The following is a 144,179-nucleotide window of genomic DNA, read 5'->3' on the forward strand; positions in this document are numbered from 1 at the left end:
ATGCACATGCCCCATGACCTCCCAATTCTATCATTAGTTTTTAATAAATTAGATAAACTCTTATTCATGCATAGAAAAGATCTGTATAAGAAAATTTATAACAGTGTAGATCTTCATAGAGTAGACTAAATATATAAAGAGAGATGTCATCATTCAATGGCATAATAAAGCAATGAAAAGGAACGAACGAGAGCTACAAATACTACCAGAATTGAATTTCACAATGAGCAAAAGACATATCATTCAAAGTATTCACATGATATAATTCCATTTACACAAGGCTCAAAAGCAAGTAAAACTAATTAATATATTGTTAGGGGGCATATATACAAGAGGCTAAAATCATAAAGAAAAGTAAGAAAATCATTCTTACATTTGTGGAGATAGTTATTCCTTGGGATAAGAAGAGAGGGATATGCCATCAAAGACAACCAGATCGGGGACATGGGCGTTACTGATAATGCATATTCCTTATTGACTACTTTATTTTGGCTTTGTTATTATTCTTCAAAATATCCATGTAGGTTTTATGCACTCTTCTGATTTCATGATTTTAAAAAATATTTCAAGACACTCTGAACCTATGTCTACTGTACTTAAAGGCAACATCTTTCAAGGAGATCTACATATTGTTGATAAGCTTTCAGTGAAAATGACAAATTAATCCCTAACTCTTGTACACATAATGTGTCAGGAGAAAAAGGAATATATTCATTTATGCATTAAAGAATTTTTAAAGAACATTATATGCTGAATCCTGTGCTATTTGTTTTTGCAATAAACATGAATATAATACACCTCTGACTGTAAGAAGCATAAGGTCTTAATGGAAAGAAAAGGCTGCAAACAAATTGGTCAGAAGGCTGAATTTTATAAAAAGAACAATGATCTACACCTTCAAATCTTCAATAGTATTTAAGGTTATGGGTTCCCCTCCAAAAAAACATTTACTTCCTAAGAAGAGGTAATGTGAAAGTTCTTAAATACAGATTACAGCTGGTTTTGTAGGAATGAAGACTTTGAAGGAAACAGCTGCCATGCCATGGGGATGTACTTGAGTTTGGCCTCTACTTCTCACTTTCCTACTGCTTTTGTGGTAAGGGCTAGGACTTCTTGCATAATTTGGATAAGAATAGGTAGTGAGGGGCACCTGGGTGGCCCAGTCGGTTAAGTGTCTGCCCTAGGCTCAGTTTATGATCCTAGGGTCCTGGGATTGAGCCCCATATCAGGCTCCCTGCTGAGCAGGCTTCTCTCTCTCCCTGCTCCTCCCCCTGCTTGTGTGCTCTCTCTCCCTCTTTCTGATAAATAAATAAAGAAAGAAAGAAATCTTTTAAAAGATGTGAAGTTGATGAGGATGACAGAAATTGAGCCAAAAAAGTATGTGAGTACTAAATAATGATAGGGCTTTTATGTCAATCTTTGTTATTTGGACTCTAATTAAGGGGTGGAGAAACATCAAAGTTTTTCAGCCAGCACCATCAAGTTAAGTAGTCACATGTCTGTGAGCTTAGAGTTAAAGGCAGGGAAAGGCAAATATGGATGTCTTCAAGAGACGGATCATGAGAACAGAAAATGATGGGGAGCAGTAAAAGCAAAGTTGATCAGCTGGAGATGAGAAACTCAACTTCCATAAAAATGTTTAACCTTGTAAATTTCAGTATATGATTTTTGGATATAGACAAGTGGAAGTTTTTCTCTTTCTTCTTTCTTCTTGATGTAAGGATCTTTTGAAGATTGCTTTGGATGGACTGGAGTACAACAGAAGTTTTTGCTTGAAGTACCATATTCTGAACCTAAAGCAAAGATTCTCTCTGCATAGCTTGCCTGCCTTTGACTTCATGGGTCCTTAAGGAGTAATCGATAATACGTACATCCAATTTCATAGTGCTGTGGCTCTATGTGCTTTAGAGTATTTATTCCACAAGAACATTATTTCAAATGGGAGATGACATTACTGGTATTAAGCTATTGAACAGGCAGTATCTAAAATCATTACTGCTTTTCAGCTGAGAGATGCAAAGGCTGAGCCTTGCCTTGCTTATATCTTCAATTCGAGTCACTGAAGACTTGGTTACAGAAAACAAGAATTTGAAGCATGCAGCTATGCTATAGTCCCAGCAAAAGCACCAGCGATTGGCTGACCCTAAAACTTGTCTGTCAATTTCTGTGTCTTCCCCTGCATCTCTCTAGCTACATTAAGAAGAGGCCCATGATTCAAGCCTAATCTTTAAATGTTTCCTTGGAGAAGAACTTTAGCCTCCAAAAGATTGAAATTATACCTGTCCATTTCTATCTGTTTTTGCAGAGGTGGTGTTACAAAATATTTTTAGTCTTACAGAAGTAATACTTCACCAGCCAGCATCAGAAGAATGTTTCTGGAGTCAGACACCAACATCATTATTAATGCTATGAAAACCGGTATTCTATATTTAAATATGGGGCCAGAAGAAAAAATGTCTAAAGAACTTATTTTTTTAATTATAAAATAAACATTTCCTTTTCTAAAGACATTTCTTTGTTACATTCCTATACTGAAGAGACTATGTCAGCAGAATTAAACCTATGATGGATGTTCTTCTTAAAATGCCAAAAGGGAGATATCAGTGACTTGATCTTCAAATGCAAATGTAATAGAGATATGACCCCATGGTGTTTCTTACTATGTCATTTAAGTTGATTTGTTCTCAGTTTCCAGACTGATACAGTTATATGTATCTTTGCTCTATTAACTTATTTTGTGACCAACTGAATAAAGAAAAATTAAAAACTTTGGTACATTTTCCAAACACCAAGTAGAAAGTATTATGAAAATAATTAAAGTAATTTAAAATTTCTAAAGATTGACAAAATAGACTTTTTATCCCCTTGCTCCTCAATGTGTGATCTGGGGATTAGTAGCATCAGCATTATTTGGGAGCTTGTTAGAAGATCTAGTGAATCTAGATCTAGTGAATCTGAATCTGCATTTTAGCAAGGTCACTAAGTCATTAGAATTCACATCAGAGTGTGAAAAGTCCCTCTGTAGCTGACCTTTACAAATATACAAATATACCAGTGTAAAAATCTGGTCATAGGAGTTGAATCCTAGAAACAGAATTTTTTTATAGGAAATGCCATGATTGTAGTTTAGCAATGATTGAATTTGGGATCACTTAGTAAAAATAACCTAGCTGAGTTAAACTGTACATAAGTGGAAAAGTAATTTCTATGGTAACCCAAGTTTCCTAGGTGTTTAAAATTAGGAAATTGAAAGGTCATCAGGATAGTTGCTAGGGTACAATCATAATGGATGAAATTCTTTGCCAAATGACAAATGAGTGAATGGCTACAATTTGGCACCAAACTGAGATTCCTGCTGTTTTTTCAATGGTAACACATGAAGTACTTGCTACCAATTTTGAGATTGCTGTGACATGATGAAATATAAAAAGTCATCCCAATATTTGAGAGAAAAATGGTCTCCCAAATGTCCACATTCATAGTGCAAGGATGAGTCTCCTGACACACAGCCAATTTATTGTGACCAAGAACTCATAATTACGGTATCTACCTTGAACATGAAAAAATAATGTTTTAAAAAGAAAATACCCCTGGAAGAGATAATTATGTTCATTAAAGTACCATTTAGATTCCTTTATACTGGAAACAGAATTCACCCATAGAAATTCTGAATCAAAACATTTTGTTTTTGCAGTGTCAACAGATAGACTTATGACTGAAAATCATGGGCAAGTATAAAAAAATCTCTACTATTAGTGTTACCTCTTTCATAGGTACTCCCATAGCACTTTCCTCTTATGTTCCTCTAGTAAATTATTCCCTCCTTTGGGATAGAGTTTGTGTCTTACTAATCTTTGCATTTGTATTACAGCATCCAAGTGGCTAAAATATTATAATTACTTGACAAATACTTATGGGATTTAATTTTACACGCTCTTCCAGTGTTCAATAACCTGTACCCCAATTGTTGGGTTACTGAACTATTTTCTTGCTCCCAGCACCTGATTGCTAATTCTGGGTTCTTTGACTCCTGACCCAAACTACTATAGTATCCTAATTTCAATCTAGCTGAGATTGTACTTGGGAAAAACAATTGCTTCTCAACTTCCTATGACATTTTGATCTCTCTTTGACCTTCACATATCTTATTACTTATTTTGCATTGAACATTGGCCTTAAATATACTTTCTGAATTCACTACTTCACACACCTACTCCTTGGCTACCTGTTCCTGGCTGTGCTCTTTCTCTGCCAATACCAAAGACCTTCACTAACCTGGGATTGACTGGCCTTTGTCCTGGACCTAGTCATGATAGTAAGGCCTAAGTTACAGGGAAGGCACACTCTATCTTATCCTATGCTAGCTACCTTGACTGATTATTCTGAAGAGGCAGTTGAAGTAGATTATAAGAGGAAAAAAAAAATAGTACTGCTTCACACATGTATGTCTCATACATAGTAGGCCACCTAACACTCCATTTTGTTGGAATGAAACTCCAAGTGAATTTTCATAAAACCCCTATTCTAGAGCAGATGCTTTGCTAGGGGTCTGGGATGGGTACAATAGAAAGTGGAAGAGACTGAAAGATCATTAAGACACAGCACCTCCTTTCAGTCAGTTTGTTAGCATACACCAGGCATCCTAGCTCCACCACTTACTAGCTATGTGATTTCATTCATGTCACTTAAGCTGTTTACCAGATTTTTCAGTTGTCAAAAGTAATTATTCCTCACAGGTATGTTTTAGAGAGTGTCTAGCATAGTGCCTATGCATATATTGCATAAGCTTAATAAATAGTGGGAAAAGTTTGCCAAAATCTTTTCTTCATTTGGTCATTTTCATTATACTTAACACATTTTATATCTCATTTTATACATTTCTCAAAATTTGGTTTTCCATGCTGGTGGATCATTAGAATCACTTGGGAAGCTTTTCAGGCCTCCACCCCCAAATTCTGATTTAATTGGCCTAGGCTAGAAATGAAGGAAGAAGTCAGAGATTTTGAAAACTCTTGGGTGATTCAAATGTGCAGCCAAAGTGTAAAACCACCTGGATAAGATGATTAAATTCATCTTTATTCTCTTCACCGTGCCTACAAATATTGAACTCACCTGTGTACTTCGACTGTCATAGACCCTATTTCATAATCTTTTCTCTAAGTCAGGGAAATGATACTAAACATATCTCTCTCACAGCAAACATGTCATGGTGTAGGTTAGAAAATCTGGATAATTATCCTCAAGTACAATTGGATGCTGCTTTCCTCCCCCAGAAACATTTTGAATTTCCTTTAGAAATAAAAACTCAGAGCTCCCTTAGGTGGATGGTGGGTGGATGTAGGAACTTCTGATACAATACATTTATGAACCAGGAAACAAGGACTTAGTTTTAACTCTGAAATCATATCGAATAAGTTCCTGTCCCAGATACATTGTCTGATAATATGAGAATACTTATAGTGATAGTGGAATAGGATATTTGAAACTGGTCTAACACTTAACACCTGGAATGTATGACTATCTTACATTTAGGTTTTTTGAAACTGCAGGTCTTACAGAAGGGCTGATCAACCTAACTTTAATCTGAGAGGCAAAATCATTTCCCACTTCTCTGAGGAATTTCTAATAACCAGAGACTTCCCAGCTGATTCTTTATAATTCAGTGTATGTCTAAAAATTGTGAGCCTAAGTTCTTGAAGTAGTCCCTGCATGAGAATCACTGATTTCACTTAAACTGCTAATCCCCAAACATGAATAGATGCTATCAATGTCCCAAGAACTTTCAATCATGAACTTGGTACTAGATTACAGCACAATGATCTCCAAACCAACAATGAAAGGAGTTTATGATAAAATCAAGTGTAATAAAAGTCCCTGTCCCCTGAGATTTCATGAATATCTCCAGCTTTCAAGAAATTCTCTGGAAATTTTTTGGAAGCCAAGATGCAGGGGATATCATTCAGTGGAGGTACCATTCATATCTACTTGGCTCTGGGAGACATTAAAGAAATTTAATGGTAGAGGAAATACAAATCAATGGGATATTACCTCACACCTGTCAGAATGGCTAAAATTTGCAGCACAGGAAATAGCAGATATTGGTGAAAATATGGAGAAAGGGGAAGACCATTGGTGGGAATGTAAACTGGTACAGTCACTCTGGAAAACAGTATGGAAGTTCCTCAAAAAGTTAAAAATAGAACTACCCTGTGATCCAACAATTGCACGACTAGGTATTTACCAAAAGGATACAAAAACACTGATTTGAAGGGATACATGCACCCTGATACTTATAGCAGCATTATCAATAATAGCCAGATTATGGAAAAAGCCCTAATGTCTATTGACTGATGAGTGGATAAAGAAGATGTGCTGAGTGTGTGTGTGTGTGTGTGTGTGTGTGTGTGTGTGTGTGTGTGTAATGGAATATTACTCAGCCATAAAAAGAGGGAAATCTTGCCATTTGCAATGACATGGATGGAGTTAGAGTGTATCATGTTAAGTGAAACAGGTCAATTAGAGAAAGACAAATATGATTTATTTGTGAGATTTAAGAATCCCATATGTGGGATTTAAGAAACAAAACGGATGAACATAGCAGGGAAAAAGAAAGGCAAGCCATAGAACAGACTCTTAACTATAGAGAACAAACTGATGGCTGCTAGAGGGGAGGTGGGGGGGGGGATAGGTTAAGGGGTGATGGGTATTAAGGAGGGCACTGGTGGGATGCCTGGGTGGCTCAGTGGGTTAAATCCTCTGCCTTCAGCTCAGGTCATGATCCCAGGGTCCTCAGATCGAGCCCCACATCGGGCTCTCTGCTCAGCAGGGAGCCTGCTTTTCTTCCTCTCTCTCTGCCTGCCTCTATGCCTACTTGAGATCTCTGTCTGCCAAATAAATTTTAAAAAAATTTTTTTTAATTTTTTTTTTAAAAAAGGAGGGCACTGGTTATGATGAGCACTGGATGTTGTATGTGAGTGATGAATCACTAAATTCTACTACTGCAACTAGTATTACACTGTAAGTTAATTAACTAGAATTTAAGCAAAAACTTGAAACTTCAAAAAAAGAAGCCTTAAAACAAGAAATTTAATGGAGGAAAAAGAGATAGAATGAGCAGGGGATAAAGAATATTTTTGAATAGAAGGTACCAAAAATCTTACTTAGTTGAGTGAACGTAAGTTTTTATCTAACAAGAATCTCTTTGATTCAGCACTTCTTTCTCATCTTTAGTCTCTATAGTTTGTGTGGGAAAGGACACCACCTCTGGTTCCAGGCACAAACTACATGACAAGTCAAAGTTCTTCTCTGGACTCCTTTTGGAAACTTTGTGAAAGTGATATCCTCTCTGGGATACAAGATGATAAAAGCCTAGAGTTACCCATAGCCTTATTTTCTATTGTGTGGGGGGAATTACTGTCCAAAAAAAAGTCTACCTAGAAAGAAACAAAGCTCAGAGATTGTAAGAAATAAAAGTGTTCTGACACTAGCATCCTCTTACTCAACTCTCCTTATAAAATATCTATATTAATCACATGAAATAGCTTTGATTTTTTTAATTATATGTGAGATAGATGAACTTAACTATTCCTGTTTCAACTGGGAAAATCTAGGTTTTCTTTGTAACATATATAGCTATCTAACTAATTAGTTGTCATAAAAAGTAGCTATCACTACTCTGTTCCAAAGAGGATTTGACATCGTACCAGTACTAAGTCTCCAAGATCAAACATGGAAATGTCTTGTATAATTCTCAGTGATTCATCAAGGATTGAAATTAGTCTTAATCTTCAACCTAATTTCAGGTGCAGATGGCAGGTAGATAAAGGAATACAGAGAAATCCCTCACATCCCTGGACACTAGTTCTCAAAAAACTATCTCAAAAACTTCCCCTAAATAAAAGACTATATCTGCAGCAATAATTGGCAGAGAAAGAAGTGTCAAGGGAAGATATGATGAATAATGAAATAACAGCCATCTGTTTATAGAGGGCTTGGCAGTCTCATCCTATAAAGGGAACAGTTATTTCCTCTGCCAAAAATTGGTCCCAGTGATGCACAGTGGACCCAGAAATACTGTGGCTTTATTTCACACATTAAGTGCAAAAGATGTAACACTCTTAAGGCTTCTGCATACCTAGATACTTCTGTAACAGAAGCAACTTTAACCCAAGTCTTCATGTTTGCTGTTTATGGCCTTATTGCCAGTGTGACTGGCTTATCCAATTAAACGGTCTTCATAGGAGTAGAAAGTAATTCCATTCTTTCACAATAAAGCTCCTTTAAATCTACTTTCTCAGTTTAGATCTCCAACTCCTCAACCTCTTAGATGAAGTCTCTGCCATCTTCCATAGCCTTTATTGTCAGATGTAGGTAATAAATGATTTAATCTAGTCCAATAATCACATGACTCAAAACCATCTTCCTGTTAAATCTTCTCTATCTCAGCTATACTTGGTCTCATGGAGCAGGATAAAGTTTCTTTATTTTTCCTACCTAACTCTTCTACCACTCCTGATCCACTCACCAGGCTGCATCTAGTTGCTTCAGAGTTTGAACTGAGAAAAGAACATGACACAGGGAAGAAGAATTTACTTGATGAGTGCTACTGTAATCTGGACTTGGTGTCTTCTGATTATGGAATATTCCAAATGGTGGCTCTCCCTCTTGGTGGTGATTTGTCAGGGATTCTTTATAGGTCCTGTCAGGGATTCTTCACCTGTATATAAACTAATACAGGTGATGATTTTGTATCTGGACACTTATGGCACCATCCTCAGTTTCTCTGATTTTCCATAATTTACCTACTATGGGAATCACCTTGCCTGGTATTCCATTTGAGTAAAATTCCTTCCATAAGGACTAGTCTGGTTTCCTTCCATTAGGTCTTCAGTAGATACTCAGAAAATTCACATTGCCTTGCTCCACCAAATTCTGTCATCAGAACAGCTCTTATTTTTAGACTCTCCAAGTGTAAGTCAGGTTCAGGTGCTGGTGTCAGCATAAATCCCAAGTGATACAAAATCAAACTCACTAAGAGGTTTTCTTGAACCTTACCATCTGTATTCCACTTCCACCAATGTGGTTTGAGTTACTGGTAGAAGAAACTCTGCTCTATTATAACTGGGCCCCCTGGGAGTTTTTAACTCTCAAGCTAGTCTTGTGAGGATTCTCATACTTTTAACAGTTTTATCCTCCAGGAACTCTACCAGATTCTCACTATGAACATATGAGAAAAATCCCTTTCTACTTCCAGCAAGCGGTAGTGGGAGAGGAATGACTCTGAAATAGGCTCAGAGTGTTCTGTTCTCCTATACAAGATCTCCCCCTAAGGGAAACTGTTTTACCTAAACATAACTAACCTAGAGAAATGGAAGCACCAAATCCAGTGCCTCTAGCCTTTGACTTGAAAGATGGGAAGTACCCAATTCAACCTCACTAAAAGACTGAGACCTAATCATGGGAACAGAGAGCCTGTCCCTGCTCCCACACCTTACTTACATATCATCTGGGCTCCTCTCTAATAACAGGGGTTTATAGCTTAAGACAACAACAACAACAAAACAACTCTGAAATCTTTAAACCCTATTTAAGGAGTATCTAGAAAAACTCAAACACAACAGTAGAGACAAAAACGGCACACTAGTAGAAATTTTAGCAGTACCACAATTACAGAAAACAGGAAACACAGTCTAGCTACTAGCTAGAAAAACATGAAATTTCATACTAAAGGCCTATCCACTTCAATTCTTTTTACCTAATATATCATGTCAAGCTTTTAGCAACTAACTACAAGGAATGCAAAATAGCACAAAACAGCCTTAAGAGACAAACACAGCATCAGAATCCAATTCAGATATGGTAAAGATTTTGGAATTACTAAATTAAGAAATTAAAATAACTATGATTAGTATACTAAGAGCTTATTATGACTTTTTAAAATTAGCAGTTATTAAATAGAGAACAAAGTGCCAATGGTGAGCCACAGTTCAAACAAAAGACCACACAGAAGTTGAAATAGAGTTTATTACTCATGAGTCTTAGAAGGAGTACTTGGCATACTTTGAGGGACTACATGGGAAGGTCATGGCAGGGTACAGACAGAAAAGGGGGCAGGACCTGAGATGCATGTCTTTACTAGAGTCTGTGGGGAGGGTGCTTTGGCATTCCTGAGTTAAGGAAAAGAGCAGTGTTTTGGTAAGCTCCATGGGGGTCTCAACCAAGGGACACACAAGGGGTAGCCCTAAGGAGGCAATGGTAACTGCTGATCACAGAATCTGTTAGGGAAGTCATATCAAGAACCTACATTTGTTTGTGACTTTGTGGGCTATTATCTGGGGCATGTGCTTGCATAAAGGGGCTGGTATCAGTTTAAAGCCTATGTAGGACATGTGGGAAAATAAAATGACTGTCAAAGCAGCAATACCATGGAGTAGCTTAGCTAAATTCTCCTAAGCTCTAATGGGGGAAAAAAAATAGACAACACGTAATAAGAGGGCAATACAAGAAGAGAGATAGAAACTGAGAGTCAAAATGATATGATATAAATCAAAAACACTTTATTTTTTTAAAAAAATTTATTTATTTGACAGACAAAGATCACAAGTAGGCAGAGAGGCAGACAGAGAAAGAGAAGAGGAAGCAGGCTCCCCGCTGAGCAGAGAGCCTGATGCAGGGCTCGATTCCAGGACCCTAGGATCATGACCTGAGCCGAAAGCAGAGAATTTAACCCACTGAGCCACCCAGGCGTCCCTCAAAAACACTGTAATAGAAATTTTTTTAAAAATGTCTTTGAGGGACTAATCAGTAGACTGGTCTTAACTGGGTAAAGAATCAGGGAACTTGAAGATATGTCAACAGGAACTTCCAAAACTGAAATGCAAAAAAGAAAAAAATATTAAGAAGATTGAGCAGAATATCCAAGAACTGTGGAACAATTAAGAAAGGTGTAACATACACACAATGAAATACTATTAGGAGAAGAAAGAAATGGGAGATATTTAAAGAAGTGATGGCTGAAGATTTCCCAAAATTAATGACAGAGTCAGGAAACAGATCTGGGAGGCTTACAAAACACTAAAGAGGACAAATACCAAAAAAATCTATACCCGTCATATCATAAGACAAAGACAAAATCAAAGACAAAGAAAAAAATGTTGAAAGAAGCCAGAAGGGGGAAAAAAACCCCAAACACCTTACCAATAGAGGAAGACAGATAAGAATTACAGTGACTTTCTCTTCAGAAATTATGCAAGCAAGAAGAGTGGAATGAAACATTTGAAGTGTAGATTAACCAAAAATCCACCAACTTAGATTTCTGTATCCAGCAAAACTGACATTCAATATTGACTGGCAATATTGAACAGAGAAAGATAAATGAAACTTCCTGAGATAAATGGAATCTACAAAATTGTGGAATCTGCAGAAGAAGCTTTTTCTTAGCTAGGGAAATCAGCTTAACACTATCTTTGCCAGAATACATTCTTGGATGAATCCATCCTAATATTGATGACTTATCTTTTTTATTTATTTATTTATTTATTTATTTATTTATTTATTTTATTGAGAAATAAAGACTTTCTTAGACAAACAAAAAATTGAATTTGTCACCAATAAGACCTACCTTGCAAAAATGTTAAATTATTCAGAACAAAGAAAAATGATAAGCTTGGATCTACATAAAGGAAAGTAGTACATTAGAGGAAGAATAAATAAAAGTAAAATAAATTTTTTAATTTTTATTATTCTTAACTGATCTAACAGATGGAAGTTTTTTTCAAAAGAATATTTAGAAACAATGTATTTTGTGATTATTGCTTAAGAATAAGTAAAATAAAAAATATTACTGTCAAAAGGGAATTAGAATTCTTTGGTATAAGGCAACTGTCATACCCATGAAGTGAAAAAGAACCTGGATTTTTTTTTTTTAAGAAGCTGGGAAAAAAAAAAGAAGCGGGATAAATTATAAATATATATTGCAAATTCAAGGAAAACCACTAAGAAAGTATGGAGAGAAAAAAATGGAATCATATAAAATGCTCAATTAAAATCAGAGAAAATGTGAAAAGAGTAAAAAATAAAAGAAACAAAGAACAGGGCAATGAATAGAAAAAAGTAACAAATATGCATATTAGTCCAAATGTATCAACAATCACTTTAAACCTCAATGGTCTAAATACACTAATTAAAAGACAAACTGTCAGAACTAATAAAAAAACTCAGGCTTAAAAATACGTTACCTACTAGAAACCCATTTTCAGTATAAAGTCCTAGCAAGACTAAAAATAAAGAAATGGAGAAAGATATACCATGATAACACTCATCAAAAGAAAGCTGGAATAGCTATATTAATTACAAATAAAGAAGACTTCAGAGCAAGAGAATTTATCAGAGATAAAGTAGGGTATTTTATAAAAGGATAAATTCTTCAACAAGACATAAAAATCCGTAATGTATATTTGCAAAACAACAAAGCATCAAAATTATTTGAGGTAAAAACTCATATTCAAGGAGAAATATATGAATCTGCCATTATATTTGGAGACTTTAACATCCCTCTAATAGTAATCAACAGATCAGCAGGCAGAAAAGGACATAGTAAACTAAATGGCATCATCAATCAACTAAACACAATTGATACCCAATAACAGTAGAATACATATTCTTCCCAATCCTCTAGGGAAAATTCACCAAGATGGACTGTATTTTAGGCCATAAATTACAACCAATCAAAATTTGTCAGATGCATATAAAATGGTGCTCATAGGAAATATATAGTATTTAATGCATTATGAGGGAAAACAAGACAAAGATTTATGGTCAATAACCTAAACTTCTACCTCAAAAAAACCACCACCACCTAAGGAAAAAAGGGAAGTGAAACCCAAAGTAAGCAGAAGAAAAGAAATAAAGTGTTGGCATATATTATATTTGTCAGAATTATATCTACAAAGGAAATTCAATTCAAATGAAACTTTTATTATATTTTAGACAAAGAATCTCAAATTCTGTATCTATCATTTAATATCTGGGAGGCACCAAAACATTATCAAATCTGAGATTCATTGATAGAGTCAAGATGGCGGAGAAGTAGCAAGCTGAGACTGCTTCAGCTAGCCGGAGATCAGCTAGATAGCTTATCTAAAGATTGCAAACACCTGAAAATCCATCGGCAGATCGAAGAGAAGAAGAACAGCAATTCTGGAAACAGAAAAACAACCACTTTCTGAAAGGTAGGACCGGCGGAGAAGTGAATCCAAAGCGGCAGGAAGATAGACCCCGGGGAGAGGGGCCGGCTCCCGGCAAGCGGCGGAGCAACCGCGCACAAAATCAGGACTTTTAAAAGTCTGTTCCGCTGAGGGACATCGCTCCAGAGGCTAAACCGGGGCGAAGCCCACGCGGGGTCAGCGTGGCCTCAGGTCCCGCAGGGTCACAGAAGGATCGGGGGTGTCTGAGTGTCGCAGAGCTTGCGGTTATTGGAACGGGAAAGCCGGCTACAGAGACAGAGCCGACAGTAAGCTTGCAGCTCCGTGTTACCTTGAACCGGTCGCAGGCTCGGTGAGCTCGGAGCACGGCCGGAGGTCAGGCAGACGGGAGTAACTGGGCGCTGTTCTCTGAGGGCGCACTGAGGAGTGGGGCCCTGGGCTCTCGGCTCCTCCGGGCCGGAGACCAGGAGGCCGCCATTTGTATTCCCGTCCTCCGGAACTCTACGGAAAGCGCTCAGGGAACAAAAGCTCCTGAAAGCAAACCCGAGGGGATTACTCACCCCGGCCCCGGGTAAGGGCGGTGTAATTCCGCCTGGGGCAAAGACACTTGAGAATCACTACAACAGGCCCCTCCCCCAGAAGATCAAGAAATCCAGCCGAAGCCAAGTTCACCTACGAAGGAGTGCGGTTTCAATACCAAGGAGAGCAGCAGAATTCCAGAGGAGGAGAAAGCCAAGCACGGAACTCATGGCTTTTACCTGTGATTTTTTTTTTTAGTCTTGCAGTTAATTTAATTTTTTCTTTTTCTTTTTTTTTTTTTTTTTCTCGCCTTCGGGTAAAATTTTTTTTTTTTAAACTGTTACCTTTTTCTTTTTTAACGATTTTTTACTAGTTTATCTAATATATATATATTTTCTTTTTTACATTTTTCTTAGGTGTTTTCTTTTTTAAAAAATTCTTTTCTTTTCTTTTTGCTTTTTTTTTCTTTTTGCTTTTTTTTCTTTCTTCATTTTCTTTTTATCCCCTTTCTCCCCCCTCACGATTTTGGATCTCTTCTAATTTGGTTAAAGCATATTTTCCTGGGGTTGTTGCCACCCTTTTAGTATTTTACTTGCCCCTTCATTTACTCTTATCTGGACAAAATGACAAGACGTAAAAATTCAACACAAAAAAAAGAACAAGAGGCAGTACCGAAGGCTAGGGACCTAATCAATACAGACATCGGTAACATGTCAGATCTAGAGTTCAGAATGACAATTCTCAAGGTTCTAGCCGGGCTCGAAAAAGGCATGGAAGATATTAGAGAAACCCTCTCGAGAGATATAAAAGCCCTTTCTGGAGAAATAAAAGAACTAAAATCTAACCAAGTTGAAATAAAAAAAGCTATTAATGAGGTGCAATCAAAAATGGAGGCTCTAACTGCTAGGATAAATGAGGCAGAAGAAAGAATTAGTGATATAGAAGACCAAATGACAGAGAATAAAGAAGCTGAGCAAAAGAGGGACAAACAGCTACTGGACCACGAGGGGAGAATTCGAGAGATAAGCGACACCATAAGACGAAACAACATTAGAATAATTGGGATTCCAGAAGAAGAAGAAAGAGAGAGGGGAGCAGAAGGTATACTGGAGAGAATTATTGGGGAGAATTTCCCCAATATGGCAAAGGGAATGAGCATCAAAATTCAAGAGGTTCAGAGAACACCCCTCAAAATCAATAAGAATAGGCCCACACCCCGTCACCTAATAGTAAAATTTACAAGTCTCAGTGACAAAGAGAAAATCCTGAAAGCAGCCCGGGAAAAGAAGTCTGTAACATACAATGGTAAAAATATTAGATTGGCAGCTGACTTATCCACAGAGACCTGGCAGGCCAGAAAGAGCTGGCATGATATTTTCAGAGCACTAAACGAGAAAAACATGCAGCCAAGAATACTATATCCAGCTAGGCTATCATTGAAAATAGAAGGAGAGATTAAAAGCTTCCAGGACAAACAAAAACTGAAAGAATTTGCAAATACCAAACCAGCTCTACAGGAAATATTGAAAGGGGTCCTCTAAGCAAAGAGAGAGCCTACAAGTGGTAGATCAGAAAGGAACAGAGACCATATACAGTAACAGTCACCTTACAGGCAATACAATGGCACTAAATTCATATCTCTCAATAGTTACCCTGAATGTGAATGGGCTAAATGCCCCTGTCAAAAGACAAAGGGTATCAGAATGGATAAAAAAACAAAACCCATCTATATGTTGCCTCCAAGAAACTCATTTTAAGCACGAAGACACCTCCAGATTTAAAGTGAGGGGGTGGAAAAGAATTTACCATCCTAATGGACATCAGAAGAAAGCAGGAGTGGCAATCCTTATATCAGATCAATTAGATTTTAAGCCAAAAACTATAATAAGAGATGAGGAAGGACACTATATCATACTCAAAGGGTCTGTCCAACAAGAAGATTTAACAATTTTAAATATCTATGCCCCCAACGTGGGAGCAGCCAACTATATAAACCAATTAATAACAAAATCAAAGAAACACATCAACAATAATACAATAATAGTAGGGGACTTTAATACTCCCCTCACTGAAATGGACAGATCATCCAAGCAAAAGATCAGCAAGGAAATAAAGGCCTTAAACGACACACTGGACCAGATGGACATCACAGATATATTCAGAATATTTCATCCCAAAGCAACAGAATACACATTCTTCTCTAGTGCACATGGAACATTCTCCAGAATAGATCACATCCTCGGTCCTAAATCAGGACTCAACCAGTATCAAAAGATTGGGATCATTCCCTGCATATTTTCAGACCACAATGCTCTAAAGCTAGAACTCAACCATAAAAGGAAGTTTGGAAAGAACCCAAACACATGGAGACTAAACAGTATCCTTCTAAAGAATGAATGGGTCAACCGGGAAATTAAAGAAGAATTGAAAAAAATCATGGAAACAAATGATAATGAAAATACAACGGTTCAAAATCTGTGGGACACAACAAAGGCAGTCCTGAGAGGAAAATATATAGCGGTACAAGCCTTTCTCAAGAAACAAGAAAGGTCTCAGGTACACAACCTAACCCTACACCTAAAGGAGTTGGAGAAAGAACAAGAAAGAAACCCTAAGCCCAGCAGGAGAAGAGAAATCATAAAGATCAGAGCAGAAATCAATGAAATAGAAACCAAAAAAACAATAGAACAAATCAACGAAACTAGGAGCTGGTTCTTTGATACAACACATCAATAAAAGAAAGAACAAGAACCATATGATACTCTCAATAGATTCTGAAAAAGCATTTGACAAAGTACAGCATCCCTTCCTGATCAAAACTCTTCAAAGTGTAGGGATAGAGGGCACATACCTCAATATCATCAAAGCCATCTATGAAAAACCCACCGCAAATATCATTCTCAATGGAGAAAAACTGAAAGCTTTTCCGCTAAGGTCAGGAACACGGCAGGGATGTCCATTATCACCACTGCTATTCAACATAGTACTAGAGGTCCTAGCCTCAGCAATCAGACAACAAAAGGAAATTAAAGGCATCCAAATCGGCAAAGAAGAAGTCAAATTATCACTCTTCGCAGATGATATGATACTATATGTGGAAAACCCAAAAGACTCCACTCCAAAACTGCTAGAACTTATACAGGAATTCAGTAAAGTGTCAGGATATAAAATCAATGCACAGAAATCAGTTGCATTTCTCTACACCAACAGCAAGACAGAAGAAAGAGATATTAAGAAGTCAATCCCATTTACAATTGCATCCAAAACCATAAGATACCTAGGAATAAACCTAACCAAAGAGACACAGAATCTATACTCAGAAAACTATAAAGTACTCATGAAAGAAATTGAGGAAGACACAAAGAAATGGAAAAATGTTCCATGCTCCTGGATTGGAAGAATAAATATTGTGAAAATGTCTATGCTACCTAAAGCAATCTACACATTTAATGCAATTCCTATCAAAGTACCATCCATCTTTTTCAAAGAAATGGAACAAATAATGCTAAAATTTATATGGAACCAGAAAAGACCTCGAATAGCCAAAGGGATATTGAAAAAGAAAGCCAACGTTGGTGGCATCACAATTCCGGACTTCAAGCTCTATTACAAAGCTGTCATCATCAAGACAGCATGGTACTGGCACAAAAACAGACACATAGATCAATGGAACAGAATAGAGAGCCCAGAAATAGACCCTCAACTCTATGGTCAACTAATCTTCGACAAAGCAGGAAAGAATGTCCAATGGAAAAAAGACAACCTCTTCAATAAATGGTGCTGGGAAAATTGGACAGCCACATGCAGAAAAATGAAATTGGACCATTTCCTTATACCACACACAAAAATAGACTCAAAATGGATGAAGGACCTCAATGTGCAAAAGGAATCCATCAAAATCCTTGAGGAGAACACGGGCAGCAACCTCTTCGACCTCTGCCGCAGTAACATCTTTTTAGGAACAATGCAAAAGGCAAGGGAAGCAAGGGCAAAAATGAACTATTGGGATTTCATCAAGATCAAAAGCTTTTGCACAGCAAAGGAAACAGTTAACAAAATCAAAAGACAACTGACAGAATGGGAGAAGATATTTGCAAACGACATATCAGATAAAGGACTAGTGTCCAGAATCTATAAAGAACTTAGCAAACTCAACACCCAAAGAACAAATAATCCAATCAAGAAATGGGCAGAGGACATGAACAGACATTTCTGCAAAGAAGACATCCAGATGGCCAACAGACACATGAAAAAGTGCTCCATATCACTCGGCATCAGGGAAATACAAATCAAAACCACAATGAGATATCACCTCACACCAGTCAGAATGGCTAAAATCAACAAGTCAGGAAATGACAGATGCTGGCGAGGATGCGGAGAAAGGGGAACCCTCCTACACTGTTGGTGGGAATGCAAGCTGGTGCAGCCACTCTGGAAAACAGCATGGAGGTTCCTCAAAATGTTGAAAATAGAACTGCCCTATGACCCAGCAATTGCACTATTGGGTATTTACCCTAAAGATACAAATGTAGTGATCCAAAGGGGCACATGCACCCGAATGTTTATAGCAGCAATGTCCACAATAGCCAAACTATGGAAAGAACCTAGATGTCCATCAACGGATGAATGGATCAAGAAGATGTGGTATATATACACAATGGAATACTATGCAGCCATCAAAAGAAATGAAATGTTGCCATTTGCAACAACATGGATGGAACTAGAGCGTATCATGCTTAGCGAAATAAGTCAAGCAGAGAAAGACAACTATCACATGATCTCCCTGATATGAGGAAGTGGTGATGCAACATGGAGGCTTAAGTGGGTAGGAGAAGAATAAATGAAACAAGATGGGATTGGGAGGGAGACAAACCATAAGTGACTCTTAATCTCACAAAACAAACTGAGGGTTTTTTGGGGGAGGGGGTTTGGGATAATGGGGTGGGATTATGGACATTGGGGAGGGTATATGCTTTGGTAAGTGCTGTGAAGTGTGTAAACCTGGTGAATCACAGACCTGTACCCCTGGGGATAAAAATATATGTTTATAAAAAATAAAAAATTAAAAAAAAATCTGAGATTCAATTTCCCCATTTAAAATAGAGATAAAAATCTCTATTTCATATGTTTAGTGTGAGGATTAAAATAATTCATGAAAAACACTTGTCACAGTAAGCAAAAATGGTAAGAATTGTCTTCATCACCACAACCACCATCACCACCATCATCATCACAATCAAATGCACATGATGGGCAATATTGAACAGAGAAAGATAAATGAAACTTCCTGAGATAAATGGAATCTACAAAATTGTGAAATCTGCAGCAAAAGCTTTTTCTTAGCTAGGGAAATCTGCTTAACACCATCTTTGCCAGAATACATTCTTGGATGAATCCATCCTAATATTGATGACTTATCTTTTTCTGGTCCCCATAGTAACCCAGTGATCAAACACTCCATCTCTTCAAGTTCTCCTAAGATATTCCACTCACATACACTTATTTATAGGAGACTTTGTAGCAGAAGGGAAAGGCTAATATCATATGCCTTATTGAAAACAATATGGAAATTCTTACTAGACATTTCTGTTCTGTCAAGGTGCTTCTTAGCAACCCTGCTAACAATGGTTTTGCTTTCTGACATTGTACCCCCATAATGTACTGATTTCTTCTGTCTTCTTTCCCTCTCTCAAATTTCTCTTCAAAAACTTCAAATTCCTCTCTCCCTGTTATTCAGAGTAACTCAGCACTTCTTGGCTATTCCTCTCAAAACTTGTATAACAGATTATATAACATGGACTCAAAGAATTCCCCTTTCCAGGACAGCTCCTTTCACCCTGATTTGTAGACCCTTTCTTTCCTAGCCATGGATGAAATCCTAGGCCAGTTCCATAACTTTTCCTGGTACTTTCAGTTTTTGTTAGCTCATTTACAATCAGTCTAACGTGATGTCAAAATTATTTTCATTCAGATTGAGGCTTCTTCCCTCTCCCAATCTAAACCTAGTTCAGACTGGGAAAACTACACTGAGAAAGTGTTTTGTGGTGTCCTCCTTCCTGAGCTCCCTCCAAGCTCTTCTAACTATACAGCCTCTTGGTGGAGAGAGGAGAAGTAAGGTTCAGAAAAAGTTTGTAATTTATAGTTGTAATCTGTTATCCATGCTTTTGGGAGTGTTGAATGTTGAGCTGGTCCTTTGTTTGGGTGCAGGGCAATCTGAGGGCAGATCAGTGATCCCTAGTGGATATCTTCCAACTGTTGGTTCAATGATAGGTTGATGTTTCCCATGCTGGCTGCCTACAACTCCCCACTGTCCTGGATTCTTTTAGTTCATTCTAATAAGTGCTATATCATTACTTCAAGTGGTCCTCATGGGTAAGCCCCTCTGAAATGACCCAATTCCCCACCCTTATGCACTAGGCTCAGATCTGGCTCACAGGAAGTAAAAGCTTCCTTGCTCAGCTACACTCTGGGAAATGTAGGCTATCCCAAGAGCAGCCCTGCCTCTTAGCACACAGCCACAGGCTCCTCCAGACAGCTACTTGAAGATAGGCATCATTATCTCCCAGTTCAGATCAGAGACACAATATAGTACTCTGACAGTACCGTCTCTGAAGAGACCCTCTCTCCCCGTTTACTGTCATCAGTCACATCCCTTCTATATATCCTGGAGGTAGTGACAGTATATGGTATACTGAACCAGATTTGGCATCAACACTCAGCAAATTGTGCATAGATGTTTTGGCACCACTATTAGGAATGCGTGAGCACCGAACACTGCCTTAACTTTAGGGTACCAATCAAAAGGAAGACAACAGGATAATTCCCATTTTAACAACCTGCTTCATTTCTATTTAGAAATCTGTTAGTATGCTCCGGAAAACTTAGGACTATAGATAGCAATTTGGTTTTTGCATATGTAGTAATTTAATGCACTGAGTTTCTATTTTTAAAAACTTAATTTTTGTGTTATTTTCTATTTCTTGTACTTTGTGTTAAATTATAAGTTTTCCAAGGGTATGCTCAAGAGATATAACCAATGAAAGAGCTGGGGAAGGCAGTTCATGTGTAAAAAACATTTCCCTGTGGTAAAACCTCAAGGCAAAGTCCTTCTTTAATGCTGGTATGGTGAGTAGGGCAGGGTCTCTCTCATATTTTAAAAATTCGTTAGCTCTATTTTCTACTATCTGGAAGTAATGAATACTTCCACGCACATATAACATCTTCTAAAAATGGAGATTCTTTAAAAGATTAATAGTAAAAAATGTAGACTGAAGAGTTCACAGCCTTCATTTAAAAAAAAAAAAACCTTCAAAGTTGAATTAACTTTGTAAAAAATAGCTTCCATCTCTTTTCATTTGCATTATAAAATTTGAACTTAATAAGCCACAGTGGTATAAATACATTAGAAGCTAGGTTGCCAATTAACATCTTTTTGGCTGTGCAGAGATAACCAAGCATAGAAAAAGTTAAACAAGTTTGACTTTAATGTAATTATGTTGGAGACAAATTTAATCAGATATTTATCAGATTTCCCTGAGGATCCTCTGAAGCAGCAGCATTAATATTGTTTTTCTAAATATTCACCAGAGCCAAACCTTCAATGGAAATAAACCAAGGAGCTCTCTTGAAAAGCTTTGAACCCAGTTTCTCCTGCGTAGCCTCATCCTCTGCAACCATAAAACCCCGTTATTGACAACAGTGGTATTTGAGTTAAGTACATTGGCTGTTGATCCCACGTTGACCAGCTAGTGTTGAGACTGCATTACAGTAATTGCTTGTCTGATTGCTCAGAGAATCCCCTAATGATCCTAGTGAGATTAGGGAAACAGGAATGTAATAGCAGGTGTGCACAAGGGTGTTAGAGAAATATGTCATCAAGTTAAGAGCAGCCTTCAGCATTACAGATGGAAAGCTTTGCTCCAATCCATTTCCCTACTTATATTGCCTTTCCAGTCCATCAAAATGACTTTCTTCTCTTAGAAATGTGAATGGGAGTGTTTGAATCATAAAAGTTTGTGACCATTTTATTTCTCAGGATCTTCTATGTGTTAGCATTCACATAGAGTAAACAGGTTTGCAATAAAAGGGAGAGAAATTGAAGAAAAGCTTGACACTTTGATTAAACAATTTATGTCCTAGTTCTGGTTTTCACTTACTATCAAGATCATTCAAGTCTCTGAAATTTAGTGCTAAATCACCATTTGAATGTTTCCAAGTCCAGCTCCAACCACAATGGATCTAAAGTTTTCTATAATAGATTCTTCCCTGAAGCAAGATTTTATTCACTTTTTGAAATGTTTCTTAAACGTATTACAGACCAGTTCATCCCCCTTTCATTCTGCATTAGGGTTTCAAAGAAAAACATGATAAATGCTGTTTTGGTTTCAGTGTTACAGTTCACAGATATCTTTTTTCTTTTTTTAAAAAGATTTTTTATTTATTTATCTGACAGAGAGAGATCACAAGTAGGCAGTGAGGCAGGCAGAAACAGAGGAAGAAGCAGGTTCCCTGCTGAGCAGAGAGCCCAATGCGGGGCTCGATCCCAGGACCCTGGGATCATGACCTGAGCCGAAGGCAGAAGCTTAACCTGCTGAGCCACCCAGGCGCCCCAGTTCACAGATATCTTAAGCTAATTTCTTAAGGAGCATGGAGATGACTGGCACTGGCTTATCACTCATTTGTTATGCTTTAATATATGAAACAAAACAAGATTCCCCCTTGCCCCTACCTTTCTAAAAATAAATGGAGGAAAGAGATATGGGGAGGAAGATGGTGCATCTGGTAATTTCTAGCATTCATGTTTTGGAAGGAAGTAAAAAATGAATTTTTTTGTTTTTTCTCATTTTTGTAGATTACCTTAAGACTCTTGTTTGGTAATGGAAATCACTTTTAAAAATGTGCTTGAGATTTTTGTTTTGTTTTGTTTATTTTTTCCCACAGAATAACTGAAGATTTATTGAACTTATAACTCTGTGTGTGTGTGTGATTTATTTGCTTACAAACATAGAATTTTCCACATATTAAATTTCTTTTATTGTGTTAGTCAGTACACAGTACATCATTAGTTTTTGGTATAGTGTTCCATGATTCATTATTTATGCATATAACCCAGTGTTCCATACAATATGGCCCTTCTTAATACCCATCACTGGGCTAACCCATGGCCTATCCCCCTCTCCTCTAAAACCCTCAGATTGAATCCCAGAGTCCATTGTCTCTCATGGTTCGTCTCCCCCTCTGATTTCCCCTCCTTCATTTTGCCCTTCCTTCTCCTAATGTCCTCCATGCCATTCCTTATAAGTGAGACCACATGATAATTGACTTTCTCTGCTTGACTTATTTCACTTAGCATAACCTCCTCCAGTTCCATCCATGTTGATGCAAAAGTTGGGTATTCATCCGTTCTGATGGCTGAGTAATATTCCATTGTGTATATGGACCACATCTTCTTTATCCATTCTTCTGTTGAAGGGCATCTCAGCTCCTTCCACAGTTTGGCTATTGTGGACATTGCTGCCATTAACATTGGGATGCGTGTGGCCTTTCTTTTCACTACATCTGTATCTTTCATATAAATACCCAGTAGTGCAATTGCTGGGTCATAGGGTAGCTCTATTTTTAATTTTTGAGTTTCTAATACAGATCGATGAATGCTGACTAGAAGAAATGGGATAGGAAAGAATAATAAATATTCACTCAGTAGCTACAACTTCTCACTTCTTCAGGTGGTATCACTGGCCATCTCCTTGCCTGTAGCTATTACCATTCCATTTTTATGTGTGTGTTCCTGTTTTTGAGGAACTAACATGATATATGATCAATTTTCATACTTTTAGGAGGAAAGAAAGCTGTAAATTATTACACAAAGATATGAACATTTATTTGAGAAGTAGAAACAGAATTTGTACACTTTTCTTGGGTTTACAAGGTGCCTGAAATGTATTTTTTCCAAATGGTATTTTGAGTTTATATGTATTACATCTGTCTGTCTGCTATACTACAGCCTTAGGAACTCCAAGAAAATCTGGGTTACCCAAGTTAAACAAAAGTAAAATATCATATACTCTTTCCCATTTCCAGAAACCACCCTCCCCTTGAAAAAAATTCCTTTCTCACTTCCTCCACCTCTTATTCCCACTTTCCAATGGAATAGCAGCTGTGTTTAGCTTGATGAATTTCAACAAGCTTTAACAGATGTTGGAGAGTCCTATGTTTGTAAAAAAAAAAAAAAAGAAAGAAAAGAAAAAAGAAATAGAGAAATATCCAGAATTTCTGATCTCCAGATACAGTTCTGATTTTTTAACCATTCATAAGTCAAAGATCCCAAGTAAATAAGAAGGGTAATTCCAATGAAGGTGGGCTGCTGATGTTCTGACAAAATTAATAGAAACACTAGATTTCACTGGGAGGTAGGGGAGGAGCGAAGGGGAAACAGTGCTCCAGATATGAAAGATTAATGTAAATTTATCTCACATCCTGTCAAAAAGCAAGTAATTGAGTCAGCAAATATGTAGATTCATAGACAAACAGGAGATGTTTACATTTAAATCTTTAAGACTGCTTGAACAGTATGCTAAAGATTGTGTTTTTAAGGTTTGGGGAAGGAAGTTGGCCTGCCAGCAAATCCCCTTATTGTTACTGAGCTGTAATTTTGTGTTGGCTAATTCCCTGAACACTGTCCTAAAAACAGAGCCAAATGTTCATTTAGTACCAACTCAACCATCTCTATTTGTTGTTGTATTATAGAAGACAGAGAGAGAGAGAGAGAGAGAGAGAGAGAGAGAGAAACCCTAACATCTAATAAATCCCTACTATGTACCAAGCATCAAATTAGCACGATACCTATTTTATTTAATTCTTGCTTAAATTTGTGCCAGAATAAACTGATCCTAGGAGGGCTTCAGAAACTTGCCAAATTACCTGGCAAACTACCTGGTTGTCTGATTCCCTACCCTCCTTTCCTTATTTTTGAGGGATAGTTGTACTACTACCTTTTAAAGAATCACCAGATAGGAGAGTTTCAATCCATGTTATTTTGAAGTTATGTTAAGTGAGGCCTACATGTTTCTGTATTATTTCAATGATGACTCACTCAGATTTTGAGGGGTTCAGACATTTATGGAAATACCCCAGTATTTTATGCTAGCATGTTTCTTCCTTTCTTAAACAAATAATAACAATATTCATGCATTTTGCTATTTTATCCCTCTATTCATATAAATTTTGACTTTATTGAAAATTTTAAGTATACAAATTCTTTCAAAAGAACTATTTTAAAGGATTTGGAAATTGTAAGACTTGGTCATATACGTGATTTTATTTAGGCTTGACAAAATTATATTCTGAGGACTCTAAAATGAATTCAAATAATCTCCCAGATCTGAATTTTTCATAAGCTTTTATGTTTTTCAAATAAATAAAACATGCTGCTACATAACTAGAAGAACTTATAGTACCAACATATAGTAATGAATGCATGAGCTTACATTAGGAAAATTCTTATCTTCACATAAATCAGAAACTTAAGAGTTAGACTGGCTCAACACACTCACAGCTGGAATGTACACATGTTGTGGCTTATTTGCCTCCCATCAAACATTTCTCAGTCCAGATGTTCATTCTTTTTCACTCCCATCCATCCTAGACTATAGCCTGCTTGATGCAAAAAAGGCCAAGACTGTCTCAGAGTTGAGGTTAGACCAGGGACACCACTGAGGTTCTTATTAGTACAAAATGTCTTACCCATCTAGGGCTGCTTTATTTTAAAAGTTTATTTTCTAGGCTTGAAAAGAAGAAAAGTACCTTCAATACTTTACAAAACACTTTTCAGTCTAAATTTTTACATAACTCATGGGACACATCAACACATACTTCACACACATACTGGAAGAATAGTTTTGTATTTCCAGGCTAACAAGTTCAATTCCTTCTATAATGCAGATTGAAATGATCTAGGGAATTCGATTATCCTCTCTTCTTCACTTACAGAAAGGTAACACTAGAACCTCTATGTTTTGTTTTGGTTTGGTTTGGTTTTCACATAGGTCCCCTTTGCTTAGAAACTGACTCTGAATTTTCACTCTCAATGCCACTTTCCACTTAAAATTTTACCATTTTTTTTAGAATCCACTTTAAACACCAACTTCTCAGTAAAACCTACCTGATCTCAACCTTCTCAAAACACACAAATACCATCCTTCCCTCCTAAGGCATTTTTATATCATTCTTAGGGCATTTATCATTTATTCGTTATTTCTGTTCATATCTAGCTTCTTTAGTAGAATTAAGTTTCTTGTACTTGTGATTTTAACTGGTAAATGTAAATTCCCACAGAAAGTCCATTTTCAAGAAGAATGTTTTACACATAGCACTTCTTAAAAAATATTTATTTATTTATTTCAGAGAGAGAGAGAGAGAGAGCGCGCGAGAGCACATGAGTGAGGGCAGAGGAAGAGAGAATCTTAAGCAGACTCCTCACGGAGCACAGAGACAGACACAGGGATTGAGTTCAGGACCCTGAGATCATGACCTGAGCTGAAAATGAGAGTTGGATGCTCCACCAAGTGTACCACACAGGCACCCCCACACAGCATTTTAAGAGTTGTGGGCTTTGTTTTGTTTTTAGTGAAATGAAACCCAAACAGAAAATAGACCATCATGCAAGAGGTCTCCACAACCATTATTTGGGCTGAGTACAGAAAGACAGGAAATCCGAGCCTCCATTTCCCCAGCTACAACCATAGTTTTCCATTTCTTTTTCTAACCCTCCACCTACACAAAGAACAGGTGGCACCATGGGTATTTACATCATCAGTGCTCGCTGAATTTCATGGTACAAATGGTTAGGATACTAGTCCTGTATAATATTACTTTAGATAAAACGAGGCAGAGAGAGATCACAGCAAATTGATCAGTGGAAACAGGCTCTCCTGGGTTGGTTCAGAAAGGCTTGAATGAAGGAGGTGTCAAGAAAAAAAAAAAAAAAAAACCACCTCTGATAATATAGTGACTTTGACTTATATGTTCCCTCTTGTATTTGAACAAACTCTCTAGGATTCAGTTGTGAATACTCTTTCTATTATTCTCTGATTTAATATACTTTATTCTAGTGTCAGAATGTGGGAAATACAGACAGAAGATCCAATTCAGCAACATCTTCCTTGAGCAACAGGTAAAAAATGTATGTCAAGTACATTATGTGCTTGTGGCACTTATTTAAAGGTTGATGAAGTCTGGGTAAACTGTAGATGTATTTTAACACTCACCTAACAGAGAATTGCAAATATTTAACAAATGGCTAAAGTAACCATACTTTCAGAATAAAAACTTCAGGGGGCAGACAAACCATGAGAGACTGTGGACTCTGAGAACCAAACTGAGGGTTTCAGAGGGGAGGGGCACGGGGGATTGGGTGAGCCTGGTGGTGGGTATTGTGGAGGACACGTATTGCATGAGGCACTGGGTGTGGTGCATAAATGATGAATTTTGGAACGCTGAAAAAAATAAAATTTTAAAAAAGTAAAAAGACTATTTTTTTCAGTTCTATAAATTACTCATACTCATTTAAATCTTCTTACTGAATAAATATTCTGAGTTTCAAAAGTTATATATATTCCCATACACTAAACAAAAATAAATGTGGGATTTCTCTACTTCTAAATCAAAACAATTGCAAGCAAAGAATTCATTTCAAATAGTTCACTGCTTCATTTAAGTTTCTTCACTAAAATCAACCCTGATAAAAAGGACAATTTTTGTCAGATTTAAATTAAAGTCATGTGGAGCATGGATCATTTCCAGTCTACAAATTCTCTTGTGGTCTCTTTGGAATAAATATCAGGGTGAGACAGAGTCATCTTTAACATAATGGCTATGAATAAATTCTTCCTTTACAAATAAGTAATTAGACTAAGCTAATACCTTCTTTGCTTCTATGTTAGTGATACCTATTTGTTTTAATAGGATGATAGCTTAGGACACCATTTTGGGATATGCCTCAAAGGCAAGAAACCCAAACATATTTGTATCTTCTAGCTCCACACAGCTGTGGAAACAGCATGGAATAGGGATTAGAGAGGGTAGGCAATTAGATTTAAACAGGTATAGTGTTTTCTACTCAAATTTGTTTCCGAAATTCTAGTATTTTCAGCTCAATTTACATTTATTGAGCATTATATGCTAGGAACTGATTTAAATGCCATGGGGGAAACATAGTAGTTATCATCAAAGGAAGTAATAATCTAGTGATAGAGACAAGCATAAGTAAGTTATCTGTTAGTCGCAGTGTGATCAATGATGGGCAGAGGTACACACAAAATTTGAGGTGGATGGGAGAAGCAGTTCTTGTAACAACTTTAGTTACATTTGAAAGATCAAGACAGCCTTCCTGAAGGCTTGCGTTTTGAATAACAGAAAAATTTTAAGAGGCAGAGACGGGAAAAATACACTTCTTAAAAGATGGAAAAGTAGGGACAAAAGTTTTGAAACAGAAGGGTATAGTAGATTTGGAAAACTGAATTTGTGGAGGTATGGTGAGCATTTTATAATTGTTTTTATAATTTCTCAGTGAACAATTGGAAGCCACTGAACACTGTGGAAATTAATGATGTTCTTTTGATTTTCCACGTAAGTCTTTTAACTAATGAGATTAGGAACAAGATAAGAAATTTTAGGGTGATCTTTCTTATAGCAACTCATCTTATATCAGCGGTGGAAACTTGGAAGTAGAGCAATGAGGTAGGATGCCATTTCAGTCATCTAAGTGAGAACCTTAAAGTTCTCACTTCAGCGATGATGTATGATGAAGTGATGGCAATGAGAATTCAAAGGAGGAAACCAATGTTAAATACACTATGACCACCAAATTGAGAACCCTTGAACACCAAATGGGTATAAAGAGTGGAGGGGGGGTGGCGCTAGGTGGCTCAGTGGGTTAAGCCTCTGCATTCAGCTCAGGTCATGATCTCAGGGTCCTGGGATCAAATCCCACATCAGTCTCTCTGCTCAGCAAGGAGACTGCTTCCCCCTCTCTCTCTGCCCACCTCTCTGCCTACTTGTGATCTCTGTCTGTCAAATAAAGAAATAAAGTCTTAAAAAAAAAAAAAAAGAGTGAGAGAGGGAGAAGACCCAGATGTTTCTGAAAAGCAAGTTTCTAAGGAGAATTCCAAGGTGGAAACTTAAGAGAATTGCACACACAGAGGCTATGATCTTCAGAATTTGTCACCTCTAGGCTGGTGCTTGGGAGGGAAATAATAATAATGGGAAGGACGATCATTGCTTGAGGCAGTGGTGTAGTTAGTACAAAACTGAGAAAGCAAGCATAACTGCCATTTATGCAGGAAAACAGAGTACACAACTGAGTATAGGGGTCAAAGTGACAGATGAAGGGGCTCAATCCAGAGTATAAAAGTAGAAATCTAGATCCAAGGAGAGAGAACAAGTAAATATGAACCAAGAGCAAAATGGGAGCAGGTCTAGGGAAATTGCTGTAATTGAGTCTCAGTTGGCCAGAGTGAGTATGTAGGCCCAGCTTAGAGGACCAAAACAGAAAAGCAACTTTGCATCTTCTGAGAATTTGAGGTGACTGTATAGATAAACTGCTGGAAATTGGATTTGGATTCAGAGAAAAGATGGAGGCTAAAAATGGAGACAGTTTGGATTCATCTTCATAGAAGGGCATCAGTGTCATGGGACAGAGTACACCACCAAAGAGGAAATACGGAAATAAAAAACAATGCATCTTTGGTGGAATGGAGTTCCAAGGCCAGTGGGCATGAATTTTCTCCTCAAAAAATACACAAGTTTGCAAAAAATGTAACTTGATTTACCTTTCCAAAACTAAACTTAAGTACCTCAAACTCCCATTTTTCCCTTAAGGCAGAAAAACTGGTGAATAAATTTCAAGTTATCTCAGTCCTTTCAGATTTACTCATGATTTCTCCCTACTTGTGTGTCACCCCTGGGAGGCATCTTAGTCCTTGAAGGCACACATGGGACCAAAGCATTAGTGGAAATGGGGCATCTAATCCTGAGTTGTCAGAATGGGTTGAACTCTTTCTATTTGATTTTCATGCACCTGAAATAGGGTTCATTCATCTGTTCATGCAAGATACAATGAGACTTCCATTTCCTCTGGGATGTCTTTCCTCCTTTACCTGACCATATGTCACTACCAGGTCTGCCAGCTCTCCCTCAAGTAGCTTCTGTCTTTTAGAAAACACAGATGCCTCCATTGCTAAGGGCGAATGTTTGAGACTGCCTGAGGCACTGTCCAAGAAGTTACACCCAAAACAGCCATTCGCATTCCCATGATATTGGAACAGTGAACTTGCTTAGTTTGTGGCTATGCAGGTGTCAGATGAGAAGTAGACATGAATCTTTTCTATTCAAGGATTATTCTACACTTTTCTGAGTTTCCTTTTCAGTCTTCAAATACTATAATAATCACTAATGTAAACTATTAACTGTAATCAAAGAGGATAAAGAATGTAAATAAATTTTGAAAGATTTTCATTGACCATAACCTTTAATGGATATGTTATTTAAAATCAAGATATATTTATAGAAGCTTTCATCCTGAGCATTGGATTATGCTGAATTCCACTAACCAATCAAATTCATGCATAAAAGTTGGTCAGTTGATGGACACTCTAAGTTTCATGATATCCTATTTTTAGACCCCACCTGTATGTACCTGAAGTCCCCCAGGAGAGAGTTTCTTAAGTCTTATGTGGCAGCAGGAGAGTTGGGCATTGCCAACATGGGGACAAGGAAAGTGGGATTTTAAAGGTTCCTTAGATAAACTTTCAAATGATCATCCTGTTTTCAACCTGACCCCTTATCATTTTCAGAGGTAACTGGTGCTTCCAATTTCTCCTTTCTAAAATTCTGTGATAATAATTGGCTCCCACTCTAGGAAGTGATGCTTCAATGTTGCTGTTCTGCTAATAACTAATAATCAAACTTCAATTTTCTGCTTTCCAACTTTTAAAATTGTATTACTATCTCTAATCTGCTTTTATCGCCTCTCCTGTTACCATTGTCCTCATTTAAAAATTTTGTATACTTTTTAGTATTTTCTTCCTTATTCCTTTCAAAATCATAATATCAGGGTTTCAGGATAAGGCACAGAAAAATGAGTATATCTTATTCAACTGAATTTCCTTCCATAGCATTCTAATGTCTCTAAGAACCTGTGATGTTGAGTTAAGAATGACTCAAAATAATTGAGGCAGTTTAATGCTGTATCCTATGAGCAAAGGCAAATAATAATTATAACTATCATTTATGGAGTGCTTACTCTATGCCAGACTCTCTTTTAATCTGTTTTTAGACATTAAAAAATTTAATCCTCATATCTATATGAGGTATGTTCTATTTTAAAGATGAGGAAATTGTTCAGTAAATTAGAGGTCTCACAGCCTCTAAATAGTAGAGTTAGACTGCAAACCAAGCTGCTTAACACCTTAAGTAAAATGTGTTAATATCTATTTTTGCCAAAGTAGATACTGGGGGTTAGAAGTTGGCCTGAGCAGAAGCCTGATTGCTGTTTCTTCCATTTAAATTTAAATTCTACCTCTATTTTTAAGCCATTGGTATTCAGGGCCACTAACACAATTCCTGTAGAACTCTGGAAAGGCCATTCTGAACAGTCTAGGCTTATCTTTCTTAATCATGATTTAGTAGAAATAGCTTCCCTAGAAGTTACGCTCTTGTATGACATGGAACAAAACACTACACCATTCAGGGACCTGGCATTCTTATCTGTCACTGAAGAGATTATATGAAGAGATAATAATCACAGCCAAGGTTTATTTAGCTCTGTTGTGTGTTAAGAGCTTCATATATACACATAGGTAGTTTATTCATTTAGTAATTTTCTAAATTTTGAGGTGATACAGCTAAATAGGTATGAATTTGTTTCATTACTCTCCCCTTCAGGACACTGAAATAGATCTCATTTAACTAAATGTCGAGTGTAGGCTGCTCTTTGTACTTTCAAGGTTCTGTGTATTGTCCATACTTGTATTCTAACAGCCATTTGAAGTTCAGTTCTTGGTTGCGTGAAGTTTTCTCCTTTTATTATCCAGTGACACTGACCTCTTTTCTGAATTAGAGCATACGCTCAAGAATCAATGTTATCAGTGATTAAATACAAGGCTATCTATTTTATGTGTGTTTTGTTTCACCAAAGAAATTATAAACTTTGTAGAGGGTAAATACAATATCTTGCTCTTATTTTCAACAAGTATCCTATGAAAATTTATATAATGTTTTGCACAAGTTGAAATATGCCATTTTAGTGTTGGTTCAGCATTTAGAAAACACCAAAGTGTGAATTTCACATTCAGACTTGGGGATATAAAACCTGCTCTGCTCTTTGTTGAAAGACAGAAAATCCCAAATATTTTGGATAAAGATTTATTTGTAATACAAAGTTGATTATCTATTTTCTCATTTTATACTTAATACATATAGATCCTATTTTGTAACATCTGAGAATTCATTGGAATTGCCAGATTTTCATCCTCTTTGCTTCTCAATTCAGTGGTTCGCAGGTGTTGTGACATATGAAATGGTAATAAAGTTAGAAAATAAAACAAACTCACATCTACAAGATAAGGAACAAATGCCTACAATTACAAGAGAGCCTTGTCTTCCTTTAAACACTGCCTATTTGACAGAATGATAGTGACTAAAAATAATTCATGGGAAGAAGCTGACAAAATGAAGACATTTCTTATAGTTTTTAGTCTTAGCTTTTCTGTAAATCTGTGTGTCCTGTCAGTAGATAGTTATTGATCACCTATGATGCTTTTAGTTCAATTCAAAATGAACTGGATTTCCAACACAAGTACCAACTTCCTTGTCATAATTTATAACTTTATTTTATTTTATCACCATAATCTCTTGTAATATCTTGTATTAATGCAATATCTTGTATTAATGCCCTAATGATACTAAAAATCCTTTAAGTATCACATGACTTAAAAAAAAAAAACTGGTATAGCAAGAAAGAGACTCTTAACTATAGAGAAGACAATGATGGGTACCAGAAAGGAGGTGGGAGAGGGAATGGATTAAATGGGTGATGGGGATTAAGAAGAGCACTTGTGATGAGCACAGGGTGTTGTAAGGAAGTGTTAAATCACTATATTGTACACCTGAAACTAATATTACACAATACGTTAACTACTTGGATTTAATTAAAAACTTAAACACACACACACAAAAACTGGTATAGCACTAGGCTCATAGGACTCAGTTGGAGCCTTACATTTGTTAAGCAATTAAAAGAAACAAAGTGGTTGTATGGGAAAACATTAGAAGTTTTTACATTCTTTCAAGGTTTTTAGGACATAAAAAAGAAATCTCATTGAACACTGCATTCCCATAATCATATCAAGAAAGAAAAAGTCTCTGAGGGCTGGGATTTGGAGATATTCTTAGAGGACTCTTCAACTGCCCTTCTCCTAACAGTCCTCTCAACCCGGGATGAAATTATAAGACACTTCAATGGCTTACAAGCTGATTAATACACTCTGAAAGTAAGTCCTAGACAGAAAAAACAAACAAACAAAAAAACCCTTTCTTTTGTAGCAGCATTTCAAAGATGAGTATTTGTTCTATTTATTTAGAGCAAGGGTTAGTCAACAAGGACAGGTGAGCCAAATTTGAGTACTGCTTACTTTTTGTAAATAAAATTTTATTTAGACACGGATACATCCATTTGTTTACATATTCTCTATGGCTACTTTGCAATAAAACAGAAGAGCTGAGTAGATCACTATTTGATTTCTTTGACAAACTGGAAAAGTTTTTTAGCCCTGATTTGTCGACTCCTCTCTCATATACTGATAAGAGTACAACACACAGAGGTTGATTAATAAATACTACTGATTAATTTGTTCATTAATTAATTGTTTATTAATTGATTTGTTCTGGGTTGAAATTATCTGATTTGGACCTCCTAGCAGTTTCATGAATAATAGGAAACACAAGATTTAGTCTGGTTACAAAATTAACTTTTACATTTTCCAAATTCTAAATGATCAGAAATTATGGAGGGGATATGATAGAAAACAGAGCATGAATAGAAAAATCATTATTCTTTTTTTTTTAAGATTTTATTTATTTATTTGACAGACAAAGATCACAAGTAGGCAGAGAGGCAGGCAGAGAGAGAGGGGGTAGCAGGCTGCCTGCTGAACAGAGAGCCAGACGTGGGGCTTGATCCCAGGAACCTGGGATCATGACCTGACCCGAAGGCAGATACTTTAACTCACTGAGCCACTAAGGCGCTCCTGAAAAATCATAATTCTAAGACTGTCTATGAGGAATGTTATTCTGAAGGTAAACCTTATTCTCTTGTGTTAACAAATATTATTTTATTGACAACATCCTGCCAAATCCTACTGTGCATATTTACCTGGATTTAAGGACTAGCTTAATAAGTAAAGTGTGTATAATTGTAATTTATCAAATCTTATAGCAATTATAAGTCCAATGGATATATTCATCAGTCTTTGTTTTTAGTTCTTTTTAGATTCTTATCCAAACTTGACTTTTTTTGACTTTTTATTTTGAAATAAATTTAGAGTTACAGAAATGTGAAAATAGCAGAGTTCCTATATACCCTTCACCCAGCTTATTGTATTATTTATTTTATTTTTTATTAATTAAATTCAATTAACCAACATATAGTACATCATCAGTTTCAGATGTAGTGTTCAATAATTTATCAGTTGTGTATAACACCCAGTGTTCATTACATCATGTGCCCTCCTTAAAGCCTATTACCTAACTACTCCATTCTCCCACCCACCTCCCCTTCTGCAACCCTCTGTTTGTTTCATAAGTTCTAATATAAACAAACAAACAAACAAACAAAACAAAACAAAAAAAAAACCAGTTCGGGAAATGGACTTCCATGGGCCAGATAATGTTGAGAAAACTGTTTTTTCCTGATGAATCATTCTGCTTTTATTTGTTCTTTTTGCTTTGGATATGAGTTTGGTGATGAAACAGAGCATTTATTTTGGCTTTGATTTTCAAATATGTTCTTTCCTCATTACTTGGCTATTGTTTTTTTATCCTTATCCTAAGGATTCTTCTACACATTTGTCTTTTTATCGAGTACTATTTCATCATTTGGGAAATTGTTTTTTGAGGTGTGAGACACTAAAAATATATAATCAGGTTGTCATAGCCAGCGTATATTTATGAGTCTATATAAAAGTAATTAAATCAATTGATTGGATTGGGTCCATTGTTAAAAACCAAAAGGAGGTTTCCCTGATTTGCTGTGGAATAGGGAGGAATCCTGTGCTTATTCCAGTCATGACAGAGAAGATATTTAGCTTTGTCCTGTAATTAGCATTTTTAGAAGGACCATAATTATATATTACATTACTTCTTCAATCCACTGAACACAGAGGGGTCTTTTTGTGAATTTAGAAATAACTGTAATAACATGAATTTTAATGATTGACAGTCATGGGCTAAAACGTAATCATGAGCTGATGGCTTTTTTTTTTTTTTTTTGCCTGAAAAATTTTACTGACTTTCAATATATTACTGTGAATGAAAATATAAACATGTCTTCTGAGAAAAGAAACAGAAACAAAACCAAAACCAAAAAAGAAAAACACTGGAACATTTTTTCCTGGATGAGTAGTCCTACTCTTGCCAATTACTTAACTTTTGTAGGTCTTTTTATAACCTTATGAATTCATGTCCATAAGCATGAATTAAAGAAATAATTATTTCCTTTTATCTCCAGGTAGTATACAGAAGTAATTTGAAGCTATGCTGTAAAGAAAAGAAACTAAGCTGTGACACAAACATGCAAGGTACTACAACCAGGCCTTCCAAATGCAATTTGCTTTGTATTTTAAAATTTACTTATTACATGCAGAACAACAAAAGCTGAATACACATCATCTGTAGTCCACAAACAGTTCCAGTTATCCATCTAGAAGTACTAGTCAGTAGTAAAATGTATACATACCCAAAATACGGCTGTAAAATCTACTTGCTATATTTAACTCAAATTATCAGTGGTGTTTCTGTAAAGGTTAAGCTACATGGCTTTAATGTAAGGCCAATTCTGAAGTCTGATTCATTAAGCAATTCATAATGTTTATTGAATGTTTAATAGAGGCCATAAAAGTCCCTTATGGGTCTTGGTGAAACCTTCATCTCTTTGACTGTTTTATTTTCTCTTCCCAGTTTGGAGAGACATCCTTAATTGTTTTCAGAACTTATTTTTGAAGACCCCAGGGAAGTATTTTTCTGATAAGCATATTTCCTTTCTGATAGACTTAAAATTTGAAATTGATGCATGAGAGGGCTTTAAAAGTTTTACCCCCATACAACACCAAAAATCAAATGTGATAGAAACTCTATAGAAAATATTTACCAAAAAATTCTCCAGCAATTAAGTTACATAAATTAAGTTTATGGAGAAGACAGTTTAAAACTACATCAAAAAGGACTTGGACTCTGAGAAACAGAGTCCCTGGAGGCAGGGGTAGAGGGTAGGATGAATCTGGTGGTGGGTATTAAGGTTTGCACGTATTGCATGGAGCACTGGGTGTGGTGCATAAACAATGAATTTTGGAACACTGAAAAAAATTTTGAATTAAATTAAAAAAAAAAAAGACTTGGACAACTCTGGCTACCGCTCTAAGTTGGTATTTATTTTATAAACATGAAAGGCTTGCTATTAACACACACCAAAACAAAATAACACCCCGATTGGAAAAATGTACTCTCTGTACTGAATATCTTCCAGTTTGATCATCTCACTGGTGGGACCATGCAGGTAGATGGGGTATTACTCCCTCTAATTTGAATTGATATTTTTCATGGGGAAGAATTATAAAATCAGGTAGCTACAGGAATGCCTCAGTAAACCTTTTAATAAGGTCATTGTATTTTCACATAACTTTTACAATTTGGTCATTTTTATATAAGCAGTTTGAGAAATACCAACAAGAAAAAGGAGAAATCAATCATAGTATGAAAAATATATTTCATATTTTCTAAATATATTTATTTGAAAATGGAAAGACTACAAGAACCTAATATGACTATGAAAGATTCACTATCAAAATGGTGATTCCCTTAAAAGCCATTAATAACAACCTCTAACATGTATGGCAACTTTACATAGGGATATTTATTGAGTGTTGGGGGAAAGGAAGCATTAGATTTGCTTCCTGTTCTTTAAGAAGCTACAAATATTATTGTTTGCAATGGAAAATTTAACAAAAATTAACCTAAAAATTTACAACTGCAGAAGATACTAGGGATTTCTATACCATTATAACTAAAATCAAGGAACAAGGGGAAGTTGCAGAAGAAAATCATCTCAAAATTTTCCTCATCTTTAGGAATGATGGCTAGGTTTTCTGGGGCAAGATCTGCATTTTACATCTTAATTGTGGGGTATACTTTTCTTACCATTCTCCTTTATGCCTATTAATACTACTTCTACTACTAATAATAATCATAACATAGAACATAGGTATGCATGTGTACTTAAATCAATGCAGAACCTACATAAAACAAAGTTTTATGGGTGGCTCAGTTGGTTAAGTGTCCAACTCTTGATTTCAGCTCAGATCATATGCTGCACAGCTTTAATGCAGGGTGGGATGGAGCCCCAAGTCAGGCTCCATGATCAGCGTGGAGTCCGCTTGAGATGCTCGCTCTGCCTCTCCTTCTGTCCCACCCTACCGCTTGCTTGCTTTTTCTTTCTCCCTGTCCCTCTCTCTAGAATAAATAAATAAATCTTTTAAAAAGTCAAGTTGGGAGCACTTGGGTGGCTCAGTCAGTTAAGCATCTGCCTTCGGCTCAGGTTATGATCCCAGAGTCCTGGGACGAAGCCCTCCACTGGGCTCCCTGCTCAGTGAGGAGTCTGCTTCTCACTCTCCCCCCTCTCTCTTTTTCTCTCTCCCTGTCAAATAAATAAAATCTTAAAAATAAATAAATAAGTAAATAAATAAGGTTAGTATAAGAACTGGTCTTATCTTCAAATGTCTTAAGGCACAGACTTTTGTTATCTGAGCTGTGGTCCTCATATTTCAACAAATCATATGGCTTACCTTCACATGACTAAAAATAATGAGCAGCAATAGATATTGAACTTTGTATAACATTTATTAATATAAACTAAGATCATGAATGAAAGCAATAACTATAGCAGTGTCACTAATGAGGAAATATTTTTAAATGTTATGGATTTAATAGCACACAGACCTTGGCTGACACAATTTAAAATGACAGATAAAATTTAAAGACTAATATTTTACTTTTATGATCAATAAATTATCAGTAGTCATGTCATATGGAGTCTAGCCATTAATATAATTTTAAAAATTTGGTATTAATGCAACGTAGTTAACTCTTTATACCTAAACCTATTCTTTGATTTGAAATATTCACCATACATTAATAGAATATGTGAATGTATGATTGCATTTTTGTTTCAAAAATGCTTATCAGTATGAAAACTTCAATCTGTTTCATTACAACTCATTATGTGCAAATATAAATGAGCATAGATGTATATCCCTGCATATTCTCTCTACAGAGAAATGATAATAATAAACTTTTGTCAAATGATTATTACACTGATTTAATTTATACTATTACATATATTCTTACCCCAAATACTTTGAGATAGATTCTATTATTATTATTGTTACTGTTATTACAGTTACCATTTTTATGACTAATATTATTATTTTATGGGAGATAAAACTGGAACTTGGAGATTAAAGTAACTTGACAAAGATTACATTGCTAGTAGTCAATTAAATTCCAGGCAGGGGTGCCTGGGTGGTCCATTGGGTTAAGGCCTCTGCCTTCAGCTCGGGTCATGATCCTGGGGTCCTGGGATTGAGCCCCACATTGGGCTCTCTGCTCAGTGGGAAGCCTGTTTCCCCCCCTCTCTCTGCCTACTTGTGATCTCTGTCTGTCAAATAAATATATAAAATCTTTCAAAAAAAAAAAATTCCAGGCAGACATTCCTTACCATTAAGTACTCTGTCTTCTCTTTGTCTTTAACTATCTGTAATACTTCTTCTCTGAAATTATATTTATAAGCTCCATGATTGGACTCTGGAATACAAGAATGCTAAATATAAAGTCAAAATCCCCCAAAACCTTTTTTTAAATTTCCCAATATTATTCAGTCTCTGGAGGTAGAGAGTAAAAGTGCTTCACTTAGGGAAAATCCCAAAATAAGCCCTATAATTATTAATGTAAAGCATGTTTAGGGGTAAAAATTATAAAATCACCATTAATCTGAATGCAAATGTCAATACTGTGATTTGAAAAAGTAAATGGCCCCAAGTAACTACTGAGCTACAACTCTGTCTCTAAAGTTGAGATGCCCTCTACTTAAGGCATTGCGGTTAAGAGGTTTAAAGAAAAAAAAAATTCCCATTTGCAAAGTGTTGCTCATTCTTACATGGCTTGTGTATGTCAAAGAACAAGTTTTCATATCAAGGCAAATAGAAAAAAGGAGAACATTGTGGGAAGGAGAAGCATACTATACAATGAAGGCCAATACTTCATGTTTTATAGGTGAAAAAACACCAATTTCATAAAGAGTTTGTATACATGAAATAATCCTTGCTCAGACCTATAGTCATTCAGGAGGAGCATACTTAGGAATATTATATTCCTGAGGACACAGGAATGCTGGGTATATAATGAAAGATTGTGATTTTTATAATGCTCCTATGGTTTTTGTAAGTTCTTCAAAACATACCATTGAACCCAACTTCTTGGACTGATATTACAAACAGAGCAACTGGTGTCTCATTGTATGTCCGTATTTTCAGTGCACTGACAGTGATGCACAAAATCATCTCTAAGTTTCTTTCAGTCCTAATATTCTACAATTCTAACTACTTTGTTCTCTGACAACTAAGCTGTGACTAACCACCTGCCATGACCCCTCATTCTGCCCTCATTCCCCATTCAAACTCTGTCCACTGATGTCTACCACTGCTTCTAAATTAACCTCAGTTTTCTCTGGTTTTTAATAAATGGTTGCTTATACTAGGATTTCACCATGGCTGTTATATTGCTTACATTGTTTTACATATTTCCTGGCACATGGTATTTATTATATTCAAGTAACTTAATTCTCTCTAGTTGAGATGCCTGGGGGATGGAGACTTATGTGCATCTCATCTAGCAAACAGAGAAGAATTCTTGGGAGCACTGCACAGTAGACAGATACTAATAATGAGACAGACAAACAAGAAAAGATGCATTTTCCAGAATCAAATACGATGTCAGTATGCAAAATAGGAAAATAGAATCAACAGAATGAGATTAACAACAACAGAACATATCAACAGTGATAATGAAAGCAGACTCTTACTAAAATGCCAAAATTGTCTATCTTCAGAACTTAAAAAAAAAAAAAAGATTTATTTATTCAGGAAAGAGAAAAAGAGAGAGAACACATGAGAGAGAGCAGGCGGGGAAGGGCAGTGGGAGAGAGGAGAGAGAATCCAAGGAGACTCCATGTTGAGTCTGGAATCTGGCTTGGGGCTCTATCCTATGACCCTAAGATCACGTCCTGAGCTGAAACCTAGAGCTGGGTGCTTAATCCACCTGAGCTAAAACAAAGACTTGGGCCACTTAACCAACTATGCCACCCACATGTCCCCTGTCTTTAGAACCTTTGGCAGCTCTGCCTGTTAGAAAACAAAAGCTTGTAATAATGCATGATACATACTAACATAATATAATATAGATTATATAAATACAAATACATTTATGTACACATATGGAATCTCTTCTGGCTAATAAAAATAGATACACACTGATTTTTAAAAACACTATAAAAATTATACAGAGAAGGCCTTTGGAATATGTTTCTAGACCTATTGGTTAATAGGTTTTTTAAAAATTTCTGAGTAATGACGTAAGAGGCAAGCATAGCCACAATAAAAGGGAAAAAAAGAACTCAAGTATCTGATATAATAGCATTATGGCCTATAAGCCCTCAATTATCTCAATCAATTCAGAAAACCAAGCCAAGTAAAACTGATGTACTGACAGAAACAGCAAACACGTTTTCAGGTAATGAATAATCTTGTATCACAATAGAATGTCAGCTGAGGTTAGAAACAGGAGTTTTGTTGTTATTGTTGTTGTTGTTTTCCTGGATATCAACATCTTACTTTACCTCTTCAATAAATCACTACTAGTTTTTAGACATTTGCTGGTCCTGGATATTATTGGAACTTGGATTAACTTCTAGAGTCTCTTATCCAGCTGAGTGGGACAACTTCTACTTCCATGAACTTCTAAATAATACTCAAAGAAAAGTCTAGAAATGGAGGACATCTTTAATCCAGTCAAGTCATATAAGGAACCCCTGGAGACTGACACCTCCTTTGGATGCTACATTAAGAACACTATCCAAAAAGTATGTTCTGAACTCTCTTTGGAAAACTTCCAAGAATCTCATTGTATTTATGAATAATCCCTTCACCAAGGTACTGGATTGTTTCCAAAAAACTTTCCCACACGCACTGGATCTTGTCCTGGTTCCACCTCTCCTTCCCTAATGGCTATTGCTTCCTACCCTTCCTCTTTCCCTTCTCTGCCTTTTCAAGTGCATAGCACACTACAAATCTTTTCATATTAAATATTAAAAAAACAAACCCTAAAGTGTGAGTTTCCACAGGCTATTGTTGTGTTTCCCTTCTGTTCTTCTCTAACAACCTTTATAAAAGATTTTTACCAGATACACTCTATTTGCTTTCTACCTCCTAGTACTTCATAGTTTCTTTATGTTTTATTTTTTATTTATTTATTTTAGTGCCATGGTACATATAGAAAATGATATGTAGCTAAAGCTGCTAATGGCTATGGGGACTGTCTCACAGGTTCCAGCTCCCCCTCCCTCCGGCTGTCCCAAAGTGCTGAGAGAGTCGATAACATTATACCATACCCTGCCGGGGCTCCCCACTGTGTTGAGGTACAATCAAGGGCCACTGCTCAGTTCAACTCATATCAACCTGTGTTCCACCTACAAGGCAAACCTGAAATATTTCTTCAGCTGTGCTCACATAAGATTTCTTTTGCTATTCAACATACGTTTTGCTGGTCTTATTTTGCAGAAAAGAAGCATTTACTGTTTGCCCCTTTTTCCGAAAGATCTTATGTCCCTTTATTTCTGTAATCCCATTCTGCCCTTCCCTTCATACTTGCAGTGGACACATTTTATGTGTCACTTTATATCCTCTCAGCTCTCTTTCACTGTGGCAGTGGCTGTAGTGATCAGTGGCAGCCTCATGCCATGTGATCCAGGGGTCTTAGGATACTAAGGACCTTACAATGAAAAAAAAATTCACATGCCTCTTTGGTTAGCCCTATTAAGAAGACTAGCTCTAGTACAGATGACTGGGTTCTGAGCAGGGCTTGGTCTCTGTTGCAGAGAACTACTCATGGGTTAAAATAAGCAGTTCTTGGCACGACACTGGGATCCATAGAGACTGAGTGCCTCACTGTGGGAAACTAAGTGACTATGAGATCAGAGACACTATTGCTTGTTGAGGATTAGCAGATCCACCAATTCATAAGTTTGGGCTACTTCAGTAGCAATCCTTTATATGATGGGTGAGATACATGGAAATGGGCCTAAGCAGGTGTGGAGGAAACATGCAAGTTATGGGAGCCTGGAACCCAGATTCCTGCGGCAGCAATAGCAGTTGCGATGTTGCTGTCATTGATGCTTCTCTTTCAAAGTGTTCCTCTGGCTTCATGGTGGGGGTCCCAATGACCAATTCACAGATGGGTCATTCCTGTCTCAAGCCTGTCACCACATTGTAACCCAACTCAGAGGTGACCCTCAAGGACAGTGGTAAAGGGCAAGCCTTCCAGTGGATAAAACTGCAAGTTGTGAAGTTGGTCATTTATTCGTCTTGTTTAGAGGCTGATGTGGACTGAGGTACAGATATACAAAATCTCCTGTGTGCAGGTGAAGGGCTGAGCTGGTTGATCCAGAGATGGGAGGGAACAATATGGGAAGGATGAAAACAAAGAAGTTTGGGGGGAAAGACATGTGGATGGACAACTGGGAAGGGCCCCAAAGTGTGGCAATTTTTGTATTTGGTGTTAATGTCTATCAGAGACTATCCTCCACAGGGGACCATTAAAAAACCATGTACATGGGTAGATCTGACTTGTGAATGTTAGCCCTTCTCTCTGCGACCCAGTCCTTGTGCAGTGCACCCATAAGCAGTGTGGCCATGTGTGCTGGTTATGGAACTATGGCCTCTCAGCTCCAAATTTACCCTTTTTTCCCACTTCATGAAAACACATCTGGGCCTTTTAAATACCTGTCCTTTGCCAGATGGTAAACTGTTGAGTCTTGTTACTTTAGAGAGTGGGAGAGACCTGGCATGTGTTCTTGGCGGCAGTGTACTTATATGCCAGACTCCTTCAGTTTGCTGGCTTCTCCAGCTTTTGCCCCTGTATTTTAAAGCTGGCAGCAGTACCCAGCGGCCTATAGCTTCCATTGATTTTGTAGCCCAGTGCCTGTGGGGTACACTTCTCCATGAACAACTTTCCTCCAACACATTACAGAACAGGTTTCCAGCAAGTTCTGCCGGCTTGACATCACAGAGACTTTACTGCCAACCAGCAAACCAGGTGTGTTCTCATCAGTAAGGTCTTGATTTTCACCCTGGGGTTTGGGGTCTTTTTCTTTGGGTGCTCTACCTAGTCCTAGGGGTCTTAGCAATCCTTATATCTGCTATCCCTGTATTTTTAATTTCTCTTTATTCATTGTTAGCCTCTCCCACATTACTCAAATACCCCTTTACAGCTAATAATTCTCTTTTTTTTCAGCTATATTTGGGTAAAATTAACAAATAAAAATTATATATATAATTAAAGTGTTTCCAGTCAGAATTGCTAAAATCAACCAGTCAGGAAACAGCAGGTGTTGGCGAGGATGCAGAGGAAGGGGAACCCTCTTACGTTGTTGGTGGGAATGCAAGTTGGTGCAGCCACTCTGGAAAACAGCATGGAGGTTCCTCAAAAAGTTGAAAATAGAGCTACCCTACAACCCAGCAATTGCACTACTGGGTATTTACCCTAAAGATACAAATGTAGTGATCCAAAGGGGCATGTGAACTCAAATAGCCAAATGTCCACAATAGCCAAACTATGGAAAGAGCCTAGATGTCCATCAACAGATGAATGGATAAAGATGATGTGGTGCGTGTGCGCGCGTGCGCGCGCGCGCACACACACACACACACACACACACACACAGAGAAATACTATGCAGCCATCAAAAAGAGAAATCTTGCCATTTGCGACAATGGGGATAGAACTAGAGAGTACTATGCTAAGTGAAATAAGTCAATCAGAGTGAGACAATTATCATATGATCTCACTGATATGAGGAATTTAGGCAACAAGACAGAGAATCACAAGGGAAAGGAGGGAAAAATGAAACAACATGAACTAGAGTGGGAGATAAACCATAACAAACTCTTAATCTCAGGAAACAAACTGAGGGCTGCTTGAGGGGAGAGTGGTGGGAGGGATGGGGTGGCTGGATGATGGACATTGGGGAGAGTATGGTGAGAAAAAAAAGTGTGCAACTTGATGTACATATATATATATATATATATATATATTCTAAAATGAATACCACAATCAAGCTATAGCTAACTTCATATTAAATTTCCCTGTTCAAATTATGGTATAATTTATCTTTCTCAGTTGGACCCAGACTAATAAACCATGGCTGCAGGAAAGACAGCTAAGCTTTCTGGTCTCCCTCTCACTAAGCTTGACCTTGTTACTGGCATTGCTGAGTGCCTTTCTTTCAGCAGCAACAGAAACCAATACAAAGACTTTGTTCAGGCTCCTTCCTTGAGAACTCCAGCCAGCCACATGGTGGCAAGCTGATTGCTGTCGGACCCCAAGGAGTACACCTAGATTTCTGCCCAGTGATAACTGTAAACGAGCAACTGCAACACTCACAATGCAACAAGAACAGGAAACTGTGAGCTCCATCCCCTCATGGATGAAGTCATCACACTGGGCAAGTGAACAAGGTACACCCACTGAAGTGCTGACTAAGGATGAGAAAAATTGTGAATGGGTGGTAGAAGAAAAAGATGACAGAAACTAAGAGGGGCATTAATAGCTGGGACTGTAGGTTGTTCCACTTACCCTTGTATTTTTTTGTTTTAAAGATTGCAAATAGCTACTAAATCAAAGTATGTGTTGTGTTTAATGTGACACATGAGTAGATATGATTGGAATTAAGGAACAGACCTATGGAACTGGAGGAAATAATGCTGAGTGAAATAAGTCAAGCAGAGAAAGTTAATTATCACATGGTTTCACTTATTTGTGGAACATAAGGAACAGCATGGAGGACATTAGGAGGAGGAAGGGATAAATGGGGGGGGGGGGTCAGAGAGGGAGACGAACCATGAGAGACTATGGACTCCGGGAATCAAACTGAGGGTTTCAGAGGGGGTGGAGGGATGGGTGAGCCCGGTGATGGGTATTAAGGAGGGCATATATTACATGGAACATTGGGTGTTATACACAAACAATGAATCATGGAACATTAACTACATCAAATACTAATGATGTATGGTGACCAACAGAACATAATAAAAAATGTAAATAAATAAATAAATAAGAAATAATAATAATAAAAAAAAAAAGGAATAGACCTATCATGCCCCACTTCTTCTCCTCTTGGTCTTCCTGTTTACTCTAGGTATGGCGCCCAGCTGCACACACTGGTAACATGAAGACATCTCACCTCATATATGTCTCTATTTCTATCCCAGGACTTCCCTCCTACCACCTCTGAGATGCCCATGTGAACCCTTTCAGTCATTCTGAAACAGGCATAAACCTGGAAGTATAAAAGATCTAAAAACCCAAGGGGTACATCTTGACCATGGGGAGCAAAACCAAAGAATAAATGCTTCTTCTTTCTGTCCCTTGGGGTGGGCAATTTTGGGGTGCATTATACTGGCTCCTCAGAGGTACCCAGCAGCACTAAACTCCTGTTGCCCATAGCGGTGATGAACTCAATTAGATACCTCAGATTGACTCCCTCCTTCTTTCACTCTTTCAGTTCCCACTCCCATTCTCTGGGAAACCTACCAAGATAAACTACCTGCACCAAAGCACTGTCTGAGTTTCTAGTTTTGGGTAAATCAGGGCTAAAAAAGATTGCTCTTGTGTTTTACTTTCAGCTTCCTAAATGTGTTCTTCTGTTGGCTATTCCTCAAGTGTCGACATTCCACAGTTGGAACCTTGGCCTACTTCTTTGCCATTCCCCTTCCTACTTCATCTCATAATTTAATTGCTGAAAACTCTCGATCTGGTATTCCCATCCCTTTCACTCCCAAACCCTCAGATTGTTTTTCAGAGTCCATAGTCTCTCATGGTTTGTCTCCTCCTCTAATTTCTCCCAACTCACTTCCCCTCTCCATCTCCCAATGTCCCCCATGTTAATTCCTTATGCTCCACAAGTAAGTTAAACCATATGATACTTAACTCTCTCTGTTTGACTTATTTCACTCAGCACAATCTCTGTCAATGAATCTTGATACCCCTTTTTCTCCCCCTTTTCCCAAGGCAGACAGTGACCAATACATGCTGATTTCTACCTTCTTTGTGCCCTCAATTTTCTAGCTCCACTTGCCATTGCTGTAGTCTCTCATTTACTACCAACTCTCCTTGTCTCTCAATTTCTGTACTAATCATTACGAAGGGAGGTCTCAAGAAGAAACTGAGTGAGTGGATGAGGCAGAAAATATGAGATAGCCAGTTGCCTGTGAGCTGTTTACCTATGTCAGTGAACAATGCTGAACTAGCTTAGTATGTAATTCATACTAAATACTCAACAGACAATTGTGGAGGAACTAAATATATGCTTGACTCTTGGAGCAGATGTTGTAGACAGTAAGAGACTACAATTTAAATGAGAAAAAAAGGATCTTAATAGAATACTATAGGTTAGTGTTTTATTGCCTTGAAAACATGTCTGAGAATTAATCTGAAAATATTTTTAAAACTTCTTTTTTTAAAAAGACTTTACCAGTAACACAGTGTTAAGAATATCTTTATTCTAAATGTTGGTGAATTGGATCTGGGGAAACTTTCATTCCCAGGAGACTATTAGAAGGCAATTGGCTAATGTTTATACTGGCAAGTCATGTATCTCTCATAGACCCCAAACCTCCAGGGATTTCTGTAGTTGGTAGGAACGAACATAATGTTTGGCACACTTCCCCCCACACCCCCACCAAGGATGTAGGTAGCTATAGAATAGAGAGAAAATACAGAATGAGGGAAGGAGTGAAGTGTGAATAATTAGTTCTAAAGCACAACCTGGAAATGTCTCTTGTCATCCTTCCCAATTTCTTCATCTGTTTATTTATTTTTTATTTCCAACATATTTTTGCATGCCTCCTTTAGAATTTTTGGGAACAAGGTAGTAAAGGGGCTACTTTTCTCTCTCTTTTTTTTAAAGAAATGAAATTAATTAGAAAATTACATATCATGTAAGAAATGATAGGCAATTTATAGTCATGAGTCTAGCAGAAATAATTTTCTGCTAAGAAAAACTTGAGCTCACATGTCTTTAATGAAGTTAGTAAACCAAGGATTGTAGCTACAGAGATATTGAATTATTCTCAAGTAAACCTGGCTCTAACTGAAATGACCTATTTTCCAAGTGTGAACATACCTATGTTTATTATTTTACAGGTCAGTCTCTTTTGTTAGAAGCGGTAGTTGGCATCTTTATTGACATAAATAAAGACACATTCTAAAATATTACCAAAGCACACTGATTTGAAGGTTTTGTTTTTTTTTAAAAGAATGATCTGATTCAAAATAATCCAGCATAATTGTTATGAAAAGTATTGATGGTATTTTTTTCTACCATCATAATTCAAAATTAAACTCCTTCATGAAAATATATTATTTTCCTAAAACTTCCTGGATCAACTGGAATATATTTATTGGGCTTAACATATTAAACTCTTTATTTTTGCTCTGGACTAAAGCCAAACAACAATAATTGCTTCTATGCATTGCCTAGAAGCAGGTGACTCTGCCATCTGGATATGTGTCCTCCACTTCACTGAGCAGGGCTCTGATAAAATGCTATATTCCTGGCCTCCAGGCAAAGCATAGTATGGGGAGTAAGCAGCCCTATAGATCCTGGTAATAACTTTTCTTTCCCTTTGGGATTTACAGTCTGCTTCTATTTTGTGAAGATTTTAAAGAAAAGACCCAGGATATGGGAATTGAAATGTGGCTATTGTCCCAGATATTCAAGTTTTGTTTGCCACTGAATATGCCAGAATACTAGAGATTCTTTATTTTTTGGTTGTGATCCAGAGAATGTTCATAGTTATAGTTTCATAAAAGATTGCTGGGAAGCCTGCTGAATCTACCAGTGTGGATCATGAATGGGAAAGCTGCATTGCCCATCTGGGGGTTCCTTTTTTGATCAAGTCTAACTATGTAGTTCCAGCAAATAAAATAGAGTAGGAGGTTGCCCTGAAACAAGCTATCCATCTTTCTCTTTCCATCTTTGGCTTAATGGTCCATTTCCTAAAAATTCCTTCACTTTCTCTCTTCAGATCAAAAAATATTATAATCTTGGTCTTGTCTCTCTCTGTGACATATATGCTTTTCCCCTTATGTGTTATTTCTTAATCCAATTGGTCGGAATCACCCAAAATTCACTAGGAGGGCAGTCAGTGGTTGCATTGTAGCCATTACTTGACAAGGCTGTAATTAGTTGGGCCATTTTACACCTGCTTTCCCAGCTGGGCACTGCATTTTGCTTTACAGTCATCTGTATCAGAACTGAAAGGACACTGCTTCAAGACTGAACTCACAATATCCAGCAACAGTATAAAATTGCACAGATTCTGTATTATAGAGAACTTACAGCAAGGAGAACTCATTCATTCAGCCATTCATTCATTCAGTTCCCCATTCTTTTTTCTTTCTAGCAGGTGTATCTTTCTTCTACCACTTAACTCTTCTGGTAGTTTTCAGTAGACAGCTCCTAACAGAGAAACTGTAATTGCACCTGCCCCCCACCCCACCCCCGCAATGTTGGTAGCTCTTTATTTAATACATCAGTTGACATTTGGAGAGATGCATCCGTTAGGCCTAGTTTCATAGTAATCATAGTTACAAGCTAACCTTTAATCCATGGAAAGATGCCTTGCAAATAACTCAGGGAATATATCTGATAAAGCCTCGTGCATAAATTAATTTTCATGCTAAATTAAACCCTTTTTAAATGGAGAATATATCCATGTTTTGCATCTTATACCTGACGTTTCTACGATTCCTCACAAACTACTGGCCGTGAAGGGATGTGGTCCAAGGAAATAAACAAATCCTTTCTTAAATACTCCTTGTTTTCAGTGCAGACAGCTGCACATTCTTCCCATTCAGAAATCCACTTCGTTGCATGCATTCCATTTCTTTCCGTATTTGTGATGTTTACTGTAGGCTTATTTACTGAGATCATTTTATGGTAAATCAATATTTGCCTATGTGAGTGATTCAGAAGAATCACAGAAATGCAACTAAGCTCCAGCGAGTATTCTATAAAGTCAATGGTGCTGCAGTTGTCAACACAGTGGGTCATCACCTGAACCCATAATGGGTGGATACTTTTGAGGACCATTATGAAGCAATTAGTTACTCATCATCAATCATTCTTTTACCAAAAGCACTGTTAGCAGAACTCTGTGGAGTGTTAATCCACAAGTCTTAATGGCCGACTTAACAATGTCAAAAAGCTCCTCTCAATTTGTTTCTATTTAGAAAATAAAAACATGCATTTGCCTTAGCTTGCTGTTTTAGAAAGTTAAGACACAAAAATCTTGCCCACAATTTTTAATGTTCTTCCTCTTTGGAACCTACCTGAAAAGTAGTCAAACCACTCCTTCCCCCCCATATCCCCATCTTTCTCTTTCTATTTCATTAGGAATGAAAAAATACTTTCATCATTTTTGCAATGCTACCAATTACTTCCTAATAACCACTAAGCTCTCCTTTCTTCCTTAAAAGCTGCTTTTCACCTCCATGTTCCCCTTTCTCTCCTCACAGCTGTCAGTATAGTTTAGACCCTGAGCACATCAAGCCTGACTTTCTGTAAAATTCTTATCCAACTTGCCTCCCTCCATACAAATTATTGCATTCCTGTTGCCAGACCCATTTCATCTTTTTATTTCCCTGCCAAGTACCCGGCAGTGGTGCTCCCTTATACACTGGATCCTTATCCAGGTATTCAAAGACTTTGACAATCTGTCCCAAAAGGGCATTTCCTTTCTTATTTCTATTGGGTCCCTCTGAATATTCTCTACTTTAGCAATATGAGCTTTACGAGTCTCTCAAATACATTTTGATCATTCTCTTTCCCACTATTGAAATGCCCTTTGCTACCTCTCTACTAATTCTGTTCAGTGCCTGTCAACATCCCACTCCCTACAATATTTTTCCCCCTCTTTTTGGTCTATGTTCTGCCTTAGCAATCTCAGGTCTTTGAATAATAATATTTAACCTTTAAAATCTATCTATCTATCTATCTATCTATCTATCTATCTATCTATAATTATATGTCACCTTATATTTTTGTCTTAACTTCACTTGCCATGTGTAACTTACTCCACCAAATAGATTGAAAATCTCTAAAAGCAGAAACTTTATCTTAAATTTTGTATTCCTACAGCACCTGGTAAGTGTCAAGCTTATAACAGAGACTTGATAAATGTATACTGAATGCACTGTTTCCCTTGAGTTCTAGGAATCAGATGTTTATTGCAATTCTGGATAAAAACAAAACAAAACTTCAGTTAGACTATTAAATAATCATAGAGTTTCCTTGCCGTGAAGCACATGACTACATAAAAAGAAATAAATTCCTTCATCCTAAGAGGATTTGTTAAGAAATGTCTCACATATTCTCAACAGAAAATCTTTCATGGCAATGTCTTAATAAAATGAATATTCTTCTAACACTTTTACAGTAATAGGAAGTTCCACATAAATTGGATCTTTCTTGCCGGATTCAGGTTGCTACAGTAATGCATCTTGGAAGGTAACTATGATCACATTTCCTATGGTCACCTTTAATGCTGTACCATGTAGGCAGCCTACCCTGGATTTACTTTTGGAAGCAACTTGTTTTGATATATTCTGGGGTTTTAATTTTATCCCAATTCCTTCTTTATCACACAACTGCTGAATAAGAACAGCTGAATGAAAGCCTGATTACTTCTGTTATTTGCTGATAGAAAAATAGCATCTAAACAAACACTAAAAAGCCTGATTCATTTTATCTATAATCACATTTCCTCTGAGTCCTAGAAGATGTTATGACCTGTGATGGTTTTTGTTTTTAGATATTAGCTTGGCTGGAAAGATTCACAGGAGTCCAACAGTGTTTACTACGCTGCCTTGTAGATCAACATTACATTGGCACTTTCTGTTTATCAAGGCTGCTGCTGTCTGTGAGAAGTCCACTTTCCAGTCTTCATAAGGCCTTTACTCAAAACAAAACAAACAAAAATGCTCTTTCTGCTCTTTTTTCATGCTCTTTCTGCTATTTTTGCTATTCACAAACAATACTTTCTCACACCTTGTATTGCCAGCTCTTCCAAATTAGACTTCAAGTACCTTGAAAGTTGGCTTGGGCCTTATTTTGTCTTGGGCCCTAGGGCAAGAGTAAGTATTAGATAAAATTTTGACTTATTAATTAATTATTATAGCTAGTGTTTATTGTATACATATTAAATGCTCCAGGTGCAATTCTAATCCAATTAGCCTTGAAAAAACTCAATAAGTGATACTCTTTTATTTAATTATTTTATTGATGAGGAAATTGAAGCACAGAGAGGTTAGGAGATTTACCAAAGTCATATAGCTAGTATGGTCCGGACGCCAGCTTGGTCTGCCAGCTGCTACAACATCTACTGCACTAATGCTGGGCACTATCTTCTGAAACTATTCTTTCTGGATGCCTTTTATCCTATTGCTCTGTTTATACTTCTGTTTCAGTTAGAGTATTCTACTGTCTTCTATGCTTTGCAAATGTTGAGCAAAATGTCTAATGTGAGAGCAGCATCACCTTAAACATGGCTTCCTAAGTATATTGTGGCATTCTATTCTAGAAATTTGATTTTACCATTTCCTACGTGACTGGCGGGTGGAAAGAAAGCCAGATATCACATGTCCAATAACCTTGCATTGGTCTAATGCTTGACCTTCTAATTTATTAGGAAGGAATTGGAAAACTGAATTCCATGGAGCCACCATGTTTTGGGGGAGAAGAAAGTCCTGAACCATTCATACTGGATTGTGTGCCTTCAATATAATATTGGGGCTTAGATGCTAAAATTATATTGCACAGAATCTCTTGCACTAGGATTCTTGATGCACTTGAGATTCCACGAAGCAGATATATTTCCATGAGTCTTGACTGAGTTAGAGCTGGAGACAGGCAAGGTCAGAGATCTCAGTTTTGTTTGTGTAGATTACAGCAACAGTAATCACCAATTTCCCAGTCTCACTGGCAACTTTCTGATTCTGTAGTATCCTATTCAAGGCAAAATTTCTATGGTGGTCCAGTCTCTCTGTGTTCTTCCTAGCTCAGGCTATATTCTGTGTCTTTAGCCCTTCTGAAAACCCTTTGGCTGTTTAATACACTATTACAAATCCCTTCTGCTCAAGCTTGTGGAGTGAATTCTGTATTCTGCAAGTAAATCTGACTGATTCAACTGTATCTGAATGATACACTCTCACTGTTTCAGTTATTAAATAATAAGTCAGATTTTATAGTTGTATTTTAGGATAGAGGAGTAACAAATCTTCACTTAGAATAAAATGCTTTGGGCATTGGTTATTTATTCTTGTTGGTAGTGCTTTCATTATTCTCATAAAAAAGAAACAATCTAAAACAACGTGGATAATTTAGCATTTGGGTTTAATATTTTACTCAATATATTTTTATTGGGTGCCTCCTCTCTGTCAGCGACAGTTCCTTGGTGAGAGAGATATTTTGGTGAGCAAAACAAAATCTCTACTCACATGTAACTTACAATCTTCCCCATCAATTTAGAGATTGAATGTATTTCCCACATGTGATTAAATAAGTGAAAAACAAGCCGAAAGTTAAGAGTATCTCAAAGATAATGTAAGATAAAGATAAAGAGAATATAAGAGATAGTAATAATACTCCAGAACAGAGAGGGTTCAGTTTGGCATCGACATCACTAATTTAAAGGTTGGCCTGCTTACTAATCTATAAAATGGGAATTTCTATTTATTTCTATTTATTTCTCATGATGAGGATGGCAAAATTATCACATTGGGGAGATAGTTACAAATCACTTATTTAAAGAATATGTAATTCAGACGCATGAAAAAATGTTCATCATCATTAGCCCTCAGGGAGATTCAAATTAAAACCACATTGAGATATCACCTTACACCAGTTAGAATGGCCAAAATTAACAAAACAAGAAACAACATGTGTTGGAGAGGATGTGGAGAAAGGGGAACCCTCTTATACTGTTGGTGGGAATGCAAGTTGGTGCAGCCTCTTTGGAGAACAGTGTGGAGATTCCTCAAGAAATTAAAAATAGAGCTTTCCTATGACCCTGCCATTGCACTCCTGGGTGTTTACCCCAAAGATACAGGTGTAGTGAAAAGAAGGGCCATCTGTACCCCAATGTTTATAGCAGCAATGGCCACGGTCGCCAAACTGTGGAAAGAAGCAAGATGCCCTTCAGCGGACAAATGGATAAAGAAGATGTGGCTCATATACACTATGGAGTATTATGCCTCCATCAGAAAGGATGAATACCCAACTTTTGTAGCAACATGGACGGAACTGGAAGAGATTATGCTGAGTGAAATAAGTCAAGCAGAGAGAGTCAATTATCATATGGTTTCACTTATTTGTGGAGCATAACAAATATCATGGAGGACAAGGGGTGTTAGGAGAAGGGAGTTGGGGTAAATTGGAAGGGGCGGTGAATCATAAGAGACTATGGACTCTGAAAAACAATCTGAGGGGTTTGAAGTGGCGGGGGGGTGGGAGGTTGGGGGAACCAGGTGGTGGGTATTATAGAGGGCATGGATTGCATGGAGCACTGGGTGTGGTGAAAAAATAATGAATACTGTTTTTCTGAAAATAAATTGAAAAAATTAAAAAAAAAGAATAAAAAAAATAAAAAATAAAGAATACGTAATTTAAAAAATCAATTTGGCAATACTAATGGGAATCATAGTCATTTTAAATACTTAGTACTAGCAATTATACAGAAAACATGATGAAAAGCAATAAAAGCCTTCGTTAATGGTTTGTATTAAAATGAAGCTCAGGTTGTTATACAACATATATACCACTTAAATCATCACAAGCTCAGGAAAGCCCTATAAAAATGGTCTATCAATACTATCCACAATATAAAGAGTATAAGAGAACTTTTCAAAATTGTGTCAATTAGTTCCAGTTTCAAAAGCAGTGATTCTGAAATGGACTATGTATGCATTTCATGTTAAATCCGAAAAAAAAAATGTGGGCAGGTATTTTTAACCAAGAAATGATAAGATTATTTATTATGCATTGAGATATTTTCCTATAGAAATTGTCAAGCTTGATATGATTTGTTTCAATAGGTCAGCATACAGATATCTGACCAAAATTAGAATATAGATTTTATGTTCATTTTTGTAAAGTAGAAGTAGGAAAGTATTACTGTAGCTCTTTCATTGCAGATGAATATTAATGAGATTAATCTCAAAGCCAAGATCTTCATAGTAAAGGGGAAGACATTGGTAGTTGTCAGTGAAGTTGCATATATGTACATGTAGTTTTCCTAGGATTGAGTGAATGTCGTAAGAAACTAAAAGGATATTCAAAATTCTCAGCTTAGCAGTAGGAAAGCACAAGATGCTGACAGTGTAAAGGACATGTGATGATGGCAATGCAGATCAACAGAGGGCTGACATTTTAAAATAACAACGCTTTTTCTTAGAACCTTTATAACAAATAAAATAAAATACAATGGTCAAGAAATTAATGATAAAGGCATCAAACATATAGAACAGTTTTGAGCCTTGAATTGCATGGCATAGATCTCCTGTGCTCAGTTCATGCATCAGTCCCCCATTTTCTCTCACTTGATGGTGAGTTTTATGAAGATTTGCACATACCCAATGGGGATGTAATGAGATGCTTAGCCTTGACATACAACCCGTATTTGTAATGAGTTCAGAATGGCCAAGAATTTTGTCAGAACACTGAATCTAATTTCTTTGGAGACCAGGTGAGTATAGAATATCAGAAGCTCAAAATGAAGACAAGGGTAGAGCTGTGTGTTTTTAATCTTTAATTAAATTTTTGTGTCTTAATTCAGGAAGACTCCTGAAGAGACTAAGTAATCTATATTCAAAAATAAAGTACAGTACGTGGGAACTAGAAGATAATTTATTAAAAATTAGCAATTATAAATATTAATTATAAGAAGAAAAAATATAATTTCCTCTGCCATCTGAGTGACTATCTAAGGACATATGGGGAAAGGTGAGCCATCCTAAATGTAGCCTTCAACCTTGCATGCCAGATTCCATCACGTAGTTCTTGACTTAATGTATCTCATTTCTTTCTAAGCTAGTTTCTTCAAATTGAGAGCTATACTCATCATTCCTTTCCTTTTGATCTCTTTCACACTAAAACTGGAGTTCAGCCTCAAGTCAGGGTCCTACTACCAGTGGTTGATGTATCCTTCCTGAATTTTCACAGCATTTCTACTTCCAAACTCCCCTGCTCCTGCCTGAGCATCTGTACACTTGCTCACTCTCTCGTCTTCGCAGATGACATCTCTTCATTATCTGAAACTAGTACACCATTTGTAATCTCATCTCAATGGATGTGTGCAGTCTCCAAGCCAGCGTTCTCCCAAATCCAAAGCTCCCATTCTGACATAAGATGATTTGAATCACAATGTCATGGAAAGAATTTTAAACAAACAAACAAAGGGGAAAAAAATAGAAACAGCAAAGATGCTTGATGTTTTCCTCTGTAGTGCAGAGAATGCTGAATAAGAACCTGCTTGAAATGTCAACATAAGCCATAGAGAAGAAATCTTTCTAATCCTATTAAGAATTCTACCCCACAAATGAAACTAAAATTAGCCATTCTCTTTTACCCTTGTTTTCCTTTGGCCTATTGTTTTCCTTTTTTCCCTGAGAGTAATATAATAACAAAGTATTATTTCCTCTCATTTGGAATTTTTAGGTTCTTTGCAGAGAACTTCATTTGGTTTGTTTCTTGGAGGCATATTTCTTACATTCACCTCATTTGGACTGCACTTTAATTTCTGTTCTGTCGAAAGGAGTCTTATGTAGGTTTTTTCACTGTTCAACTGTAATCCAAAGGAAACCTTTACAAACCAAGACAACCTAAAGAAACTTTCTATCTCTCTGGTGACCCTAATCATCTTTATAAAACCAAGGTTGCTTTACAGCGACTTTCTCACAACACCCATGTGCAAATAAAGAGATGTGATATCTTTTTTTTTTTTTAAGATTTTATTTATTTATTTATTTGACAGAGAGAGATCACAAGTAGGCAGAGAGGCAGGCAGAGAGAGAGAGGAGGAAGCAGGCTCCCTGCTGAGCAGAGAGCCCCATGCGGGACTCGATCCCAGTACCCTGAGATCATGACCCAAATGGAAGGCAGCGGCCAACCCACTGAGCCACCCAGGCGCCCCGAGATGTGATATCTTAATGTAGCTGTTTTACTTATTTTAGAGAATGAGTTTGAATAAATAACTTATGTGAGAGCCCATTTTCCCATTTAAATGTATCATATCACATAACTCACTAGCAAATATATGTATGTAGATATAAAGTTCAGCCTTTTGCCTTGTCTTTCTGAAAGCAAGAGGGGTCACTGGCAGCTCTACTGGAGCCACCGACAAAAACTTGGCTAGGGCCCTTACTCTTGTCACATGTGCTCAAATTGGCAAGGTCTGATCTGGAAGTATGCCCTCAATATGTGCTGTCAGTGTTTCCATCAGTAAGTGAAGGTAGAGCCTTCATCAAGTTGAACAAGTGATCTTCCACTAAAGATATCTATCATACAAAAGAAACAATGCTAGTTCTTTGTACACCTACACACACAGACATAGACACAGACACACACACACACACACACACACACACACTCTTTAATTATGGGTGTTTCAATATGAATGGAATGACTAATTAATTGGTGTGGAAATCTCCTTTTTAAAATTCACCTTCACCTTATTTCCCCTCATTTATATGAAAGTATTCATGCTAAAAAAATTAAGTTCAAATCACTTTGATTCCATGTATGCTATATTATATAAATTCAGTGTACTACTAACAAAGACTTATGGCCACCAAAGACTATCACATTATTCTTATTCTTCTGTCTTCCACATACTAGTTTTCCAATTATTTTCAATAAATTTTTTATTATTCTGATCATAAAATTAATGCATACTCCTTGCAGGAAAAGTTCAAAGAGAATAAAGAAGAAAAATGTCCGTAAGCCTAGTACCAAGCAGCAACCAATGTTAACAAAGACTAACTGATTTTTTTAAGCTGCAAAATTCTATTTGAAGGATGTAAAATGATAGCTTGTGCTTTGACTTTCATTTATCCTAAGGCTTATTGACTTTTCTCTTAACCTTACCTTTTTTTTTTTAAAGATTTTATTTATTTAGTTATTTATTTATTTGACAGAGAGAAATCACAAGTAGATGGAGAGGCAGACAGAGAGAGACAGAGGGAAGCAGGCTCCCCGCTGAGCAGAGAGCCCGATGCGGGACTCGATCCCAGCACCCTGAGATCATGACCCGAGCCGAAGGCAGTGGCTTAAACCACTGAACCACCCAGGCACCCCTTAACCTTACCTTTGAAGGTTAATTGTTTCTAATGACAATACCAAATATTTGTAAAATAAATGAGTTAGTTGTGTTAATTTCCTTTCAACCTGCTATGCCAGTATCGGATAATGACAGACTTTAGTCACGACATGTCTTCAGTATAATAAATGTAAATAAAAGGTTTCTCAAGAGTTACAAAACTAAGAAATAACTTACATTCAACTTTTTTTTTTCCACTGCAATCTTAACTGCTGTTCAATTTATTGTCTTCTTACTTTTGCCACTTGCACTGTTAATTTAGAGTCTTAGCCTCACTCCCTCTGTTTATAGAGGAGGAGATTAAGGTTTAGTGAAATTAAGTAACATATAAATGATTGGCAGGACAATAAAACAAACAGAACCCAATTTCTATTCACTCACTGTTTATCACATCACAATCTTTTGGTTACATCATGCAGAAGAAAATGAAATACATTTTAATTCATGTAATGCTTTTTTTTCCTTCAGCAAATTTGTAAGAAAGCTTCCTAATTGTATTTCGGGTAGGCTAAAACTCAAATAAGTTCATATTCTTAAGGTGTATGTGATTTAGGTGGATGGATGTGAATGGGGTTGAAAAATGAGAAAATTCTTTTCTGGAAACCTGCAGAACTTTTGGGAAAAGGCTTTCAAACAAGATTTAAGATTCACCATGGGTGAGTCATAGGCAAATATATATTTAAGCATCAGACATTTTTGTCTGGCTTTTTTTTTTTTCTATTTTTGTGGTAATTTTTTTTTCTTTTTTAAATTTATTTTTTATTTTCAGCATAACGATATTCATTAGTTTTGCACCACACCCAGTGCTCCATGCAATCCGTGCCCTCTATAATACCCACCACCTGGTTACCCCAACCTCCCACCCCCCACCCCTTCAAAACCCTCAGATTGTTTTTCAGAGTCCATAGTCTCTCATGGTTCACCTCCCCTTCCAATTTACCCCAACTCCCTTCTCCTCTCTAACTCCCCATCTCCTCCATGCTATTTGTTATGCTCCACAAATAAGTGAAACCATATGATAATTGACTCTCTCTACTTGACTTAATTCACTCAGCATAATCTCTTCCAGTTCCGTCCATGTTGCTACAAAAGTTGGGTATTCAGCCTTTCTGATGGAGGCATAATACACCATAGTGTATATGGACCACATCTTCCTTATCCATTAATCCGCTGAAGGGTATCTTGCTTCTTTCCACAGTTTGGCGACCGTGGCCATTGCTGCTATAAACATTGGGGTACAGATGGCCCTTCTTTTCACTACACCTGTATCTTTGGGGTAAACACCCAGGAGTGCAATGGCAGGGTCATAGGGAAGCTCTATTTTTAATTTCTTGAGGAATCTCCACACTCTTCTCCAAAGAGGCTGCACCAACTTGCATTCCCACCAACAGTGTAAGAGGGTTCCCCTTTCTCCACATCCTCTCCAACACATGTTGTTTCCTGTCTTGCTAATTTTGGCCATTCTAACTGGTGTAAGGTAGTGTCTCAATGTAGTTTTAATTTGAATCTCCCTGATGGCTAGTGATGATGAACATTTTTTCAAGTGTCTGATAGCCATTTGTATGTCTTTATTGGAGAAGTGTCTGTCCATATCTTCTGCCCATTTTTTGATATGATTGTCTGTTTTGTATGTGTTGAGTTCGAAAAGTTCATTATAGATCCTGGATATCAACCTTTTGTCTGTACTGTCATTTGCAAATATTTTCTCCCATTCCGTGGGTTGCCTCTTTGTTTTCTTGACTGTTTCCTTTGCTGTGCAGAAGCTTTTGATTTTGATGAAGTCCCAAAAGTTTATCTTCGCTTTTGTTTCCTTTGCCTTTGGAGACATATCTTGAAAGAAGTTGCTGTGGCTGATACTGCTGAGTTCATCATTCCTTTCCCCCACATCTGTACCCCTTATTTACCTACCCTTTCTCTCAGACATGTAATGACAAGATATTCCATGTATACATCAGGATGGCCATACAGATTTTTACTCATTTATACTGGGTGATTTACAGCTTCTTCCCTGAACCCCCAAGTGCCATTCCCTCCTGCCTAGGCTCTCTACAATAATGTACCATGACCCAGCAGCCAAAGGGTTAATGCCAGATGGAATGGGGACTCCGACACTATGTCCACCTCCATTCTGATTATCTGATACCATTCCACACTGCTGTTAGATACTTTTAATATCATCTTGCTTATTCCAATTTCTGTTTGTCTTTAATCATTTCCACTTTCACTTCTGTGGGGGCAGGATGGGGATGGAGAGAAAGGTTAAATGGAAGGAAAAATCAGAAAGTAGAGAAAAAGGGAGAGGTGGAATGGTATTGGCCAGGCAGGGAAAGAGGTGGGACAGAAGCTAATAATGTTCTTCTAAAGAGAGTCTGTGTGCTTATGGGCAAAAGCAGAGCTGTTTTAAGGATCTGATTGTAGGAGATGGCATAGAGTAGGGGATGAGGGCCTTCTCCCAGTTCATGCAACGAACTCCTCACCACCTGAGCCACTGGTAGGTTAGAAGCTAAGGGGATCATTCATGCACTTAAAGAATTATAGCAGATCCTCCCCTTCCTCTTTCTTCACTTTCTGGTTCTTTCTCTCTCTCTCTCAGTATATAAGTGACATCCATTGCAAAATGATTACTGCCATAGCATTAGCTAATAACCTCCATCAGGTAATACATTTCTTTTCCGTGGTAGGGACATTTAAGATCTACTCTTTCCACAACTTTCATATATATAATATAGCATTAACTATAATTACCATGCTGCTATGCCTTAGATCCCCAGAACTTATCATATAACTGAAAGTTTGTACTCTTTAACCAACCTCTCTCATTCCTCCTACCCACCAGCCCCTGGTAAACAAACTGAAATCTCCTTCTTGCACCTTCTACCAGTTGGTCCTATTTTTATTTCTTAGGGTTTTACAGAGAAATCTAATTCTTTCATGGGGGTAATTCTTCACGAAATTAAAGAGTACAGTCTCATGTCCACCAACTCCTCTGTTGTGGGTAAACTCTATTTCATCATTACTTCATGTATGACATGGTTTCTAGTGTCTTCTTCATCTTATATCTTGGCTTTGAATTTCCTTTAAATTCCTCTTAAAATGAAGTACCCAGAACTTGGTACTTTGCCACTTAAAATGGCTAGCTCAAAATAGAAATCACCAACTTCTATATTCCAGATATTTAAAGAAACCTAAAATTATATGGTTTTTATTTTTTTAATGTTTTTAGTAACACAATACCATTTTATCATATAGTGCAAAATGTAACTATAATTCACTAGGTTTTTCAGACACTGTTGTGTCTTACTTTCTCCCCATATACTTTTCCATAACTAAGCCTTTTATTTCGAGATAATTGTGGGTTCCTATGTAGTTGTAAAAAATAATACAGAGAGATTGCATGCATTCTTAACCCAGTTTTCTCCAGTGGTAAATAACTTATAATATCTCTACCAGGATACTGACACTAATACAGTGAAAACATAGAACATTTTTATCACAAGGATCTCTTGTGTTGCCCTTTCATAAGTCATATGTTTCCTTCATGCCCCTGATACTTTTGTAAACCCTGGCAATGACTCAACTTTCCTCCATTTAGAAAAGGTTGTTATTTCAAGAATGTTATATAAGTGGTAACATATAGCATGTAATATTTGGGGGCTGGACTTTTATACTTAGTATGATTTCCTGGATACTCATCTAGATTGCTGCACAAATCAGCATATCATTCCTTTTACTGGTGAGTAGTACTCCATGGGATAGGCATATCACAGTTTAATTCACCATTTCCCCACTGTAGGACATCTGTGCTGTTTCCTGTTTGGGGCTATTGTGAGTAAAGCTGTCACAAACGTTAGTGCACTGGGTTTTGTGTGAACATAAGTTTTCATTTCTCTGGGATAAATGTCCATGAGTGCAGTTGCTGGGTTGTATGATAGCTGCAGGTCCAGTTTTGCTTTGTTCTGTTTAGAGTGGCAGTGCAATTTTATATTCCCATCCACAATATATGAGTGAGTCAGTTTCTCTGCATCCTCACTAACTTTTGGCGGTGTCACTCTTTATTATTTTAGCCATTCTATAATAGTACGTAGTGATATTTTATTGTAGCTTTCAACCATTTTCCCCTCATTAATGACATTGAACTTCTTTTCATGTGCTTATTTGCTATCATTATATTCTCTTTGGTGAAATGCCTTTTCATGTGTTTTACCCATTTTCCTAATTGGATTGTTTGTTTTTACCATGGAGTTTTGCTCTAAAATAATAAGCAAGCTTAAGTTCAACATTTAGGAATCTTAAAATTTCATATGACGTCTTCCTACTTGTTTATACCTCTTCCTCTCCTGTAGTGTCAAACCTGGAACAATTTGAGTTCCCTTAATTTTCTCAGAGAGGCTTGTCACTCTGAAATTAAGTTCACTTGGTTGTTTCTTTAACCTCCCATCTCTCATGAGTTCAAAAAGTATGATTTTTTAAATCATTCAAGTTTCTCTTTTTGCTAGGATAAGGGCAATATTATTTTGAAGATTTCTAGTTACTAAGTGGAAATGGAACTACTTAGGAATTAGGTTATGATCAGCTCACAAATATTGCTAACCAGAAAGAAGAAAAATATGATATTGGACTTTATAATTAAAGATGTTTATTTGTTGGTAAACACCATTAAAAGCATGAATAAGCAAGAGATATTTTCTGCATATATATAAGCAACAAATAGCTCACACCCAAAATGTATAAAGAAATCTCACAAATTAAAAGCAAGAGAAATTGGAGCAAGAGTGAAGAAACACTTTATAAATGAGGATATCCAAATAGCCAATAAATATGTTAAAGGTACATGACCTTATTAATCATCAGGAAAATGCAAAAGAAAACCTCAATGAGATACCACTATACACAAAAATTGCTAAAGTTAGGAAGACCATGTATTGGGATACCCACTTGGGCAAAGATTTCAGCATCACCTACTAATGGTGACCATATGCATTTGCTGTGATCCAACAATTCCCCTTTCAGGCATATAGCAAATAGAAATGTGGGGAGTGGGAAGATGGTAAGATAAGGGGTGTGTGTAGATATTTATAGTAGGACTACCCTTGACAGCCAAACTCTGGAAACAACCCAAGTGTATCACAGTAGAATGGATAATGTATGGTAAATTCATTCAATTGAATACCATGCATCAGTGAGAATGAACTACACCTATAATTGACAATATAATGCTGAGCAAAAAAACGGGCATGAAAGAATATGCACTATTTAGCTCCAATTATATAACACTGAAAACCAGGTAAAACTAATCTAGGAAATTACGAATCAGGATAAGAGATGCCAGTTGGGAGGAGAGTGGACCTTGGGACATGACAGAGACATGCGTGAAACTTCTGTTGTGCAGGTGCTAGCCTATTCATTAATTTGGGTACTGGCTAACTGGGTGTATTCATTTTGTAATAATTAACTGAGCTGGGTACTTATCATCTGTGCAGTTTTCTCAGTATAAGTTATGCTTCACTAACAAAGGTTATGTTTTTAATTATTCTATTTTTCCCCTTCCCCTGCCCCAACCAGGGACAAACAGCCCTCCAAGACAGTCAATAAAAAATGAGATTTTTCTGAGTCTCACTTTCCACATATATCCCTGAGATTTTACTGGCATGCATTAGTCATGTCATGAGCTCAGTTATTTTGAAGGGGCACTTTGTGACAGCTTTAGATAGTCATTCTCTTATGCCGTTGTAAAAATCACACTCAAGAGCTGCAACATTTTTACAACACCTTGAGAGAAGCATCTTAAGGTTTATTTCCCTCACTTCACAGTAAGTTTCTCAATTTTGTGGTTCTAACAACACATTTCTCCAATTTTATTAACAACATATTTATGTCCATGGCTTTTGAACTTGATGAAAGCATGACCTGCCAGTGGGCATGTGAGACATTCAATAGGAGCTGCCTGAGGTTGAGTTCCAGGATTTCCTTCTTACTGCTGATGGATGGCGGTGAACTATACCTCATGTCAGCATGCCTGGTACTTTGAAATAGTCTATATAAAGGTTACCTAAGCCAGACGTCAGCCAAGCCCTCTGCTGGGTCTCCTTGGGGTTTGTGTCTTCATGGTCTGTTCCCTCAGGTTCTACACTCTAGAAAGACTCTTGATCTCCTTTAGGTCTTAGCTCCCAGACCTGTTCTCATTTCTCAGTCATAGGTAAAATTTTAAGATGGCCCCATGACTTTTATCCCCTGGTGTTACTCCCCTGATTCTGTTACATTAAATGGCAAAAGTGATGTTGGGGTGTAATTAAGGTTCTTAGTCTGTTGACTTTGAAACAGTTGAAAGGGGTTACTGTCAGAGTGGGTCCAACCTAATTATGTGAACCCTTTAAGACAGTTTTCTTCAGAAGAGAGCTGAAGGACAGAGATTCTAAGCACAAGAAGAATCCAGTATTCAGTGGTTGCCATTGGAGGACTGGACAGTGACCTCTAGGTGCTGAGAACAATACCCAGCTGAGAGCCTATATGAAAAGAGGGTTTAGAACTTTGATAGCAATGAACTGAGTTCTGCCAGCAATCCAGCAGAGTTTGGAAGGATATTCTTGCCCAAAACTTTCAGGTAAGAACCCAGCCCTGCTCAAAACCTGATTCTGGCTTTGTGAAAGCCTAAACAGAGACCTCCATCAAACCTGCCCAGACTTCTGACTTAGGAAACTGAGTTAATAAATGGGTGTCTGTTATTAAAGTTGATTTTCTGAAATAGAATGGCAAGCTAATGAAAGGGTGATGTTTTAAGCAGCTAAGTTTGTGGTAATTTGTTATGCAGCAAATAGAAAATAAATACATCCTCCCAGATGTGCAATTATCACATTTTTCTTTTATTTCCACAATACAACTAACAAATGTGCACACAAGGCATTTGTGCTTTTTACAGACTTTTAATGAAGAATTAAAAGGTAATTACTAGAGACATATTGAAGATTCTTGTACTGGTTCATCAACATTTTGAAGTTAAGATTCTCTATACGTTCAAAGCCACTTGACCATTTATGTTAAATCAGGAATCATCTTAAGTTCAGAATTTCTTTTTTCTAATTATTTCTTGGAACTATATTAATCAACTCAAAATAGGTACCATTATTGTATGCTCACTAAATGACACCCTTCTGTCTAGAAGCTCAGTTTTACATACATGATCTGATTTAATTTTCATGGCAACCCTGTAATTATTATTATGCATAATGTAAAGATGAGAAATAAGAGGTCTACAAAGTTTATCAATTTTGTTCAAGGTCACATAATTAATAAAACCTGGAAGCAGGAGTAGAAACCAGTCATTCCAATATTGAATGTTTTATTCTTAACTGTCATACTGTTGTCTCTTAGGGGTTTATCAACGATAATTTATATGAGTGTTATGATATCTTGCCTCAGAATTCTTTAAGATAAAATTGCAATCGGTAGAATTAATATCTTGAGCATGATGGTCACTATAAATAAAGTTAATCTAAAAACGCTTTGAAAAACCTTGTATCTATATAGCTACAATAAGGGCTACAAAGAGAGTTCACTTATTTGGCAAATATTTTCACTTGACACTCCTGTGCTAGGCGCTAAAGATACAATAGTAAACAGATTCCTGTGCTCAAAAGACTTATAATCTGGAGGCTAGAAGACTGAGTAAAGTTATATGTTATTTATTTAATTTAAATTTAAAAGAATTTAATTGTTGAATAACAAAGTAATTTGATCACAATGCAGAATCCCAGTGCCTCTGGCTCTGAATTCTCCCTCCTCCCCCACCTCCATTTTTGAAAATAAATACCTTTATATCTGAGGTAAGCAAAAGCATCTCTCTGCTAATATAAAGGAGGTAATTTTTTTAAAAAGGTGTTACGCATATCCTCAGAGATTCTGACTCATTAAACTGGTCCTTCAGGAGAAATGGAATCTCTCTTGTTACTTCAATGGTACAGATACCTGAATATATCTTCAGGAAATATGATTTACCTGAATCAGAAGTCCTAGTAAAAAGCTGGATTTGGAAATAAACCTTTTGGATTTATTTGGGGATAAAGGAGGTAAGGATGCAGTGTTAGGGAAAGGAGGGGTGTCTGTAGAGACGATCACTTCAGGAGACATACTGTCCTTCCACAATCTCCCACTCATGATATTAACTTGCAAGAGTGCTCATTCAAGTTTATCTCTTGAAATAAGGCACAGTCCTTACCCTGAGGATACTAATGAGGATGAAAGGTTTATACCTATACTCATTTTACAATTAAAGTACATTACAGCCTTGCCCTTTGAATGCAAAATATGGAAGAATTTAAAGCGAAACTACCATAAAATATAAGATTTATTATTAATTGAGCGTGTCTCCTTTTGGTCCAATTCACTATGAGAGCAAGAATATTAGAATCATTTTAAAACCTGTAGCAAACTCCCAAGTAGAAGATGGTGATTTTATCCATAAACTAGCACTATTATTGACTTCTTTCTCTGGTTAATACAAAATATCAATTACAGTTTTGATCTTGGTAGTATATTTCTACAGGACTGGAAAAAAGCACATTGTAGAATATATTCATGTGTAGCAATTATTTGCTATTTAGTACAAGCTGGCAGTAAATGTCTTGCTCACTTAAGTTACCTACCAATGAATACTTAAGTATGTGTTTGGGTCAGAATTTACATATTAACAGAAGACCTAAAAATATGCCAAACAGCCACATTACATAATTGTTCTTGGCCATTCACTATTGGATTTCTAATAAAAATTCTAGATGTCTATCATCTGAACCCAAACATCAACTGTTTTCAAGTTTTACTAAATTTAGGATGAGTGACACGAAGTGTCTTAACATTCAACTGAACTCAAGAAAAGTTGTTGTAACACTTGCTGAATGACTACATTCATTTGCCTGAAGAACATTTTATGCTCTTAGAGAGAGTATATTCCACCAAATGGTACATTTTCAGATAAAAAATGTTCTTCATTACAGAATGAGCAGTTTCTTATGGGAAGCAGTTTGTTATTGTTTCAACACTAGAACACATTATTTATTGACCACCATGTATAACAAAAGGGATACAACACTTAAAAAAAAAAAAAACTTGAATGTTATATAAACTATCTTCCCTCTAAATTGCAACGTGCACATTTTTTTCCTTGCCTACAAGGTGAGTTTGTTCATGGAAAATAATAGTTAAAGGTTGAATTCCTTTAATGCTCAAGCATAATTACCATTATTTTCAATAGAGAAAATGTTTTGTATCTAAAAACCCTAAAAAACCCCATTGTTGATAATTCAACACGAGTTCTCATTCAGATAGAAATAACTACTTTAATGGTTAACATTAGCTATTCTAATATGATTTAATATGACAGTCTCTCTTTATTAATGTGATTTAGCTAATTTGGTTAAATTAATTTAACTTGATGTAGCTGCTTACTTTCTCCAGTTTAGTCCTTTGGAGACTATTACATAACTTAACACAAAACCTATACTTATAAATGAAACATATGTATGATACTCTGTGCATTTCTATAGTAACTCATATTGCAACATATCCTCAATGGAATAGTAAAGACAAAACAAACCAATAAGTAGTAGAAATGGAGTCAGACTCCATGAACATCATTGGCACCAAGGAGGTCTGAAATAAGAGTTCATGGTGGCTATAGATTTAAGCTCTAGGACACTGATAACTTGTTTTGCTCCAGCTCCACATGGGTAAAGACAACCAGACTATTTTTGAGCTATTCTACTGTATATGAGATAAGCAAAATCCTAAAGACCATTCATCCAAATCCCCATAGCCATTCTATATTCAGTCAGGGTACATTTTTTTTAAGTTCCATTTCAGTTATATTGAATATTAACCTCCCTAGCTTTCCAATTTAAGAAATAAGTTCAGTGTTTCTTTTCCACCTTAAAGTCCTCTAAAATACACTTGTAAATGATGTAATTTAAAGAAAGAACTTTATGAGGACCTATTATTGGCCATTGTGTTGGCTTTTGTAAATTATTATCTCCATGTATAATTTTGGGGAAAGTAGTGGGAAAACGTCAGGCTCTGTATGCATAAATTTTAATTCAAGATAATATTCATATCTCCTTTTCTTTTCCTAGTTATTATGGGATGTCCTGAACAGATTGTGGGGGGGGAGGCACCAAACATGGAGTGCTCTGATCAGGTAGAGGCTGGCAGCATGGGTGGTGAAAGAATTCACCCAAAGATGAACAAAAGAGATAGAAGTTTACTGAATACATTGCAAGGAACAAAAGAGACAGACATTTATTGAATGTATAGCAAAGCAGCAGGGAACAGGAGAGCAAAGGAGAGAGATTCTATGATGAAGCAGTGGTGAAGGGCAACAATTATGTGGCAAATTGTAGGACTACGGGGATGTACAAAATTGTCCCCTTTTTGGGTAATCTCAGAACCTGTGCTTGGTTGTGACTGATCACTTAGGGCCTATGATTATTTCGAGGTGGGTTGTTTAATGAGCCTATTTGCATTCATCTTGGTGGTTGCTATGGGCCCTTTTGCCATAAGTTTCCATTGCTCAAGGCTGTTGCCTAAAGTGGCTTCCACAATTACTGTACCCTCTCCAGCAAGTACAAAAGCCAAACTTAAAAAAAAAAAAAATTGTACATTTGTTATTTTCATCTTCCTTTCCATCTGTAATCTACTCTGACATGAATTTTGCGCTTAAAGTACCATCAAAAATCCTCTTGTTAATATGACTAATAACTATTTATGTCACTCTCCACTCCCAATTTGCTTTACTCCTAGCAATTTCTCCCCATTTGAGCCCTTTCTCCTTCTTGAAATCCTTACATATTTTGCCTTCCAAAAAACTATACTTTTACCGTGCTTGTTTGCTCCTTAATGGTCATCTTATCTGGTCCTACTTTTTGTGTCAAAATTTACAGGTACTCAGCCTACATTTCTCTCCTGAGAACTCAAGTTCCATTAAGTCTACCTCCTAAATATCTCCCAGATCTTTCCTATCCCATCCCTCCCCACTTCTGTCACATCAATTAAAGCTAATGCACTTTGTTCCAGGGCAATCTGGGTTTCCTTATGATCTGCACATACCTTTTAATCCCCTGCAATCCAGTCTTCACTTTCCTAGTACATTGAATTCTATAATGCCAATCTGATGGTGTCGTTCCTATTTTTAAAGTCTTTCAGTGAGAGGCACTGGACTGGCTCAGTCCATAGATCATACAACTCTTGATCTCTGAGTTGTGAGTTTGAGCCCCATGTTGGGTGTAGAGATTATTTTACATAAATAAGTAAAAATAAATCTTTAAAAAAAAATCTTTCTGTGATACCCCAGTGTCCTTAAGAATTCCAATTCTCCGTATAACACACCAGATATTCCATACATGGTTTCTTCTTTTGCCGCTCATGTACTTACAATTTTACATATATATATATAAATATATATATATATATATATATATAAAACATACAAAAATAATATAAAGTACAAAAGAAGGTATCTTTCAGATACAAAAAATAACATGTGTAAAATCCCTGTGGCAAGAGAACAATTTCATTGGGGGAGCTGATGATTAAATATCAGCTTTCCCAAGTATAAGGCTTGTAGAGCACTTGACACTTAGGCCTAGACTCAAATTAAGGCCAGTAGGTGGATGAAGCTTCCAGGCCACCATGTACTGGGGTCATGGGCAATTAGAGGTTAAGTGTACACGGAACATATGCAGTATGATAAGTAAGTTTATGCGTCAAGTTTGACTGGGCCCAGATATTTCGCTAAACATTATTCTGGGTGTGCCTACAAGGGTGTTTCTGGATGAGATTAACATTTGAGTTAGTAGACTGAATAAAGCAGATTACTCTCCCCAATGTGGGGAAATTTTCTTCAACTCACTGAAAACCTAAATAGAAGAAAAAAGCTGAGGGAGAGGAAACTCCTGTTTGAGCTAGGACATCAATCTTTCTCTGTCTTTAAACCCAAACTGAAACATTGCTTTCCTTAGGTTTTGAGCCTTCTGGCTTTTGGAAGTTACATGACTGGTTTTCCTGGTTCTCAGGCCTTTGGACTTAGACTGGAGCCACACCACCAACTCTTCACCGTCTCCAGCTTATGAACTGCAGATCTTGGCACTTCTCATCCTAATCATGTGAGCTACTTTTTGTAATACCTCTTCTCCCCCTGTGAAAGATAGATCTAGATATATTGTGAACCTTAGTAAGGATTACTATTGGCCCTCAAGATCTAATGAAATCTAGGTTTTGGACTTGTTTGGGACCTGTCACCCCCTTCCTTTTGATACTTCTCTTTGGGAATGGGAATGTCTGTCCTTTGCCTGCCCTATCGCTTATTTTGAAGCACATAACTTGTCTGGTCACAGGTTCACATCTGGTGAGGAATTTTGCTTCAGACTGAATCATAACTCAAGTCTTATCCACATCTGATTTGGATATTTAGATGAGACTCAAGACTTTAGATTTGATACTGAAATGAACTTATACTTTTGGGGCTGTTGGGATAGAATGGGTATATCTTACATGTGATAATACAAATTTGTGTATTTGTGTGGGTGAGGGTTGGAATACTGTAGACTGAATTGTGTCATCCCTAAACACCTACATTAAAGCCCTAAGCCCCAGTGTGACTGGGTCTGGAGAGAGGATCCTTAGGAAGTAATTAAGATTAAATGAGCTCTTGAGAGTTTAGGGACCCTAATCTAACAGGACTGTGACCTGACAAGAAGATATCTTACTCCCTTATGAGGACACAGTGAGAAGGCTATCTATAAGCTAGAAGAGAACTCTCACCAGAACCCAGTCATGCTGGTACCTGATCTCAGACTCCCAGGCTCTAGAACTATAAGAAAATAAATTTCTGTTGTTTAAGCCATCCAGTCTATGGTATATTGTTGCAGCAGCCTAAATTAACTAAGACATGCAGGAAATAGAAGCTGAACAGTACTGTTATAGTGCTTACATGGAGGAATCTGAACATTGTTGCTAGACTTGTTTTGTCCTTTATTGGTGGTAAATAATACATCAACAGTTACTATTTTTTATTGTTGTATAACACTTTTTTTATTTTACAGTAATCCTTTGGCAGCAATGAGCTTGAAAATGAGAGTGCATGTTTAATGAAAAATTAAATACTGAATTTCTCAAGATAGTTGATTATGAATGCGTAACTTGCAAAAATTATTTGTTGACATTTACTTTTCCTTATGATGGATGGTACAGAAGCAGCTACAGAAGGTGTGTTTACAGATCAACTCATGAACCACATCTTTTCATCTAAACAACTGTCTGTTATTCTAAATTAATGATGTTTATTTTGATTCTAAGTTTTCTTTAACACATTTGAAACCTGAAGTGACTGTACTTAACATATTGACTTTATGATCAAAGGAAGGGACATCTGTACCCCAATGTTTATAGCAGCAATGGCCACGGTCGCCAAACTGTGGAAAGAACTAAGATGCCCTTCAATGGACGAATGGATAAGGAAGATGTGGTCCATATACACTATGGAGTATTATGCCTCCATCAGAAAGGATGAATACCCAACTTTTGAGCAACATGGATGGAACTGGAAGAGATTATGCTGAGTGAAATAAGTCAAGCAAAGAGAGTCAATTATCATATGGTTTCACTTATTTGTGGAGCATAACAAATAGCATGAAGGACATGGGGAGTTAGAGAGGAGAAGCGAGTTGGGGGAAATTGGAAGGGGAGGTGAACCACGAGAGACTATGGACTCTGAAAAATAATCTAAAGGTTTTGAAGGGGCGGGGGGGTTGGAAGTTGGGGGAACCAGGTGGTGGGTATTATAGAGGGCACGGATTGCATGGAGCACTGGGTGTGGTGCAAAAATAATGAATACTGTTATGCTGAAAATAAATTAAAAAGAAAAAGAAAAAAAAAAAAAAAGACGGTCACAGATAGTTTAAATGACACCAGGATAATATCAGGGTCATTAAATGCTTCAGGTAGAAAGTAAGTGAATTCCAGTAAAAGGATCTTTTTGTTTTGCTTTGTTTTGTTTTCATGCAGTTTAGGAAATCAAAGAAAAGCTTTTGGAAGTTCCTTCTGCTAAAAGTGAAACATCTGATATTACTGTGAATGTTACTGTAAACTTGATTAAGTTCAAATGGAACAAAAAATTATTTGCTTTTGTGGTGAAATTATGAACAAGATGTATGTGTGGTGGAGCACAGCATTTTGGTAAAAGCAATATTCTTACTAAATTAAGGAACTTATGGGGCAGAAATTTTCCTTTATCTACTGTGGTATACATATAAGTAATGATTACATTCAAACAAACAGCAATGTCTACTAATCAAAATAGAACATGTAATGTCACATTTTACATTTTACTATTTTGTTATATACATGCATAGATAAACTAACTGAGCTATAAAATTGCTGTGATGAAACAGATGTTGAATTAATTAGAAAAAGCTTCAACAGAGCTGTACATGCTTTCTCCCTTTGTTATTCAGCTTCATTTGCATTTTAGAAATGTTTTAACCTCCAAAGGACTACTTTGAAATCAACCTAAGTGTCCTATGATGATAATAAGTCTTTTTGTAGATTAAGTAATCCTTCCAAATTTTGGTTCCATTTTTTAAAAAATCAGTTGAATACCTCTTAAAGTATTTAAGCAAGGGTATGTCAAAAAGTTAATTTTCAAACTTTCAAAAACTTCAATTGTCACAACCAAATCTCACAACCAAGATTTAATATTTACACTCAGAGAAGCAAAAAAGGAATTGAGCAGATTAAACAGTGAATAGGAGGTAAGAGACTTATTTTTTTTTTCTCCAGGTATAATATACATACAGTAAAGTGTATAAATTAATCATAAGGGTACATTTTGATATTTTTTATTGTCTAATGATTGTTTTGTATATTGATTTTATATAAACTTGTGCGTAATTACCACCCAGATGAAGATGCAGAATATTCCAACACTGCATAAGCTTCTTTCATAACTCCGTGTAAAATTTCATTTTAAAGGCAAACAATTCAGCTTTGAAATACCTGAAGCAATTTTTGATTGAGCTATTTTTAGTTGTATAAATTTATATTCCCTCTGAGGATGCAAAGGAATTGAGAAGGCCCATGATTTTGAATATCTCACTTTGGATAAAGATTCAAGAATCACAAATTCAGCAAATCTATTTGACCAGTTTTGTCTCATGAAAAATATAACCAGTAGTCACTCAAAAGGAAGCAAAAAGACAGTACCTATAAAAATATTAGGGTTGAAACATTTATACAACTTAATATAAAACAAATTAGAATCAAGCATAGCCTTTATTTAGTAGAATTAGCTCTGAATTTATCAGGTACTTCATCAGCAACCAAGTGACTACTTTCTCCATTAAAAATATTATTATGCTCTATAGAGATGGTTCAGTTGAAGGTATAAATAATTTCTAGTTTATCAGCAATAAAGTGCATTTTAAAGTAGACTGCTGGCAATTTTGTAAAAAGAATAGACCATAATAAAAATATAGTCTTTGGAAAAATACTGTTGTGATATTAGATACAGATATATCTAGGAAATTGATTAAAATATATGAATATGTACTAAGTTTTTAATCACAAGCTATTTTTGATGTTCATATGATTAAAGATTTTAAATTTTGCTTTAATGTACAAGGTTATATGTTGTTTCATTTTATTCTTTTACGAAAACATGCTTTAACTTTTTGTTAGGGATTACAGAAAAGTTGGGAAAATAAAAGAACTCTACAGAGGATGGCTATATATCGTTTGATTGCATTCAACTCTTGTTAACATTTTGTGCCGTTGCTAACATTTTGTCATTTGAGCCCTCACTCTTCTCTCATCTTTGAGAGTAAGTTGCATACATCATATCTTTTTGCCTTCTATACCTAAATACCTTGGCATGTATTTCCTAAAAGTAAAAAATATCCTTTTATAAAACCATACTACAGTTATCATTACCAGTAAATATAATACCTATATTTGATCTTTATCAAATCTAACATCCATATAGTAATTTTGTCAGCTGACCTAAGTTGATTTATAGTATTTTTTTTCCCTAGTGCAGGATTGAAGATCCAGTGTAGATTCAGATACTGCATTATTTGTTATACTAATTATTTCTGCATAATAAGTTACCCTACAACTGGATGATTGAATGCAACAAATATTTATTTTTTAAAGATTTTATTTATTTATTTGAGAGAGAGCACAAGAGTGTACGATCAGCGGGAGGGCCACAGAGAGAAGGTGGAGCAGACTTCCTACTGAACATGGAACCTGATGTGGGCATGATTCCAGGATCCTAGGATCAGGACGTGAGCCAAATCACATAGACCAATCCCAATTCATTGTGGGTTAGGACTACACAAGGGTGTGAATATCAGCAGGTGAGACTAATTGAAGGTTACCTTGAAAATGATCAAACTTGTCATTCATGTCTCCTTTTACCTCTTTTAATTAAAAATACTTTTTAAAAAACTGTTTCAAAGAATTTCTATTTTATAATTCTTTTATAGTTCTTTAGCTGATCATATAATAAAATAAGATGGTATCGGCCAAATGAACTATTTAATTATGTTTATTGTCATGGTTTACTCTCAAATCTGTCCCAGTTTGGACAATAATTCATTTTGGTCACCATAATATTAGCTTAAAAAATATTTCTTCCTAGAGTTTTTTTTTTCTGAACCCACCCTAGAATCAATTCTTTTCCCCTTTACAATCTCTCCTTCTATCTAGAACCTTTGCTTACATGACACTAATCCAACATTCTCACTGTGTTACTTCCACTAAGGCAAGAACTATGTTTAACATGAATAAATGGATAAAATAGTATACTAATTATCGACATTGTTTTAGTGCTTGATCATTATATTTAACTGCAACTATACTCTAGGGAAACGTAATCATATAACAAAACACAAAAATAAATTTAGCCAACGAAAATGCCCACTAAAAACCCTTTATTTATTCATTTATTCACGAGACACATGTTTACTGAGCATCTCTCCTATTTGCTAGAGCGTATTCTAGAGGCTGGGGATTCAATGCCTAGGGATATGTATAAGGTTCTCTCGTGAAGCTTCCATTCAGGAATATGACTAAAAATGAAGCAAATAAACTAATAAGTCAAAAAATAATTCCGCATTGTGATGAGTGCTGCATACAGTAAACTATATTAATGTGATAGGTAGTTACTAGGAGTAGTGGTAAGAAATGGCTACTTTAAACAAGAGTTTACAGTGACTGCTCCAAGGAGGTGGTATTTGAACTGAGATTGGGGCAGCAAGGAGCCATTCATTTCAAGAATAGCTAGCTCTTTGGCAGGAAATTGCTATGCATGAAATACAGAATAATCTGTTTTAGAAATGCCTACACACAAGAACACCTAGAAATTAAACTATGTTCGAGGAGAAACATCCTTAATTTTTTCAAAATACATTTAATTTCCTTAAATGGAAAAGTATTTCTCTAGATTATTGCTATTACTATTACTATTATTATTACAGTATTATTACTTGCCTTTCTATAGCTGCTGTTGTCTGGTGAATACATATGTGGCTAACTGATTTACTCACCATGTACTTCGTAAATTTAAGCCATGTGTGAATGTCCAATAATATGTTAATACATGCACCTGGTTGTGTCTCAGCTCATAATAGAGTGTGAATCATCACATTCTTAGTTCTGAGGAACTGCAGAACTGTTCACATTGCTCAAGCAAATACTTTTGAAGCAAATGCGATTCTGATATAAAAATACAGCCCTGGGGCGCCTGGGTGGCTCCGTGGGTTAAGGCCCCTGCCTTTGGCTCAGGTTGTGATCTCGGGGTTCTGGGATCGAGCCCCGCATCGGGCTCTCTGCTCAGCAGGGATCCTGCTTCTCCCTCTCTCTCTGCCTGCCTCTCTGCCTACTTGTGATTTCTGTCTGTCAAATAAATAAATAAAATCTTTTAAAAATAAATAAATAAATAAATAAATAAAAATACAGCCCTAACTCATTCAATTTAGGTCACGTCCTCAAGCCGATGCTGTTCACATATGTGTACTTTACCAGTGGTGGGCATGTTTACTTGATAAACCAGCTCTGGTATGGAGTTTTGTATTCGAATAACCCCACACTGGAATTTCAGATTGCTGAGTATGCACCTGGGTTATAATTTTTGATTATATCAATAAATTGTCCTTATTCTGTGTATAAATAACTGAAATACACTAAATATTTGATTACACTGTGTTGTCCTTATGAGTTTATTATCCTAAATTATTTCTTCTTTAATCTTCTCTAAATATTACATTTATTCAAATACCGTTACACATGGCTTACCATACTTTGTGAAGCACATGTCTATCTGAGAGATCTTGTGCAAATCCAACTACTGTAAATAGCTTGGATTTTAAAGAAATCCTGAAGAATCATTTTTCTAAGTAAGAGTCTTCTATAAACTGACTCATCACTTCTTATTTCATCTATAGAAAGGTCAGATTTTTATGAATCAGGTGTTCTTAGAATATATATATATACACATCACATTCCCTATTCACAGATACTGCTCTACGTTGAAAAACACTTTAACACCTGCATATAATCTATAATAATGGAATCTATTTTAGAAATGATCAAAGATGAGGACAAACAGACCCTGTATCTACGTTATTCATGAAACAACATACACAATTTTGATCTTTGATCTCTTGCATTTTCTAACTGATGTTGCATCTGGACGGCCTCCATACTGAATGTCAAGAAAGTCTGTCACGTTATAATCCTAATTTTTTTCCCAGCATTTTATAACTATTGATAGATTTCTTGAAGTTTGACCTTAGTGTGTTCTAAGAGTATTATCTATTCACACTGTTTTTGGTCATTGTGCTTCTACTTGACATAAAACAGGTAGTTCTTAACAGCATGCAATAGTGCAAAGAGCATGGATTTTAAATTCAAAAAGACCTCTATTTTAATAATGGCTCTGTTTCTTATAAACTGTGTGGTCTTAAGCTGTTTATTTACATTCCCTGGACTCTGATCCCTCATCTAAAAGTCAGATAATGATAGCTCATGGGGATTTTGTGTTGATTAAAGGAACTAAGTGGTAACTATAATTGATATTAACAAGTAGCATTATTACTAGAGAGATTCAAAAAATTATGTTTTCCCTTTGTATATATACAAACATACATACACACATACCTGTGTGTATCCTTCTTCCAAAACATGGTTATGGGGGACCGTGGAGGGGGGAGAATCAGATAGTGCCACATTACAATTTTAACTTTCAATCACTTTTTATATATATTTTTTGAAACTTGAAAAATAGATGCATGAAAATAAACACAATTTAAAAATGAGATCAACTTCAGAGAGGTGTCCACTCCACATTCTAAATACTTCAGTGGTCTCTTAGCAATTACCAAGATCATTGAGGCACTCCATCCTTCCTGGACACCAGTTTGTTTCAAAAGGGTGAAACAAAACATTTGTACTCTTCTTGCCTCAACAAAACCTCTTCCATTTTGTGTTTGTATATGTCAAGATATTGCCTACAATTCCCTACACGACATTTTACCACAAGCATTTGTCTTACTTTTTTGACAAGCTAATTAATATTTTTTTGTTGAAAGAAGTCCTACAACCACTTTTAAGGTATAAATCTAGCATATTTCACTATGCTAGAACTCACTAATTAATGCTAAAGTCAATTTTTCCTGTTATCTCTCATTAAGACAATACAGACTTTAAGACTAAAGTATTATTAGAGATAAAGAGGAACATTTTATAATGATAAAATAATCAGTTCTCCACAGTCATAATAAATTTGCATGCAATTGAACATAGCATCAAAATATATGAAGTGAAGAGAAATAAAAAGAAAAATAGACAAATTCATAATTATAGCAGATATTTTTGACACTGGTTTTTCAGTAACTGAAAAATTTAGTAAGGACATAGACAATTTTAACTAGATAATTAATATTTCACCTAGCTGACCTAAATTGAATATTCCCAACAATTATACAACATACATTTTTTTCATTTTATTAGAGTTGAGCAAATTCCTTAAGTTTCAATAAATTACAAAAGACAGTAAGTTAGAAACTAATAATAAGATACTAGAAAATCCCAATACTATGGAAAATTATAAATGAAATCCAAAATAATCTTGGATAAAGGCAACACTAAAATGAAAAATAGAAATAGTTTTATGCTGAATGAAAATAAATTTGGAAAAAATATATTAATGTGAAACAAACAAATCAAAGTTTGAACAGTTAGGTATATATGAAAACTACTGAATAAATAGTTGTAGGTTTTTTGTTTTGAAATTATTTATTCTTTTGTTGAGAAAAATTTGTAAAGAAATTTTGTAAGGAATTTCAAGTGAGGTACTGGTATCATCATAAAACAATATTGAGTCACTAGGTACAATAATAGCAACAAGAAAATATCACTGACATAAAGTATTATAATTAAAAATATTCATATATTAACTTGTTTTCCTTTGCATTGGTAGTATTTCTTTTATTGTTTAATTTTTTGCTAGCATAATTATATATCAAAGTTCAATAAAGGGAAGTTTTACTGTCTCACTGCATCATTTCTTTGAATTCATGATTCTTACTGAAAATTATTTAGATTATAGAGGAAGGGTGTGAAATTCACTGAGTAAAAGCTAATAACTGGGTAATTGATAAGAGCTGTTCTTTCAAAAAATACATTAAGACACTGAAAAAGTAAGCAATAGACTGAGAAGAGATCCTTATAACACATATGACTGATAAGGGGCTTATATTCAGAATAATATACTCAACAAGAAAAGAACAACTCAAAAAAGGAAACTGGCAGTAGACTTGAACAGCCACTTAAAAGTCAGATACTATAGAAAATTAATGCAAATTACATTCACAATGAAAATCCCACAAGTATCACTGAATTAAAAGAACTGACAATTTCCAAGGGTTGATGAGGAGGCCTGCCAAAATGATATTGACACAGTAAAATGGCATAATCATTTAGGAAAAGTTCTAAAGTTGAAGACATGCATTTTCTACAACTCAGCAATTTCACTCTTAAATATACCAATGCTTGTGTGTACCAGATGTTCATAAGAATACCCGAAGCAAGTACAAGGATATTCACAGCAATAGCATTAATAAAGTTTAAAAAATGGAAGCAACCTTAAGGTTCATCACAGAGAATATAATAAACTTGGGTACAAAGGAATATTATATAGGAATAAACATGAGTGAATTACAGCTACAAAGAGCACAGAGGTATCTTGCAATCATAATCAGCTAAAGAAATCAGAAACTGAACAAAACATAATGTGATTTTTTTAATAAAGGCAGATTAAATTAAATTGCAGTCTTTAATGATTCCTATGTAGGTGGTAATCTGAGTGAAGAAAAGCAAGAGAAGCTTTACTATTAAAGTCAGGACAGCATTCATCTTTGAGGAGAAGGGTATTTGGATAGAAGTAGCGCACGGGGAAAACGGCGTGCTGGCAGTTGGTTCGCCTGGGTATTTGCTTTACAGTAATTCAATGAGCTGTTCGTTTCTATTTTGTGTACTTTATGTGTGTCTTATTTCATTGTAGCATGTGGAGTTTTTTTTTTTTCCTCTTAAAGGAAAGAGATGTGGCTGATATTCTTTGGCTTCTATTTCTTGGTTTTATTTTTTCGTAATCCTGGCTGAAAGGTAGAGTGACTCTAGCCGTGGCAGTGGAAAGTTTTATGAAAACAACAATTAACTCATCAGTCAACAAAACACCAAACCACAACATCTGGAAGACATCAACGAACATATTAGCTCTATAGCTTTCTCTTTCTTGCACAACGCATGAGACCCAGAATAGACTTAAATATTTCAAGCCTCTTCATCCTCAAGTCTAAGGTAGTGGAGGCATTTGAGGGAAAGAGCATAAAAGGTTTTACTTCAAAGCATCCTACCATCCTAATAAACGAGTATGAAGTCTTGTTGTCTCGTGGCCGAGTCTAAAGCACTGGGCACACAGTTATATATAACCCCAATCCTAAATAGTGGACTGTGATGTTCTTTGAAGGGTCGAACACTGTGCTTCTTGGTGGAATAAGTTCTTTATAATAAAGGACCTTTTAGTGAACCATGAAACATTCATTGGTTCCTTCCCAATTTAATTGTAAAGTCACCTGCATCACTGATACAGGAGAATTTTGTTCTAGAGAAGAGATTCTGGATTATATTCTGTGTCTTTTCTTATCTCCAATAGCTTTCTTTTTTATTAGTAAACAAAGGACCATTTTCTATGATTAAAAACAGCAACTCTGGAGTCCCTAAACATATTCTGCTTTATATAATGAAAAGATGACTATAATATAGCAATTTAAAAATTTGAAAAATTATGAATATTCATGTGGAACATTTGAACTAAGTCCACTTTAAATAAATTTAATTTTCTGACCAAAAAAAATGCCAAATAAAGCACAAAAACAATCAGGGCTATAAAGTGCAAAAACATAAACATTCTACAAATACCAAGAGCAGAAGAATGTTTTGCATAGATAAATGAAAATTATCCTACTTCCAGTTTTCTGTAACCTAACTGTCCACTTCAACATTTTCAGACAAGGCCTTCAATTTATAACTAAACACGAAATGAAATTTCTGAAGAGAGAGGTAGTAATAGTTACATTAAGAAAGAAATCACTAACTAGGTAAATGGAAATATTGAAAAATAAAGGTCTTTCAGAAATAATGTCATAAACTGCATTTTCAGTATTTAAAAATGTAAAGAGTCAGGTCCAATATGAAAAATATTTATGGCTTTACCATTGTGGGCTAAGTAACAGATTCAGCAGCAGAGACAACCAATAAGATTCATAGCATTTTCTCCCACTGGATAAAAGTGGTCAAGTCTCTCCACAGTCAGCCCTTCTTCCAGCTGCTGTACTCTTGCCCCTCCCTCTTTGATATCCTCCCTATGAGCATGACTTATGTTCCTCTTTCAGGCATTTCTATTCAAATTCAAAAATGTTTTCATGAAATTAAAAGATCCCATTTATTCTCTTTTACCTTTGTTCAATATAAAGGGTGCCTTAAATCTATCTTTTCTCTTTATTATAAATGGTTGCTCTTAAAAATCAACACGGTCATATTATTTTTCTTCCTGTTAGGCCCCAACCAATATTTCTAGACTGATATTTTCTCCATTTTCAGCTTTGGAAATCTATTATCACTCAATCTAAGTGGGTTGCTAACCTAGTCATCTTCTAGTCTTGTATTTACGTGACTATTAGGACATACTTTGAAGTGACCCTTTATTCTTTCTCATATAAAATATCTATAAGATATCAGTGACAGTCAGATACCATTTCTAGGGGAAAAGCTACTGTATTTTCTCCAAGGTCATAATTGTACTAAAACATCCAAGGGCAATGTTTTCAGACTGAATTCTATTTTTTTCCTGAGACATATAAAAGAGGATTGATAAGCCTATAATTCAGAAGCCACTTACAGACTTACAGGAAAATTATATATTTATAACGTTCCTAATGAAAGACTATAGGTCAAAGGCAAAAAGGAAACAGGGGCAAGGAAAGTAGAAAGTAGAAAAAAAAAATCTCTGAATCTTTCTTGACTATTGAATAAATGTCTTGGGATATAAAAGTGCTCTTAAAAAGTACTGAAGGCATGCCCTGATGGGCTAGCCATGTTGCAGCTAAGCATGAAGGGGAAGTGCCAAGTAGACTGTGTTTAGAGAATAAAATAAAGTGGTGAACTGTACAATCTTGATTTCAAAATGGTATCTCCACATTGTCCCTGTCACATGTCTGCATTCGAAGTTTCCCCACATTAAAAGTTTCCTGAAACTGATTGGTTTGGACACACAGTTCTCTGTGAATGTCATTTTATCTTGCATGCCATGCTTTAAATTCTTAGAAGTATAAGGATCTGAGTGCATTTCAACTCTTTGGGGGTGGAGGGTTCCCCTAAAGGCTTTTATCATTTTGCTTCATTTCACTCAAGATACCTTTAACCTGAGGAAAATGAAGTAGTCTAATGTGACCTCTATCTACTTTTCATTCCCACACTTTAGTCCCCACCAACCACCTATACTTTCTCTCTCATTCTGGCCCTTTTCCTCCAAACTGGGAGACAGTTAGCCCTTCCCCTTGCTAAAGCCAATCTCTCCATCTGGATGACATTCATTCCCACCTCTTTAGAAATCTTACTCAATCTAGTGTCCTCTCTTGTGCCTGAACTGACCCCTTTTCAACTCAACTTTCACTTTTTCTTAGGCTTATAATCTGCCCACATTTCTCTTATCCTAACGAGAAACCTCCTGGCTACATATATATTCTTCATCAATACACTACACCCTTTTTACTTTATACTTTCAAATTCTGTTGTCCAGATTTTAGCTCTCAAAAAACAACCAGCTGTTCCTAAGTATCTAATCTATTGGCCATTTTCTACTTCTTTTTTTACATTGACTTATTAATAACAGATTTCACTACCTTCTTAAAGTATTCTACTTTCTGTTTGTTTGTTTGAACCTTGTTTTCTTCTGTCATATTTCACTGATGACTTCTTCTCAGGTTTTATAACTCTTTACTTTGGGAAGTTAGGATAAGGCAAGCTCTCTTCCCAGTTCATTTGAAAACTTCTAGGTTTCATATGATAGATTGATTGACATTTTTCAAGATGTGGAAATGAGACCCTTTGGGGGGAAAAAGTCATTAGGTAGAATCAGGTGTTTCTGTAAAACAATTATACTTATTTCCCTGAGTCAAGTCACTTGAGAGATGCCAATTTCAAGATGTAGTTGGGAAACTGTCACTTGGATATAGACTTTAATATTTTGAACTATAGCAATTATCATATTATTTTTTAATATCATTTAGTTTCATTTCCTATTTTCCCATTGGAATATGAAATGAGCCCTACGTCCTAGGAAAGAATCTAGACAAGTATTTTAATGGTTTTCTGTATGCTAATAGGGCCAGTGAGGAATATTTCTGCACTTACAATCCAAAAGCTCCATATTCTTCAACTGAGATGATCCCATTAGATGCAACTACTTCTTGAGCTGTCGCTTTCTGCAGGGAGTCTAGGAGAACCTGACCAGAGTATCCTTGTCTGTTAGATCTGTTCCTAATACAAGGCTTAAAATAGTATTTTAATTGCACACCACAAAGTTAGTCAATACTTTGACCTACTCTGGAAATTAGCCAAAACATAAGAACAAAACTGGAGCTGGTCAGAAGGCCACAGAAGATGAAGGTCTACACCCTTGGAGTCTTTATAGCATTCTTGGCTTTGGCGTGTACTACCACTGTTGTGTTTCCAGATGGTGTAACCGCACAGCAAAGTATCACTTGTTTCATGGACTTTTACTCCTATCCGTACCTTGAGAATGGGGTACACTGTACTGAAAATCACTAACACCAAGAAACGTGCTAATATAAGGTCCCCAGGAATTTCATACTTCGTAAACATCATGTTAATCTTAGTCATCATATCCAAGCCATAAGACTTAACTTCATGTCAGATGTCCTTTCATATGATGAGTTAAATTTTTCCATTAAATAGGTAAATAAATAAGTGATTACATATAAACAAAATATTACACTCTATATAAAATAAAAGATATATTAAAGCATATGCATATATGTAGCAAAATATATGCCAAATATATATATTTAATGTGTTTACCTATATATATTATAGTTTGAATAAATGAAATTTTTATATAAAAAATGGATATCTGCCACATTTTTTCCTAAAGAAAGTACTTGGTTTCCTGGAAATTTATGCTTTAACGGCCTTGTAATAATAAATAAAAATCTGAGCGTTAGAATGTGATTCAGAGATATCCAGAATCTACAATTTATTCCCAACAGAAAGAGTCAATATAAATCCTGTGAATTTCATTGTCTGCTGCCAGAAAACCTATTTAATTATGAATAAGAAATGCTTAGAAATATTGTCTCTTTAGGGATTGCAGTCCTTATTTGGAAACAAGACCTTGTAAGCCCTTTAAAAATTACCTAACTACAACACTGTCATCTTTGTTCATCATGAGGGAACTCTGCACTGGAGTAACCCCAGTGCTCTTTGGTATATTGGAAAGAGAGCCATGAGAGTGCATTGAGGCTTCCTTGCATTCTCGGAGATCCTGATTACTGGACCTGTTTTTAGTTACTTTTTCACTTGAATCTGCTTGGTGTGATTTCCGTATTATGAATTGGATCCAGCTGTTCAAATAGTTACTCAGACAACACTTTAAAATTATTTTACTGCATAGATATCTCTTCTGAAGATGCTAGCCTACCATAATACACCAAAGCAATTAAATTAAAAGCACAGTATGAGTAAAGAGATAACATGCCTTTCTAACACAACTCTCTCAGGTATATTCCAGAAGACCAAGACGTTTCCACAAGTTAGGGCAATCACAGAATACAAATGTGAACCTTTCTCATATAAGACGATATCCAATAGGCTAATTGACTTCTATGACAAGAAACATTTTGCTTCGGTTTAAATCTTCACTTTGTATGTATAATAAGTAGAATGTATTCTGTTTCCAATTAGAGAATGTGTTCGAAACCAGAACTTCTCAACCACTGTGCAATAGTGTGCCATGAATGGGTGGCTAAGATGGCAGTCTTAGGCACTGTATTAGTGGCCAAAAGGGGCTGCTTAAGGCAATCAAAATTCCTATACAACTTGTCTTTGTGAGGACTTTTACGTGTTTATTGCACCTTACTAAACAAATAGGATTTTATATATAGCCACAATGTGTAAAGATTTAAAAGCACTGGCTCAATAATACAATTTTAATTTTCACTAAAGCAAGATATTTGGAAGTAGGTTTTCCAAAATTGGCTCATAATGTCATCAAGGACCTCATTTCATTCTACACTTTCACCTTCTCAGTATGTTGACATTTGTCTTCAGGCTTGTCATCTCATGGTTGCAAGACAGCTGGAAGCTCTAGACTTCACATTCTCAAGAGAATCCAAAGTAGGAGGGAAGGAAAGGGTCAAAAGAAAACTCTGTCACGTGGCCTTCTCTTTTATAAGAGAGAAAAACCTTTCCCTAAAGTGCTCTAACACCCCTTCCTCTCCATCTTTACATTGTACTGACAAGGGGTTACTTCTGTGTCGACATTGGCGAAGCCATTACCATAAATGGCTTGGGCACTCATGAGTCACTCCTAAGAGTGGGCATACTGCCATTTGCAGAGAATAAAATAGGAGTGCTATTAGCAAGAAATATAGGAGAATGACTGCGAGTTAAGCAATAGCACCTGTTGCTGGGAGATTAATCAAAAGAAAGGAAACAACATTGCTTATATTTCTAAGGGTCATAACCAATTTCAGGTAAAAGGAATATGTAATTGCTTTCCCTTTATTTTTTTTTAATAGACTTATTTATTTATTTATCAGAAGGGGAAGGGACAGAGGGAAAGGAAAAGAGAAACTTGAGCAGACTGTACACTGAGTGCAGAGCCACATTTGGGGCTTGATCTCATAACCCTGAGGTCACAACCTGAGCTTAAACCAAGAATCCAATTCTTAATCTACTGGGCCACTCAGGCACCCCTGGAAATATGTCATTTCTTAAGTTTAATGGGCTTTTCCTTAAATCTTCAACTCTGCTTCAATTTTTATAGCAAATTTAGGATTATCATTAATGTATAAATAAAATGTTAATATATTATTGTAACCACAGCAATATTTTAAAAAATATTTGCAAAACAGATATCTGATACAAAAAAAAAAAAAAAAAGAACTTGGATCTAAATCACACAAAGAACTCTTAAAACTTAAAACTCAAGAAAAAATTTAATTTTCAAAAAATGGGTAAAGAAACTAAACAGACATCTCACCATTAAAAAAAAAAGGATGTCAAACACTTGAAAAGGTACTCACATTATTTGTTGTAGGGAAACTAAAACAACGTGGTACCATTATACACCTATTCAAATGACAAAAATCCAAACAACTGACAACATGAAAGGCTAGTGATGATGTAGAACAACAAGAAGTCTCATTCTGCTCCTGGGAATGAAAGGTGATAATACCACTTTGAAAAACAATTTGGCACTTCCTTAAAAAGCTATATGTAGTCTACAATCCAATAATAATGCTCCTAGTTATCTAACCAACAAATCTGAAAATGTATGTCCACACAAAAATCTACATGCAAATGTTTTGAGTACCTTTATTTATAAAATCAGCAAAAATTGGAAGCAACCAGGATGTCCTTCAGTAAGTGAGTAGATAAACAAACTGTGGTATATTCACATAAAGAAGTCAGCCTGATAAGGTTATACAGATGCCAACCAATTAGTGCTTGTCAGTGGTTAGAAGAGGTTAGAGGTTTGAATAGGAGTAGCACAGGGGATTTTTTTAGAGTAGTGAAACTATTCTGTATGATTATTTAAGAGTAGATAATTGTGCATTTGTCAAAACCTATAGAAATTTATAGCACAAAAAGTGTACCATACTCCACATAACATATAAAGAGGGACATGGAAATTAAAATAACAATAAGATACCACTACACACCTATTAGATTGGTCAAAATTTAGACACCGACAACACTAACTGCTGGTAGGATGTGGAGAATAGAAACTCTCATATGTTGCTTTGAAAGCAAATGGTATAGTCACCTGGGAAGACAGTTTGACAGTTTCTTACAAAACTAAACATACTCATACCATACAATCCAGCAATCACACTTCTTAGTATTTACTCAAGAGGTAAAAACTTAGGTCCACACAAAACCTTCACAAAGATATTTACAGCAGCCTTATTTATAATAGCCAAAACTTGGAACCAACCAAGATGTTGAAAAGTTAAATGTTTACTACTACGTGAAAGAAACCACTCTGAAAAGGCCACATACTGTATGCTTCCAACTATATGACATTCTGGAAAAGGCAAAACTATGGAGACAATTAAAAAAATCAATCAGTGGATGCCAGGGATTTGGGAAGGGGTTGAACAGGTTAAGTGGAGAGGAACTGTAGGGCAATGATGGTATTATACCATCATGACAGAGACAGGCATCATAGATTTATCCAAACCTATATAATGTACAAAACCTAAAGTAAACAATAATGTAACCTACAGACTTTCAGTAATTATGATGTGTTAATATACGCTACTTACTTGTAATAAATATGCCACTCTGATGTTGGATATTGTTAATAGTGGAGGCTATGCATGTGGGGTGGCAGGGGGTGGTATATGGGAAATCTCGGTACTTTCTGCTCAATTCTTCTTTGAACCTAGAACTACTCTTTTAAAAAAATCACATTAATTTTTTTTAAAGACTGAATTTTAGTCTAAAATTGATCTGAAAAAGTTAGGTTTTAATTAAAAAAAAAAAAGTTGGGTTGCCTGGATGACTCAGTTGTTAAGCATCTGCCTTCGTCTGGGTTAGATCATGATCCCAGGGTCCTGGGATGGAGCCCTGTATCAGGCTCCCTGCTGAGCAGGGATTCTGCTTCTCCCTCTCCCCCTCTATTCTCACTCTTGTTCTTGCTCTCTCTCAAATAAATAAATAAATATTCTTTAAGATAATTAAACAAATACAAGCATACATAAAGCTAATAAATAAATAATAAATGATAATAATTACATGATAATTATGTAATTGTTATAATAACATATTACTGTATAATTAATATAGTGGATCAGGTCCTGGATTATATGATATATTATAATAATTATAATAATAAATAATAAATTAAACTTTAGTATATGTGATTTAAAGAAATCATTCAGGAAATTCGGAAGTCCTAGAACAGAAAGCAGACTATGACCAAAAGAATCTGTGTAACAAATGCATAAAATACTGTCACTAATGGAGGCTGAACAAAACGATGGTGTCCTAAGTAACTATGGAAGTGGGTAGACATTGCAAGACTAAACACAAAAGGAACTGTACAGAAGAACTGTACTGTAGTTGATACAGTTCTATTTTTCATAATAAGTACAAGTTAATTCTGAAAGGACTAACATGTATATTGGAATCAAACAATTAAGTAAATGCATGGTAGATTGAGGGAGATAGATTTCTCACTATTTGCGTGACAGGTTACATACAAGCAAGAGGGGAAAGGCTAGAATTAGCCATACGGTAATGGATTAGAATGGGAGGCATAAATAAAAACTCATATTATCTTGATATAAATGCAAATGGATACATAAATAAACATATATGTATACAAACAGATTAGTATGCTCAAATCTATTTTGTTCTTTTGCCAATTGAGAGGGCCAGAAGCAACAATACCCCAGTAGCAACAAACATATCTAGAACCTAGATCTTGGTTTCTCCTAAAAAGAACTAAGGCTTCTTAGAGAAATAATGTTATGGCTAAGGCTGGAAATATACTACATGAGTCTAGACCACCTGAAAGTGCCAAAAAGTAAGGATGTGCTCAAAATCACAGAAAATAGGGACACCTGGGTGGCTCAGTGGGTTAAAGCCTCTGCCTTTGACTCAGGTCATGATCCCAGGGTCCTACATGAAAGGTTTCTATATTTTTAAAAATGGAGAAATTAGCATTGCCACTTTGAGGAAAGTTTCCTAAACTAATTGCAAAGTGTCAAACCACATACAAAAAATCAAATTAAAGCAAACTGGCAGATAGCATAGTGTAGTGAAAAAGACCAGTTTCAGACCTGAATGCTGGTTTGCCCCAATTACTACCGGTGTGGCACTCAACAAATCCTTTAATCCCTGTGGACCTTCATGTTTTATCTGTAAATTGTGGAAATTGGATGCAATGATATCATAGTGCCCCTCCAAAATGATTCTATAAATAAGCAAAATACATAATCAAAACCAAAAAGTATGCCAACGGGTTGTTCTTTCATATCAACATGACTTGGGAAGTACTAAGCGGCTTATTCACTGATAAATTACAGGTTTAATTTTTTTTAATAATGAGATTTGGATTGTAAGTCAAATTGGAGTATATGCTGCATTATTGTAATAAACAGTACTATCTCCTTTGAAATTGTATTTTTATCTTAAAACCATACAAGTTAGAGGTAAAAGGGAGAAGACTTTATACCTGTCTTATTGTCCACATATTCTCAAGTAAAATCACATTTTAAATAATATCACCTTCAGCTCCATAAAACATTGTACTGCACTGAGAAACCATAACAAGACACACAGGCGTAAAAGCTAAGTATGTCATCAATTTTCAGTACAAATAAAAGATTAAGCCTGTCTTTTTCCCACAAGAAGGACTCTGATGGAATGGATGGAAGTCTTTCATGACTCACTTCTCTAAACTTGGTAGCCTAGACTCCCAGGGAAACTATAAAGCCACGTGGGAGGTAGATGTGAAATGAAATAAAATGAAGAGTGAGATTAGAACCTGGGTTCTAATCCTATCCCTTTTGTTATTTAACTAGCAGTTTCACCTTGAGCAAGTATTTTTAATCTTGCTGAGTTTCTTGTTTGAGAAACATGGTGTTGGATCAGTCAGATGCTATAATAAATGAACTAAACTCAACAATACTGTGGATTTGCTCCTTTATTTTGAACAGTAAGGTCTAGGGAGGGAGCATTGTTCAGGGTGGGCTGAACTAACCCTTGACCTCCGTGCTGAGCAGTGTGGCTAACATTCCAGACACTCCAGACGTGGAGAGGCCACAGCCCACTTGGAGGGCAGAGGAAATGGTCCAGGAGCAATTGTTTCCATATGCATTTCCAGAGCTGAGACACAGGAGTGCTTTGGCACTGGCAGGAAAGGGAAGCAATTTATCCTCCTTCACATCCTTCAGAGAGCTTCCTGGGGAGTTCATGACCTTGGTCTATCAAACACCTTTCACAGTATTGATTCTTGTAAGGGAGTCAGAAGCAACCTTAAGAGTTAAGGGCATTTAATTTTGAATTTCACTCTATAAACTCACTTAGAAGCATAGCTTATAACCCAATCTCTTTGTACACGGGTTTAGCAAAACCTGTTTAAATAGAATTTGGAAGAGTAATTTTGTCAATGATATTAGGTGATACATATTAATGTCATAAACAATGAAGTGAGGTTATTGCACTTTGCTTAAGTCATAAGTAATATTAGTCCTTGTAATAATTTTTTAGGCTTTGCCCTCTGTACTATGCAGTCCTACTTACTTGCAAATCAGCAAGTAAGAATCAGCAATGCCTTTGTTTTGTTTTGAAGCATATGAGTGTCCAACCAAAGGCAAGTCTAGCACATATGGAGGGGCATTTATTTTCTGACTTTATATTCTTTTCATAGGCACAGGTTCATATCAACCCACTCCCTACCAATACACAGAGGGAGAAAATTGAATTTCCACTAATGATATATTTTTAAAAATTCTTACAGAATAATTATAAGTGTGCACTGGGAAAAAAAAAGGTATCTATGGCCATGGATGTTCATGCCCTCTGATAATTTTCCCCATCCCTCAATTACACTGATTTTTTATTGCCTTTGGGAAATTTATTTTCAGTGGTGCCTGAAGCCAACAATTACATGCTTTAAATTGTGTACTTTAAATACATAGCTCTTCTTCTCACACATCTCAAGCTTCCACAAAGGGTTCTTCAGTTCCGGTCTCCAGTTTGGTTTTATGCCCACAGCATAGGAGCAGAGGGCCAATGCTACCACTGCCATTTCCAGAGGACATGCAAATATACCATCTTGCAAGTATAACTGGAATGTCCCACCTAGTCCAGAGTACAAACAAATGATTGACACCTAACAATAGTGTCGAAGGCAATGACACATGCTTGACTTTGCATGGATGTAATTAAAATTGAGGCTTGGCTGTTTCTAAGACTAAGTGAATATTAGTAGAGAACACACAGAACCCAGAACCTATGGGTTTTTTTTTTCTACAATGGCAGCTCACGAACTTACTAACCAGTGTCATATCCATCACAGGAAAGGGTATTTTCATCATATATGTATGTTGGAGACTTAGAAACTATCATCTTGTGGCACAAACGTTTTTAAGTAGATGTTACTCAGTTTCCATAAAAAATATTTTATAAAAATTGGGAAGTGCTACAAGCTTATGCTTTACATTAAATGAAGGCCTCATCAGGAAAAAGCACATTGGAAGAAAGAATACTACAGAACTAAAATTATATTTAAAAAAAGGAAACAAAAAAACCCTGTCGAGCTATAAATGTCCTATTGGACAAGACACAGTATTCCAGGGCACCGTATATAGTACACCTCTTCTTTTGAACAGGTTACTGGAATAAATCCCATAGATGTAAGACTTCCCCAGGGAGGATAGGTCCCTGAGATGGTTTCTGTCAATATCTAGGGAATGATCCTTTCACAAGGCTACAGGTTTGCGATTGATCTCTTCTTAACCTGTAGGATTTAGACAGAAGATGTAACCAGGTGTAGCATCGTATAGTCTGTAATAAGGCAAAACCCAAGTCTTGTAATATATTTTAAACAGGATGTTACTTTCCTAGATCAAGCATGTCATGTACTGTGAGAGGTACATTGTTCTTTCCTGAAAACAGACCTGCAAAATAGGGCTGCTGAGAAAAGAGGTAATAGGGCCTGACAACTGGAGAATTGGATTGCCTTTAGTTACCAGATGTCTAGGTTTTTTTATTTTAGTGTCTTGGTTTTTATAAGATCAGAATTATGTTTAAGACCTGGATCATCAATATCAGAATGGCAACAACCTGATTCTGTTGGAATGGTTCTCAAGAAAAAAAAAAAAAAGTTATTGTCATTTGGGGAGCTTACTGAATCCTAATAATGAAAGAGAAAATTAAAAAATGATAACACTGAGGGAGGAGTGGAGGTCAAATATGTTATTTTCTTGAGAGGTACTCTTAACTACTTTATCAGCTCCCTCCTGAATACCTGCATTTGGATACTGAAATATTATTTCATTAAGTACTTAAATATTTATCAATCTCTTTCTCTGTCTCACACACACCATAAATGTCATAGTATGATACATTAAAAGAGTTTCTAGTTTTCTAAGGAAATTGAGAAATATAGGTTCCTATGAAGTAAACTAAATGGTTGCAGTCTCATTAGTGACTTTCTAAATGACTACAAGCATTAAATTCATCATATATATGTTTTATTTCTTGAAAAAGAAAAAAACCTGGGATATCCATTAATGTGTGAACTTACTGATACCTAAACGCTAAATACGAAGACTAAATTTCCTTCAAAATAAAATGGGATTTGAGGGAAAATTGACTTATTTTTCACTTTAGGGCATCTTTCAGTCACATCAATGACATTTTTCCAATAACTTCATATAAATTCTATATTACAGATTGCATCCGACTTGCATAACTTGTTCTTTTTCTTTTGGCAAGCTCCAAGCCATCTCAGTTTTGTATATTCGTATGTAATTCTGATCTCAGAGAATGTGTATGCAACACATGGGTAGGATGCCATAATTCAAGGTAGGAGAGTTAGGCACAGACCTCACCAGAAGGGTGACCACTGATTGCAGAATACCTTTCTGTTTGGTGTCCAGCAGAATTCCTGGCATTTAGTAAAAATTTAATATTTACTGAATTGAAGATAATGTAAAAGCAACTGATTAGAAATCAGTATTATAAACTTTTTATTTTTTATTTAAAAGATGCTCCTTCAGTATGGCTCAGTTTGGCTCAGAGTCTAGTTCATCAAGTGACTCTTTTAATGGGCACTCATTATTTGGGATTATACATCTTCACAGAAACTGAGATGCTGGCTAGTGACTTTCTATATTTCATATTTTCTCACCATCATGCCAATGGCTATTATTTACAATATTTTTCCTGTCTATTTTCAAGTACGAAGACTAAAATAGGAGTGCCTGGGTAGCTCAGTAGGTTCGGTGTCTGCCTTTGGCTCAGATCATGATCCCAGAGTCCTGCAATGATGGCGGGCTCCCTGCTCAGCAGGAAGTCTGCTTCTCTCTCTGCCTCTGCCCCTTCCCTCTGCCCACGCTCTCTCTCTCTCTCTCTCCCACCCTCTCAAATAAATAAAATATTTTTTTTAAAGATTTTATTTATTTATTTGACAGAGAGAAATCACAAGTAGATGGAGAGGCAGGCAGAGAGAGAGAGAGGGAAACAGGCTCTCCGCTGAGCAGAGAGCCCGATGTGGGACTCGATCCCAGGACCCTGAGACCATGACCTGAGCCGAAGTCAGCGGCTTAACCCACTGAGCCACCCAGGCGCCTTAATAAAATATTTTTAAAAAGGACCAAAATCTATTTCTATTAGGCACTATGTGTTCTAACTTTAAGCACTTTTTCTGACATCAATTATCAACTTAAATGATTTTTCATAACATACAGAATGGTCAGATCATCTTTACACTCAAGATCTAGTAAGAGATTTGAAAATTTTTAACTATTGATTCCACTCAAGAAAGTGCTAGAATGAACAAGCCATCACTGCCATGCAACATAAACTGTGTGGTAAATACATAAATAAAAAAATAATGTGATGAATACATCTTTAGTAATATAAGGGCATGAACTGAACAAAAGCCTCGGTCCCTGGAGAGCCAATGAATGACAAATGCACAGAACTAAAAGGGGCTCAATTACTTGATAGACTACATAATGACTGCAGTTATGTTTTATTTTATAACAAGTGAATGAGTCATTAAATACATGTATACCAATTTACATTTCATGATATGCTTACCGGAGAGAAATGGTTTAATAAATGTTTTATCCATGTAACCGACTCTCCCAATCACTACTCACAAAGAAAGATTTTATTTGTGGTCTAAAACCACATTCCAAACTTGCCTACCAATCCTTAACATTGCTTTTATAATGTATTTCCCCGTTATTTATTCTCTTTAGCATATTTACTTCAAATCCCATTGACTATTTTCTATCCCACAAATTTTTCTAATGTAAAGTATATTTTTATTTCTACTGCTTTTAATGCCTCTGAAGTATTTCTGAATTTTAATTACTAACTTCTAGTCATAAGTATCCTATTTAGGTTTGATTTGTCACTAGAAAAGCATGATCAGAGGGCTCTTTTGTAAATCTGCCATGTCTACTGGCACTGCCACCAAACTCACTGGAAATGTTGCCACTTGCGCTTACCGTCTTGCTCCTTCAAGTGTAGTTCTGGAACTAGAGGCATAGGCATCAACCTGAGAGTTTGGTAGAAATGCAAACTGCCAGGCCTTGCCCCAGATCTGCCGAATCAGAATTGCCATTTTAATGACATCACTGGATAACTTGTATACATATTAAAGTTCGAAAGGCAGGTTCTTAGAACATTTTTAAAGTGTCATTAAAAATCACTGACTACATGGTTTCAAGAGACACTTTTCAGTACATATTTAAATGTCCCTGCCCTTCTACTATCTGAGCTCTGAGAGAAGGACCAGACCTGACCAAGTAGCAAATTTATCCCTTGTCTCTATTTCCCTAAAGCCGCATCAAGCTGAATGATACTCGGATACTACTCTGTCTTTTGAGGCTTCTTCAAATGGCCAGTTATAATTCATTCAGGAAATAATCTCCAGGCTGTCGTTTTGTTTCCCTTTTGATTGAGTGTTACTCTGCTTTTTATGTTTAACCTGTATTCACTCCAGCAGCATTTTATTTATGGCTGAACTAAGCTCCCATTCTCAGGACTACTTTTTTCCCCACTTGAAGTCAGCCAGTATGCAGTATGCAAATAGAAACATTCAAAACAGCAAGGTGTGGGATATGCATAGCAGAAAAGAACTGGTGTTGGTGCATTGCTTTAGACCACGAGCCTTCTTTTTATGTTGAATGGACAGCACTGCATACCATGGTTAGTTGCTGTTCTAGGAATAGATGCGTGTGTTCAGTAACTACAACTTCTATGAAATCGAAGGATCTCATCTGTCCATTATTCCAGTGACTGGCATGGTGCTTAGTACAGAGTACACATTCCAAAATAAATGAGGTAAAGAATATTCTTCTCTTTTCATTGTAAAATGCAAAAGATTAAAATATGCCATGTTAAGCAGAAGTAATAATTATTTTGAAGTTTATAATATGTGCAACCATAACAAACCCAAAGATCGTTCAATAGAACTAGCGCTTTATACCAAAGACAAAAACAAACACTTCTGAGGCAGAAAAATAAGCCTGAAAATAAGGGGGTGGAGAAACAGTAGTGCTAAATTCTTCTCCCTGACATTTAAACGCTGACTAACATCATAGGCAGGTACTGAGGTAAATTAAGCGTATGGAAATATCAAGTTTTATCTTTAAAAATGTAATTTCCTCTCATTCTCAAAAGTCACATTTGAGAATTGACATAGAATGTACTTCAAAACACAAGTGAGTCAGCAGACATCGAATAAAAACACCCACCAGCACTGATGTGGAGCTCAAAACCCCCAGCTAATAAACAAGGTTTAAAGGCCTTAATAGCCTCCAGCAGCTGGAAGAACATAAGGGGGCGGAAGAAAAATGCCTCCCCTTTCCCATAACCCTGTTCTCCAATAGTTTCCCATGCTGCCCACCCACTCAGTTAATTTACTAAAAGCTTACTTATATGGAGGACAGGAATAAGAACTCCCCAGTGCAATAAAACTCAGACAGTGATGAAATTAGAGGAATAAGCAGACTTTCAACAAGAGGTGTGTGACATTTTATACTGGTGAAAAGTCTTCAGCCAGGTAAAGGCACCATACTGCCTCTTATATTAGCCTTGATAGCAAACAGCTGGAGTGCAGCTAAATTCACACATCTCAAAGTGACAGCACTGGCTCTGGGCTACCTAGGCTGAGCCTTTCACAGCTGGAAAGAGTATAAACCAAGTATAAAATGTAGGTAGGATTCCTAAGAAATCCTTTGCTTTCATTCATTTTATCTCCCAAATATGCTCTGTCCCCAAAACAGATTATCCTAGTAGCCTGTCTAATCACCTCCAAGCGTCCACACAGATCCCAAAGACATCAGTATGTCTTTTACAGCCCATATTTCTACCGAAAATCCTGCCTAGGTAGCAGTATCTAAAAATACTCCCAAACCCTGTTGCTTTTTCTAAAGAGGCATTCTGAAGAGTGCTTCTGTGTAGAATTCCAGAAGGATGGTTTTACCTGTTCTGTTCATTAAGGTCAATTAACTTTATGTTCAACATCATTCACAATGCATATGTGCAATAAGTATGTTTGCAACTCACCCTGGAAAAGGTAGGACAGAAAAATAGTAACTTGTATTCAGATGGCACTTATTTTCTTTTATTGATATCAAAGGGATTAAGCAAAATGATCTAATTCCATGTTCTTATGTTCCTGTGAAATTAAAAAGGAAAAGTAACATTTTCCCTTTATTTTAATATAAGGAGGGTGTGAATGTGCTGTTTCCAATCATATCCCATAATCAGTTTTTTTTTTTTAAGATTTTATTTATTTATTTGACAGACAGAGATCACAAGTAGGTAGAGCGGCAGCCAGAGAGAGAGAGAGAGGAGGAAGCAGGCTTTCTGCGGAGCAGAGAGCCCGATGCAGGACCCGATCCCAGGGCCCTGAGATCATGACCTGAGCCGAAGGCAGAGGCTTTAACCCACTGAGCCACCCAGGCGCCCCTTTTGTTTTGTGTTTTTATGCCATCTTCCCTGCTATGGGCTCATTTTCTCCCTATTCAAGCTAGTTCTGAAACTGCATCTTGTTTAAAAGGGTTTCTGTCTTTTATTCCCTTGACTCCTTGCAATTTCTTGGTATTTTGCCTTTTCTTTTTCTTTTTTGATTATTTGATGACCCTCCATTTCCCACACCCATTTCTGACTCTGAGTCTCCATTTACTAAGAACTTCTGAGCACTTCCAGACTGTGGCACCTTTGCCCTCCGGCTAAATGCTGCTTACTACTCCACTAAGAGTCCGACCTTGAAATTCAACACGTGTTGCTAATGAGAAAAACCTGTTTTGTAAAAAGGAAGAAGAGCTTAAGGAAAGTTTTAAAAGGAGCCATGTAAACAGAGTGCTAGTTTTTGAGTAAACCATATTGCTTTAGCATCCTCTTTAAGAATTAGGACTTTAGTGAGTTTCAGGAGGGAATTATTGCCACAGCGAAAAGAAGGTATAATAGTGCTTAAGATCAAAGCTTTTCATTTTTAACCAGAGATAAAATAACCTAAACTTCCATTCAGTTAGTACCACTACATTTAGCTTTAGAAAATAGCATCCACGATACAGAGAATGGTCTATCTCTTACCTTCTCAGTTCTTTTAAGTGTGCGGCCCATTAATTATGCTGAAGTGCCTTCATGTAATAGTATATTACTTTTCCATTCAAGTAAGAGCACTGACTATCTACAAAATGCAGAGCCCACACAGCGGACTACCAGATAGTCTAGTCTTCAAGGAAGATTTTAGTCCTGTAAGGGGCAGGGGAGCCCACGGGGGAGGGAAGTGAAAATGGGCAGCATTTTCTAGCTGGAGCTTGGTGATGCACTAAGAGCTGTGTAAGTATTTTTAACGTATTTGTTAAACTTTTACTGGCCACTTATTGTGTGTAGTCAAAGGATACATAAGTCAAAAAAAAGAGAGAGACGCTATCAAGCTATGATGATGACGATGATGGAAGTGGTGTTGGTGAAGATTTGGAACTTCTGCCTATCACAAAGTGGCATAGGTAAAGGGGAGCTAAGGCAATGTTATAGAAAGGTCACCAGTATTTAGATTGGATTAGAAGAAGGAAAGTTGGAGGCCCTATTTGGACGGTCCTGGGTGAGAAGTAATAAAAGCGTAGGCTCAGAAAGTAGTCACGGAAGGGTGAAACAGATTGTACTCTTTTTCGAAACCAGAATATGTCTTTCAGTTTTTGAAAATAAAATGTCCAGCCATGCACCTAATATTGATGGGAGATTAGGTAAGGAGTTTGGCTTGGACATATCTGAGCATGACTTGTGGTTCTGCCACATGGCTATGTACCACTGCGTAAGATAACTTATCTCTTTAAGCCCTAATTTCCTCACCTGTAAATATAACTAGTTATATAATCACTTTCAGGACTAAAAATTACATAAAAGCTGTAGCACAGTGTCAGACATTTAGCAAGTTCTCAGAAATAGTAGCTCTTATCAACGTCAGGCTATAGCTTTTATTCTGCGTTCTCTTTGTAATATCATGCACTAAGATGGAACAACTGGACTGGATGAGTCTGTCTACAAGAAGGTCTCATATATCTGTTTGGATTATTAGCCAGAGGATTTGTCATATGGTTAAAATCAATTATGGAGACAGCTGAAATGAATGGATAAGAGAGAGTGAAGATCTGGTCCCCAAATTCAGCTGTCTACAACCATGAAGCAGGTAAAATTGTTTGCAAATTGAGCAGGATGACACTGCAGTCTGATGGGACCTAAAGAATGTGTGCCATAACTCGTGGAAATCAATTTCTGCTTGTTTGCTGGCCAAATAAAATGTCTGTAGTGCCTAGGCCTATAGCTTTTTATAGAATGTAGTGGTTTAGAATAACTGTTTTGATTGTGACCCACAGGAAGATGGGGTTTTAATGGATCACAACAGCATATGTGCAGATACACCTAAAACAAAATTTTCCAAAACAAAATTTAAAACACATAAATCTTATTGATATTCTCTATTCCATTTGGGTCCATTCCATTTCACTCCATTTGTTTACATTCTTTTCTATCTTTTCCCATCCTATTCTATCTCATTCAAATGAAACCTTGGGCCAAATCTTCTAGACTCATTTTTCTAGCCAGTGGGTCACAACCCCCAGTTTATGAAACTCTCATTTATAATAGCAGTTTAAAAATTTTTGGTTGTACTCCTATCAGTAAACATTTTGAAATAAAAAGCATAGAGATATTAATTATTAATCTGTTAATTAAATGTTATGAAAGCTTTTTAATCTATTTGGATAAAAACAGAAGTAGAAGTTACATAATTTTCTCACAGCATCCTTTGGTGAGATCTATACCACGCTTTCTGTACCTGACCACTTCTGTGACTTTGAGCCAGTGAGCTAAATTCTCCAAGCATAGAATTTCTTATCTGTAAGCTGAGAATAGCAGTATCTATTTCATAGATTTGTTAGGATAATTTAATATTTTATTTAAAACAACACAGCACTTGACCTCGCCACAAGTAAATAATGTTATTTTTAAGTTAATATTAACTTAACAAACTTTTATTGACTACCTAATATCTGCCAGCCACTGAATGCAAAGATTGATAAAAGATAAGATATGATGTTGACAGTGATGATAAAGATAGAATATGAAAAGGAAGAGGAAAGAGACATTATAATCTAATAGGAAAGCCAACTTATATAAATGTTAGAGAACAAAACTGAATATAACATGTCTTCAGACATATTTAGCACTCTGCCCAACATCTCATGTGAAAAATATTTTGAGGAATTAATGGTTTTGGATATAAGTATGTAATCATTATTGAATGAATGAATGATTAAGGTTCAGGCCACCGCCCTGCCACCAAAAGAATGACATATCACAGACCCCTCATTATTGCCACTTGGCCATCAAAAATAAAAAATATGTGTGATTATTAAATTCTTAAAATTTTTAAAGAATTCATTTATTTATTTACCAGACAAAGAAAGAGAGAGAGCACAAGCAGGGGGAGCAGCAGGCAGAGGCAGAGGGAGAAACAGGCTCCCCGCTGAGCAAGAAGCCCAATGTGAGACTTCATCCCAAGCTGAAGGCAGACTCCCAACTAGCTGAGCCACCCAGGCAACCCTTCATAGAAATTTTTAAAATTAAAAATGCCACATTAAATATGCATCTCTAAAACAATGATTAAAAGAGAGAATCACAACTCTTTTTGTTTTGAATAGACTTTTTTTATCAAAATGTTATGCAGAAGAAATCACTGCTATTAAACTTTTCTTCTTACTCAGTAATCAGAGAGCAAAGGCATGAAGCTACATAGCAGTTAAAGAAACTTAAAGTCATATATTAATAACCTAACAGTTTCTTCAGATAAATTGAAAATTAATTTAAATATTTTTATAGGTAAGTCAGTTATCAATCAACAAACAAAGCTATTATATTACTAGTTCTTTTCACATAAATATTAAAGGACCACCTTTAAACATGTTCATTTTTTATCTTCTCCCTCAGCATTTCTTTTCTATTTCAAAGTCAATAGAAAATCTCCTTAAACAGGTCTCATGTTGTGGAGAAAGTAGAAATGGGTTTCAGATTTACTTTTTGATGCAGTAAATTATGTTTTATCATTCAGAGGATGCAACCTATAAGGTGACACATTGTAGCCAGATAGAGAAGTGACATTTTTCAATTGCTATTGGCTATAGTTCTGTTTTTATTAACCCTCTTGCTGGTAAATCTAAATGCAAGCTCTATGGAATCAGATGTGAAATAATAACTTTCTTTAGTGCCATTCAGGTGATGGAGAATGATTTTCCATTTGTGGAAATATCATCTAGGAAATAACCTGCAATGGCAATTTGTCAAGAAAAGAAATCCATCACCAAACTTGATAATGCCAGTAAAGAGTGAAGTATGTGTGTAGTTTCACAGTTACCATTTGACCCTAGGTGTCCCCAGGATTATCAATCTTCCCACGCTTCTCCCACTCCTCCTGCATTCTCTCAGCCTCCTCTCACCCTCCACCAAAGGGGCTGGCAGCTGTGTTTCTTTATTCAGCAGGTGCAGGCCATGCAGTAGCTTTTGAAGCATGGTCCCAAATATTTTCCCATTCAATACAATAATCCTGTGGAGATGACAAGGTAGCATCATGATCTCTGTTCCATAAAAGAGTAAACTGATGCCATGACTGCTGACGTGCCTAACTCCCTGCATCTAGAAAGAGGCAAATATGTAGACACCCCTTTCTGGATCATTGCTCTTTAGAATACACCAATGCTTATTGGGGCATTAGAGGAAAAAAATATAATGAAAGGAGTCCTAAAAGCCAAGAAACCTGAGACCATGAATACCGTTTCACCACTTTCTTATTACCCTCATTTTGTGTTTGTTTTTGAGTAAATCATTAATTTATTTCAGGAAGTGTATCAGTTACTTATTGCCAAAATACTGCTGTGTAACAAGCCATCCCCCCAACTCAGTGGCTTAAAACAATAAGCATTTGTTATCACTCATGAGGTTCTCAATCAGCTGAGTGTTTCTTCTGGTCTCAGCTGGGCCTGCTGGTGCATCTACAGAATGCTGTGGACTGGGCAGGTGGCTCTGCACATCATACAGATGCTTTCTATGTTTGGGTGCTGACTGGACACAGATTGGTTGAGGAGAGTGTCAGGTGGGACACTGGCTTCTCCTCCATGTGGCCTCTCAGCATCCAGCAGATTAGTTGGTCTGACTGACAGAGTGATGACTGGATCTCAAGGAAGTGAGCAGAAGTACAGAAGACTTCCAGGTCAAGGTTCAGAAACAAAACACTGTTACTTTCATCACAATCCGTTAGGCAAAGCCGATGAAAAAAGCAGCCAGTTTCAAAAGGCAGAAAAAGAGACTCTCCCCCTCAATAGGAGGAGCTGTAAAGTTAGAAGCATGAAGCAAGGCTACTGGGTGGGGAGTCACCGCGGCCACTTTTACAATCAATCTAATATGGAAACAATCCTTCATTGTGTCCAGTATACCAAGGGTTGGCGAGTACAAAGATGACTAATTTACGGTCCTTAATACGTAGGACTTTATAGTTTAGTAATAGAATCAAATATATCAAAAGATCAATATAGAGCAATACAAGTATAATAGACATTAAAACAAACAACAACAACAACAAAAAAAAAACCACAACACCTTGATCTACAAAGCCCAAGAATGTAAGACCTATGGGGCAGCCGGTGGCTCAGTCAGTTAAGCGTCTGACTCTTGATTTCAGCTCAGGTCATGATCTCAGATCAAGCCTGGCATTGGGCTCCACGCTAGGCATGAAACCTGCCTAAGATCCTCTCTCTCCCTCTGCCCCTCTGCTGCTTCTTGCATGTGCTCTCTCTCCAAAAAAATAAATAAATAAAAATAAAATAAGAGTATAAGACCTGTAATTTAATTTTTTTATAATCAAGTTTGTGTCTTCAACCCTATTTTATTTTATTTTATTTTTTAAAAAGATTTTATTTATTTATTTGACAGAGAGTGATCACAAGTAGGCAGAGGGGCAGGCAGAGAGAGGAGGAGGCAGGCTCTCTGCTGAGCAGAGAGCCCGATTCAGGGCTCCATCCCAGGACCCTGGGATCGTGACCTGAGCTGAAGGCGGAGGCTTTAACCCACTGAACCACCCAGGTGCCCCTTCAGTCCTATTTTAATCTATAGCCAGATTCAATCAATTCAGGTTAAAATTCTGATTTTCCTAAACCAATTCAGCATCTCTGTGAGGTGTGAGGTTCCTCTCTCCCCCTTGCCCTGGCATCAAGAGCTCAGAACTTGTCCTTAATGGTCTCTAATTGGTATCTCTGGAGATTGAGTATCCCTGTGGTCCTCATTTTAAATATACAGAGCCTTCTTCATTCCCTAAGGAGTTATTGCCTAAACTCAGCCAAATATGCATGACTATAATACAAATGTTAGAATATACAACTTAGTGACCCAGAAATTAAAGAGATAATAAGAAAGAATAAAGTAAATTTTATTTTGCACCAACATTTAATAGAAAATACTCAGGGACATGATAATTTTGATATAAGCACCATTCTAGAGTGAAGAATATATTTATTATTATTATTAATTATTAATAATAATTACTACTATTATTATTATTTTTTAAAGCCTACACAAAATTGAATATGAAAAGAGCACTGAGTCAGGAGTTGAAAGAATATTAATTCTAGCCCATATTTCATCATTAGTTAGCTACATGGCTCTAGCAGAGGGTTTCTGCTTCTCTGGCCTCAATTTCTTCATTTCTTTATTAAAAAGTTGGACTGGAGGAATATTTCAATCCCTCTCAGCATTGAAATCCCACAGTTCTTAAGAAATTGAAAACAGCCATTTGTGATGTTAGGGAAAACAAAAGGGAAAGGGAAAGAATCAAAACAAAAATCAAGTAAGATAATATGTTTCAGGACATTGGTGGATGATTTATTAATCTAGCTAAGCTTACTGAATAATATATTTTAAAATTACATAGGGATATTTGTTCTGGAAAAAAATTTAGATCAGAATGCTATATACTTCATTACAGTAAAAATATTTTATTGCAAAGCAACATAGCTCTCTATAATTGTCTTAATTAATGATGTCCATCTCTACTTTGCTCCTCAATGTTAACTGTCAACACTAAAATATAGAAAGAAAGACACTTTTAGATTCCCTAATAAGCATAAATGCCAACGCATTCTACTTTGAAATATTATTATTTTGTAATACAGTGAGTCATAAATCATTCCTAATAGAATTATAATTGTAAGCTTATTTCAATACTGATAACTGCTACTTATTGACCATATGATTAGTTTCTCAATTCTAATATTATACAGGTACTTCAAGAATATTTGGTAACCATAATTAACAATGATCCAAATGAATTAGACTGTGATTAATGCTGATTTAATGTAATCATAAGCAAATAAAATTTCTAGGTAAACTTGGCAGAAAAGGCTTTGGGCAGAGGACATCAAATATTATTGAAACTGATGTGAGTTCTCTGCTTATCTTGCTATACAACCTATAATCTCATGTTGAAAAGCATTAGCTGTAGGTTGCTGTTATAACTGTACCTTGGAAACAAGACTATTGTTTATGCTCTAGTTGTCAATTGCTAAATCACACTACCCCATCCCTTTGAGACTGACTGCTTTCAAATATCTATGGTACATTTTATTTAGTCTATTGCCAGTATCAACCCGCATAAAAATATACATATAAAAAGGTATAAAAGCTAATTATCAGACATAGTTCTTACGGACCAGTTTTGTAAAGATACTAATTGTCTAGTAGAGGATAGGGAAGGTCAAGTACCTTTTACTCTTTCATACTTTGAGAAAGCTAATAATCTAGCAAATTGATGGTGGAATTGGAGGGATATGCTCAGAGGTAATTCGTCAAATATAAAAGATGCAGACATAACCTCCTTCTTCCCCCACTCCTCTAGCCTCATCCGCTGCCCACTGGTCACTATTTGGAAAGGGGTTAGGTATCACCATGCTCTTGGCAGACATTTAGTAAGTGTTGGACAATGATGAACTAAATCTTAACAACTGATGTTATAAAAGTTACTACCCTCCCCCAGTAAAACAAAACATAACACTGAACGTTACCTTGTTCTAATTTTAAGAAGTTATTTAGATAACCCTGCCACTTGTCTTCTTTTTACTTCTTTTCTCACACTTCCTTCTTTATCCCCCTTAGTTATTTAGGCTAGTCTGTAATGGCCTCAGGTGTTTGAGTCTGTCGGGACCGTCAGCCACTGCAAGCCTGCTGTAGTGTAAACGACAAATACAAGTTTTTGAGTACAAGAGGGGGCACTCTATTAGTAAAACAGTATAGCATCCTCCCAAGTTTCCACTGACGGGGACCCCACCACCAGGTTGAAGTGGTCCAACAGAGCTGACTCCTTTCCCTAAAAAATGTCCTAAAAGCTAAAATGGGTAGAGCTGGATTGGTAGCCCATCTTTATGTACCTGGTAATATGGAAACTACCCTTGCACAAATGCATTTTTTTAAGGTAATGTCCTCTGAGGGGCCAGTTCAAAGTCTCCAGGCTGTGAAAGTAAGCAGATTGCCTCTGTCTCTTGCATCTCTCCAAAGACCTAAAGCCATATGGTCTGATGAAAGTGAAAGTGCTCTTAAGCAGAGGTAGGTTAAATAAACCAGAGCAAATCCATATAATGTATTATAATGCAACTATAAAAATTCATGAGGTAGAAGAATATGTATTGGCATGGGAGATAGTAAATGATACAAAAAGTGTTGATTCATGATGTAATATTTTTATAAAAACTCAAACAGGTATGTCATCAATTTATCCTATATATTGATCATCAGTTATTCCAGTATAAGAAATATTAAATTGAGGTTAAATATAGATCTTAGAATTAAGGTAATATTATCTGTGTGGTCTACACTTAGTGCTACATATTACACTGTAATGTAGTTTGTATTATGTGCCAAATTGTTTACTTTATATATATATTTTTTAATTTTTTAAATTTATTTTTTATTTTCAGCATAACAGTATTTATTATTTTTGCACCACACCCAGTGCTCCATGAAATCTGTGCCCTCTATAACACCCAACACCTGGTACCACAACCTCCCATCCCCTGCCCCTTCAAAACCTTTAGATTGTTTTTCAGAGTCCATAGTCTCTCATGGTTCACCTCCCCTTCCAATTTCCCCCAACTCCCTTCTCCTCTCTACCTCCCCATGTCCTATTTGTTACGCTCCACAAATAAGTGAAACCATATGGTAATTGACTCTCTCTGCTTGACTTATTTCACTCAGCATAATCTCTTCCAGTACCGTCCATGTTGCTACAAAAGTTGGATATTCATCCTTTCTGATGGAGGCATAATACTCCATAGTGTATATGGACCACATCTTCCTTATCCATTCGTCCGTTGAAGGGCATCTTAGTTCTTTCCACAGTTTGGCGACCGTGGCCATTGCTGCTATAAACATTGGGGTACAGATGGCCCTTCTTTTCACTACATCTGTATCTTTGGGGTAAATACCCAGGAGTGCATTGGCAGGGTCATAGGGAAGTTCTATTTTTAATTTCTTGAGGAATCTCCACACTCTTCTCCAAAGAGGCTGCACCAACTTGCATTCCCACCAACAGTGTAAGAGGGTTCCCCTTTCTCCACATCCCCTCCAACACATGTTGTTTCCTGTCTTGCTAATTTTGGCCATTCTAACTGATGTAAGGTGGTATCTTAATGTGGTTTTAATTTGAATCTCCCTGATGCCTAGTGATGATGAACATTTTTCAAGTGTCTGATAGCCATTTATATGTCTTCATTGAAGAAATGTCTGTCCATATCTTCTGCCCATTTTTTGATATGATTGTCTGTTTTGTGTATGTTGAGTTTGAGGAGTTCATTATAGATCCTGGATTTATATATTAAATAATATGTATGATAATTGTATTATGTATTTAGTTCTATGTCATATAAATATATCTTACATTTTTGGGATACCTGGGTGCTAAGTCGATTAAGCTTCTGTCTTTGGCGCAAGTCATGATCTCAGGGTCCTGGAACTGAGCTCTACACTCAGCAGGGAGTCTGCATGTCCCTCCCCCTAGTTTCCCCTCTCCCTGCTCACACTTGCATGCATGCTCTCTCTCTCTCTCAAATAAATAAATAAACTTTTAAATATCCATATCTTACATTTTACATAAAGACTGGCACGAAACCAGTCTTTTTTTTTCCTTGTTTTCAGTATTTTTAAATTTTTTCTGCCATCAGTGGGTTTTACCCTTATAATTAGGAAGAAAAGTTTAAACTTCAAAAAATGAATACTTAGGCCATTAAGTTAAAGAGCCAACAGGCTTACCTTTTTCCCTCTCCTCTTCTCTTTATTTTCTATTCTCCTGATGATAAAAATGAGACAGAAGGACTGTGGAAGTGCAGCCTAGACCTTTCCTTACCTTGGAAAACCCATCCTCTGGGGATCAGCAGAGTCTGGCATGCTGTCTGCACAGAGCTTTTGCAGGGAGCGGGGACGGGGATGATAAATCAGGAGGCAAATGTGAAACAGGCACAGTGGCCAAAATCAGGCTGTTTCACCAGAAATGGAGCTTGGAAACCTGCCATGGCTGGGATCAGGTCCTTGCCAGCCACCATCTCCGTGGGCGCTGTCAGCCCCTCCAGGAGCGAGCAGTTCTCACAGGCAGGCTGTCCCTTCGTCAGTGGCCATAATGGAGGCAGCTGCACCCTGGCCTTGGCAGCTGGCCGGAGACTAACTACAGTGGTCTGGGGAGCTTCTGGAGCACAGTTAGTCACTTCTCCCTCTCTCCTCAGAACAAAACTACAAGGTCAAAGTGGGAGAAGCAGACAAGGAACCTGACCATCACCTCCTGTCTCTTCAGAATGAGGGCAAGCCAGTGCATCCTTTCAGACAGACTGTTGGCCAGCTGGCTGTCCCGCCTCTGCTTTCTCTCCATCTCCTTCCTTGTTCATTTTCTCTTTCAGCCTTTGGCAAACCTCTGTCTTCTTCCAAATTGTATCTTCCTTATCTGACCTTGGAATTTACTTAGATCACACTGCTGCTTCTAATGAATCAGGGTAAGTTACAGAAGAAGAGAGTCAAAGTGGGTTTTGAAGAAAGGGAAGGCATTTACACATACTATTGAGCAGATACATAATTTCAGAATTGTTAAGCAAAAAGCCTGGGTTAGCCTCCATTGAACTTGGCTCGTTGAAGGTATTGCCAAAAATGTCCAAAGAAAGCATTACATAGCAGGAGTAGGATCGGAACCATGGACCTGACAGCCTGTATCGGATGGCTGGGATGGAGCTGACCAGATGAGGCCAGGAAGGGGCTCAGGGAAGACATTCTTCCAGGTTCAACACAAGTGATTTAAGAAGGTAACTGTTCAAGTCCAGAGAAAGTGGAAGAAAGACACTGGCAGGTTTCTGAGAGTCTGATACGTACACAGAGTTCAGTCAGGATCAGAGATATCGGAGCTAGAAGGCTGACTCCAGACACACAAGGCAGATTTGTGAGGAAAGAGGGTTGGGAACAGCTGATCCAGGACATACCAAGACGAGAAGACCCAAGAGGACAAGCAGAGACTCTGGCCATGAGGAAAGTCAAATAGAGAAGGGATCCGAAAAGATTCTAGGAAAAGAAAAGAGGAACAAAGTGGCTAATAGGGCAGAAGAATCAGAATAATATCAAAGAGAGAAAGGAAACTGCACTTTTGTTTTCTTCTCCATAATAGGAGTCTAAGGTATGAGGAGAAAGTTTAAAAAGAAACCAAAGAGCAGTGCAACTGTATCACAGACAGGAGAACCTCCCCATCTCTGAAAATATCTTGTGAAAGTCCCATAACTTGAGCTCTGGAGACGATAACTCAATTCTCCTTACCTTCTCATCTCTCAGCCACATGGGTAGAGTGAAGAATTTGTGTAGACAGAAATTTGATGGGCACAGAGGTCCTATGGCTTCCACATGAAATTACCAATGGTATTTGCTCTGTTTTCTTTCTGAATCTTAAGTTTTGGTTCAGACAGTTCTGTTAAAATCCCTGTTGTACACTTCAGATATTACAGTAATGTTGAGCAGTGGGAGAGTGGCAGGGTTGGGGTAGGACAACAATTTCTTCAGTTTCTTCAATTTATGCAACTTCTTTTCTGGTGGGAATATTTAAACCAGTGACTCATGGACGAAAGCATTATGCAAGAATTTAATTTCTTCATAGGAATGAAACGAAAGGAGTGAGTTGGCTCTAATTATACAGGAAGTGTCAAAGGGCATTTAAGAATCCTCATAGAGCTGCAGAATATGAATATTTGGAAGAGTAAGAATTAAATATTCAAGCTATATCAACTACACATAATTATTTTTTGAACACCTGTTATATGCTAGAACTACATTAGGTGCCAGTCATAGAAAACTGAATAAAATGTGTCCTACATTGATGGCACTCAGGGTTAGTGGAAAAGACAAGCTTGTAAAAGCAAAGAATTAAATGCCATATATTGCGACAGGTTCTCTTTAAAGTTAAGAGTGTAAGGTAGCACAAAGGAAGGGATCCTCTCCCTGCTTACTATATCTTTCACAGCAATAAAAAATTGAGTAGAATTTCAAATAGGAAAATACATTGAAGAGCTTTGACATGTTAACATTGAGATACTTCTGACTTTTTACATCAGTCTAATGAATAAATTCCACTGTACATAACCTATTCAATTTATTTATGATTCCTGTGGCAGAAAGTAAATGTACGTATTTTTTTCTTTGTAGCCACAGAAATGTTTATCAGTTTGTAAATGATATAATGGTTTTCTGTGTTTTAAAAAGATGTCTTGGAATTTATCCTGCAACCTATCATTTCCCCACTTATACCCTCACCTCTAGGGGCTTGCAAGAAATATTCTTTGAAATGTTTTACTTTCTATCCATTTAAAAACTATCATTGTTTATTCATGATGTTTTGTCCCTTACGCAGCTGAGTTGCTTGAAGCAAGAGAAGGATAAATGTTCTAACCCATGTATCAGGTAGAGTTTGAACTTCAGTGTATACCCAATGCTCTGTGTTTAACAGAATGGCTTCTCAGCAATCATCACCTCTTGCCAGAGTTTTTAAATAAATGAGTGACTTATTTTCCTGTAATTAAGTCCCTCTGGTTGCTTTGAATAATTCTCTAAAGCTTTCTTCTTTCTTCTGCTTTTTCCTTCATAAACATTTTAGAAGAAAATGCCATGTAAACACATGACTTTCACTGTTGATAATACTCATTACAAACTTTACAAAAATGGTGATTTCTCTGTGTAAAATCCACAATGATTTATAAATTCTTATAATTTAGCCCACTCTATCTCTGTTAAAAAAAAAACTCATTAGTCTAAATAGCCCTTTAATCTAAGAATTATATGAATATTTTAAACTGCTTTATCTCATAATGGTAGTAGAAATCTGAGTATTATATCAACCTGCCCATTATTATAAAGTAATATGAAAGCTTATATATAATATAAAACACAGATTCAGGTTTATCAAAAAGTTACACTGGTCAGTAAGGGGTTGCAAAGTGCCAAGGCAGAAAGGTGTCAGTCAGGGTCCGCATATCCCACATGCAGTACCTGAGCTGTTACAATCTGACAGAGAGGACATAAGATGACCACTGAAATGGAAATTCTCTAATGGCATCTGCAAACATTAAATGCATGGACAATCACAATAGCAAAATGGTCCATGTAGTGATTAGATTTTCTTCTACAACCCACAGTTTTCTTATGGGCTGGACTGAAGAATGTTTGCACTCACACATCAAGAATCTGAGACAAGCAACAAAGGTGAAAAAATTGAAAAGGAAAGGAGTTTTTCAGAAGAAGGTGAGGAAATAAAACTCTTTAATTAAGGAATTTTCAAGGCAATATAGCAGGTAATAATTATAACTGCTGGCATAATATATTATCATCTTAAGAATATTAGGCATATCTCTGGTGCTGTTCCAAATGCTAGGTAGTTCTTTTCTTAAAAAAAGGCAACAGCCAACATAAGTTCTATGACTTGTTAGAAGTGTCTGGTTATCATTTATTACAACATTTTTTTTTTTAAAGATTTTATTTATTTATTTGACAGAGATCACAAGTAGGCAGAGAGGCAGGCAGAGAGAGAGGAGGAAGCAGGCTCGCTGCTGAGCAGAGAGCCCGATGCGGGACTCGATCCCAGGACCCTGAGATCATGACCCGAGCCGAAGGCAGCGGCTTAACCCACTGAGCCACCCAGGCGTCCCTATTACAACATTTTTTAAAATTAATTTTTATTAGGATGGATCTCAGTCCACAAGCTGAGGTGTGCAGGAAATATGGTATCATGATTTTATGATATAATAATTTAATTTCTATGGCACATGTTCCATATCCTCACACAAAAGCTACTGGAGGATAGCTCCATGAAAAGAACAGATGTATGTGCATTGTTGTATACAAACATGCAAGAGGAAGTCCTTTATTTATTTATTTATTTATTTTGACACAGAGAGAGAGATCACAGGCAGGCAGAGAGGCAGGCAGAGAGGGAGGAAGAAAGCTCCCCACTGAGCAGAGAGCCTGATGCAGGGCTCAATCCCAGAACCCTGAGATCATGACCTGAGCTGAAGGCAGAGGCTTAACCCACTAGGGCACCCAGGTGCCCCAGGAGGAAGTCCTTATATAAATTTAAATAGAGTAGGTAGAGTGGAGGAGGTTATTATTTTCAAACTGATCCTTGAGGGATAAAGAGAAGGGAGGGAGAAGGTTCCATACTGGAGGAAGCAGGAACACAGAAACAGAGGTTAAAAGATTAAAGTCTCAACAGGAGATGATGATAAACTGGACATTATTGCATCATAGGCCGGGCAGAAGGAAGAGTGTAGTGCCATCTTTAAGTTGATGACCAGGCCTCACTTCATTGTTGCAGTGTTTAAGAGTTCAACTGAGGTCATCTCTCTCTAGGGTTAGAGAGTCATTTTACTGTGATACTTAAACTTTTGGTTTCTGAAAAAGACCAGTTGTGTTGTTTATAGTCCAAATGATCCCTAGTTGCTTTATGCAAACATTCCCCCCGCCCCCCGGTGTTTTCATTCCCATAAGTCTTTCAAGAACTTAGTTTAATTTAATATTTTAAAATTGTCCTTTAATTGGTTACTGGGAGCCCTTTTAAGCTGGCTCTTTAATTCCCTTGAAAGAATTGCATCATTTTTTATGGAATTCCTTACTTTTGAGCACAAGATTTTCTAGGCTTTTCTTTTCCCTTGCCTGTTCCAGTCCTAAAATAAATTGTAGTTAGTGGGAGCTGGTATTCAAAATCTAGACATGATTGTTTTTACTGGAGTGCCCTTGCTTTTAGGCCTTTTCAGCTGACCTAGTGATGGAAACAAATTAAATATAATTAATATAACATAATACAGTATAACAATTTTAATCTAACATCAAAGGGTTGTTCTCCAATTTTCTTCTTTCCATGCATATATTTCCTCCCACAGTGAGAACTATAGCTCCAAAAGACAAGAGAATTACAGACCAATATTCCTAATGAATATAAATGCAAAAATTCTCAAAATATTAGCAAACTGAATTCGGTAGCACATTGGAAGGATCATACACCCAAATCAAATGGGAGATAACTCTGGTGTACAAGGAAGTTTCAATATATTGAAACTTTATATATATATATAGAATATATATATTCCATATATATATATTGATGCAAATCAATAAAAGTGATATACTACCTTAACAGAATGGAAGACAAAAATCATATGATCATCTCAATCAATGTAGAAAAGGTACTTGACAAAATAAAACGTCCTTGCTTGAGAAAACGGTTCAAAAAATTATGTATAGAAAGAATAGGCCTAAATAAAATAAAGGCCATATACGACAAATCCACAGCTAATATCATACCCACTGGTGAAAACTAAGACCTTTTCTTCTAAGATCAGGAACATGACAAGGATGCCCACTCTTCCCACTCTTATTCCACATAGTACTAGAAGTCCTAGCCAGAGCAATCAGGCAAGAAAAAAGACAAAAGAGTCATCCAAATTGGAAAGGAAAAAGTAAAACTGTCTTTGCAGGTGACATGAGTTTATGTACAGAAAATCCTAAAGATTCCACCCAAAAGGAAAAAAATACCCATTATTAGACTAAATTATAAGTTCAATAAAATTACAAAATCTACATATAGAAATAAGTTTTGTTGCTATATACAAACATCAAAACACCTGAAAAGTGTATCATTTATAATAGCTTCAAAAGCAGTAAAATACTTAGAACTAAATTTTATCAAGGAGGCAATAGATCTGTACATGAAAAAGTACTTTGATGAAAGACATTGAAGAAGATGCCAACAAATGGAAAGATATCTGTGAAAGCTGGACTCACCCTAAATGAGAGTACATGGGGTTTTCCGAGAATAGAATGTAGAGTAAGAAGGTGTCCAGGGCTAAACCTTGGGAATAAAAGCGGAGAAAAAGGAAATAAAAGATTATTTAGGATGATAAGAGGTAAACCGGAAGTGTGACACATGAAATCAACTAGAGAGAGAAGAAGGAGAAAGTGGGCAAAGATGGTTCTGGAATGAGAAAAGGAACAGCTGATCTCCTTCCTGCCCTCACACGTCCACACCTTTTTCTATAGGGCTCCAAACCGGGCTTACGCACAGCCGCGTATCCGATGAAGCCCTACTGCATATGCCTAGTTTCCTGCTTCTCTATCCCTGAATAGAAAATAAACATGATGAAAAAGATCCCCCAAATGCTGGCATTCTTCCCAGGGAAACAACCATCACCACAAAAACTTTTTTCCAAAGAAAAAAAAAATTCCTGTGTTAACCAGAAATAAATTCTTATTCATGTAGCTACTGGATACTTTCAGCTCTTGGAAAAGTCTGTTTAATTGCAAAATAAAATTATTTTTGGCTAAAATGAGCCAAATGGACTATACCAGATAAAATCTCTCTTTCCATCTCCCTACCAGTGACAATATGTTTAACATTGTCACCCAAACAGAGATGAAGTGGATATTGTGAGTGGTAAGCAATTTGGGTGACAATGTTAAAGTGAAGTGAGTTTCTTTTATGATTTCACAATTAGGAATGCTGAAGTCTTTGTATTCTGCCTTGACCTTTTTTTCCTGTGGACAGCCCCTAGGAATAATAAATAAGTAGAAATCACAGTGCCACTTTATTGCTTAAATCACCATCCAATGCCTTAACCTAAGGCCTCTTTGGTAAAGTATCTTGGAGCAGGTAATTCTAACTTGAGGCTAAGTGGGGAGCCACCCATTTCCCCATTTCATATAAATCTTAGAACCAGCAATCTCAGGTATGTCTGGAGGCAGAGAGAAGGAAAGATGGTTCTGCTGACCCCTTTGGCAGATAGAAGACTAAAGGTTGAAAGTGGGGAATGGAGATGAAAAAGTAACAAAAGACCAGCTAGAGTTGCTTTGAAGAGGCAGGTCTGACTAAATATACTCCCACAGGAACAAAGGGAGTGCCAAGGAGCAAGGTGATGTCTGAGTTTCTTTCTTTCTTAAGATAGATTTATTTATTTATTTATTTCATAAAGATCTTATTTATTTATTTGACAGAGATCACAAGTAGGCAGAGAGGCAGACAGAGAGAGAGGAGAAAGCAGGCTCCCTGCTGAGCAGAGAGCCCCATACGGGGCTTGATCCCAAGACCCTGGGATCATGACCTGAGCTGAAGGCAGAGGCTTTAACCCACTGAGCCACCCAGGCGCCCCAAGATTTATTTAGTTGAGAGTGAGAGTGCCTGTGAGCATAGGGGGGAAGGGCAAAGGGAGAACAGGTCTTAAGTAGATTCCACACTGAGCAGGGAGCCCGACATAGGGCTCAATCTCAAGACCCTGAGCTCACAACCTGAGCTGAGACCAAGAGTTGGATGCTTCACCTACTGTGCCACCCAGGTGTCCCTGAGTTTGTCTTCTAGGTAGAACAATTCACCCTACTAGCAGAGCTTGGCCTGGTGAGTATCAGGGGCTCAGGAGAGGCAGTGTAAGATGAGCAGCTCATCCTCTTGGAAGAAAGCCAAAAAAGGACTCAGCTAAAGCTGGTTTGCCATGCAGTAAAGACCAGTAATACTGCCCTCTCCTACCGTAGCAATGTACTTTTCCTATCAACAAGTCTTTTTGCCATTTAGGAAAAAAAAAAATTGCTCTTACGACAAGTTGGAGAGAATATGGGAAATCAGAGGCATTATCTTCAAAAATGCAGAGATTTTCTTTTAGTCTCACATGATGTGGGTGTCTCTGTTTTAATAAAAGTATTATGTGTTTTAATACATATTTTAATACACAATATTATGTATTTTAATACTTTAATTAAAATAGAGACACCCATCACTTGTTAGATATGTAACTGGTTTTTAGGATCCTACCCTACAAAATATCTATGACTAATGTCAAATTGGAGGAGTATCAAAATGATAATACACTGTGCTCAGAGTTCTTCCACATTTTAATCCAGAGTGATCTGAATGAACACTTACAGGTGAGTAACTTTGCAAAGAATGTCGCCCTTAAGGAGCATGCTCAGTACTTCAGAAGGTAAATGTAACACTAAAATGACTGAAGAACTGAAGAACAGTAGAAGTTCACGTAAGATAAACTGAAGAACAGTAGAAGTTCACGTAAGATAATTGCTACATAATACACCTGAGAAAAGCATCTTTTTATAAGTTTTTATAGGCAAATGTTCAACAAAGTATGGGTTTGACAGGGAAACAGGACACAGTGGGTGACAAGCTTGCTCTGAGTCTGCGATGAAGCTCTGTCTACAGTATAAAAAACAAGCATGAGATTGCATGTATCGAAACAATTTCATAAGATAGCCCAGCCATTGTCTCAGGGAAAAATCAGTAAGAACACTATCGGCATATGTGTGAGAAGCCAGTAAGGGTTGTAGAGGATACAGAAAATAACTGAAAAGGTTCTTTAATTGAATATTATACCTGAAAGAGATATTGGAAGAACAAAGTATATTCTGTTTGCAAAAAATAAAACAGAGGAGAAATAGTCATCTAGTAGAAAAAGAGCTGTCAGACAATAATGGTCAATAAGTAGTACTATTGCCCTACAGTTGAAAAAAAAAAGAAAATTGCTTTAAATTACAACATGAGATTTATACTGACCTTCCTACTCAGCCAAACTTAAAAAAAAATTCATTCTATTCATAAGGTGCAATTAGCTCTTTGATTCATTTATATGTGTGTACATATATGTATATATATTATATATGTATTTTATATATGTATATAAATGTGTGTATGTAATATATGCCAAATGTACATCTTGTGCTAAATGCATGCCATGGTCATATTTTCAAGTTTGTCTATTTCTTAGTCCAAGTCCTGTCATAGGTGTTTAACACAAACTACTTGCAACTAAGCCTTTAATATGGTCTTTGGTTATTGTAATAAACAATAAAGATTTTCCTGTCGTGTAGTTGGTGAACATTGGTTAGGTAGGGATTCTCATTCCCCAAAGCAATTCATTATGTTTTTAGCTTAAGAAACTTCAGGCTTCCTTGGATATTGATTTACAGAAAGAAGCCAAATAGAAAATTAGCTCCCATGTGAATGTGTCTGCTTTTATGATAAAGTACTTTGGGTAGGTATTAGCATTCTGTAAAGTGGTCGTAGTCTATTATGCAAATTAATCCTTCAGGATCTAAATTACACCAAAGTATAACAGTATAGCATCCTTGTATGCTATAGACATTATTTTTTATTTACAATGTATGTATTACAACCATAATGTAACTAATTTACAAAGTTATATGTTTTGCCAATTTAAATGCTTTTTAAAGATGTGTCTGTATAAGAATCCTTAAACAATACATGAACTATTTCAGGGTGGTCTTCCAAGTGATCTTGAAGGGAAAAGATTCTTATGTCTGCTGATAGAGCTTAAGAAAAGATAGCACGCTCTGGTGGGAAGAAGGAATGTAGAACGTTCTGTTCAGTTCTATGCTTAGTCTGTTATTATTACAAATGCATTAGGTGAAGCACATGCTGATACAATAAAACAGACAGATCATGGGTAGATTAAATAGAGAAATACCTTAGACATCTGCCTCTTCAATTCCTTATTTCACTGACAAGTATGGAAGAGAGGTCCAGAGGGTTCAGATTTCTGGTTAATGCTTAATTCAGGCTAACCTTTAAAATTTCTTACTCATACTTGTAATACATAGTGTTATAAAAGATATTTAATGACACTAGAAAATAGACACATACCAACTTCTTTTGTAACTCTGCATCTTTAACCAGGGTAGGATAATTTCTTTTAACTAGTAAAGCAGTGTTAGTCTTAAGATTTCTTACCAAATTTCAATGTAGAGAGCAGGATGCCTTTGGAAATTTACAATGAAATTCTAACAGTTTTAACTTACTAACTACTATGAGTCTCTGCTATAAAACCATCCATGCAAGGAACATGGTTCATTTATCTGCAGTGTTATCAACACTGGCCTTAAATTAAATCTTCATACAATTTAACAACCTACAAATACAGCAGCCATGATTTATTTATGATGCATATGACATAATCATAAAAACATCAGGTCACCAGAGCCAGCATTTTGTATCTTTGTAATTCTTTAAATTATTTTTTGTCACTTATAAAAAGTCAAAATAATTTTACATGATATCAGTATGCATAGAATACAGAGCATCTAACAGTTAAAGTTTTCCAAAATATTGTTTGTAACTAACAGTAATTTATTAAGTAATAAGACAGAGAGCTTGTTAATGCAAGAAGACAAAGGCGTACATGGGGTAGGGATTCCAAGATTTCAATGGTCACACGGTAGGGGGCAGGTGTTAGCTGGGAGCCTAAGCTTGATTGCTGTCAATGAAAAACCTGCCTAAGAAGGCAAGAAGACCCAATGAATAGAGCTCTGGTGGATAGAAAGCTCACTAGTTGGCAGGTTGAAAAAATTGGGGATATGAAAAAAGCCCAGTCATGCTTTATCAAGAGTAACATCTCTACTTAGTTAACAACAAGACCTAGCTGAAGGTTATGGGAGTATCCAATATGCCTCATGAAGGAGCCAGTAGTGTGCTCCGTGCACACAAAGACAGACAACAATCAAGGCCTTAGAAGTTGAGCATCAGTAGAGCCCCAGGCAGTGCTGAGTTTTGGTCTTGCTCTTTCTCCGAAAGCTCCTTCTTATAGCTGTGCCTGTGATTGTGCAAGAACACCATGCACTATGCAACCTAGAGGCAGCAGCTCTGCATTAAACACTCCCTCAACAATAATGCCTAGTGTAAACTGTAATCTTTTTGGATTACACAGAGTTAAATAAAATGGAAAAGCATGATTAGCTTGTTCTAAGCAGATGGTGGCTCAAGAGTTGAGGGTAGCATGTCAGGTGCAAAATAAAGCAAAGTCCTTGTTGCAAACATCTGATTTGTGAAAGTAAAATTTATACTTGCTATATGCTGGAGGAATATTCATTGCCTTGCTTTTGGAGCATGTGGGAATTAACTATTTGGAAGGAGAAGATTTGGACAGAGTTCCAGTTCCTCAATTCCAGAGGAGGAAAACCCAAGATAAAAATTAAGATTAAGCAGGGAAGGACATGCAGCAGCACAAAAATATAAAATATTATTGTCTGTTGTAGCCTTTTGTACTAAATCCTCTTACCAGCTCACTGAACTCTCTCAAATTAATCCCAAAGGACCATTCACCCGCCTCTCCAGATGCCCCTCTCCTTAGCAATTCACTCACACTGAATAACCACTGTGGAAAGAGAAACAAGAAGGGGCAAATACAGTTTCGGATCTGAAGGGTATCTGCAGAACCAGTGTTTCTGTGATGATAGATATGAGGAAATGGCTATAGGATGCGGAAGAAAAAGAAAGAAGTCTATAGAGAAGGACAAAGAGACTTTTTTTTTTTTTGGACTGGGAAATGAGAAACTGCTTCAGAGTTCCAGAGAAATGACTCTGAAGGCTGACTCAGTGCTAAGCCACCCTCAGAGCCAGCAAATTAAGAGACATTTTTACTTTTAATCAGTGTGTAGGACACTGTTTCTGAAAAATGTGATTCCTAGACCCGCAGTAATAGCAATCTGGAAATTTTTTAGAAATGCACATTCTTGGGCCCAATACCAGATCTACTGAGATAGAAACTCTGGGATGAAGTTGAGTAAAATGTGTATTTAACATACCCTACAGGTAATTCTGATACACACCTGAGACTAAGAACCACTGCTTTATGGGATATGAAGGGTGTTGGTGATGAAGCATGTCTTTTTTTTTTTTTTTTAAGATTTTATTTATTTATTTATTTATTTGACACAGAGAGAGAGTAAAAGCAGGGGGGGGGTAGCAGGGAGAGGGAGGAGCGGGATCCCCACTGAGCAGGGAGCCTGACGTGAGGCTCCATCCGAGGACCCTGGGATCATGACCTCAGCTGAAAGCAGATGCTTAACCGTCTGAACAACTCAGGTACCCCAGTGATAAAGCAAGTCTTAAGTACTTCACTCTCATCTTTGGCATTTCTTCTAACCTGCTGGCCCTCTTTCTGCAAATTTTGATGTTGGTCCTTTCATGAGTTTACTAGAAAGTGTTAGCTAAAGGTATTAGAGAAGAGTCAGAACTCACATTTCATTTTAAGATGGTTCTAAATAATTTGTTGATTAACACATCAAGGAGCTGCAGTTATCCCTGGCATCATTACTAGACAACAGCCAAGTGTGAGTAATGATAACCATGCCGTGAATGTCATGCCCTAATGGCCTAAAGATGCTATTGATTATAAGACATGTGTGAAAAGATGTTAAAAGATTAGAGATGTTGAAAGATTTTTTTTAAAAAAGGTTATTACAAATGATGAATTATGACAAACCAGAAGAGCAATAAGTTAATTTACAATCACAATGAACATAGTCAAAGTAATATTAGTAAGAAAACAAAGCAGACACTCACTGCAATAGGGATAAGATCTGGCTCTCGTGAAGAAACTAGGACATAAGTTAACCCTAGAATAACATCTGAAATCAGGGGAGACTGGCTCCCTTAACTATAGATCCTGAGGCCTGAATGAGGCAAGTCCATGCATGGGAGGTTTGTGGTCTGATGGTGGGAACTAGAAAGATCCATTCATGTCTGTGTACAAGCAGGGAAGGGACAAAAACCCCAGATCTGGGAGTGTTGGGTATGGGATGCCACTAAGGATGGAGGTCATCCAGAGGCACCATAAAGTAGTATTACTTCCTTCACAATTCTTCCTTCAGGTTGCTCCATCCATCTCCACCTAGGCCCGGATAAATGAGAGCTGTGTGGGTAATATATTTTATCCTTCTTGTATGAGATTCATATACCTCAACTGGGATTATGGGCCAATTGCATATACTGGGAGTAAAGAAAATGTTAGTCTGTTTGGGTTGCTATAACAAAGTACCATAAACTGGGTAGCCTGTACACAACAGAAATTTATTTCTCAGTTTGAGAGACTAGAAGTCCGAGACCACAGTGACATAATGGTTGGGTTCTGATAAGGGCTCTCTTCTTGCCTTATAGACTGCTCACTTCTCAATGAATTCCCACATACTGGAAAGAAGGCTGGCTAGCTCTATGGTATCTTATAGGGGCACAAAACCCCTTCACGAAGGCTTTACCATCATGACGTAGTTACCTCCCCAAAGTCCACTTTCAAATACTATACCTACACTGCAGATTAGGTTTCAACGTGGGAATTTGGGAGAGACACAAACATTCAATCCGTAGCAGGGAACAATGCTTTGGAATATATACATTTTTAAATTAGAAATGGGGGTCAAGAAAGTATCAACTAAAAACAAGTTTTAATCTCTGATCTTTAGTTCTTACTAAAGCTATCTTTCCTATGTATATGGCTTCACTTTAGAAGATCAGTATTTGCCCCTCTATCCTTTCATGGGTCATAGGACCAGGGCATGCAGGAGCTAATTTTCTACTTGGCGACACATAGAAGTTTTTGAGACAGGTTTATAACAAATTCACATCACCTTCTCATTGTTAGCTTCTAAAGTAGCCTAAAATTTTTGAACTTGAAGGTCACACTCAACTCCATGAAAATTCAGTCTTTTATATTCCAGCTAACCCTGCATATTAAAATAGTCATGATATTGCTTATGAGCACTTTGAGGAGAATTTTAGAATAATTTTATTAAATACCATTGACCCTTGAACAACATAGATTTGAACTGTGTGGTTCCACTTATACACAGATTTTTTTTTTTTCTTCAAAAGATACAGTACAGGACTATAAATGTATTTTCTCTTCCTTATGATTTTCTTAATAACATTTTTCTCCAGTCTACTTTATTCTAAAAATACAGAATATAATAATATAACATACAAACTATGTGTTAATTAACTGTTTATATTACCAGTAAGGCTTCTGATTAACAGTAGGCTATTAGTAAAGTTTTTGGGGTGTCAAAAGTTATATGTCCATTTTCAAGTGCATGGAGGGTCAGCACTCTTAACCCTCATATTGTTCAAGGTTCAACTGTATTTTAATTAAATAAATTGATATTTAACAATCCAGTATGGGAGTGGCCTAATGACTCTCTTCCAAGTAGTTACTCAGGGATTCAGGGTCCCTTAACTTTTATCTCTACCATCTTCAACATTCTCACAGTCACCCTGGAAATCAACATCTAGCTGGTAGATGAGGAAAATGAGTGTAAGAAGGCATACTGACACTTAATTATCTAGGCCAGGAAGGGACACGTGTTATTTACAATCATTCATTGTAACAATGCAATTACTTAGATTTCATTGGTGATATCTACTCAAGTGACCTACCAACATGCAGGAAGAGATAGGAAAGATATCTCCTAATTACACTTCTACAGTGTGGAAAGGTAGCAGAAAACCTTTTTCATGAATCATCTCACCCAGAGTCTACTCTTAAATATCTAAGCATATAACACACTTTCACATAAAACACACCACCTCACAAGAGACAATCCGAAGTTTATCTAGTTACTGTAGTTAGCTCAAAATCCAGGATTTCTAAATGGTTTTCTCAACATTCTATCAAAATTGTATATGGCTCCATATACCAACAAATAAACTAAAAATCAAGTTAACTAAACCTCCGTTCATCCAAACATACAGACTCAACCAGTATACAATGACAGAAAAGGGACAGGTAAGAGCCATGGGAACCGCCACTGAATGGCAATGGGAGATACACAGTGGTTACCTATCCCTGGCAATGAGAACACCCTGCCGGTCAGGCATTGGGAATATCCCTAGTATGGAGACAGAGATTGTTCCTAGACTTGATCTTGGGCTGCTCCGGGGGAATAAGTTCCTTGTCTATTGCTTCTTTGGTCTCTATTTCTGTCTTCAGGGAGATCAACCCATGCTCATGACTCTCTGTGCCCACATTTCAAATAAGCACTGAAAGTTACAGCCTCTTCAGTAACTTCTAATTCTTATGTACTTCTTGGTGTTGATGCAAATTTGGAGGCCCAAAGGCTGTTAAAAACTTCAAATAGTCAAAGGCATGTACCTTTGGCAATGTGATTCCTCAAAAGCTTAGTAGAATTTTAAAAACCTATTTGCTTCCAGACAGTGCTCACATTTAATATTCTTACCTAGAAATAATTATAAGCCAAATAAAAATGTTTATTTCCCTCCACACTTCCTTCCCTAACTAAATGTTCACTATTTTGAGGTCATCAGGTTTAGATGAGAAGGCCATGAAACAATTCTTATTCTTTCTTTGTACTGTTTGGAGATCTCCTGAGGACCAAGAAAACTGGAGGCACAGGGGATGGGGGACTCCAATCTCTCCTCCAGTACAGAGAACAGGAGGAAATTCTTCTGCCTCAAATTTAATGCTTCAGGAGATTAGGCACCCCTTCATGGGACTGGTGATCCATGAGATGATGTCTTCTTAAAGAATATGTGTGATTGAATAAAACTTTGCATCTTCAGCAACTAGCACTGCCCCCAGGCACATAGAAAATGCTTAATAATGTTTTAGGGTAAAAGAATGTAAAATTAGGTATTAATTAGTAATATATCTTACTTTACTTCAATGGCTTTCAAAGCGTGGTGCCTGGACCAGCATCACCATTATCAGAAAACTTGTTAGAAATACAAGTTCTGGGCCCTATTTCAGACTTACTGAATCTGGGGTAGGACCCAGAAATGTATTTTAACAAGATGATTCTATTGCAACTGAAATTTGAGAATCATTGCATTAGTTCATTAACAGTTTTCCTAAGAATGTCTAGATTTAAAAAGTACCTACTAGTCAGCTAAAACTGCTTTTTTCCTTTTAAAGTAAGTGCCTATTAAATTTGAGAAGTGAGGAATTTCCTTAGGTATTTTAGAAATACCTTTTATTTGGTAGATAGCATGTAAAGATTCCATGAGTTTATGAACAATGTGTTTTGAACCTGACTCTTTCCAACATTTCCAGAGACATCCTGTCATTGTTTCACACACAGGATTTCCACTGGAATTAGGTGAAGTTCAAAGAATAGGTCAATGGCAGGATGCAGTCTCAGATTACCTAGGCAGAGATTTTGTTGCCCCTCCCACCACTGGAGTTCTTCCATACATCCTGCTTCATTGCATGTTGCTTTCCTGACTTCCTCATCTAGAGTCATGAGGCTGCTTTATAATCTCATGCTGTCACTTATCACCAAGTTGAACTTTGGGTCACATTTTGCCAATCTCTGAAGAGACTGTTACAAATTAGGAGGATAATGGTACTTTTTTATTTTCAGTTGTATCTAATAGACAGTATTTAAGTCATTAATCTTTTCTAACAGACTAAGTTAACATAATAGTCTATTTATCTAAGATGAAATTTAAGATTAGCAAATACAATTTTATCTGAGAAATATGGCCTAACTTAACTGGCACTGAATATCTTTTTGAGCTGACTTTATGATAGCTGATCAATACCTTTAATGGATAATTCACGATGTCATCATTTCTTTGAAGTCAATGTCCTAGAGTAATAGAACAGTGTCTAATGTGACAGTAAATATGATAAACACATTTAAACTACAATGGGTCCAAATGTGTAAACACACATTGTTTTATTATTCTTATAAATGTAATTATTCCAGTGTTATCCATTTCAGCCAAAAATACTCAGAAGGTTTTTAACTCTTCCTTTAGAAACCTCATGTTAGGTTGAAACAGTGACTGATGGTTTGATTACCCGGCAGCCCTTGGTAAACAGTACAATCGATAGTGCCTGAAATACATAATAGGTATAACTAATTACAGAACTTAACTTTTCTTGATGGTAGCGAGACAGTTTCTCAAATTTTAACCTTTGTGCTAATTACCTGAAGACCTTGTTAAAATGTAGATTCTAAATAAATAGGTCTGGAGTGGGGGACATCTGTGTGGCCCAGTGGATTAAACATCTGACTCTTGGTTTCAGCTCAGATCATGATCTCAGGGTTGGGACGTGGAGCCCTGCGTCAGGCTCCCTACTCAGCACAGAATCCACTTGGGATTCTCTCTCCCTCTCCCTGTGACCCTCTCTGTGCTCATATGCACTCTCTCTCTCTCTAAAATAAAGAAAATCTAAGTAAATAAATGAATAAACAGGTCTGGAGTAGAGTGAGAGATTCTCTATTTCTAACTGATGCCAATGCTGCCAATCCACAAACCACACTATTGGGTGGCAAGTCACTAGAAGGCAAAGAAACAAAACCAAATGTAAAATAATTTATAGGTAGATATTCTGTACTACTCACCTTTGTTAATTGAAAATAAATTCATTAAAAATACATTGATGCCCAGACAGAACACTGCCAATGATTTTCCTCTTACAGATTGTTGCAATTTCTGTATTTGTTGGTGTGCTTCAATTCATATATACTAACCATCCAACTTCTAAGAATTTTTGTAGTATATATTGATGGTGACATAGGTCTGCATTTCTGGCCCATATAGAATAAAGGGCTCATAGTTTTTACTTCCATTCTAACATGGAAACAAAGGTGAGTTATGGGATAAATAGAGAGGGCAGATTCCCTTTCAAGCTTTTAAAGAGTAAATGGCACATATACCTTTTTCTCTAGATTGTTTACTGTGCTTGTAAGAACTGGCAGAGCAGTCACTTGTTCTGAAGTGCAAGCCTTTTTCCTTTCATAAACATCACATGCATTTCCCACGGCAACCCACACTTTCATAAAGACTGTAAACCTAGGCTTTCACAGAAAATTATTTCTAGCACATGTCTTGGCCAGCTTTACTTAAGCTTCCAGGTATTTCCCATTTCTCCTCAGTTACAACAGAAGCCAATCTTCTTCCTTACCTCCACAGACTGCTCCTGCTTCACCCTGCCCCTCACCTTTGAGTTCTTCTTGATCCTGACTTCACAAGCATTAGTCAACTTTGAGTGGTGCTCTTCTTTCTTCACAATTAGTTATTTTTAACTTGAGAAAACCACCTGGTCAGACTAATGCCTGTTTGCCAGGCAGAGACAGCTGCTCTTGGGGTCTGCCACAGCCATGCTGCAGCCTGCTGGGAAATGTGCCACAAACAAAAGTTTGGCACGGGGTCAGTTTGGACCTCAAGCCTCACTGAGAGCGCCTCTTCACTGTGGTTTGCTGGCATTATGAGCCATGTTCCACCAGCTCAAAGAGAAGCTGCTGTTCTCTTGCTCTGTCTCTTCAACACACACACACACACACACACACACACACACACACACACGCAGTCTTTTCTCCCTCTCTCTCACTTTCACTTTTGACATACTCTCCTTGGAATAAAAAGGAAAGTCTTGGAAGGAAATTGGCTGTGTGCCACATTACCATAGGCTATACTGTAGGTGCTTTGGATAAAGCTCATGAAAGAACATATGGGCCTCATGAAAGAAACACCTGCTTGTTCAAAGTGGAAAATAAAAAATAAAAGTGGCCCCACTGTTCATTTGGAACCCCTAGAAGGAGAGCTGTGATTAAATGAAGGAGGCCACTGGAGGCTCTTTTCTGCCCATATCCTTCCAGCTGAGGCATCTCCATTCCTTGATTTTTAAACAGATATTGTTAGGGATGTGTTCTGTATTTAGATTCTGGGAACAGACTTCAGAAGTCTTCAAACTAGTCAAGTTCCAAAATTGGATCACTTTTTCCCCGCACAAACAAAAACAAATTTAAGTCAAGATTTATTTTTCACCAAATAGCCAATAAGATTGAGAATTTCGATAGGATCCTTATACCTGCTCACAAATTTGGGAACATTTTGAAAATACACCTGAAAACAGCTAACTGGTAATTCCTTTCAAAATAAAGTACAAATCTGGGGTGCCCAGGTAGTTCAATGGGTTAAATGTCTGACTCTGTTTCATCTTAAGTCATGATCTCAGGGTCATGGATGGAGCCCCATGTTGGGCTCTATGCTTGGCTCAGAGTCTGCGTGGGATTCTATCTCCCTCTCTTCCTGCCCCTGTTCCCCTCTATGCCCCCCAAATAAATAAATAAAATCTTCAAAAATTTACAAATATAGCCCCAGAACTGTTTTGGTAGGAAAAAAAAAAAATATATATATATATATTTTTTTTTTTAACTTACTTGTTACACTTAAAAATTACCTTAAAATATAGGACACCATGAATACTAAGTTACTTTCAATTCAAATTAGAATTTAAGATCACAGGAGGGAATATTAAGTCATTTTTGACTCTATATTCTGGGGTAGTAAATAAAGGCTATAGTCTTTAACTTATACTGGACAATAAAAGATGCAGGAAAATCCACTGTCACATGATTGGTCAAATAAGGGTTCTTAGAAGCTACTGAAACTCATTAGGTATCTACCAAACGGGTTACCAAATAAATAAATAAATAAATACACAGACACTCATGTACACATACATATACGTAGTATAATGCTCAGCCATGAGGAAGAGCTGGCACATATGTCAAGAATCTTCTCTAGCAGGATACACATCTAGTTCCTGTTACAAGTCCTCTTTATCTAAAGCAAACTAATGCCCAAAGGGCAATCCAGTCTATAGCCTCTTTTATTAATAAAGTTTAAGTGGAACACAACAACACTTACTTATGTTCTGTCTACAGCTGCTTTCATACTACCACAGCAGAATTGAGTAGCTGCCACGGAGGTTATATGACCTACATAGTCTAAAATATTTGTTATCTTACCCTTTCCAGAAAGCTTATTGACTCCTGATCTAGCACATATCTCAGGACAGAGGGCCTCTAGAATGTTCCTGCATTTGAAACAGGACTTACTCCAATGTTTAAAATCTGTGGTTTGTGATGTCCAAATCTGAAACACATCAAGTTGTTTACTCTCATAATTTAACACCACTGTTTCAAGTAAATTTAATTCATGTGTTCAAGTTCAATTAAAAATAATTCAACAAAATGTGCTTTTGGGGGATTTTGTTTAACACTGAACAAAAAAAGAAAAAAGAAAGAAAAAGTGCCAGTACTATTTTCAGATTCTGTAAGGGTCCTTCTGTGGAAGTGAACTTCGGGCCCTAAAAGATGAGTTGTACTTAAACTCAGGATCAACAAGGTCAAGTATGTGTGAGCATTTTGCTCTTTTTAAAGACAACAGTCTGAGTACCAACTGGCCAAGATAAAGTGGGCTTAGGATCCCATTTTTTTAAGTTTGCCACCATCTTTTTTCCTTAACAGCAATACACACACCCCTCAATCAAATTTCTTCTCTACACTTTATTTAGCTTGGGCAAATACATTAACAAAATACTATGTGTCAAAGTATTCACTTAAAGTATACCTGTTCTATTCAAGAATTACCATCAGCTCTTCAAATTCAGAGTAGGCAATCAAAGGGATGCAAGTACAATTTTACTGATCACAAACCCAAACCCTGAACGTCCCAATTAAATTGACAAACATGCATCGTTTACCTAATGTGTATCAATCCCATAGATACTCAACTGAAAGACCAATGCAGCATATAAGGACTTCCAGTCTGATTAATTTGGGGTTCTCAGCTCACCATTTCTTTATGGTAAGTATGAGACTACCCTGAAGGAGTTCTTCTTCTCTATCACTCTTTTTCATGGCTTTGTGTTTAAGTATTGTCTTATTAAGTTAGAAAGGTGTTGTTTTTGTTTTGTTTTGTTTTGTTTTTCCCCAAGCCTCTATAAAGGGTTTTAACTGTGCTTAGTCTTTAATCTCCTGCAATTATTTAAATGTTGGTCACTATAAAACCCAAAAACTAGCTTCCAATTAAAATAGCACAAAAATAAGATCATCATGAATTATAGGAAGACTTCCATAAAAATACTAAGGTAGTATCATGAATATCTTATGGTTTAGAAAATTGGAATTTAACATGAAATAATATTATTAGATTTGCATTGACCTAGGTATTTGACATGAATTATCAGATATCCCTTCCAAAAATTTTACGAGGAAATTTCCAGTATCTGTGTTTTACATAAGACTCAGGAAGATTGTGCAGCTCTCTGAAAATCATGTTAGTAAAAGGTAGAGCAAAGACTCAGTATCAGGTCTGATCGCATTGCCTGCCTCACCATCTCCCTACTCCACATCTTGAACATTTCTATATGTACCCCTTAAGGCTGACTCTCTATTTTCTTTCTGTTACATAAGAAATGCATATTCATTTTAGAAAAATATTAGAACATGAAAATGGAGGTAACTGGGTAGGTCTGAGGGAAGTCAACAAATTTAGATCAAGTTTTACATCTTTTTGATACTGGAACAGAATGGTAGGGCATAGAGACAGGGAAGCTTTAGAAAGACTTGACCTTAACATTTTTTAAACTGCAACAGTCAAAACCATCATTTTTAAAGTAACAAGCAATTTTTTTCTCCTAGGGTGGAGACTAGGAGAGTTTATCTTTCTTTCGGAAAAATTACTTAAATGAACATTTAGTGGAGCATAGATCTAAGGGCAAGTTCCTTAGGAAGCCATGAGTTCTGAGAATTTTCCCTGAACAGATGATTTAGGCTGAGATAGTAAACATTCTACTCAGTAAATGTGTGTTCCTAAGAGAAGAGCTTTCTTATTCTTAATCTATATGTGCACCATTTATTCCTAAATGCTATTGTTCATTTTGGTTGCTAGGTATATGCACAATAAAATACTGATAAGAGCTCATGAAGGGTAACCTGATTCACACCTTAACATCTCCCCTGATAAACTAGAGAAAGGAGAGTGATAGGAATTAGACTAGGTTTTGTGCTGCAAAACTCAAATGGGACTGTTGGTGTTTACTTTGGATGGAATAAACCAGACAGGAGGGTAATGTACACTTCTGCTATTAAGGCTTTCTGAGGGCCACATCAAGCACATGCATGTGGGAGGTGGCATTTCACTTGCGAGGCTGTTCCCATTGCAAATTATCTTAGGAAAGTCTTAATGGTGAGGGGGGCCTGACTGGAGGAAGGAAAGTCTTCTTTACTCCCTTCTCTGGGTCCAGGTGTTAACTGGTTCTGAAAACTAAGGCAACATATTGCTCTGGCAGGTTCTTGGTGGTGAGCTACCCTCTGCCACATGGGAGCACTCCAGGAGCTGGTCAAGGAGCTAACCTAATAAGGAATTATGATGTTGGCTTGGACTCTAAGAGTAGCCATTTTTAGTAGAGTCAACTGACTATCTATAAAACTTTGTTTTCCATGCTGCAGTAAAATTAGTTCCCCTGTGAAGTGCCACAGAATGACAACCTTAGAAAGGGATGCGATATTCTTTCCTCAGACTGGTGTGCATGTGTGTTGGGCAGGCAGACTAGAGGTGAATGGAAAGCATGAGACTAAGGGTTGACTTAACAAAGAAAGAACACTACAAGGGCCAACCATGGCTGAAGTAGCTAGGTGAATAGAAGAGGAAGAATCAGAGACCAAACGTGCATGAAATGGTACAATTAGATTGCTAGAAACATGTTGGGAACACTTTTCAGGGGAGAGAGGGAGCAATTCCCCAAAATCAGGCAATTTTAAAAAAGGAAAAAGTTATTTGGCAATCAGACTTTTGAAACCTAGGCTTTATATATTATAAGATGAGGAGGAACACAGGGTCAGAAACAGCCTCATCTTTAGCAAAGACCTCTGCTGCAGCTGTGGCAACTCTAGGACAGCTGGCCCCAACTTTTCTTAAGCTCATTAACTGACCTGACCTTCCTACCCAGGGGTCAATGTGTTCAATTCTATAGAGCAAGGCAAATTACTTAATAGGATAAAATGCGAACATACTCCCAAATGAAGACTTACTCTATCTCCCACGTCCATGTAGTGACCTGCCCACTGCTACCTCCTGTGGTATTTAAAAAAAAAAAAGAAAGAAAGAAAGACTCCTTCAAAGAAACCAGCGTTCCAAATGCAAACTTGCTCCCTTGATTCCATGCCCCTTCCCCAAGACTCCTACAGAGAACATCACATAAAACATTCACTACGCTCAACAAGTTTGAGCATAAGGAACTTCTATCACAGTGTGAGAAACTTGGCTCAGATTACATGTATTATATGTTAATGTTTTTTATTGATTTATTCAGTAAATATAGAACCCATCTTTGTACTAGGTGCTACATTAGGAGATTAGGAGGTGTTTGCTTTCATGTTGCTTCTGAGCTATTTCTGAAAGAATTTAAGAAGACATATATGAGTGACTGTAACACAAAACATGGTAATTTGGGATCACAATATAATGGAGAAGATACAAAGCTTGAAGAAAAGTTGATATTGCTGATTTCCTAAGGGAAACCACTCTCTGCCCAGGCTTTGAATTTCTTCTTAAGGGCTTCGAGCATATGAAAGGGATTGGGAAAGTAAATGTATGGCATACACTCTATGAATAGTTTTCTTTTTAACCTAAACCCAAATTGAAATTTTTCCTGTAGGTCTTTGTGCAAGAGAACCTGTAAATCAAAGTGGATGTTATTTTCAAGTATGGTTTTTTAAAACAGGAAAAAATTGGAGCAAATCACTTTTCTGTTGTTCCTCTTTTTTTCTGATATAACTTCATAAAAAAGATACAAAGCTGTGATGTAAGAATCTCAAAGTATATACCTAAGAGCGATTATGATCTCAGAATTAAATAGCTTATTAGATAATCTCTCAAATACGAGCTATTTTAAATATATTCTGGTGGGTGTTCTATCTATCTAGATACCTACCTACTTGATATACCTGGAATAAGAAAGGAAAAACTGTCATCAATTGTGACTATTTGGAGAATAGATTTATTTACTCAGAATAGCTCCTACCATCCAATATGGACCTTACCCAGCAGAGTAACATATATAGGGAACCCATATTTGTCTCAGAAAAAAAAAAAAAAACGAAAAACTTTGTCCTGACAATTGAGTAATTGTTAACTGAACCTCAAAATTCTATTATGAATGTAAGTGAAAAAAAAAATGTCAGGCTCGTGATAATGGCAAGTGTGTCATCTATTTAAAAAAAAGCAAATACACGTGTAACACCAGCGCCCAAAACCAAAATCTTCAGTTTGACTCCAGTGGAACATTTAATTCCAGAGGAAGAGGAGTTGTCTTCTTTCTGGTTCTGCCAGTGTGAATAAATTTCAAAAGTACTGCACATCTCAGAAAAGATCCACTTGTAGTCATTAAGTGCTGTAAGTTTGACTATTTAGGACTTTTTGTTTTTGAGGTAAAATAGATACATAACATTATATTAGTCTCAGGTATACAATGTAATAATTCAATATTTGTATGTATTGAAAACAATAAATATAGTTAATATCCATCATCATAGTTATAATTTTTTGTGTGTGATAAGGATCTGTAAGATTACTCATAGCAACTTCCAAATGTGCAATACAATACAGCATTGTGACTATAGTTAATAATACTGCATTGCATTTTGATATATAAAAATCAAATCATTATGTACAGCAGCACAATAAAGCTATCAATGTAATCACAGAGCCCATCAAATTCCAGTTAATTACCTATGGTTAGGTCCTTTTCAAAAATGTAACTTGCTTGTTCCCAAAGAAGCCCTTTGTTTCTCCGATCCCTGGTCTTTGAAGAAATGAGGGCCAGTCTGATTGGCTTTAGAGCTCATCTCCCTTCTTGAACAGAACTGTTCTTCTAGGCAGTTCTGCGGGCCAATGTGCTGTCCTTTTTGGTTCAAGTCTCTGAAACAATCCATACCTCATTAGCCTGTTTCAATTTTTTAGTCTGATGCCCTCCAGGTCATGCCTTTTTAACTCAATCTGTTGTATATTCTTTAAGCTCTTATAAAAAATAAACAAACATACAAACAATACCCCCCCATCTTTATCACACACACACACACACACACACACTCCCTCCCTACTGCTCTGGTGGGAGTTTTGCCAGGTAATACGTTTGGATATGCAAGTAGGTATATTTACATGATATATGAGAAGTAAATCATGATGCACACAGTTCACACTCAAGTATTTCTACCTAGCATTATGCATTCGTTTATCCGGGAAGAATGTTTAAGACAGGTTTTAGCGAGGTAGGAAAGACTAGGAGGGGAAATAGTTCCCGCCACAAAAGACAAGAATGGGAAACAGGATGGAAATGATTTAAAATACCAGGATTTCATTTTCTGTGAGCTTTACGAGACCAGTGCTCTAACCCCTGAGCTACGGAGCCATTCTGTGAGCTTTAGAGATAAAAACTACTCTATCTATTTTAGTCAGAAAAAATTACACGTTTCACTATTTAAAAAAGTAAAATGGAAAAGAGTTTTTAAAGTTGTAAAGATTGCAGAAGAAATCACCTGAATAACAGTGAGGCGTTTTTGTTTCTGTTTAGAAAGCAATAAAGCTGAAAGATAACTAGAGGTTATGACAGAATCAGTTGATAAAATGTACCTTAGAAGAAATACCTGTGGTTTGGGAAAAAAGCTTGTATTATAATGATTTACTTTTATAATCTGACCTGCCCACCAACCTCAGAAAACATTCCATGTCTCCTGCAATCAGCAGTGGTTCCATCAAAGTCCTTGTAGAAATATTAACACATCTTCAAAGAAGCATGGTAAGTACTAAATTCAAATTTGTTTTTGTTTTTTTTTTTTTTTAGGCAGGTGATAGATTATGACTACCTGACTGATTCCCTGTCACTGTTTCCTTGTGACTTTCAGAACTGAAATCACTAAAACCTGAGAGGTTCAACCTTGATTGGTATTTTGGACTAGATTGGTCTCCCAGGACTTGGGGATGTGTGAAGAGCCCAAACCTGACAGCACTCTGCCTTGGCTTCTATTTGGGATTGCTGCAGGTTTGGCTCTGACCCTATATTCTAATAAAGAACATGGATACACAATCTGTTTTTTTTTTTTTCGCTCCCATTTTTCATTAAACAATCCCCAACTTTTCCTCTTTCCTATAAGTATCCCACAATTGGGCTTCTGTCCATGAATTCCAGCCCCTATGTAGGTACCTGCTACCTGCTGTCTGAACTTCCTAATGTCATAAAACATGTCCTGCCAGATCCCACCCACTGCCTGTAGTTGAATTCCATCCTTTTCCAAAGCTAACTTCTTTCACGCTCTACAAGTTTCCCCTACCAACTTGTTCTGCCTCCCACATTCAGCCTGGTCTCTGGACTTCACCTTTCCACACAGGCCTGCTATGTCACTGAGCAATAGAAGCAGTTTATGCCCAGAACTACCCAGGATGAGCTTTGCATGGTCGCCAAAGAATTGTTGCATGGTCCTTCTTTACAATTAGATATACCATATATTTGGAAGAACCCTTAGGGATCATGTAGTCCAGTTCCCAGAGTAATGTATATAATCTAAGATCACATATCTTGTTTGTAGTTTTTATACAAAGGAACACTCAAGGAATGTATATGTGTTACTAGGTACTTCTGATCCTACTTAACTCCCAAGACTCGTAGCTCACACTCTACATGGTAGTTTTACAATGAAAATGCACAGGTTATGTTATCTAATACTGAGGGCTGCAGAGCAAATGAATCAATGAATATTTATTTCCTCTAGGCTGTGGAAATCTAAAAGAAATAAAATAAATTCCCAAACAAGCTGGGAACAAAAAGTTCTAGGTACTCAAGAACAATACATGGTAAATAAGAGGATTCACACCATCAGAACAATAGGACTCATCTGGAACCCAAGCTGGACTTTGAAGGAAGTGCTTAGATTCTTTAAAATGAATAGGAGATATGGACATTGGGGAAGGTATGTGCTATGAAGTGTGTAAACCTGGCGATTCACAGACCTGTACCCCTGGGGCTAATAATACATTCTATGTTAATAAAAAATAAAAATTTTTTTAAGAAATGACTTGGAGAAGAAAGGAAGTAAACCAGGATACAAAATCATTACAGTGGGATCCTTCAGGGTTAACTGAACCCACCATGGGACCAGACTGATTAGAACGTAGCTTGGTCCTAGACCAAGAGAAGATACCAAAAATACTTATCAGAATCTATGTATCAAAGTTCCTCCTGCCAGGGAAAAGGCTCTGGGCTAGAAGGAAGAATAGGAATTCATGAGACTTAGAAATCTTATTTGAGATCCATCTCAACTGTGACATAAAACTAGAAGTTCAACCTCTGGACTTCATGTTTTTGGTTCCTGTTTTCAAAATCTAAAGTAGACATCAGAAAACTACTATTTCTTATGCTCCACAAATAAGTGAAGTCATATGATAACTGACTTGCACATGTTGCATGGGGCACTGGATGTAGTATTTAAATAATGAATTCTGGAACGCTGAAAAGAAATTTTAAAAATAAATAAAAATTTAAAAAAGAAAACTACTATTTTCTACATCTTGTGCATATAGTGAAAGAGTTATGTAAAATGTAGAAAAGGCACTTTAAAACAATTTTTGAGTATAGTTGACACACAATACTACATTAATTTCAGGTGTATGCCGAGTTAACTTCACCACATGTTATACTATGCTCACTGCAATTGCAGCTGTTGTCTTTTCTTAAAGGACTGTCATGTAACATTATCAAATGCACTGTTGGTACCTTGATTTCATAGACTTGGTTACACTACAACATCACCAAGTATCAGGCTCGATTTTGTTTAGGGAGATCATTACTGAGTGTCCATTATGAGCCATCCTATTTAGGGTTGTCCACATATGAATCTCATTAAATCCATAAGGGTTGGTGTTAATTCCGTTGCTCTGAGGTTAGTCTGCGATGAGGCTAGGATAGTTCTTGGGCTGCTGATTGCCCACAGTACCACAGACAACTATAGGCCCACTATCTATTAAGTCCCTATCGTTGAGTCTTTGCCTTGGATTTTTTTTTTTTTAACTTTTTCAAATGTTTATTATAGAAATTGTCAAACATATAAAAAGTAGGGCTCGGGTGCCAGGGTGGCTCAGTCGTTCAGTGTCTGCCTTTGGCTCAGGTCATAATCCCAGGGTCCTGGGATCCAGCCCCTCATCAGGCTCCCTACTCAGCAGGAAGCCCACTTCTCCCTCTCCCACTCCTACTGCTTGTGTTCCCTCTCTTGCTGTCTCTCTCTCTGTCAAATAAATAAATAAAACCTTTTTTAAAAAATTAAAAATAAATAAAAAATAAAAAGTAGGGGAAATACTATTATGAGCTGATGTGCACCTATCCCCCAGCTTCACTAGCTATCAGCAAAGGGACAGTCTGGTTCATCTCCTTGTCTACCCCCGTTCCCTTCCCTTCTATATACTAGATCATTTTGGAGTTTTAACGGAATTCAAATGCCCTAGAGAAAACTGAAGTTCAGTCTTAAATCCCAGGCTTTATTTTGCAGACCATGACTCTTGTAACTCCCTTGCCAACTTCTAGAAACAGGACACTGTCTTCTATGACCCAGACTCAAACTAGTGTTCTAAAAACTGTTGCCTGGAGACTTAAGGACCTTTCTCTTCTCACCATAAATTTACTAATTACCAATTAACTCCTGAGCAGTAAATCCTAGAAGAGGTTCTTTCTGTCAAGCTGAGGAGGGCCTTTTTGGCTACTCCCCCTCTCCTAGCCTGTAACACTTGGCAGCCATGCTCACTGTATGAACAAGATATGCCCATGTTGTACACACAGGTTATGGTCCCAGCACAAATTTCCATCCTGTTGAAAATGTAAGGGCCTACTTACACCTTGAATTCTTTCCGTAATGTAAAGCCCCCAAGCAATGTGTCTGTTCCTCCTTTAGCTTGCAATATCGATATGCCTCTACACATTTCTTCTTGATTTGGCTGAGAAGCATCCTGTTTCCACGCCGTACTACCCCATTGAAATCAAAGCCTTAAATCTGAATCCTCAGGGCTCGCACAAAGAACATTCAAATAATCTCAGGTGCTTATAGCCCCCTTGGACAGTTTCAGCTCCATCAGGCATTCAGATAGCACATTAGTTACACATTAAAAATTCCAGCCCCTCTATCAATGACAGATTTCACACACCAAGCCAAAAGATTCAGACTGGATTCCAGTACCCTAGCTTTTCAGTAAACAGCGCCTCAAATTAAATTACTCTGCCTCGACCTCAAGTGGAATCTGGTGCTCAGTTTTTCTTTTCTGGAGCCATACTTCACGTTTGAAGATGTTCTAATTTCCCCCTTTAGAGATGTTGCTTATGGTAGGCAATTCTGGTTCCTGAAGCAGGAGATTTGCTGGGCTGCCAGGCAGAGTATACCTTCTACAGAGCAGCTGGTAAAATAGGAAAGCAACACCCAGGCTGATTTTTAAAGCCTGACCTTGTGATTTCATCAGCTTGTTGTGAGGATTTTCAATCATTAATGAGCAAAATGCTAAGGAAAAATTCCAATTATTGCTATAGTTCCCTATCTGTGGGAATAGCTCCTTTACAGACCCATATTAAATACAGCTTCAAAGAAAAGCATTGGACATAGGTTTTTAGAAAACCTCATATATGAATTGGCATAGTTTTATGTGCCTAAACTTTTGCAAGTGTGAATTTCTGGTTTGGTTGATTTTCAATCAGCTTTATTTGATCTGAAGGAAAGGCAACAATTTACTCTACAAGAAAAGCAAATATTAACAGCTGCCTTGCTGGACTTTTTAACATGAGTACAATTTTTTTAAAAAAGGAAAATTTCCAAGTTTGACAAAATTGTTAGATCGATCATGATATATTTCAGTTATATTGAATTAAATTTCACTTCCACATAGCTAAATTTTTTCCTAAAGATGTTGCTGTTTGAATTCAAATAAACAATTAATCTTAAATATAACTCTAAAACTAGCTTGTAGGCTTTGTGTATTACATTGGCCTTGGGCATTAACTTGAGAAAGGGAATTAGTGTGATTTAGATAGCTTAAGCCAAATCCAATTTTTAGATTTGTCTGTAAACATAGGATCATGACTGTTTTTTGAAGACTTGCTGTGTTTCTACAGTTATGTTTATACCACAATGAAATGACATAAGATAACAGGGCAGGGAAAAAATAAATCTCACATATGAAATTGATCTTGGTATTTATTATAGGTTTGAAACTGCACAATCCTCTTATCAACTTTAAATCCTATTTCCCGTTTGATTTGACTTTGTTACTATACAACTAAAAGTGGGGCATGATACTCTAGAAAGAGTACAGAGCTAGTAGCTCTGTTCTTGCCCTTTACTCACTAGAACAGATGCTCTGTCTTTGGATCACAGGATTCCCCTTTGGAGGATGGACATGATGATTTCTAAGGATAGGTTAGTGCAATATATTATGATGGTCCCTGTTAGTTATTACACTATTTATGATAACACTAACTAGAGCCTTCACTATTAATATTTAAATGTAAAATAGTGATTTATCATGATAATAAAGTTAAAAGTTACAAGACCATTGTTGTGTAACAAAATGGATGATGTTTCTCAGCATCTTTATCCCAGAGACCTTGTCTTGAGTTGATCATGGAGATATTGTTCTGGTATTTTGAAGGAGAATATGGTATACCAAGAACCCAAATAATAAGGTCCCTGCATGAAGAAGTAATGTAACACAAAAAGTACAATTCTGAACTGAGTATGGAGATATTAGAGTTGTTTTCCTTAAAGCCTTCTATGGGAAACCCCCAAGACATATTAATAATTCTTCCCACAAATTTCAACATTTTTCTTTTGTAGCCTGAGGTATCAAATCCCCAAAGCAGAGGAAAATACAAAATTTGTGCGATTCTACTTTATGAAAATTAAACCTCAACGGAAGTTAGTTTTAGGTACCTTTTGCTTTGTTCTTCCTGGCAGCTATTTGCCAATGTTAAGAGACCCAAGGGAATTTAGGTGGACAGATTTCTAATACAATTTCAAATAATTAGCAATATGATTGCTTTTTAAGGACAACTACATGAAAAAAGAAGTTACAGCTATACTGGAAATAAAAGCTATAAAGGAGGAAAAGGAGGAAATCCTGTCAGGTGGTTAGCCAACAATTACTCTAGTAGGTAGGGATGTCTATGGGAAATTCAGGAGTCCAGGGGCTGAACTGTAAGTGTTTGGATTATGGGAGAAAGTGGAGAAAGGGGATTCTCTACCTTTACCCATCTCCTGACAATACTATCCAGATAAAACCCAGTTAAAATCTACAAGATGGTCTGCCATTCTGATTTTGTATAAGGCTTTTCTTGACCAACACAAGTACCCAACCATGAGTGGGAATAGAGAAATGGAGCTGACATTTGTTAAATGGTTTTTATTTGACACCATTGGACATTGATAATCTCATTTATTTCTCACACTGAGCTTGTGAAGAAAGTATTATTAACTCCTTTTACAATTGAAAAACCAAGACTTAGAAAAACACATAGCCAGTGAGTAGTAAGAATCGGGATTTTTCTGGCAAAACTCCTGCTTTTTTTCCTGCTATGCTTTGCCATTTCCTGAAGCAGTTGGATTTAGCTACGTTTAGGGTTTGGCAGGGGCAATGCAATTAACAGACTAGAGGTCCAAGAAATGTAGCAGATCCTGAAAAGGCGTGTGTCCGAGGACGGTTAGCTGGATGAAAATGCACCTTGTTTCAGCAGTGTACATTTTTCAGAGTTGTATGTTCCTTTTTCTTTCTGAAGAAGATGATTTAAGGGTGCTTATCTACCACCAAGCCCACCCCAAGACCAAAGGTGAACTACTACAGAGAAGGCAAGCAAAATAAGCTACTGTCCATACCTAGGCATCATGCATCATGCACCACTAGCTGGAAGAAATCTTCACGTTTTCTGGCAGGGGGACTTAATAAATGCTTCCGCAGGTTTCAAGAGGTTCCTTCTCCACTCCTATTTGGAGAATGAGAGCTGAACAAGAGCCCCTCATCATCCTGAGACAGGAATACTCTTTAACTTCGTCACTAGCTACACTCAGTGCTCTCATATTTACAACCTCACAGGAGCTAGTTACATCATGGACTGTGTGAATAATGGTCCCTGGAGTTTGGCAGGATACAACCTGCATAGCCAAAAGTGATTCCCTGGTAGGACTCCAGGGCTGAGACTGGTTCCTGTATTTGAGGCTAAGCCATTTGTCAATGTTCAATATACCAAGATGCAAATGGAAAAAAATTATGCCAGCAGCCACATAAAAACTACCAGAAAGATACAGCTTCCAGTCATTGTTGGTGTCTTCACTTGTCCTTTGTCTTGTACATTCCCACCCCTCAAAGTGGAGCTACTCAATCTTTTTCACTCTCCTGGGAATATATAGATATTCCTACAAAGTTAACTATATCTTCTCAACAGAGAAAACAGATGTGAGCAGTATGAAATTTCACAGCTTCCAGCTCCCCCATGTTCAGTCATCTGCAAAGGGCTTTAAACCTGAGGAAGAGCCTCATCATCTCCAAATTAAACCCTGCACCTGTGCTCTTAACCCCATCACTTTCACCCACTCTCAGAACACATTCATCAACATATTCCATTTCTTCCCTCATTCAGGCCCTCGCATTTCCCATATAAATATGGCATAGCCTCCCAAATGATCTCTCAACTGCCAGGGTTTTCCTCTTTCTATTTACTTTCCCTCCTGGACTAGAATTATCTTTCCAAAAATATGTTTTCATCACATCAACTCATCAGCGCCTAGCGTTTCACACAAGATTCTTCACAATTTGTCAGCAACATTGTAGCCTTGTTTCCCAAGGTTTTGTCATCTATTTGACATTATGACCATACCTTTGCACAGAGGCATAGCATAAAGCAGAATATCGTTAGAAGGTTGCATAGTTTGTGGCATTTTGAGAATAGACAGTATATTATTACTTTGGAATTCCCAATGCTAATCCCCCAGTGCTAATCAACTCAGATTATAAACACCTAACAATATTTATTAAATAAATTTTATGTCATTCTCCAAGCTTTTCTCCCTAACCCCAAATTTTCTTTCTCTCTCTGCCACCAGAGGCCTATTCCTCAGAATATTTTTGCTATCTCCCTACTTAAAAACCTTCAACAGAGCTTCACTCATATAGAATAACTAAGTACTTTCTCCATCCCCATATCAAGGTAGCCATAATTTCTCCTTCATTTTTTACTTCCATTAAAACATCCTTGCCTTATACCATACATTATGAACTATACTTTAGTAGTTCCCTGAACATTCTAAATTATCTAATTCTTATCTTTATATAAACTATTATCAAGATCTTAGATTGTCATATTCTTCCATGTCCACTTGCTACAGTCCTAATCTTCCTTTATGACTCTGTTGAAATCTTACCTCATTTAAGAAGTCAACTCAGATCTTCCCAAGCAGAACTAAACTACCCAGCCCATGCTGTCATAGCTCTGCATCTATACCTTTTTACTGCAATGAGCAATTTATCTCTTGAATCAGATTTACATGTCAGTCTCCCCTATCAGAGTGAAAATTGCTTGTTGGCATAACCCATATATACATATTCCTCAAAACACCTAAGACAGTGCTGTGAGAATGACAGTTTCTCAACAAGCATTTATTGGTTTTAATTAAGCAGTATTAAACTTACTGATATCAGAGCAGGGGTGTTGATAAGAAGAAAAGAATAAGGTATGTTTTATTACTTTAATTGTGGGGTTTCCCAAAGAATGAAGTTAATACAGCACCACCATGACAACGGTTCATTTTAATTTTGTGATACTTTTATATACATTAAGTCATGAAAATTTGAACCTTTTTAAATTTGAATGATTTGAGTGACTTGTGGGCACTTATTTTGGTTAGTATTAATAGCACAGGAAATGCATTCCATAGTTACAATGTGAATCTTATCACTTTTATTGGTTAGCTATTGGGACACATTTCTCCCTCACCCACAGTGGAAAACGATTCACTCAAATGAATTTTACACAGTAGAACAAAAAGGTGGAGGAAGGGAGAATTCACTCTCTCTTCCTGACCCCTTGAGGGGACATCAGGCTTCACTTGCCTTTGGATTGGGATTTACACCATTGGCTTTCCTGGATCTTCAACTCACAGATGGTGGAGCATGGAACTTCTCAGCATCCATAACCACGTGAGTCAATTCCTTATAACAAATCTCTCTATAGGAAGGGAGGGAGGGAGAAAAGGAGGGAGAGACAGGGAGAGAAAGAATCTCCTACTGGTTCTGTTTCTCTGGAGAATCCTCAATATACCGTCCAAACCTACCTCTCCATGTAGATTCTGTATTTCCTCAGGGTTCTCAATCAATTACTTTCCATCCCTCTACATCTTTGAATTCTTTCTTTCTTCTGACTCTCTAACTTATAGGGCTGTGGTTGGTAGAATTATTAGGTGATTCCCAAGATTCCCATCCCATCTGGTGTACATGTGTTGTGTAAGGCCTTCCCCTGCAGTATGGGGAAAGACCAGTGACCTTGATACTAATGATGGGATAGTCATTCTTGTGATTTTATTAGGGTAAGGTTTTACCCTATTAACTGCTATGACAGATTAGAGATGCATTCTTGGACCTTAAGAGACATGTTAGTAATGGATCATATGATTAGAACCTGAGGGTGACCCTTAGAAACTAAGACTGATCCCCTGCTGAGGCCAGCAAGAAAATAGGGAACTCAGCCCTATAATTAAAGAGAACTGACTTCTGTGAACAACCTGCACATGCTTTAAAAAGCCCCTTGGGCTTCAAATGAGAAGACATTCTAGCTGACACCTCCCTGTCAGCCTGTTGAGACTCTGAACAGAGGATACAACTATACTGTTCCCAGACTTCTGACCTACAGAAACAGTGAAATAATAAATTCATGTTGTTTTAAGATGATAAGTTAGACAGCTGTTAGACTGCATAGAAAACTAATACAAGAGTGCAGGGAATAAATATTTGTCAGATTAGTTATTAGACATCTACAACGAGACAGGTGCTAAGTTAGGCATCGTGCACAAATCATTTCACTTAATCTTCACAATCCTCTGAACTAGGTTTTATCATTCCCATTCTATGGAGTAAATAGGTATTTCTCATTATATAAATGAGGAAACAGAGACCGAGGGAGGCTAAGTGATGTAAAAGTGACACAAAGCTAGGAAGAGATTAGGATGAATAAAAAACATATCCTGCACTTGCAAATCCAATGCAATTTCTGCTAGACTATATGCACTTGAGAATGACCAGTGACCTTGACTGGGTAGTCAGTACTGTAAAGTAGTACCAAATGAATTAGTCAGTCATCCTAAAGGGAAATAAAGTAGAAATAATTAAGGTACCATTTCAGGCTGGGATGTCCAGGTACTCTGGTAGAAAAAGTGAGATTTCAAATGACTCTCAAAGGTAGGTGGAACATTTTAAGGGGAAAAATATGCTGAGTAGAGTGATCTAGGCAGAGGAAATGGCAGGTGCAAAGCTCTGGGAGTCTAGTTCACAATGTAAACATGTTTAGAGGATAATTAGTGGCAAGCATCATGAAATGGGCAAGAGAAGTTAGATGTGGGCAAATTCATGGCATTATCACAGAAGTAACATGGACTCTGAAACCTTCAAGGAATGTGTAAGATGAAAATGGCATGTTTAGATACTATATATTAATATAATGAGGTGGGAAAGAACATATTAATCATAGTAGGATTAATTCCTTGGCAGAAATGGGAACAATATATGTTTTGGGAAAAAATATTTGGTTAAAACACCAGTGAAGCATTTAGGCCTTAAGTGGCTAGTGTCAACTGAGACCAAGAATTCAGAGAAAAAAGAACAGTTCCTTTACATAAGGCAAGCACATAAATTTTTGTTTGGTTTGAGAGGGGGAAAAAAAGGAAAAAAAAAAAAGAAACATGAAAAGAAATATAAGGGGACCTAAGGATGAACAAAATAGATGGAGGAACTACCAGTTCAAGCATTTGAAATTAACCCCCATGCTAATAGTCTCCAAAGGCCATGGATGATAAGAATACAAACAGGGATATATTTGAAGATAGAGATGTTAATAGGTTTCTCAATGATGAAGTAGTTTTATTGTGGAATGTACAGATGAATAGTAGAGAGCATTTAAAAATCTCAGCCCAGTATATGCACAGGGCATGGCTAAAGAATTGGAGGAATTCTGCCCAGGATAGAGAGATTCCATTCCCATAGCTGTTACGTATGGAAAGCAAGAGGTTGGGACAGAAGTCAGGGTAATTTAAAGATTGTTTTAAGAAATAGCTGTATAATCAGGCTCTTTCCGTGGGCTATAAATGTTGCATGAGGTCCTTCCCCTCCAGAAAAATCCTGAGGAGAAATCTCAAGACAAACAATTTGCTGAGTAAGACCAGAGTTAGAGTTCACCCATTTAACTAAAATGAAGGCTGCATTTGTCCTGTCCCATCCATTCATCCTTTTCATTCAGAAAAGTGGCTTATTGGAGCGGGAAATCCATACATACTAGCTACATAATTAATCAAGGCTGTCTTTCATTTGTTATTACAGATGGAAAACCAAACTCACCAAACACTGGAGAAAAATAAATCGCATCAGAGAGTATGACCAAGATGAACAATTTACTCCAGAAATAATTAACAGATCAGAGCTTTTCACAAATATTTCTTAATGAATTCAATGAGATCCAAGAATATGTTACATCTCTAAAATATAATAGGTTGCTGGAAAAAAAAATCAGGAAATGACAGTGTTCTTACAAATCAAATAGAAACATTGGACTTCTGTTACTGCTTAGGATGTAGAAATAAGCAAGAGTGTTGTTCTCACCCTAAGGAGAGCAAGACTGGTAGCCTAAGAAAGTCCCTTTTTTTTTTTTTTCCTAGCCCTTCGGGGAGCTATAATTACAAGGTAACAGGCAAACTGAAGTCCAAAGGGCAAGAAACCCTTTGGGGAGACAGGGAACACACAGCCTTCTGACAGTCCTCCACTGAGTTCTGGAAGGAACAATGGGACCTGACTAGAAGACCTGAGAAGACCACCTTGCTTGTGTGGGAATTTAGGACCTATCTACATATGAGGTTGGAACAGGAGAATCTAGAGAAAATCTCATCTTGCACTCCACACTCTGCACGAGAATAATGTAGTGGTCACCTGCCATTCGGGGACAATTGGGAAACCTGCCCACTCATCCTTCCCTATGTTGACACCACCAGAAGAGGCTTTCTGACCCTCAGGAGGGGCAGGAAACCCACTCCTACTCACCCTGCACAGATACAAGATATAGGTTTTCACTGTTGGGCTGGAGCAGGAATGCTGACCCAGCCCCATCTCTGAGGATTAAGCCTAAATCCTGCCTAAACTGAGGCAGGAGCAGGGAACTGAGAAGTCCCTAGCACCAAGCACCAAGCTTCTTCCTCTGCAAGCAAGTTTGGATATATGAGGGTTGTTTTAGACCAGGGTTTCTCAACCGGTAAAGTAACATTTTGGGGCTGCATAATTCTTTGTTGTGGGGAGATATCCTGTGTATTCTGGGATATTTAGCAGCAATCCTGACTTCTACCCCCTAGTAGTCACAATCCCCCAGTTGGGACGATCAAAAATGTATTCAGACATTTCCAAATGTGCCCTGAAAGACAACACTGTTCCTTTTTGAGAACCTCTGTTTTAGGAGGTTAATAGCCTTCCCCTTGGGGTTTGCAATTTCATTGGCAATAAAATTCTTTCAAAAATATGTAAACTATTGATCTATTTGTTATCAGTCATTTTCAGACACTAACAACCATGCAATAAACCCAAAGTTTATTCCTAGACATAATTTTCATGCTTGATTTCTTGACTCCTGTGGGGCCTTCGAGCTAGAGTGGGAAGACAACACCTGAATCCTGATGAGCAATAGTGGAACAAAGACTCAATCTTATATCCTGCAGCTTGTATTCTAGAAAAAAGTTGGCTTTTCCATTCCTTTGTGGCATCCAATTTCTAGATTCTATTTTCTTTCATTTCTGCTTCCAAACTAGCCAATTCTTATCTAAACTTATCTCATTCTTGTAATACTTTAGC

At 36.8% G+C, this 144,179-nt stretch overlaps 1 long non-coding RNA gene across 1 annotated transcript; it reads right to left on the reverse strand.

Moving 5' to 3' along the window:
* Nucleotides 1-10,692: 10,692 nt before the first annotated feature.
* On the reverse strand, nucleotides 10,693-107,849 carry LOC309849300. Its single transcript, XR_014303639.1, has 3 exons — nucleotides 107,741-107,849; nucleotides 23,418-23,522; nucleotides 10,693-10,869 (listed from the first exon to the last, which is right to left on the reverse strand). It is a non-coding gene; the product is annotated as an uncharacterized lncRNA (long non-coding RNA).
* Between the last annotated feature and the right edge of the window lie 36,330 nt (nucleotides 107,850-144,179).

The sequence above is a fragment of the Mustela nivalis genome (assembly GCF_964662115.1).
Source record: "Mustela nivalis genome assembly, chromosome: 15".
Lineage (NCBI taxonomy): Eukaryota > Metazoa > Chordata > Mammalia > Carnivora > Mustelidae > Mustela > Mustela nivalis.